The sequence below is a fragment of the Carica papaya genome, chromosome 3 (assembly GCF_054855325.1).
Source record: "Carica papaya isolate Zhongbai chromosome 3, ASM5485532v1, whole genome shotgun sequence".
Lineage (NCBI taxonomy): Eukaryota > Viridiplantae > Streptophyta > Magnoliopsida > Brassicales > Caricaceae > Carica > Carica papaya.
In genome coordinates this window covers 3,697,172-3,840,159 of record NC_142311.1, presented here as the reverse complement: position 1 = coordinate 3,840,159, position 142,988 = coordinate 3,697,172, and the positions used below count along the sequence as shown (strand labels likewise).

At 34.0% G+C, this 142,988-nt stretch overlaps 13 protein-coding genes across 24 annotated transcripts in view; 6 read left to right on the top strand and 7 right to left on the bottom strand.

The window, feature by feature from the left end:
• Positions 1-2,733, bottom strand: part of LOC110814076 (P-loop containing nucleoside triphosphate hydrolases superfamily protein) — a 3,779-nt gene extending 1,046 nt beyond the window's left edge. The window contains exons 1-7 of the mRNA XM_022041408.2: positions 2,506-2,733; positions 2,184-2,372; positions 1,810-2,033; positions 1,666-1,727; positions 615-830; positions 377-506; positions 1-71 (exon numbers count right to left, since the gene is read on the bottom strand). The exon at positions 1-71 is cut by the window's left edge and continues 252 nt beyond it. Of these exons, the coding sequence (XP_021897100.1) occupies positions 1-71; positions 377-506; positions 615-830; positions 1,666-1,727; positions 1,810-2,033; positions 2,184-2,372; positions 2,506-2,515 (902 nt within the window). The 5' untranslated portion in view covers positions 2,516-2,733. The remainder of the gene's footprint in view (positions 72-376; positions 507-614; positions 831-1,665; positions 1,728-1,809; positions 2,034-2,183; positions 2,373-2,505) is intronic.
• Positions 2,734-15,341: 12,608 nt separating this feature from the next.
• Positions 15,342-22,165, bottom strand: TZP (zinc knuckle (CCHC-type) family protein). 2 transcript variants are annotated; one of them, XM_022041352.2, is made up of 7 exons: positions 21,984-22,165; positions 19,971-20,471; positions 19,653-19,823; positions 16,989-19,251; positions 16,464-16,579; positions 16,222-16,334; positions 15,342-15,783 (listed from the first exon to the last, which is right to left on the bottom strand). In XM_022041352.2, exons 2-7 carry the CDS (start codon positions 20,437-20,439, stop codon positions 15,676-15,678), a joined length of 3,240 nt encoding a protein of 1,079 aa, XP_021897044.2. In that variant the 5' UTR covers positions 20,440-20,471; positions 21,984-22,165; the 3' UTR covers positions 15,342-15,675. The 2 variants fall into 2 exon arrangements, with proteins under 2 accessions (XP_021897044.2, XP_088071295.1); XM_088215169.1 differs by lacking the exon at positions 21,984-22,165 and adding an exon at positions 20,582-21,950.
• Positions 22,166-23,942: 1,777 nt separating this feature from the next.
• LOC110814107 (uncharacterized) lies at positions 23,943-29,392 on the bottom strand. Its single transcript, XM_022041459.2, has 6 exons — positions 28,830-29,392; positions 26,824-26,989; positions 25,725-25,901; positions 25,524-25,607; positions 24,696-24,777; positions 23,943-24,587 (listed from the first exon to the last, which is right to left on the bottom strand). The coding sequence occupies exons 1-6, from the start codon at positions 29,186-29,188 to the stop codon at positions 24,154-24,156; spliced, it is 1,302 nt and encodes a 433-aa protein (XP_021897151.1). The 5' UTR covers positions 29,189-29,392; the 3' UTR covers positions 23,943-24,153.
• Positions 29,393-44,543: 15,151 nt separating this feature from the next.
• On the bottom strand, positions 44,544-49,308 carry LOC110814044 (TPX2 (targeting protein for Xklp2) protein family). Of its 4 annotated transcripts, none has more exons than XM_088215165.1 (8): positions 49,201-49,302; positions 48,597-48,693; positions 46,847-47,414; positions 46,012-46,094; positions 45,735-45,831; positions 45,566-45,637; positions 45,312-45,422; positions 44,544-45,064 (listed from the first exon to the last, which is right to left on the bottom strand). In XM_088215165.1, exons 2-8 carry the CDS (start codon positions 48,641-48,643, stop codon positions 44,753-44,755), a joined length of 1,290 nt encoding a protein of 429 aa, XP_088071291.1. In that variant the 5' UTR covers positions 48,644-48,693; positions 49,201-49,302; the 3' UTR covers positions 44,544-44,752. The 4 variants fall into 4 exon arrangements, with proteins under 4 accessions (XP_088071291.1, XP_088071294.1, XP_088071293.1 ...); XM_088215168.1 differs by having other exon boundaries at positions 48,592-48,693; positions 49,201-49,291; XM_088215167.1 differs by lacking the exon at positions 48,597-48,693 and having other exon boundaries at positions 49,201-49,308.
• Positions 49,309-58,160: 8,852 nt separating this feature from the next.
• On the top strand, positions 58,161-60,141 carry LOC110814045 (uncharacterized protein At2g34160-like). The gene is made up of 5 exons (XM_022041362.2): positions 58,161-58,670; positions 59,152-59,200; positions 59,324-59,386; positions 59,466-59,545; positions 59,634-60,141. Exons 1-5 carry the CDS (start codon positions 58,305-58,307, stop codon positions 59,718-59,720), a joined length of 645 nt encoding a protein of 214 aa, XP_021897054.1. The 5' UTR covers positions 58,161-58,304; the 3' UTR covers positions 59,721-60,141.
• A 6-nt stretch (positions 60,142-60,147) lies between these two features.
• UAH (ureidoglycolate amidohydrolase) lies at positions 60,148-66,890 on the bottom strand. Its single transcript, XM_022041347.2, has 12 exons — positions 66,554-66,890; positions 66,347-66,432; positions 65,152-65,226; positions 64,487-64,615; positions 63,693-63,779; positions 63,304-63,506; positions 63,118-63,220; positions 62,225-62,316; positions 62,033-62,095; positions 61,648-61,888; positions 60,777-60,817; positions 60,148-60,417 (listed from the first exon to the last, which is right to left on the bottom strand). The coding sequence occupies exons 1-12, from the start codon at positions 66,761-66,763 to the stop codon at positions 60,320-60,322; spliced, it is 1,428 nt and encodes a 475-aa protein (XP_021897039.1). The 5' UTR covers positions 66,764-66,890; the 3' UTR covers positions 60,148-60,319.
• A 778-nt stretch (positions 66,891-67,668) lies between these two features.
• Positions 67,669-70,907, top strand: LOC110814034 (DNA repair protein XRCC4). Its single transcript, XM_022041348.2, is given in 6 exon segments — positions 67,669-68,216; positions 68,319-68,461; positions 68,631-68,759; positions 69,668-69,790; positions 70,471-70,598; positions 70,600-70,907. Coding segments are annotated over 6 exon segments (720 nt in total). The 5' UTR covers positions 67,669-68,077; the 3' UTR covers positions 70,658-70,907.
• An 8,766-nt stretch (positions 70,908-79,673) lies between these two features.
• On the top strand, positions 79,674-101,838 carry LOC110814121 (CwfJ-like family protein). Of its 2 annotated transcripts, XM_088215164.1 has the most exons (12): positions 79,674-80,410; positions 81,069-81,446; positions 81,553-81,617; positions 81,725-82,142; positions 83,203-83,363; positions 83,787-83,990; positions 84,072-84,239; positions 87,166-87,570; positions 97,709-97,788; positions 98,020-98,380; positions 99,948-100,160; positions 101,155-101,838. In XM_088215164.1, exons 3-12 carry the CDS (start codon positions 81,573-81,575, stop codon positions 101,482-101,484), a joined length of 2,385 nt encoding a protein of 794 aa, XP_088071290.1. In that variant the 5' UTR covers positions 79,674-80,410; positions 81,069-81,446; positions 81,553-81,572; the 3' UTR covers positions 101,485-101,838. The 2 variants fall into 2 exon arrangements, with proteins under 2 accessions (XP_088071290.1, XP_088071289.1); XM_088215163.1 differs by lacking the exon at positions 81,069-81,446 and having other exon boundaries at positions 79,675-80,410.
• A 1,487-nt stretch (positions 101,839-103,325) lies between these two features.
• On the top strand, positions 103,326-117,109 carry LOC110814031 (uncharacterized). 6 transcript variants are annotated; one of them, XM_088215162.1, is made up of 4 exons: positions 103,326-104,032; positions 108,418-108,591; positions 110,886-112,872; positions 113,306-116,672. In XM_088215162.1, the coding sequence occupies exon 3, from the start codon at positions 110,911-110,913 to the stop codon at positions 112,870-112,872; it is 1,962 nt and encodes a 653-aa protein (XP_088071288.1). In that variant the 5' UTR covers positions 103,326-104,032; positions 108,418-108,591; positions 110,886-110,910; the 3' UTR covers positions 113,306-116,672. The 6 variants fall into 6 exon arrangements, with proteins under 6 accessions (XP_088071288.1, XP_021897037.1, XP_021897035.1 ...); XM_022041345.2 differs by lacking the exons at positions 108,418-108,591; positions 113,306-116,672 and adding an exon at positions 116,841-117,109 and having other exon boundaries at positions 103,327-104,032; XM_022041343.2 differs by lacking the exon at positions 108,418-108,591 and having other exon boundaries at positions 103,327-104,032; positions 114,697-116,672.
• Positions 107,346-107,876, bottom strand: LOC148266616 (uncharacterized). The gene has a single exon (XM_088214683.1). The coding sequence runs from the start codon at positions 107,874-107,876 to the stop codon at positions 107,346-107,348; it is 531 nt and encodes a 176-aa protein (XP_088070809.1).
• A 1,872-nt stretch (positions 117,110-118,981) lies between the features above and the next one.
• LOC148266615 (small ribosomal subunit protein eS1) lies at positions 118,982-121,964 on the top strand. The gene is made up of 7 exons (XM_088215161.1): positions 118,982-119,119; positions 119,221-119,268; positions 119,384-119,489; positions 120,566-120,703; positions 120,807-120,992; positions 121,332-121,532; positions 121,690-121,964. Exons 1-7 carry the CDS (start codon positions 119,109-119,111, stop codon positions 121,783-121,785), a joined length of 786 nt encoding a protein of 261 aa, XP_088071287.1. The 5' UTR covers positions 118,982-119,108; the 3' UTR covers positions 121,786-121,964.
• A 5,222-nt stretch (positions 121,965-127,186) lies between these two features.
• LOC110814099 (protein NETWORKED 1A-like) lies at positions 127,187-136,481 on the top strand. 2 transcript variants are annotated; one of them, XM_022041449.2, is made up of 7 exons: positions 127,187-127,382; positions 127,539-127,650; positions 127,728-127,802; positions 128,279-128,383; positions 128,472-128,758; positions 130,008-134,272; positions 135,021-136,481. In XM_022041449.2, the coding sequence occupies exons 5-7, from the start codon at positions 128,656-128,658 to the stop codon at positions 136,218-136,220; spliced, it is 5,568 nt and encodes a 1,855-aa protein (XP_021897141.1). In that variant the 5' UTR covers positions 127,187-127,382; positions 127,539-127,650; positions 127,728-127,802; positions 128,279-128,383; positions 128,472-128,655; the 3' UTR covers positions 136,221-136,481. The 2 variants fall into 2 exon arrangements, with proteins under 2 accessions (XP_021897141.1, XP_021897142.1); XM_022041450.2 differs by having other exon boundaries at positions 127,187-127,650; positions 127,728-127,780.
• A 655-nt stretch (positions 136,482-137,136) lies between these two features.
• Positions 137,137-142,458, bottom strand: TCX2 (TESMIN/TSO1-like CXC 2). Its single transcript, XM_088215160.1, has 10 exons — positions 142,244-142,458; positions 141,368-141,528; positions 140,566-141,268; positions 139,310-139,758; positions 139,143-139,217; positions 138,433-138,613; positions 138,235-138,330; positions 138,090-138,156; positions 137,753-137,912; positions 137,137-137,673 (listed from the first exon to the last, which is right to left on the bottom strand). The coding sequence occupies exons 1-10, from the start codon at positions 142,334-142,336 to the stop codon at positions 137,328-137,330; spliced, it is 2,331 nt and encodes a 776-aa protein (XP_088071286.1). The 5' UTR covers positions 142,337-142,458; the 3' UTR covers positions 137,137-137,327.
• Positions 142,459-142,988: the final 530 nt, after the last annotated feature.

Sequence of the window (142,988 nt, the reverse complement as noted above, 5' to 3'; positions counted from 1 at the left end):
ATAACATCTCGCCCTTCATTCAGCGCGGTCACTAGCAGTGACGATGCTGCATCTGTTGATGACTGGTGCACCTGAGTGAATGAAATTAATTAATTTAAATAGAAAATATTAAATAAATGTTACAATAAAAATTTAACTTTTAATTAAAAAACTACTGATTCACTAATTTATAATTATTAAAATTAAACAATTACTACTTTATAATTAAAACATCACTATTTCAATACGAAAATATTCTTATTCTACGATTAAGATATCATGACTGTTAGATTAAAGTCGTTACGAATGCACAACTAACAACTTTAAATACATAGTAAAATCCTAATATATATACATATCAATTTATATGTATATATAAATGTAAGTAATGAATTACCAGTTCAGCAGTCTGAAGCATGTCATTATGGTGACCGCGAGAGCTAAGAGCTCTGTAGATAACATCAGTTTCTTTGAACGCATCGGCTTCAACAACCACTGCGTTTGCAGCTGCTTCTGACCAGAATGGCCTGCCATGTTTTCCTCCCATTAGAAATTTATTATTTTTGTTAATCAAAAGTACGTATATGTGTGTGTGTATATATATATAGAGAGAGAGAGAGAGAAAGATTTATTACTCATTGAGGATGTCCTTGAGAACAGTGCTCTTGCCAGCGCCCATGCCGCCGCCCATGAGGAGCAAAACGGGACTTCTCTGACTATGAGCCACCGGCATCATGACATCGGTGCAATTTCCTTCGCCGTCGCGACCAATGGCTTTCATCTCCTCCACTAGTGTCGAAAATACCCTTGTAACTTTCAAGTCATTGCTCACCTTCTCGAATCTCTGTTTCCTGTTTTAATTTTACATTCCCGTCCATTACATTTTATGAACTTCAAATATTACAATGTTTTTTTTAAAAAAAAAAAAAACAATTATAAGATTATGTTTAAAGTTAAATTCTGTTTTTATAATTAACAATATCCCTCACACGTGTTGTTTTGAATTTCAAAGTCATTTGCTTGATGTGATTTGAGTTTGAATTCAAATTATCACATCTTGGGTTGAAAAGTTTTATGAATTTTGAACTATATTATTTGATGTTTGAATTGGAAAAATAAATAAATAACAATAATTTGTTATGTATGTATAGAGTGATTAAAAAAATTATAATAAATTATTTGAGTTGATCAAAATTAAATTTAGTTACATAATTCCAGTAAGACAATTTTCCCAAAAAATACACTAACATGGAAGATGGCGACCAAGAGAGCATTTAAAATAATTATTTATGGACAAGTTGATAGTGGAAATATAATAATTAGACATAAATTATAATATTTAATTCATTCCTAATCTTATGGGCTTTTTTTTTTTCTTTAAATAATAAAATTATAAAAGAGGTCTCTTTCCCTCTAAACATGCTACGTGGTAACCTCTAAAAAAAAAAAATCCCCTATTTAATATAATTTTTTATTTATTTTTTCAGAATGTTCTCTTTTACTTTTTCTTTTTCTTTTCTCTTCGTTATTTTATTTCAACATCAATTCGGTAGGACAATAGAACAGGGTAAAGTAAAATTATTTTATTTAGATAAGTAACAAAAATCCACAAATTTATAAATTAAAATTCCAATTTTAAACTAAAATACTTATCCAAAAAAGTCAAAACAAAACACAGTTACTCACCTGGTAGCCGCCATGATCATGTCCTTGAGCTTCTTTTTCTTCTCCGATTCAACACTCAAAACCTGTAAACCAAAGGATAGATCGAATTGGGCGTTATAAAAACTTAAACTGCGTATCTATGTATGTTAACAGAAGCAGAGTAACCTGAGTGATCATATGAGAAGCTTGAGTCCAGTGAAACGCGAAGTAACTCAAGATGCAACTCTCAAATTCTCCCATAAGCTTCACATACAAAGATTCTGCATCTGCTTCCTTTGCCAAATACTCAAATATCATTTCATCATACCCTTCTGATTTCTTCAAGTAATCATAAGCTAATTTGCACAGCTGGGGACATTCATTTGCATCCCCAAACCCCATTTGCCTAGCTGCCATAGATCCACAATAAAATTTTCAGAAAATTGTCAAGAGCAAACTTGTCAGAGAAAGCAGATGAACTCTATATTTGAAAATTTGTCGGAGAACAGTAAAGCTGATAGAGAACCAAAAGCTTGAATTTTATAGTAGATTAGATTTACCAACATAATGGGAAAATTTCTCAAGGTTCCCATCGCGCCCAGATTCCGTCCTGTCAAGCACCGGCATCAGGTTCTTCATCGACATTTTCGAATATTTTCCCCGGCGACAGCGAGATTTCACAGCGGCGGCGGCAACGATTGCCACCAGAGAGCCAACAAGAAGTCTTGTGAAGAAGATGACTCGGCCATCTGATGGATCCATAAATAAAAACGAGCACAAAAAAAAAGACTCGGTCCTTAATATGATTTACTATACATTATTATAGGTATATGTGCACTGAGTCAAAGAGAAAGAAGAAGAAGAGAAATTGGCTTTACTCACCAGTTCGCATCTTGCTGAGAAATGAAGATAGAAACAGGAAAGTCCCTGGAAATTAGATTTTGGTGTTCAAACAAAGCAGCTTTCTTAGCTTTTTAAGATGCCCAGAAATTTTTTTTTTTTTTTTTTTTTTTTATAAAAAAAAGGACAATTGCTTTTTTCAAATGCAATCCTCGGTCATTGCAATTAATTGAATAATTAATTATGATGATAAACAAACAATTTTATAATATGAATGGTATATTAGTTAGTGCATGTCTCTCGTGTATATATATAATAAGACCAGGGAAGGTGTCACTTCTGGATCTCCATGAATTCTCGCATCTGCTGTATCAGTATGAAAATCTGAGCAGGACGAGTAAAATAAAACAATTTGAAAATTAAAAAAATAATAATCTGCAGAATACGGGTAGTCTGTAAATATCACCCGTTTCCCACATGTGAAATTTGTTCGTTCTTAAATAATAATAATCATCACGTGTGGGCATAATTCATTATAAATTACAAAATAAATTTTTAAAATTAGTGGTTCAATTACTTTTTAAGAATTAAATTTTGATAAAATATTTGGATAATTTACTTTTATTAATCAATAAATCAAATTGAACTATGCAATCTATTGTTAAGTTTTACTATTCATGACCGAGTTTAATTCAATATCAGAATCTGAATATGTTTATTTACCAAATCAAATCAAATCAAATTAAATTACACGATTAATTATGTAAAATTATACCATCATTGATTAATATTGTACTGGAATTATTTGAAGCTGAGAGGTGATGGTCAATACGCGGTAGTTTTCCTCCATTAACGCCCATCTAGCTGACCTTCCATTTATTGCCATGTTCCCTTGACTCTCTTCTACATAATACTAAACGATACATTGTTGACTTCTTTCCAACGATATTGTGTTGCAATTTAATATTTGTATAGCTAATCATTATAGTATTCTCAGAAGAATTCATTTTCTTCATTGAAATGGAAGAAACTTATTCCTAAACATGCGAACAAAAATTAGTTCTACTCTGTCAATGAAGATGTGTCTGCCACTTAAGTGGGTGCGACCCACAAATAAATGAGAAGAAAAAAAGAAGGGAAAGGAAGTAAGAGAAGAATAAGAAAGAAAATTGAAAAAGGGAAAGAGAGGGAAAATTGGGGGTTTAAGACCAAAGAAGAAGAAACTTTCTTGCCAATATCAGATGCTGAATATTTGGTATATTTTTTTTGAATGCACATTTGGGAAGATCTTTCCACGTTCTCTTGTGTTTTTGTTGACGATTATTTTTCGGTGAAATTTTTATTTTCTTTTGTGCGAAATATAGAATTCTTGTTTGGTATTTATCTCTAATGATATTAAAGGACACTTTATACACCCTTTAATTTATTGGAAGTTTTGATTTGATTAGATCCTATAATTTTTCTTCTTATTTTAAAGAATTTTTTTCCTAGAAAGTTTTGGTATTTTGTGGATATAATTTTATTTATTTTCTCTCGATTGGTTAACTTATAATTTCTAATTTTATTTTGCACAAGAAGAGAAAAAAAAAAAAAAAAGAGTAATTTGTAGTGCTTGTTGAATTGGGAAATTATCGTATTTGTGTTCTTTTTCTCTTCAATTGGTATAAGCGAAAAGTTTATTGTTTGGATATCTCTCATGCAAAATAATATGGATAATTCTAGTAGTTGTACCGTGTTTAAATTAACTTCATCGAACTATTGCATATGAAAGTCAAGGATGGAAGCTCTTTTGTTTTGTAAAAATCTATATGATCAATTGAGGGTGAATGTGTAAAACCAATAGATAAAACCAACAAAGGAAGAATACAAATAGATGAAAACTATTACTTTAATCTAACAAAAGATAAGTAATAACGTTTATCACCATATAACTTAAGAGAAAACAATCTTTATGTAGTAAATTAGAGAATTTGTATGAGAGAAAAGCTCCACAAATAAAACCTTTCTTGGGAGTTTAAGGATGGAAATAACATGTTAGAGTATGAACCGGAAAAAAAAAATCTGAAAATTGTGTTGTCTAACGAATTGTTTTTGGGTACTTTTCCTATGAATTGGAAAACTTTAGTGGTTGCTTTGAGCAATTCAACTCATGAGGGCAAGTTGTCTAAAAATTTGGTTGCAAAAGTCTGTCAAATGAAGAAACTAGGAGAAAAGGACAAGGAACCTCAACTCAACAGAAGCTCTTTTTTACAGAAATGCAAGGAAAAAGTAAATCTAGTCACTTTCAAAATTTAAGACCCAAGTCGATAAAGGGAATTACTTTTTATCAGTATGGTAAGCCCAAACATGTGTAATGGTTCTGTAGGCAATGGAAAAGGGAACAAACAAAAGAAAAAATGGAATATAAGAAAGAAGAAAGGGCCACTTCAATTGTACTTAATGGTGATGTTTTTGTTTTTTTTAAGGACAACAACGTATACCTTATTAAAGCTCATGAAACAGAAGAATTAACAAGATTCAGAGAAACATGAAGTTGTAGTTCGAGAATGAGAGAACTGATGCTAAAGATATTTGTATAACGAATTTTCTTCTACTTTATTAATTGGGGATCTCGTTATTTATACAGAGAGAAACAAAACTTTTAGTTATTAAAAAATAAGCCCTATAGTTATAGTATTTACAAACTAAACCTAACAAAAAAGATTAATTATAATCCTAACAAAACTTATTAAGTACTCTAATAGCCACCCTCAAGGCGGAGTATACAAGGTTTGTATACCCATCTTGGACATAGCATTTTAAAATGGTGACACAACTAAAACCTTAGTGAAACAGTCTGCCAGCTGGTGGAATGAGGGAACTGAGAGCAGATGAATAACACATTCTGAAAGTTTTCTCCGAACAACATGACAATTGATCTTTATATGCTTGGTTCTTTAATGAAAAATAGGATTTTCAAAAATCTTTATAACTAACAAGTTATCACAATATAAAGTTATTGTATAAAAAGGTAGACGCAGATAACTAAATAAGTACTTCAACCACTACAACTCACATGTGACTGTGGCCAAAGCCTTATACTCTGCATCAGAAGAAGACTTAAAGATAGTATTCTACTTTTTTGTTTTTCAAGAAACAGTTGCCTCTCCAAGAAAAATGCAAAAATCAATGATAGATCGCTGAAAATCAATGCAAGATGCCCAGTCGGAATCATTCAAAGCCTTGAAATGTAAAGAATTCTTGTTGGGTGAAATAGCCCTTGTCCAGGTGTACCTTTGAGATACCTTAAGACCCGGTGAGCGACTTATAGATGCACTTGATTAGGCGCATCTAAAAATTGAGAAAGCTATTACACAACATAATAAATATCATAACGAGTATTTGTAAGATACAACAACTTCCTTATAATTGGCGATATTCAATGACATCAACTGCAGATGACCCATCCTACCAAGAAAGTTTAAGAGATGAAGAAATCAGAGTGGGGCTTAGCTTATAACCAATAAAACCAATGTCTCTCAACATATCTAAAGTGTATTTCCTCTGACATATTAATATATGAATGTGATCTAGCAACCTCCAGGCCCAAGAAAAATCTCAATTCACCAAGATCTTTGATTATAAACTGATCATGCAAATATGTCTTGACTGATTGAATTTGAGAAAAATCATTACTTGTTAAAATCACATCATCTATTTATGTGACCAAAGTAATGAATGAAGAATCATTATATTTAAGAAATAATGATGAGTCCGCATGTAACGACCCCAGAAATTTAAAAAGAAAATGTATATAAAGAATATAAGTGCGGAAGCGAAATAAAAGGTTCTGGTTAATATCCCTTACACAATAACTTAAACGTACTAACAATACCGAAATAAGTCCTCTAAAGGAAAATACTAAAAATGAAAGACTATAAAAGAAACTAATAAACATCTAGGCATCTACTCGCCGTCTTCTTGTAGATCGGACTCGGGAACCAAGTCCTCCTGATCTGAAATGGTTAAGTAAGGAATGAGCTACACTAGCCCAGTAAAGACATCACACTATATCATTGTCACAGAAGTAAAGATTAGTAGAAAACCAAAAATAACCAATGGAGCACAAGTTTTAAGTAAATTTATTTATCAATAATCAAACCATTTACCATCCACTTATCTCAGTGGGATTTATAAAAACAACCTATGTAAACAATAACATCACAGATATCATAAATTCATACATAATCTGCAACATAGTACATGTCATACTATTATATTTTAATCATCAAACAACAGTTGTCCCCTTTTTATCAGCCTACTAGTATCCGTGGGGATCCATAGGGGTCCCCGCTACCTGTGAACCATTCCCTTAACAAATTTAATTTATAGAGCCGTCCTCATACCCCGTTTAGTATAGGTGTCAAATAATAAACTTCAATACCTCGTCCGGTATAAGGGTGAAACGGGCTATCCTCATACCCCATTCAGTATGAGCGCCAAAATATTTAAAGTCTTCATACCCAGTTCGGTATGAGACAACGTTCCCGGTAGGGTTCCCTATGGACCCAGTCCGTCCACTATCTCTCAGGATATTTAGTGAGGTTGTCAACTTATCCATTTATCAATTCAAATATCTTTTCTACTTTTTTCTTAGTTTTCCGTTTCTCACATAAACATGAATACTTAAACAAGTAACGAGCATCCAATAAGGCAAACATATAATCGGATTCACAAAATCAAGTCATAATGAAGTAAACAGTGATTCATGCATTCGAAACTATAGAATAAATAAATCACATATCGTACTGCATTTAGACCGTAAAATAAATCAAACAGGAACTGACAGAGAAATATGTCCAGTTCGGGCTCCATTAGCAACCGTAATAATTATGTATATCTATTTAATTCGTACAAATACAGTTTTATCATTTATTAGACTCTAATCCCGTGATAGGAAATAGGGTGAGGGGTCCTTACCTGATTCGAAGTCGAAAACTGGATTTTCACTGCGCCTACAAGCAGTCCCTAGGTTCCCTGAATTTTTCTCCAAAAACTAAAACGTGCTTACGCTACCTACACATGTCCCAAATAACTCAAAAATCATACCCAAGCCCTATTCGGCCAATTTCAGAATTCCGGCACGGTGGCTTCGCCGTGCTCCGGTGACGGCGCCCCCGCGAGCGGCGGTGATCTGCCTCGGGTTGGCTATTTCTGGCCATTTTTGGCTGAATTCGGCCAAACTTGTATTGGTTCCTCTGAGAAAATACCCCTAGGGCCCTTGGTGGGCCGAAAAAACACCGAAAACTGAAACTTACCGGTGGTGGGGCTCTCCGATGCGGTGGCTCCTCTGGCTCGAGTCGCGATTTGGTATTTTGCTCCGGTCAACCTGTAGAGGAATGAACGATGGTCACAATGGTGTAAAAATTACATCGAAGGGGAATCGGGAAGGGCCTCATCAGAGGCAAAAATTGAGAAAACTCGCGGCGGCGCCACTGGGCTTCGGTGGTATTTTTCGCCTAATTGGCCGGTGTTTTGGCTCCAATTTGGCCACATGTGGGTTTAAAATCAAATTTTGAGCCGAGGGGAGAATTTTTACCTCGTTTGGCAGTCGAAAAGTGCTCCGGTGTGGCGGCTGGTGGCGGCGGTCAACTCCTCGGCGGCTGGGCTGTCTTCTCCGGCGAGGGCTCTGGCGACTAGGGTTAGAGTTTGGGTGTGAATGAGATTATTTATAACCTTCTGCTTTTAATATGAGTCGTCCATCGCGATTTAATCTGGGTCGTTCGATCGCGATTAAAAAAATAATGAACCTGGGCCGTTCATCACAATACAATCTGGGCTGTCCGTGCGCGATTCAATCTAGACCGTCCGTGCAGGTGCAATCTGGGTCGTTCGTGTGCGTTTTTTATCTGGGTCGTCTGTGCGCGCGGGAACGGATCTCAGCTGTTCGATCGCGCGCACGCGGATCGCCCACGTGACTCCCTTCTGCGTGGCCTCCCGCATCAGTGTCTCTGCCACGCGGCGCGTTCTGGTTGGTTGGGGCTGCTAACCGGACAGCTGACGTGGCGCAATTTTTCTAAACTGCATTTTGACCCCCTATTTTCATTTTTTTTTTTCGAAAATACCCCCATAACCCAAATTTTCACCCTTTTTTTCTAAAATTATTTTTAATTAAATCCTTAAGAAATTTTTTTCCCTTTTTATTGTTTTTTTTATTATTATTTCTATTTAAAATAAATTAAAGTAATTTAAAATAAATTAAATTCTATTAATACTTAATTATATTTATTTAGAATTAATTAAAAATAATACAATAAAATAATAATAATAATAATAATAATAAATTCTTGGGTGTTACACCGCATGAACCTGTAAAAAAGCTTAGCTTCTTAATGCATCTATAAGCTTAAAGTGTCATTGTTAGTTGGCTTACTTTAAACCATACAAACTTTTCCTCAGTTTACATACTTGAATTTTATAAGAAACTTGAAAACTAGGTGGAGGAGTCATATACAACTCCTCATGCAGATCACCATGTAAAAAGGCATTATATAAATTCAGCTAGTGCAAAAACCAGCCTTTAGCTACAGCCACTGCTAAACTAATTATGACGGTAGTCAACTTTGCAATATGAGAGAAGGTGTCCAAATAATCGATACCATATTGTGGCGTATATCCTTTAGCACTAATCTGGCTTTCTATCGCTCAATAGACCTATCAATCTTTCTCATTGTTTTGTAAACCCATTTACAACCGATGAGCCTTTTATCAAATGATAGGGTAACCAAGCTTCAAGTTTAGTTCTCTTCAAGTGCTTTCAATTTAGCAAATATTGCCTCTTTCCAATGGAAAAATTGGATTGCTTGATTGTAGGTCTTAGGCTCAATATCTTTAGAGATAGATGAGACAAATGGTTTGTATTTTGAGATAATTTTGTCATATGATAGTACATGGAAAATATAATGTGGTGTTCATGAAATGGAGTTGTCCTGGGGCTTTAAACCATATAGATGGTAATCTTGAAATCGAACTGGTTGTTTTACAGACCTAATAGACTTATTGGTTGGCTGTGGATTTACAGTATCATTATGAATAATAGAATTAGTTTCTGTAGATATTGGTTCAACATTTTGGTTAGCAATAGAATTAGAAATAGGAGAAGGTGAAGGAGGATTACCATAATTAACTGGTGCGCTAGAGGTGGCATGCACTATATCACCCTGCTATCTATAAGACCTAATTAAGTTATTATTAAATTATGTCACAAAATCATCAGTGAAAGGTAGCATAGAACATTCAGTATTTGAAGACATGGATGCATGAGGAAAAACATGCTCAACAAAATTGACATTTCTAAAAATGAAGATTCTTTGAGTTTGAATATCATAAACACAATAATCTTTTATTTCAGATGGATATCCAAGAAATAGACATTTGGATGCACGAGGATCAAATTTAGAACGATGAGGATCAAATATAGAGGTATGGCAAAGACAACCAAAAACTCTAAGATGTTTTAGAGTTGGAGGAGTATCGAACAAAAGTCCAAATGGAGTTTTATTGCTAATGATTGGGGAAGGTATATGGTTGATCAAATACGTGGCATACATGACATAATCAGTCTAAAATTTCATAGGCAAAGCATCTTGAAATCTTAAAACCCTTGCTACATTCATTATATGTTGGTGTTTTCTTTCCACCATACTGTTTTATTGTGGTGTGTATGGACAGAATTTTTGGTGTAAAACACCTTTTTCCATGTAATATTTTCTTGCTCATTATCCATTCGAACCATTTTAATCTTTGCATTGAACTGCTTGTTAACATATGCAAAGAAGTCATGCACTATTTTCCTTATTTTAGATTTTGTTTTCATAGAAAACAACCACGTATACCTACTCCTATCATCAAAATAGCAAAAAAATAGTGGTGAGCATATAAGGAAGGAATTGAGGCTAATCCCCACATATCAATATGAACAAGATCAAAACAGTAAACACTAGTTGATTTATTGATTATAAAAGAAAGTCTCTTTTGTTTAGTAAAGTAACATATGTCACATACAATGTTTGAAGAAGGAAAAACAAAATTTTCAATCTCATAAAATGTCTAAGGTCTTAGCGAAAAAATATGACCAATACGGAAATGCCAAAGATTTTTATTATTGACAAATTAAGAAGACTCTAAAGTATTTGATCTAATAATAAAATTTACAAAACAAAGATCTTTGGTCCTTAGTAGTTTCAGGTGATATAGTCTATGCCTCTCTTTAGTTATACCAATCATCTTTTGGCAACTCATATCCTAAATAGTACAATAACCATTGTTGAATGTTAAACATTATTTAGAGTGTTGTAACAAGTAACTCACTGACATAAGATTAAAAGAGAATTGTGGAGAAAATAATGCATCTTTAAGTACAAGAAAAGGTAAAATAGTACATCACCTATATGAGTGACCTTAGTAGTTTGAGAGTTTGACATTTTTATCTATAAGTTATTTACTGCTCTATATGTGACAAACAATTCCTTATACCTAACTATATAATTAGTTGCCCCATAGTCAATTATTCGCTCATTTGGCTTTATTGGATTGAAAAAGAAAGAATGAATAGTATCTAGTTCATGAATGTGCTAGAAATTGGTATAAACTATATTAATATGAGGAATGGTTTGTGAAAATGTTGATGGCTGAATCAATATCAAGATCTTATTATATTATTCTTTAGTAAAGTAGGAGGCAAAACTTCTGAATTACCACACAAAAAGAATTAAACTTCATTTAAGAGGCGATCACATTCGAACCTATCTCTGCCATTTGAACACTAGCTTAATTAACATTGGATATATTTCTTGGTTTATTCCTATAACTAGATAGATAACCATATTTTTTATAGCATTTATCCACCGTATATCCTAAGAAACCACAGTGTGTACATGTCGGTCCCTTAGAATTGGCTCTATTAGGTGAAACTTTATTTCCTTTCTGTAATTAAATGAGCTTATTTCCATAGAATGCACTCAGTTCAACCTGTTATATAGTAGATCTAGTAGTTAAACTGCTTTCATGTTGTAGAACCAGACTAACCACTTTGGTAAGACTAGGTATTAGCTCCATTAAAAGAACTTGATATTTTACAACACCAAAGGATCATATGCAGGAATCGGTCTATAATGCTCATCCCATAAAATTTTCATTTGAGTAAAATATTCTTGTATAGAACGTGTACTTTGCTTCAATGTATAGAGTTCCTCTTGGAGATTAAAAATTCTTACCATATCTCCTTGAGCGGACTGATCGTGCAGATCCTTTTAAAGGTCCTTCACATTGTCAAATGAAAGCATAGATTGAGCTATAGAAGGTGATAAGGACTTCAAGATCCATATTAGCACAATAGTGTTGTGACACTCCCATACTCCCTAAACTAGATCGTCCTTGCTCGGAATAGGAATTGAACCACTGATGAACTTGAACTTGTTTTTAATGACTAATGTCGTATACATCGATCTTGATCAGGAATAGAAATTATTACTTGTCAAGATCGAAGAAGTAAGCATTAACATTGGACTTTCATTCCGATGGAGGTAAAAAGGATTGGCAAGGATCTCTTCAATCTTCGAATATTCTAAGTTTGTAGCCATTGTTTCTAAGTTCGAATTTTATTTGATAACACTTCAACAAAATTGTTGCTGAAAGTCACGAACTAACAAGACTAGATTCTAAATTAAGGATATAGGGTTTTTTTATAAAAAAAAAAAACTTTTGATGTTGCTTGAATCAACTCTTTATAGCTCTGATACCATGCTAAAACTCATGAAACAGAAGAATTAACAAGATTCAGAGAAACATGAAGTTGTAAGAAATCTGAAAGTGTAGTTCAAGAATGAGAGAGAACCGATGCTAAAGATATTCGCAAAATAAAATTTCTTCTACTTTATTACTTTGGGATCTTGATATTTATATAGAGAGAGAAATAAAACTTTTAATTATTACAAAGTAAACCATATAGTTATAATATTACAAACTAAACCCAATAAAATATATTAATTATAATTCTAACAAAACTTGTTAAGTACTCTAATATAACTTACAACCCATGATTCATCTTGGGTTGTTGATTCTATAACTTTATTTCCTGTCTTTACCCAATGTGATTTTCTTCACATCCTAAACTAGTTGGTGATCTTAATAATGTTATAATGAGAAATGAAACAATAGTTAAGGTAGTCAGCATTGGAAATGTGTGCGTGAAAATTGACATTGTGTACATTGTGGCTTAATAAGGTGAGACTATGTTCCAAAGATGAGCCTGAAGTTAATGGTCATTAACATACTTGATGATGAAGGATGATTGAATTCCTTTATTCATGGTACTTGGAAGTTTGCTAAGGGCAATATTGTGTTGGCAAAAAGGAAGAAGCGTGTCTCTATATTTCTCTCATGATAAGTTATGCAAGGGAGAGGTTATTTGGTTGAAGATTCTTCAACAGAATTATGACATAGAAGATTTGGTCATGTCAGTAAAAAAGGGCTTGGCATTCTCATTATGAAGAAATTCCTACCATTTACAAGTACAAATTTAAAATCTTGAACTCATTGTTTAGTGGGCAAACAACATAAAGTTGCATTCCAAATAACTTTTTCATCTAGAAGATCTAACGTTTTTTATTTAGTCCATATTAATGTTTGTTTTATGAGTCATAAAACATTTAGTGGTGCTTTATACTTTACTAGTTTTGTTGGTAATCGCTCTATAAGAGTATGAGCTTTTGCTTTAAAATCTAAAGATTAGGTGTTGGATGTGTTCAAATTCTTCCATACAAGTGTCAAAAGAGAAAAAGGAAGGAAGTATACGTGTGTTCGTGCAGATAATATTGATGAATAGATGTAGTGTTCTTTAATATTGATGAATAGATGCAAATAATATGGTTGCAGGACATTTTGTTCGTATTCATATTTTTCTTGGTTATAAACATAGAGTATGAATATAGACTACAGGATCATGTTTGAAAGAAGATCATTAGAAACAAAAATGTAGTGTTCTTTAAAGATCGTACCATTGAAGAACTTGAAAAGCCTAAATATATTCAAGAAAAGCTTATAGATATTTCTTTAGAATTTTCCACCTTTGGGCAAAATGATGGAGATGCATAGGAAGTTGATCTTTCTAGAGGCAATGATGATGAGTCCATGCTTGATCATGCAATAGATGTTGTAGCAAATGAGCATGAAGAACAACCCCCTCATGAATCAGAACTTAAAGTTCAATTAAGAAGATTAACAAGAAATAACATGAATAAGATGTTGATAGGACATACGATGTTAGCTTAAGGAAAAGCAGGTGAAAAGTCAATACCCGAAAGTCATTTTGATGGCTTTTCGGTCAAGAGAATAAGAAGAGAAAATTTACACACAAAAAAAAAAAAAAAGGAAAGGCAGAGTTTAGAGACAAAAGGAGAAGAAATTTTCTTGCCAAGATTGGATGTCTCATCTTTCCTTGATTTTGATGAAATTTGAATAAATTGTCTCTCACCTTATGATCTTCAAAGTGAACGGTGTTGATGTGTGTAAGCTTCTTCTTTAGTGGATTTATTTGAACACTTATTTGGTGAGATTTCTCCACTCTCTCTTGCATTTTTCGTTGATTATCATTTTTTGATTAAGATCTTATTTTATTTTATGTGAAAGATAAGAGTTTTTGTTTGGAATTTGCTTTTAATGGTGCTGGAGAAGAACGCTTTCTACACCTACTGGTTTATTAGTGAAAGTTTTGACTAAACTAAGTCCCCTGTTTTTTCTCTTAACATCAAATAACCTTTCGAGTAAAAAGTCTTGGTGGTATAAAAATGTAATTTTATTGGCTAATTTTCTTTTACACAAAAATGGAAAAGAATAACATGTGGTGCTTGGTGAATTGACAAATTGTTGGATTATGCTCTTTTTTCCTACAGTAGACTCATCATATATCACATGTTCACTTTAATTTCTAAATACCAATTTGTTTTTTACAATTTCATGTGTTAATTATATGATTGTTAGGTTTAATCAGATATGCTGTTTAGTAACTTATTTAATAGTTTAATATTTTACTGAAAAAAATTATTGGCTAAAGTCCCAGCCTTCAAAACAGACAAGGGTTGATATGATTTCAGAATATGGAATATTATTAAGTCATATTTCATATTCTCAATCTAAAATAATGTATTGGGATGTCTGTAATGGTGTATAATTTTTAAAAACCTTTTACAGAAGGGGAATGACTTAAAGTCATTATTTAAAGAATTCACATATTGCTTCTAAAAACATGTCACATATTGCTCATGAATTGTATATCATTTCCTATAGAAACCTTTTAAAATATCAGTTCAACAGAACTTTTTTTTAAAAATAAAAATAAAAATAGTAAACTGTATATTAACGAAGTACCAACAAAATAAGAGTAACACCCAAGTACAAAAGATTTGCAATAGAATTAGTGTTTCATCGATATTCCCTAAATTCACATCACTAATAATGTCATGATCTAATAAAATAAACTTAAAATAATAATTCAGTTATCTATTTTTCAGTCTAAAAAAGTTATGATCCTCACAATCAAAAATTATACTATTCCTTTCTTTTCAAATAACTCGGAAAACAGCTAAAGGGATCACGTTAGCTAATTTATTTTTTACATATAATCCATCCCAAGTCCAAATCTCTCCCCTCACCGACCCAGCAATAATCCAATTAATGCCCAAAATACCGGACACAAAAGTTCGCAAACTATATGCAGTAGGACACCATATTCGAAGGTGGTTGCATGTTATCAGTTCAACAGAACTTGAAGAATCCAGATCCTAACTGTCACCTAATCATTATTAATTAGATTTCAGTAATAAAAGGATTTACACCTGACCTGAACTTTCAACCGAACAAATTTATGCTAAGATAACATTTCAATGTATAAATAATACAATTCAGAATTTTTTATCAACATAACAGACGACACCAATATACAGATTGTACTTGTGTCTGTCCTGTTTACAGAGAAATCCAGGCTCATTAACATACACATCTTGATGATATGTTCTCACAAACACACAGTTTAGGCATAAAAATTTTTTGTAATGGACACCTTGACCTCTAAAATTTCTTCCTCACATTCACAAGAGAAGGAAACCAAAATTCTACATACAAAATTCTACAATAGATTAATTCACAGTTGCATCTTTGAAATTTGGGTATACTTACCTAAAAGCCTAATGTTCTCCTCTCCTTTACCTTCAATCTTAACACTTCTTCCATTGGAATCGTGCCCCCATTCTTTTCGATTGTAAACCACCACGCATTCAGCTCATCCTGCAAAAGATGCAAAGCCGGTTTAGCAATAAGCAGAAAATTAGTACTAAACAAGAACGCCCTGACTTTTCTTTCACCCAAATAAGTTCAGGTCCTATAAATTGCTGTTTCTCCAAGAACTTTTTTTTCCTTTTCAATGTAATTTAAGCTTTTGAAGGGGTGACATGAAGCTAATAGTCATTATATTTGTTGCCTTTAAACATGCAGCAAGGATGATTAATATGGCAACAAACAGAAGCTCTGCAATGGTTGCTACTTTTTTTTTCCTTATACTTCCCATGAAGTATTAGTAAGCATTATGGCATTGGCTGCTATTAGCAACTTTCAGATTCGCATAATTGTTAACATCGAGATTCTAAAATCAAGCTGTAGATCAGGATGAAAGTCCAACTCTTTGCAGTTTAATTATTGATGGGATGAAGTTAATTTAGATTTTACCTCCAGGAAATCATGATTGGAGATATACTGACTCTCAACCAAACATCTTATCCCTCTCACTACAACAAAAATAGAGTTTTTGGAGCTCTGGGGTGAACTCTGCCTCTGTGCCTCTGTGCATCCAAGAAAAGAAAAATGAAAATCGGAAAAACAAACCCAAATGAGTCATTACCAATGAACATGGACCTAATACACAATTTCAAATACAAGAAGTAAACATGCGGCGAATGGTGGCATTCTACCAGTTATGCAAGCCACATAGTATCCAGTTCCTCCGAGGCCCTTTTCCCACTTCCCCACCCTCAGGCGCAGGAAACAACCATCAAGATGTGATCCTGCCATTTGTGAATTCATCCACCTGACATAATAAAAACCAACAAAAAGAAAATGAACAATCACAGCAATCGCAGAGAGCCATTTAGAACAAATCTGAGCACTAAAATTTCACGTTTGATTTGAAATTTCTACTTTTTCCAACCAATATCCTCTTTTCACAACAATACAACCAGTGTTGCATTTGTATGTGATCAAGAATCCATCACATTAGTGAAAGAATACATGATTGCACGGCTCACCTCTAAAGAGGGAGTTAGATTCAATGGTAAGCTTGCAAGTCATTGCATACATATCATTATCCAGAATTGGGTTCATTTAGTCTAATCCATTTGTCAGGTAATCAAAGTTCAAGTATACATGAACAAATATACAAAATATCTAAGTAAAGGTTTCTTCAAAGGAACAAATAAAATAAATATTTCTCTACTTACTTGAGGATGTCTGTACGTGACAATCTCAGCATCCTCACTGCATCAAAGATTCCCTTTGGTACATCTGAACTCTCCCTAGTGATGTATTTAGACAGGGGCACGATCTCATTTCCTCTCAATTTGTTTTTCCCAGAGCTGGAAGCTACAAGTTTCTCTGTTGAATTCAGTTTAAGACTGGCTCTTATTCCAGAATCATTCCTATCAAGAAGTGAGTGGACTTCAGCAACCTGAAATTGGCTGTCATTCCCATTCAAAAACTTTGGATTTTCTTCAATTCTTGAATTATGCTTCCCACTGCTTGGACTAAATTCACCCGCCAAAGATGCACCACATTCTCTTTGACGATTTCCTTTTGATGATGCATTTGGGCATGTGACTGCCCAATGATTAAGCCGAAAACATCTGACACAGAAAGAAGAGAATTCTTCAGTGCCATTATATTTATTAACTGTCCGTAAAAGATCTTCAAGATCTTCATCAGTCATCTCTGGACAATCTCGTAAATGGTGACCCTTTCTGCCACAAAAGAAACAGCTGACAGTTGCAGAAGCTGTATTTTCAACTAGATCTGATGGCATGATGTGCCTTAGTGTATCCAGTCTTCTTGCAAATAGAGAAGCCATTGCCTCTGAGTTTTCAATTGGTGAGGACAAGATTGGGTTCATATTGTAAGTCGACTTATGATCATTGTGGTCTTTGGCACTGTTGCAAGTGATTTTACATTCAGTTTCACCAGCACATTTTGGCAAGTCATTACCTATGGCAATCTTTTGGTCGTCAAGAGAATGCTGCCTAGCTTCCACAATTTTTGCCTCACTGGGAGAACTAACATGGTATTGTGGGGAGTGAGGAAGTTTTGCACAATCAGCAGAGTACTCAAGATCTACATCTGTACTTCGGTTCTGCTGATTCAGGTTTAGAGAGAAGCCAGAAGTTTTCGGAGCAAGACGAGCTATCCACAAGCTTCCCAGATGGTCACTTCCGTTGCCAAAGTTTTGACCAGACTCCCCTTCAGAAGGGGGTTCAGAATCAATATTCTCGGCAATATTCAACTTATATTTACCAAGAGAGGAAGAGGAACTGGTTCCCTCTTTCCCCTTACTATTGTGCAAATTGCACAACCATTTGTTCTCTGAAGAGTTGGTATTCTTGTTCTCCTGACTGGCAGCAAAATTTACAGATGAAATCTTAGGCTGAGTTTCCAAAAGTACACCATTTCCAAATGTAGACTCAGTGTTCCTTTCATCTGATATGGTAAACTGTTTGGTAAAGTTCCCATGACAATTTACTGGATTAGGGTTAAATATGTCGTTAGGCAGCTCAACTTCCTTATGACATTTGTCATTTGATGTTGTAACATCTTGAATCCTTCTCTGTGGGCAATATATTGACTGAAAAATAGATTGAAAACCAACAGTTCTGCATCCAGGATTTTTGTTTCTAGTGGTTGCAATAGTATCATGATCAGGACCTCCATTTGTAGGATATGCAAGTGTAAGAGATACTGAAGGTGCCTCATCTTCTTTCAATTTCAAGAAACCCTTCATCATGTTTCCTATCCAGTTGACAAAAGAGCTATCTTGTTTTACAAATGATGTTGATTCAAGAGTTTCCCGGATCTGCATTTTGGCTCTTTTGCTCCCTGCAATCATCTGTTGCTCAAAGTTCCATCTTCTCTTGCCTGTTGAAAATAAACCAGTGCCATTACAGCTTTCAACACTCTCATAGCTATCATCAGCCTCTTTTGACATCATACTCAGGTTTCCATCGGACAAAGCCTTCTCCTTGCCTTTCCTTTCATATTTTTGGATCCCACTATTTTTAGCAGAATATTTACCTGAAGCAAGTTTCTCCCGAAATCTCGCCTTCTCCTGTTGGGAACATCTTTTACCTTCATGAGCAAATTCTGTTGCCACACTCTTACTTGCAGCATCACATCCATTTTCACCAATATGAATTTGTAAATCATTCTCAGCAGTTGACTCCAACTTTTCCATACACCTGATGTTTGATGAATCAGTTGACTTTATCTTCCTGTCATTCTCTCCTTCCGTAAATGAGGCTGGTTCTTCACGTCTTTTGGGTGGCACAGTTTGACTCTTCAAAGCGTCATCACATGCTTCAGTTTTGTTCTTAGCATGGATATCAGACATCAAATTGATTTCAATTTTTGACGTCTGATTCTCACTGTTAGCATCACAATATCCACCAGCTGGATTCTCAAATAAGGGTTCAGTCTGAGCCACGTTAGGTCTTAGAACATCTGCTTTATTTCACGTAAAAAAAAAAAAAATTGTTTATCAACAAGAGTCAAATGCAATCAGGCTACTTTATATGAGTACACACACAAACATATATTAAATTAACCAAAAAAGGAAACTGTTTTACTCATGAACAAACTGTAGAAACTTTACACATCAACCCATGTTTTGAAGCAGGACAAGGGGAGGAAAAGAGGAGTCTTCTGCATGGCTCTAAATTTTGCTCAAGTAATGATAATCTTTACTGCACTCAAGCCATGGGCTCTAGAACCATTCAGAGATGAACTATTTTCTTTAGAAGGAACTAAATCAAAGTAAGGGAGAAAAGATGAAAAAAAGAATGCAGAGATAAACCATTTTCTAGGCTTCCGTTGCTATGGTGTAAAAAATGAGAACTATATACCTAGGAAATTTTTCAAGTTGTCTTCTATCGCCTCAGCTGCTTCATCCGCTTGAATAGTGTTTAGATCACATGTAACCTCCCCTTTAGGTCTTGATAGATCATCATTTTTGTTAGCATGTTGAACAGATAATTGCAAAATAGTGCTTGTCTCCTCCATATGACCACCAGTTCCTGCGAAACCAAAGTTTCACGCTATCAGGAAAACGAGCCTTTTGGAGATGAGTACTAGAACTATGAGGAAAAGAATAGGACCAAAATAAAGAGACTAAAACTTTTTAGAGAACGCATTACATGTAACTGTAAAAGATTTATCCTCACCTGTCTTCTGTTCGGGACTTGGTCCACTAACCGGTTTGATGGCTGCATTATTTGTTGGACACCTAGCCGAAGTATGTCTATCACCAACATCACTTTTCACATAAAATCCCATATGGGATTTAATCATATTATTATTCTCATTCATAAGTTTGTCATTACTACACCTCACAGCTGAAATCATTGGTGGTGCTGATGAAAAAACCACATTGCTTGGCCCCGCATCCCACAAGAGAGAGGATTTTTTATCACTAAAGCTGCAATCGGCACATTTGAGACTTGGGCCTTTTTGTGGTGACCAAACTAGTTCAGATAAGGGATCAGTAGTCACAAATGTCATGCCTCTACTTGAACCTGCATTTGCACCTGCACCTAAATGGTTGTTCAATCTTCTCTGGATGCAGTGATTGGAATAATTGACAGTGAGTCCTAAATCTGTGTGTGGTTCCAGGTTGTCTTTATCCACGTTCATCTTTGGTCAGATGCACCATCTAGCCAGCAACACTGAAATGCCAGTATGAATAGCACTTGCAGTAAGGATCTTTATTGAACCAAACAAGAAAAAAGGTATGACTTAGCATGAATTGCTTCACCAAGTACTTCCTATATCTAACCATGGGGCTTCACTTCACTGATAAGGTTCTGATAACCAACCCACTGAGATGGATGAGGCTTATCTTGCGGCTCCTATCCCCTTTCGACATCTAACAAGAGGGATTACCCTAAAAATTACTTTGTATTTATGGTAAAAAAAACATTGGTGGTGGTACTGATTGATAACAGGACCAATGAACTTCCATCTAACATGGAAACAAACGGATACCTTCATTAAGACTTATCATAATTTGATGAAGAAAATGTCATTGAGTTGGCTTAGTTACAAGGGGAAGTATTCATTTATCTGTTCTGTATCAATCATCTTTCTTAGTGCATAATGTAAATGCTTATTTCTTTCCATGCTATGATGAAAGTACAACACATGACACACACGGCATCAAGCTCCACTGATTTTGCCAATGAGAACAACAAAATCTGCCTAAGAATGGGTTATAGAGATGAGTAAATTTTGTGTACGTAACAATTTTATGTTTAGGGGTCACAAACTCCGCTCATTTATAGCAAGAGAAAAAAAAAATTTGCTTCCCAGGAAAGTACGAAAGGAAAGGATTGCACGATTAGTAGAGTGATTCCCAAAGATAGGAAGTACAAAATTAATTATCTCTGTTATGTGGTGAGAAGAAACTCTAATCACTGAAAAATCAATAATTCTAGAAATTATATATTTTATTAATTAAAAAATATATATACACTAATCATAACACTATAGGAGGCAGGAGAATGCGACAATCCCTGTATCGAAATTTTGGAATTTAGTTCTAATTCTCGCAACCAGTTTTGGAATCTAATTCCTGTATTGAAATGGTACTAGAACTACATACTGGGATAAAGAAAAATAGCTCAAGAATTATACAGGGGATGAATAGAATCTGAATAGCAAACAATTTACCACTGAATCATAAAAAATTAGACTAACCCTATGACCAATAGCCACAACCAAATGCTTTGCAAAAATTCAACAGAATGCTGATGAATTAAAAGAAAGATGATATGGGGTTTTTTCTTTTTCTCAACATGATTTCGTCTCTACTAATGTAGGGTCTACACCCAAGTCTATTTTCTTGTAATATTATCAGCACTCAAGTTTATATTCTTGGAATATGATTTCGAGCATGATAGGCAATCATGATTAACCACTTTTCCAATTACTGGTTAAGGTCTCCTAATAATCAAAACATTCATAAGCAACCCAAAATCCAAAATCAAAACATGCATGGGATCTATATCCATATATATATATGTTAAAGAAAGCAAAGATGAGACCATCTTTGCTTTCTGTTATAATGAAAAGATAAGGGTTTTGTTCCAGAAGAAAAATCAAGTAAGAAAAAGAGAGAAAACAAACAGAAGAAGCAAGTTTTGAACAGTGAAAATTGAGAGTGAAAAATATCCACATACCTTTTGTCTTTTGGATCCTCCACGGAAACTCTTTTGATAGACTAAAAGTACTCGAAAGACTATTATAGCAAGTACAGTAGGAAAACAAGATAACACAGTTGCTGAGAGAGACAAAGAGGTGAGAGGGAGTTAAAGAATGGCAGCCATTGCCATGCGTTTTGTTTGGAAGGAGTACACGGAAGCTGTCTGTGCCTTTCCTAAAGATTCTGGAGATATGAGGTTCAGAGGATGCCACGTGGCACATTAATTGCCATTCTCTGTTTTTATGCCATGCTCTCGTCACTTCTGCCGGCAAAAGCTGGATTTCTGCTCATGTCACCCCGGTTTTCACCTATATATATATATATATACACACACACACACACAAACACACATATAATTCTATTATTTATTTTCCATAAAATTTTCACTGCCTTTTACTTAGGATATTAACATAAATAAATATTTTCTAAAAATAACATATTTATATAATAAAATTAAAAATTATATATAAATAAAGAAAGAGAAATTAAATTGTTGAAATTATTTATACCCTATTTTTATTTTGAATAAATGTTGGTACAAAAGCAAAATTAAAGAACACTCTAGAGCCACCTTTTTACTTTTATATCCATCACTTCTATATATATATTCCGAATATTAGTTTAATTCTGCAATATCCTGTGATAAATAATAATAATAATAAATATTAATTTATTTTATCATTTTAAAGAACTATATTATATAAAATAGTTAAATAAAGATTTCAATTTGACTTCATTTTCAAACTAATACAATTATCTCATAACCTACTTTACAAAACACTTACATAGAAAAAAGATATTATTTTTATTTATTTGAGTAACACAACAAGTAATTTAAAAATATAACAAATATCCAAGTTTAAAATAAATTAATATTCAAAACTGAAAAAAAAAATTTGCTCTTATGTTTTTAACTTTTTTCTTAAATATTATCAATTCAAAGAACATAAAATATGAATAAATAAAAAGAATTTATAATATTTTTTAAAAATTATTTTTTGAGGAAAATTACAGTTTAAAATAATTTGTAAGTTTAAAATTGTAATAAAAATATTTTTGAAACCTAATTATAATGTGATTAAAATAAAATAAAATAAAAACAATGTAAAATTAAAGTTATATATATTTCATAAAAGGAAAATATTTTTACTTTTTATTTTCTAAACTTTATGTGTATCTTATATGTAAATTAGTTTAAAAAAATTAATATTGACCAATAATAGTAAAAATATGGATAATATCTGAAGTACAATATTTTTTTGTCGACCCACGTAATAAAATACTAGATTAAAATTGAGACAAAAATAATAATAATAATATTATATGTATAGAATATGTGTGCGTGCGTGTGTGTGTGTGCGTGTGCGTGTGTGTGTGCCGGTGGTGGTGCTCGAAAATTAAAAGAGAGAGCCAGCTAGTAGATAGCGAAGGGATAAGCAAAAGAGAGGAAGGAGAGAATAAAGAGATAGTGATAAGCAAATTGACAAATTGGATGTTGATGCATGCGTGTATGCATATATAGATGTATATATAGAAATATAGATATAGGTATTAATAGTTGAAAGTGGACCATGGTTATGAAGTAAATCCAAATGCTCATTAATTTTGTGACTAAAGGCATCAACCACCAAGTTTAGGTTACCTCTTCCACCAATCCAAATACATATAATATATATATATATATATATGTTTGTTTCACCCTAATATAAACACAGATCTTATTTCTAGTTTCTATTTTCTTTTTTACCGTTCACTTCGAGAACTATGTTAGCGAAATGCACATGCAATAACTTAATTAAATTACAAAGGAACAAGAAATTTAAGATCAACCATGTGTTGGCGAAATGCATCAGCCCCAATTTCATGTTAAATTCTTCGGGAGTTTACAGGGATACCCAACCAAATCAACACGAACAAGAAAGTAAAAAAATAAAAATAAAAAGAAAAAACCTAAAGTACTGTGATTAACCTTTAGTATTAACAAAGAGTTTCCAAGGATATTCAACTAAAGCAAAAGAAACAAGAAAAAGGAACAAAAATCATTTAAGTATTTTGATTAACCTTACTAACAACAATCGCTGCATCAGTATCCGAATACAATTTTACAAATAGTTGATAAAAATACAAATCTCTCTGCAGGAAAATTCTCATCTTCTGGCAATTCTTTGCCCAGCTCCAACTAACAAAGCTTTTCCAATCGCACCAGAATGAAGTCCGCAAACAAGAGCAACTCCACCTATAACTATCCATTTCCAATCAACGCCGTGATCTTTCTTTCTTTTTCTGTCAAAAATTTGACCTTTTCCTTCTTCTCCATAAATGGGCTCTAATGAATCTGTGTTACCTTCAGAAGAAATTTTTGTGGTGATTCTTGCCATAGCAGCGCTTCTGGACAATGATGATGACTCTGATTTCTTTGCATTCTGGTATGCTCTCAGTCCAGAGTTTAACTTCTTGACAGCTCCCCACATCCCATGCCGTACCCCCAACTTTGCCACATCTTTTGGGATTCCCATGTCTTCATAATGGACAAGAGTAACCTCACAAGCAGATTGTACTCCATCTCCTTTCCGAGACTCAACTGCATTCATTCTTTCAAATTAATAATGGAGATGCACAAGTCAATAGAAGCTAGAGGTTGTCTTTGATATTGTTACAAAAATCAACTCAGCCTGCCCTCAGAACTTACCGGCCTTGATTACCCAACTTGAAAAATAAAGCTCAACGCGCCTTGGCTTGTCACGCTTGGGCAAACCTGTACGGTTGACCACCTATAATGTTGAAACAATTAAATTAATATCCATTCTTATAATCATTTAGACATATTACTGCCTCCCTGGGCCATAATACCATCAAAAAGGAGGAAAAGAGATAAGAAGACTAGCATCAATCAAGACATACAGAAAAGCAAGAACAAAGAGTAAAATCAGATGAGAAATTGCGAGCCCACCACAAGATTACTACTAGATAGAAGATATATAAACTGAAGTAGACAGGAAAATGTTCTTAACCCACCAGGTTCTGCCTCTAAACTCCACAGTGACGTCTAAGGTCCAAAGCAACAACATGGAAAAATTTCAGTGATACTAAGAACCGAGTAATTTGAGATGCAACTTAACACTAAAACAGAACAGGATGTAGTTAGTTACTTGATTATCGAGGCCAGTCAGTAGGGTTAACAAGCACCAATCAGTTTCATGATTTATCTTTTGTTTATTTTGTCATATTATTATCAACACCTCTTCCACTTGGTGAAAAGTTCCTATATGCTAACTGATGGAAGGCTTCGCCATACAATTTTTCCCTCATCGTATAAGAAAACTGCTATAGCTATAGGAATTCCGTCAAACAGTTGAAAGTCCAAAAGAGAAAAACTTCTTTTCATTCTTAAAATATTCAATTTCTCTCTAAATTTGAAGTTAAATTCCATTAAAGACATCTTTGATGTACAATCAATTCAACCACTTATACAGCCTTATTTTGCTTTCTAAGCAGTAAAATGGTATTCAACCAGTACCTTTGTCACACAGTAATATGTCCTTCCCGCCTCCCATATTCTTCTTCCAATTATATATTCCCGATCACTGCAGAAAAAGGGAAACTGCAAATAGAAGAAGTAAATTAAGACATTATTCCATGCCCTTTTCTTTCAACCGAAAGTCTGCGTTACAAATTACGACATCACTGAATAAAATCTGCAAAGTTATGCATTTCAAACCTTTTTTATCCAGTGGACAACCATTGTCCCTGTACTAGGGCATTCCTCCAGAGTTTTGAAGTATGCAAGCATGGGATCCCATTTAGGTCGAAACTCATCATCCCAGAAAAAATCTCTAACCACCTCGGGAGTTGCATCTTCAAAGACAGTTCTGCTGCGATAAACAGCAGGGCCAATCTGATAAAGAAGAAACATCAGTTTCCAGGGTCTAAGAGAAAAAATAGCAAAAATTTCATACATGAAGAGTACAAAAATAATCTATGATTAGGTAGTTAATTGATTAGGTACTTGAAATTAACTACCTGACATGTGACTATCTGACATGTTGCAACAAAAATCAGTACATCCAAAATGGTTACACAGTATTAAAAAAAATCTCAGACCAGTGTAAGCCAGCATAAAGTAGCAATTCCCAATTAATGAGAGCCAGATGAAGTACAATTGAGATGGTAGTTTGCTCATTTGTCTTAGTGATACTAAATTTCAGAAGTTCTCAGTAGCACATCTTTTATAAGGACTAAGGTAAAAGGAAAGACAAGCAATAAATATCGTCTTAGCTATACTAGATTCAGAAAGCAATTCTCTCTCTCTTCTCACATTTCTTATGTTTTTTTTCTTAGCATACTACATTATAAAAACTCACCTCCATACCACATTTCTGACATAAAAAGAAACACATACAAGTCAAAGCCAGAGCCTCTCCCTCACACAAGAAAAGTCAAAGTCAAATTCCAGACTCTCTCTCTCACCCAGGTATTAGTTTGTTTCTTGTCTTACCTATAATATACTGTAAAGGCTCTTCTTAGCCCCACTTTTGTAATGTAAAGTGAAATACTTTGGATAGAAGTCAAAGGTCAAATTACCCTAGCACCTCTCTCTCTCACATATGTTTGCATGTTTATTATTATTGTTGGTTGTCTTGGCTACGCTACACTGTAAAACTTCCAATACAACATAAGTTCTCTCTCATCTGTTTGCAAAAGTAGAAGCATATGAAAAATTAAAACTAGGATTACCTCTGAACCTTTCTCTTTTATCTTTTTGGTTGTTCTGCTGATATGAAAGGAAAGACATGCAACAAAAGACAAATCCAAATTACCTCCGGCTCATGACGCCAAGCTTGGTATGCCATATTCGGGGTAGATCTTTCCATCAAGAATTGCCATTCCATCTCTCCATCTCTTCCATCAAGCAGGTGCAATAGGTGATTTAAATCGTCCTCTGTGACAATATCCTGCTCTGTCGCTGTTGTTTTATTGATAGGGCTGCAGATATGCGGAATTTATCACAAACGTATATAACAATACTAGACACAATTTGTTTGATAGGGCATATCTACATTATTACACAATCAGTAGACACTAACTCAGTTGCTGACCTTCCAAACTACCTAAATTTAATTATCAAGAGGTAATTAAAAGTGATTTCTTTTTCTGCTAGTAAGTGGAGGAAAGAGGATATATCGAATCTATTTAGGATTAACTCCAAATCTCTCCATGGGAAAGCAAGAAGTTAAAATTTTTAACATCAACTACAATTTCTTGCTGATAAATTTGCCATCTTAGGATAGATACTAGATATCCTACCAGTTCAGAATAGTTCTTAAATTTTTCACGTCAGCCCTACTGAAATTGTCTGACTATAGCAACAACAGGTGGTGCTTTGTGATTAATACAAGTTTATACTTTTTCCTACCCTGTCCTCGATATGTTCCAATAAATTTTTAAAATTTATATAACTGCCAATTTTATAAAGGAATTTTTATCATCCATTGTAACTGACTGCATTTCCTAATATCATTCTCAAACTGTAGTTACCTTTTCTGGAAATTAACATGAAGACAAAACAACAAAAAGAGGTGCCTATTACCAGTAGATATATAAATTTAATAGCAATTTGCAACAATGACATATGAAAAAATGACACGTAAATTTTGACGCTTTCGAACAAGTAACATAAGAGAAGGAAGCCTTAGACCGTACAAAACGAGAAGAAGAATAATAGAGATTAAATTAATTCACTTTTTTCAATAACCAATTCAAACCAATGTCGAGAAGAAAGTACACTAATATCAGCAGCAGAGACTCGAAAAATCCCTCCACAAACTTCTAAACAAGTCGGAAAAGAAAACCCCCCGCACAAAATAAATCTCTAATTCTTATCGCCTATTTAAATCCTCAAAAAATTGCTAGAATATCCTAAATGACCAAAAAAAACCCTCAATTGCATAGTTGGTCTTACAATTCCATACAATGCTAGGAACCCCCTATATTAGTTCCCTTGGTTTTTTAATTTCTTCAAAGTTATTTAAAATTAATAAAGAGTTGATTAACACTATAATTAATAAAATAATTCATGCAACTCGGAAAAGTATAGGGAAAAATGAGCTGGTGGCTTCAGAACCTTATGATCACCAGTTAGCTCATTCTAACGTGATTGCATGAACAAATAAGAAATCTCTATGGATGCGATGGTACAAGGAATAGCATACAAACATTAGCAACGTCAACAGTTGGCTTACTAAACTAGAAACACACGCTAAAAGGTTTAACAATCATGGACCCTTGGTACAAATGTTGTACTAAAGCAAGTATCAATTTATATTGGTAGATTTAATAAATGTGACAAAAATTCAGTTTTCTTTCCAGTCTATTGGTACCCGACACAAAGGGAACTCAAATGGAAGGCATCCAGCATTACAAATTCCAAGAAAATCATTCCTTCGACAACATTGCATTATGAAACAAAATTACAATTGTTCTGGATACAGGAGACAGAACTTGATTCTAAAGAATCAGAGAGCTTATCAACAATGAAAGGAAATATCGGTGCATCCGAGTATCAATTTCTCTTAAACTCATGGACGCGTCCAGAATTTAGTTTTCTGGTCAGCACCTAGCCCTAATTTTAGCCATACACCTTTAACAAATTTCACGTCAAAGATCTCCGACGCTAGATATTAACCAGAGTATACGAAGAAACCACATTACCCCCAGTACTGACCAAAAATCTCTGCCATATAGATGAATCATTAACCAGTTTTAATCACAAATGAGGTTACATCCAAACACGTGAACACAAGTAATATAGCAATTAAACACTGACCTGGCCTCAGAAATTGGTCCTTCAGACGGCGTCGATGCGGTAGAGGGAGCAGATTTGGAGGCCTTGCTTCTGAAATTAGACCAAACTGTGCGACAGACGGAAAAGGCCGAGAGAGCAGTGAAGGCGAGCCAGAGGCGTCGGGCGCCAAAGCCGGGGGGCGCAGTCCAGAGGAACCGGAGCTTGCTGCGGAGGCCAAGGAATACTAAGCCAGTCCACCTGGGGCGCCAGGACCAGCCGATCACGAGGCCGATCATGACGGCAAGCCAGATTGGAACCGCGCAGAGAAGAATGTCGACGAATGTCTCGGTTATGGAGGGTTTCTTGAGGAACTCCATGAGATCGAAGAAGGTATCGTCCATGGCGTACCACGGAAATTATAGGGAGAGAAATCAGGAGCGTTCCTTGACAGTTTTCAGGTAGCTGTGAGAGAAAACGGGTTCCGTTTCTTAAAGAAAAGGAACGACATGGATCGAGAATTGATGAAAGAGATCGACGAAGGTAGTCGCTTTCCTTGTACACCAGATGAGAACCTGTAACCTTAAACAACAGGGCAAGGAAGAAAGTTTAATTTTATTTAGTTTATGAATTTTTTTTTTTTTTTTTTTTTTAATGGACAGGGTTTGGCGGGTGATAGGGACAGCAGGGTAACATGACGTGGCAGTATGGTGATCGTAGATGGAGGTTAATCTAAAGATTTGAACGGCGAGTAGTGTTTGGCTAATACAGTGCCTGCACTATTTTTGTTATTTAGATTTACATAAACCATTTCAATTTAGGGATAAAGATGAGGATAATTAAAATTCTCAGTTTTTTTACCTCAACTCATAATTTTTTACCTCACATCCAGTGAATAGGCTAAATAAAGCTTTTTTGTATTTGGTAACCGAATTTTCCGGATTTTTACCCTCGTTAACATTAATTTATTATAACAAAATATCAAACCATCCATAACATATGATTAGAAAGAATTAAATTTGAGGCCAAACTTGTAAAATTATGGCAGTAAATTAAATCTGTACTTATAATGTGGGAGAAGCATGTGAAAGTAGAGGGTGATAAAAATGTGTTTGAATTACGAAATTAATTAATTTTAGAGGACGCCGTCGGGCTGTACGATAGAATTTAATTTTTCAGCCACAATTAAAAACCAACCACGATGGCTAACAGATTGGGCCTTGGGATATTCTGTGCCTGATGTAAATTAGTTACAGCAAGTCTTTAAAATTAATATTCTATTTTGAAATAAATAAAATGCTCTAATTTAAAATAAAAAAAAAAATTGTTCAATTAAATGTTGTTTAAAAATAATTAAATCTCGAACCTTTTTGTTGCGTATTAAATTGGATGTTAACATTTATTATTGTATTTCTCTGAGCTCTTCTTTTAATTAGCAATATTAATTTTATGTCATGCTAAATAATTAGTCATATTCTTATTAACATATAACAAGAAATAATAAATAAATAAATAATACATAGACACGAAAGTTATACAATCAAGTTTCAATCTTTTTTTTTATTCGAAGAAGATTTTCAAACTGATTATAAACATGTCGAAACAAATAGCATACTCAATTCTCAGTAATACATGTAATTAATAACTACAATTAACAGAAAAAATCATATATGAAATATTTAAATTTTACGTACATTGCTCATGCTTCTATTTGAAACGAAACACACACAAAAAAAAAAAAAAAAAAGTATACAATTTTATAAACATTCAATAATCTTTTACTTACTCAGTTTTATTACGTAATACAAAATATAAATGTCACATAATAAGAGTGAAAGACTTTTATTAAAATATCACCTATTCATCTTATCACCCGAAATCTCTAATCTTTATAATTATGGCTTATATGATATAACATTTTTAAATACAAAGTTGGAATATAATCAACTTTTTGGTAGCTGAGAAAGGAAAAGAAAGAGTAAGGTGATGTGAGGAAAATCTGACCTTTTTTTCTAAGATGACTTTCTAATTTTTTTCTTTTCTTTTTTTTTTTTTTTTTTCCTTCTTCTTCTTCTTCTTCTTCTTCTTCTTCTTTTTCAATTTTCTTTTGAATGCTTTTTAGATTTTGTAAATTTTGGTTTCAACCCACAAAAAGTAGATGGCGACCCACATCCATCATCTTCTACGTATTGGAATTGGTTCTCTCCCCTTTGCCCAAAAAAAAAAAAAAAAAAAGAAGATGACGACTAAGTCTATAAACTTTATCGAGCAAAGGAATCACGTTCTTTCAAATACACACTCAAGATGTCTCTTCTCTTTTGACTCCTCTAGGGATGACATACGTTTGATTGAGAGTATGAAATTTTGTAGTTAAAAATCTATAGTTCCATCTTTTTTCCTGAGTATATTATAGCTCCATCATATATATATATATATGTATATATAATCTATATTATATGTGTGTTTATGATTGAGGGTACTGATAAAAATTATGTTATGCAAAAACACATGAAAAGCTAGGAAGCTAGATCTTGTCTTCCTATGCTCAAATCATTTGCATTTCATATTTTGCAACCGGCTCTTATTCTCTATACCCATTCAACAACAACACTACTAATGCATTCATTTTTTTTTTCTTTTTCCTTTTAATTTTGGATATTTTTGATGAAATAATAAATATAAATATATATTTTGTTATATTTTTATTATTTTATTTTGTTAGTTTTCTGACATAATTATGCATGCATTTTTTTTTTCATTTTTTAAAGTATAGAGTTCGTGTAATTATATTAAATATGTTGTTATATTCTATTCTTAAATTTTTGAAATTGATTATATAAAAAAATTACTGTAAAAATCAGTAAACTTATTTTTGTGAATTATATATAAAAAAATATAATACTAAATAATGTTTGAAAGTGTGTAAACAAGTAAATTACTATATGTATGTTTAATATCTATAAATATAACATATACTGTATGTTTATATATGTATGTATATATCTATGCATGATTGATATATATATTATGTATCTTATTATATATACTTATATATATATGTGTGTGTGTGTGTGTGTGTGTATATTTGTATGTATACAAATCTATGATGTATATATGTATTTATGGGATGAAATTTATATATTTATATTTGTGCATGGCCAAATATTAAATTAGTCTTCATATTATTTTAAAATATTTAAATTACTTCATGTACTATTTTTTTTTTTTTTTTGTAAATTTACTCTCTATACTTTTAAAAAAATATCCAATTCAATCACCCGTCATTAATACAAACTAATATTATTAATAAAAATATCATGTTAACCCAGATCGAATACGTATTATATTAAATGATATTAAAATGATATAAATACTTATGAGGAGTTCAATAATTTTTTAAATACTGTATTTCTGATAACACACATCATTTTCGATTGATAATTTAAAATCACATTTTTCTCACATATTTAATATTTAAAAAGATATTTTGTGTTGGATACTGATATTATTCATATTGAAATATAAAACAAATACACGATTAATCACACGTAATGTTAAATTTGTAATTTTTGTATGTTATAAATGATGTTTATTAAATCACTTCTAATATTATATTAGTCGTTTACGATGATATTTTTTGAATAAATAGATGTAATTTTTTAATCATATATATTAACACAGATAAATATTTTTCTAAAATCTTTTACTTTAAAAAAATTTTTAACGTATAAATTTTATTTAAAAAATAACAAAACTAATTTATTTAAAAATAATGAGAAGTTGACTTTAAATGTAACAGAAGATTTTTCCAAACAAAGTCTTGTTGAACCTTTAATTGTGAGTTCTCTAGTCATAGAAAATAAATAAATTTTTAGTCTTCATTTATTTCTATTCTTGTTGATGTTCTTATAGAGTCTCTCGTGGTTTATCCCTTTTTTTTTAAGTTATGTTCTTCGTACTAACTCAAAAACAAAACAAACTTATAACATCATCGTTAGTGTAAAATAAGTTTATGTCATTCATTAAAATCAATAAGTTGTAAGGTGAATAGTGAAAAATATATGATCTGGGCAAATGGTATTTATAGTACACGTGATCTCCCATTTCTCAGAGCTCAATTCTGATAGGTTTGGCTTTGAAAACAAACATGAATATTAAGTCAATGATTCAGAGATATAGGTAGCCCTAGCCCTGGGAGTCAGTGACCCCCCACATGGAGGATGTGACCCACCCGGCATAAAAGGAAAGTAATGGGTTTATACTGAGGGAGCTGGCTATTCTCTTTCTCATAATGACACTCTTAATTGCTCGATTTAATTAACATAATAACAAGGTTTGTCTTATTCATGCAAGCACAAAAGTTAAGGTATAATCTGACCTTTCTTAGTAATATTCTTTGCCACTCTGTACAAGCAAAGCCAAATTCAATCTCATAAAGATTAAAAAGAGAAAAAAAAAAAAATAAAGCAATTTTCTTTTGTGTTAATTTTTCTCTTTGTTTGGATCAGTCATGTTTTCACACTAGCTTTCAAATATTTAACCAATTTGGTTTAAGACAAAGAAAGGGTAGGAAATAAGTTGTTAAATTTGGTAATTCTACACCTTCATCAGAATCAGAAATTCAGCATTAGCAGCTACTATATATATATATACATACATGTTATTCTGGCAACTTGCATGATATTAGTTGAACTCTATTAATACATGTCAACAAGAACATTAATAGTACGCATTGCAATTTCTCCATGATATACATATATATATATATATAAGTATATGGTACTACTTTTATCTTTAAAAAGATAACTAAAAATGAAGACCTTAAAAATCCATTTGTTAGTTGATAGAGGATGAAGAAGCGGATCAAAAAGAAACTTCTAATCACATAGTAAAATTCTGTATCTTTTTTCTCAGAGTAAAGTTGTATTATCTTGACTAAAACATACATATATACGTACATATATGTATACCTGCTTCAATTGTCAAAATTCCTCGACTGACGATGAGAATGTCCATCATCAGATCTTTACGGATGGATGCTTTTCTCTTTCTCTGTAGATACGAATGAACATATATCAATACGTATATATATATATAAACTGGTAAGAGGAAGCAACTAATGAAGTTAATAGAATAATAGTTACTTACAACACTATTATTATAAGAGATATGAAACGGAGAAAATTCATGTGAGATAGATTGTAATATGAATGAAGTTTTTGGCCGAGCTGTGTATATTAATGCATGCGTTGAGGGGAATGAAGCCTGGTCCGAGATCACTAATTAAGAGGAGATGGACAATGAACTCAATCTTCAAATTAAGCTTAGTTTGAATTAATGAATGGTCTCGAACCAGACAGCATTCCCCTCAACTCTTCTTCTTCTTCTTCTTCTTCTTCTTCTTCTTCTTCTTCTTCTTCTTCAAGATAATAAAAGAGAGAGAGAGAGAGAGAGAGAGAGAGAAGAGTGACATGGGGATGCATTTAGCTTTCATGGGCCCTTATATACGTGATGAGGCAGGAGCACGATCATGGGTTTCTTTTTTTGTGGGTCACATGCACATTTATACATATATAAAGATATATATTCCTATTCTTTAATTTTCATTTTTATATAATTTATTTTCAAGTGTAAACTGCTATACCTGTTTTTCTTCACTTCAGCTTTAATTTCTTTTCACTCCCTAATCTTTTTAAAGTGTTAACTGCCAAGGCTGTGTTTGTTAGATTGGCTTTGCCCTACTTGAGCTCACATTTCCCATCCGCAACCTTATATAAAAAATACATTTCCCTAAATATATGTACATGAAGGACCAATCACAAAAAACACCAGACATATACACATATGTAATGAGATTATTATTATTATTATATATACATATACGGATATGGTTGTGTAAACATGTGCAGGTAGATTGCTAGTCAAGAGTAGGAATTGTAGAAATTATATATATATATATATATGGAGAGAAAGAGAGAGAGAAAGAGAGAGAGAGAGAGAGAGAGAGAGAGAGAGAGAGACTTCATAGTTTGAGCGATGGAGGAAATTAATTATAACCCAGACCATTAGTATCCAATTAATGAAATTAAGAACTATATACATATATACATATAAATATATAAGATTGGTAATTATTAGTAATGACACAGACAAAAAAAAAAGGAAAGATATTGGGGAAGTAAATGGTGTGATTCCAAGCTTAAATGGAAAGGAATATGATACAGCTCAACAAAGTTAATTAAAGCCATATCACACCACTGCTAAGGGACAAAGTAATTTTACTAAAATAGGCAAAAGTACAAAAGTTTATTAATCCTTTCCAAAGAAATATTAAGCACTATTTACAGATTAATCACTTCATATACACATATATACACACACACACACACACACACACACATGTATATAGATCAACATCACAGCAAATAAAGATATATAATAGGTGCTACTCCAGTAGTTTATATTGAACAAGTTTCTTTTCGAAGCTCTTCTAAAGACTTGAATTTGTTTTCTCACCTGTAATATTTTATCATTTATTCTTTTTAAAAAAATCAATTTCAAATTTAATCTACTTCTACACACATATTTACACACATATATGTATTCTGTAAGCTCACGTGTTACATGTGCAACTGCTGGTGGAGAGGTATATAATCCCAAACAAGCATCATATTCAATAGTACAAGCATTTGACTACTTTTAAAGATATTATTTGTAGCTAATAGATTTTTGCAAAGTGATTCAAAAGTGAAATACTATCTCGATTTAGTGGACGATTAGGGAGATAAAATTATTTTATTGTATTGTTTAAAATATTTGGATGTACTAAAAACTTGAACAATTTGATATATTGATTCGAATGTTTTATTGTTGTAATATTCTTGCTTTGAGTAATTTAGATAATTGCATGAAATAATTTGAATATCTAATTATTTTTTATTCCTTTATGATTCTTTTTTATCTTTTGAAATAATTTTGTTGTGTTTTTATTTTAAAATTAGATTTAACGTTAAATTAAATTTGACTTGTATTATAAAATAGAAAAATAAAGACTTGTACAGGAAGACGAAGAACCCATGTTTCCCTGTAGAGGTGAAGATGAGAAACAAGTCTCCATTAGAGATTGAGAATGAGGAATGAGAGACTAGCATCTCGAATCTACTTCATTTGCATTCTTAGTTGTGACACTCTTACGAGTTATATTTAGAAGTGTTCATTATTTAGCTTGGATGGAAAGACCAAATTGAAACAATGAATTCGGTCTGAACTATTGAGCTAGTTCAGACTCAACCGAAAGGGATAACAAACTATGCGACCATTATTCTAGTAAGTGAATGGTGCAAAGGAAAAAGTGGAAGACGAAAGAGAATTTCAATGTTGTATAGAATCTCAATGGTGTCTCAATTTCTTACAAAGAGAATCTACCAAGAGGTATGGCTAATTAGAAGTCTCCCATAAGTAAATGGCATAAATTTAATATTGATGTTGCAATAAAAAGAAATCTAAGCTATGCAAGAATATGAGGCACTTTTGCGTTATCAAAATAGAACATTAAAGTTCTCTTTTTCAAAATATCGAATGGATGGAGATTAATGGTGGTGAACTCTTAACTATTTATGAAGCCTTAATCTTACCAATTCCAATGCGCCTTGAAGGGTTAATCATAAAAAATGACTTTGTTATATGGGCAACTAGCTCTTAATACAAGGTTTTATTCCTACTTCTAAAAATTCAATCTATCCTACACTAAAAACTAAACATTGAAATTGTAAATATTCCAAGCGAATTTATTAACAAATCAATTAGTAAAATTATAATAAGAAGTATCAATCACTAGACTTATGTAGATAAAAAAAATTATTGTGCAGATTTTTGATAATGGAGGAAGTAGAGCTTCAATCTCTCTAACCTATTTTTAATTTTTATACAAGTTAATGTCACAAAATATGGTGCATTCTTATGATGAACTTGTGAGTTAACTTTTTATGGATGGACTATGATATTGTTACTCAATTATTTCTATATATTCCTAAATAGTAAACTTGTAGTATATATTGATAAAGATGAAGTTTTTTATTGCACTATAGAGCTATTATTTTATGTTTGTTATTGTTCTGCTTTTTGTTCTAATGCAGTTGATTCTTTCTACGACAAATTAATACCAATTAAATTAGATTATTTATCAGTTGTTTGGGAGGTAGACTATAGTATTGTTACTGGTCTTTGTTAGATGGACTATAATTCTATTAACGATGAAGATGAAGTTATTGATCATGTTAAAGAAGAAGTCTTATTATGGTAGCAAAGAAAGCAGAATATGGAGAAAGGTTGGTAAACATAAATTATTCTTGGGGATCATTTTGGCACTTAATTAGTAAACATTTAGAGAATTTAAAAGAGACAAAAAAAAAAAATTGATGGTAGAGAATGACTTATCTTGAGCTCCTAGAATATCACATATTTATGGAGATGGTTAGTAATGTATAGTCAACATGTATTTATTAGAGGAATTAATTAATTGTGTATTTTCGTAATTGTTATAAATAATTTGATTGACAACAAATCTCACAAATTAAGTTATTGACAGTAAATCTTATAGATTTAGTAATTAGCTAGAATTAGAATATTTGATTAACTGTTAATCTCATTTTGTACGTGGATATATACCTTACCTTTATGTAATAGAAATCAAGTCATTATCTTTCATTTTATATGGTATCAAAGTCATCATGTTTTTGACATGTTTCTTCCATTTTCTTTTTTTCTTTCACAATTCTCTACATTCTTTTTCAACCATAATGCTTTCTGAAGACATCTTTGTATCTTCCACTGTTCATACCGTCATTCAAACTACTCAAGACCCAAATAATTCTTTAATTACCATCAACACTGCAAACATCACAAAATTGACCACCACCAATATCATCACCTAGAGCCTCCAAATCTAAAGTTTATTGAAAAGATATGATCTTTATGGCTTTCTTAATGGTACTCATCCCAGTCCCACACTAAACGTCATTGTTGCTTATTAGACCCTCCAAATTCGACTTACATAACATGGAAGCACCAATATCATTTCTCTTCAGTGTACCCCTTGGTGTAGTCTCTCTATTGATCTGATCTCTTCTTAACCGCAATACCATCTCTCAATAGGCATGGGCCACCTTAGTTGATACCTATGCCAAGCCATCATGTGATCACATCAAACAAATTAAAGACCAATTAAATAATTGTGTCAAGGGTTCAAAGACAATCTTACAGTATATGTAATTTATCAAGAATCGTGTTAATGAACTTGTTCTTGCAAAATTCGTTGATGAAGAAGATCTCATTGATAAGATTCTTAATAGCCTTAGCGAGAAGTACAAAGAAATTATCGACGTGGTTAATTCTTATGAAATATATATCTCCTTTTATGAAATTCATAAAAGACTCATTAACAATGAGGCGTCTCCCCGAAAATCACACACTCCACCATCATTTTTTCTGGCCATCACTAATCTTATCAATCGACACAGTAATCAATCTTAGTGAACACCTTCGCTTTGACACCTTTCTGCAATTATCTTTCACAATCATGAACAACAATCTAATGCTCTTCAATTGTCCTCCACCACATCCATATCTTGGGTATTGCTAAAGATGTGGTACTCAAGGAGACGTTAGGTGCTCTATTTATCGACTTGTCAATGCCAAACAATCATCAGCTCCATTGATAACATGTCCACAAGCTCCACGTTCTGCTTCTCCATGGCAAATACATGCTCACCTTTCATTTTTTAAGACTACTGACCCCTTCCTTCCCACATGGCTACTTGATTATAGGGTGCCGCTCCATGTCATTATATACTTGAATAATCTTTCACTTTACACTCCTTATGTAGGATCTGATGATGTTATGATTGATAATATCTCGGATCTTCACGTTACCCATATCGATCCCACCACTTTTCCTACCCCTATTTGGACCTTTAATTTTCATAATATATTTTGCGTGTCTAACATTAAAAATAACATTATTTCTATATATCAATTTTATAACATTAATGATCTTTCTCTAGAATTCTTACCCATTGCCTTTCATGTGAAGGACTTGAGCATGGAAAAATCCTTTTGACAAGAAACACTAAAGATGGATCTATAGTCGCCAACCTCCTCTCCAAAATTGTCTTCTCTACTTGTTGTTCTTTTTAATATTAAAACAATTTTCTCCAAATGGCACTCTAGATTCTTCCCCCCTTACTCTTTAATATATTATGACAACATTATTTTTACCTTATTCTATGTCATAAAACACTCATTATAATACGTGTTAGGCAATAAAAGTAAAAAACTTCATTTTTTTTACATTTATAATTATTTCATCTCACTCCTTACAAATCATATTTTAGATGTTTAAACCTCTACTTTTTTATGGTTTCATGTATTATATTATTTTCATTGATCACTTTATACGTTATGTGTGGTATTACCCGTTAAAGAAGAAATCTCATGCTTATGATGTCTTTTAGCTTCAAAGTACGAGAAAAAAAATCACTTTAAACACTCTATTGTCAATCTTTCCTCTAATAATAGTAGAGAATATCAAGGAATAGATCAATTTCTATCTCTTCATAGAATTTCATCTCACCTCTCCCTCACATATACATGAACACAATGATCTCTACAAATATCGACATCGATATATTGTTGAAACAAGTCTGTCTCTACTCACTCACATCTTACTTTTACTCATATATTGGAATTATATATTTGTAATCACTATGTATCGCATTGATTACATGCTCACACCCACGTTTTCCCTTTGTTCTCCTTATGAATCCCTTTTTCACTCTCCACCAAGTTACACAAACCTCCATATCTTGGTTGTTTATGTTATCCATGACTTTGTCGCTATTTTACTCACATACCTGAGTCTTGATCTCTCCCTTATGTGTTTATTGGGTACTCCCTCACCCAAAGTGCCTATCTCCATCCTAATATACACATCCTGTCATGTTAACTTTATGGAAGTCTTTTTATTCAAATCCATTCGAAGTTATCTTAGTCGTCTAAGTCTAGAAACACTCCCAATTTCCATCAATTTCATTTCTTCTTACTAAGGTTGCCCCACTCAACACGACCTCGACAGACTCACCTCAGGCTTCAATCCATCTCATATCTAATCTCTGATTAAGCATTCTATATCCACCATCCATAACACACCCTCTGAAACTCATCATCTCATACTTAAACCCCCACTTCCTCTTAGCCAAACTTTAATATATCAAGAGCCACCATTAAATCAACCATAACATTCCATCAAGAGTAAAACAACTCACACAATCCACCCTATAATTCTTTACCTCTCTCTCCATACCCCTCTCCTATAAAATCACCCATCAACACCCACACCATTTTAACTTGTGCTAAAAATAAAATTCATAAATCCATTTAAAAACTTAATCTTACTACTATCATCAACTTAAATCATCAATTTGAACTGCATATGTTAACCCAAGCCCTCAAAAATTCTAAATAGCGTCAAGCTATATCTGAAGAGTATTTTGTTCTTATACATAATGGAATATGAGAACTTATCCCATCTAATTCAACGTAAAATCTTACCTGCTTCAAATGGATTTTTAGAGTTAAACATATACTTGATGGCTCGATCGACATATACAAAAATCAACTAGTTGATAAAGGGTTCCATTAGAGTCTAGGTGTTGATTATCATGACATATTCAATCTGGTTATCAAATCTACCACAATTTGTTTGGTACTCAGTTTTATTGTTAGTCGTGGATGGTCTTTTTGTCAACTTGATGTGAATAATGTCTTTCTACAATGTCATTTCTCTGAAAATATTTTCACGGCACAACCACCCAGTGTTTTTATCTTAATAATCCTACACATGTCTGCAAGTTATGCAGTGTTATATATGGTCTTAAACAAACATCACAAGCCTAGTACCATGAGCTAAGATAATTTTTTATACCCTCTAAGTTTACAAACTCTCATGTAGACACATATTCTTTATTTTTAACACCAGCAATAATCTATTATATCTTCTTATATATGTTGATGACATAATTATTACTAAAATAATACCATTGTAGTTCAATAATTTATTGATATTCTTAACAAAAGATTTTCCATCAAAGATCTTGGTGATTTGACCCACTTTCTTGGTGTTGAGCTGCCACTATTTCCACAGGTTTACTTCTCCCTCGACAAAAGTATATCACAGATCTTCTCACTCGCATAAATATGATATAGGCTAAATATATCATCATTCCACTTGCTACCAAGCCAACACTTATAATACTTTCACATATCCTTCTGAATACAAACAATTGTTAACAGTGTGTCTCACTCACTTTGATATTACATATGTTGTTAATAAGTTGTCTTAATTTATATATCAACCTACTCCTGATAATTATAATATTGTCAAACGCTTGTTCTACTATCTTTCTAATACAAATGGTCATTATCTTGCATTATACCATCACACACCTCTATCTCTTCATGCCTTCTAAGATGTTGACTGGGTTGGTAATAAGGACAACTATACCTCCACCCGTGCTTATATTATTTAACTCAGTCATAATTCCATAACCTAGTCCTCTAAGAAATAATGAATGGTTGCATGATCCTTCACTAAAGCTGAATATCGTTGTGCTGCTGCTACATCTGCTGAATTATATTAGATTTGTTATCTTCTAAATGAGTCCCATAACCTAGTCATCTAAGAAATAATGAACGATTACATGATCGTTCACTAAAGCTGAATATCATTATGATGTTGCTATAACTGCTAAATTACATTGGATTTGTTCTCTTTTAATTGAGTTTGACATTTGTATTCTTACTATTCTAGTTATCTATTATGAAAATGTTGGTGTAACTCATCTATCTACCAATCTTGTCTTCCATTCACGAATGATGTATGTTGTGATTGATTATTATTTTCTTTGCGATCAAGTCCAAAATGGAGCTTTACGTGTTACCTATGTATTATCAGAAGATCAATTAGCAGATGTTTTGACCAAGCGTCTTCTACGTATTCACTTTCAACTTTTAAAGACCAAGATTGGACTATCCACATGAGCTCTTTCTTGAGGGGGCAACAAATCTCATAACCTAAATGATTGACAGCAAATCTCACAAATAGATGATTGATAATAAATATCATAAATTAGGTAATTAGTTAGTATTAAAATATTTTATTGACAATTAATCTCATCTTGTACGTGTATATATATACCTTACCAATTGAAATCAAGCTATTAGTTTCAATTCCATAGTAATTATGTAAACTTAAATGCTCAAAGTGATTTTTGCAATAGTTATCTCATTAAGACATGATGTTAACTTTTCGGGATTAGTTTGATACTTACATATTATTCTTTATTACTATTTTTTTTTAAGTTTGTGACCAAAATTTCTAGTGCTAAGATGCAGTGTAAATAATAAATTTGATTATTTCTTATTAGTTTAACCTTTCACATATTATTTATTTATTTTTAATTTATCATGAGATTCGTTAGAGTCCAAGTCTCACTCTCACTCTATATATGTATTCTTTATTACAATTTCCAATAGTTATCTCACTCATGCTTGTACTGTGAATATGGGAAAGTGCTTTGAAATGATTTTTAGTAAAAATAGCTTTAAGAGAAAAAAAAATACTATACTATATTTGATAAAAGATATTTTCAATATAAAATATGGAGTTATAGTTATTAATTAGGTTATAAAATTAAAATTGAATATTAAAATAATAATAACTTAATTTAGTTATTTAAATTAAAATTTTTAACGATATTTTTTCTAAAAGTTATTCTAATAATTTAAATTATTTTAAAATGTTTATTTCAGTTTAATTATTTTATTTATTGTATTCAATATTTAAATTATTATTTAATTTAAGACAAAAAACATTATGTACATCATGCATCACAAGTCGTTCTTCAAGAGTATTATATTTTATCTTTATTAAAAGTAAAAGACAACTTCCATTTCTATCTAAAAATATATTTAATTTTTAACAATTTTTTTACCATAAAAATAAAAATAAAAGCGGGACCAACAAAAAAAAATTATGAAAATTTATGAAAGTAACAGGCTACCCATGAATGCATTTTATGAATAATTCTGTAACAAGTATAAAATTCATATAATGTAAAATGTAAATAATTTAATAATTAATAAGACGTATTAAAAACATTATATTTAATAAAATGAACGGTGACTATGATTTAATATAATAAAATATTACATTGTACACTTTTATTACCATATTAACTTTAATAACAACAACATAAAATATAAATCACGATTAGCGTCCGTTAATTATACTCTCTGCTTAAATTGTATTTATGATAATATATTTTCACCTCAATAAATAAAGTTATCACCCCAAAACACCGATTAGAACATATATTCCTTCTTCACTTTTCACGTCTTTTGCTTTCTTCTGTCTTCTCTATAAAATAAATTACCAAATATGAAATGAATTCAGCCTCTTTTTTTTTAATCGAAAAATATTTATTAATTTTTATTTAATATTAAAAACTTTGATTATTAGTAAATATATAACTTTTTTTTTAAAAATGTAATATGAACACCTATGTCACGGATGGATGGCGGATGTAAAAGTATATTGTATCTTAATTTTTTTTATGAAAGATTCACAAAATAAATGATTTGGGAAGAGAAAATTATTAAAAATATATTAATGCATCCATAATTTCAGAATTTGTAATTAATTAAAAATTAATCGCATAATACTACTATCACCCTCATATTTAATTTTATATTTAAAATATGTAAAGAATTAGTTACTATATATTATCATATTACAAGTAGATACTAGTATATGTTCTCACGTTAAATGTATAGATAATTATTATACGTTATTCTATTTATTTTATTTTAATATATTTATTTTAAAATTATTTTTTATATTTAATAAATTTAAATAAATAATAAGTTATATATTATCAAATTAAATATAAAATATATTTTGAAAAAAAAAATAAAGAATTCACATGTAAATATTTACTTAAATATATTTATATATATATATATAGATGTCTATTAAATTATAATGTCATTTCAACTTACCAACCAAACACAATACACAACCGCTTACATATCAGTGTAAACGCGCAAGGAAGAAAAGGTCAGGTAGGGGACAGGAGCTTATCTGAAAGTCAGAGTCCTTTTTGACTACCAACTTCGGTTTCAATAAATGGAAAGCGTCTTTTGCTCTTTTAACCACTTCAACACTAACTGCTTTACGCTCCATTACATCTTTTTTTACTTTTAAGAGCTTTTTTTTACTGACCATAGTTACATCCAAACCCAATCCAAAGGGCCCCAATATGTGCAGGAGCTCTTTTATACACTTCTCCAGTTAATGAATGACTCAGGCTGACACCACTTTTTTGCATTCTCTACTAATACTTTACTATTAAAGTATCCTCCCAGCAGTTCATTAAGATGATGGTTAAGTTCATTTTCTCTAATCTCATACCAGATAAGTACTGGTGTGTGTGTGTATATATATATATATATATATAGAGAGAGAGAGAGAAGGCGAGAGAAAGAGAGACGGAAACATTACAGAATAGGACAAAAGACTACATGAGAATTGTGATAAATGTATGAACTCAGAAATGTAGACAGGATAATGAAGTCTGGACTATTGAAAGAAATAGGAAATGCAAGAAGAGTTTTCCTCTCCATAAGTACAAGGGAGGTACACGCTTAACGGTAAAATGAGGATCTTCATATACATAAGCTGAATATAACTTACAGAATTTACACTTCATACATTACACGATTTGCAGCAAGTCCTTGCAACTTAAAGGGAATAAAATGCATACTCTCCTGAGCAACCACAAGAAAACAACAGAGCAGAGATCTTTCCCTTATAAATAGAGTTAAAAAAAAAAAAAAAAAACTCACCAGGAAACTCATGACCGAACTCCAATCTCTATGTTACTATGTGCGGTTACTTTTTGCAGACTCAATTCGCTTTTCTCTTCAATACCTCTGGCTGGCTCATCCTTGAATTTGCAAATGGTCAAGTCATTCTGGACACTGCTCTGATCCTTCACATCAGCTGAAATGGTGCTTGTGTTGTCTTCTTTGGAGATACCCAGACTAGAAGGGCGATTTCCTTGACGATAAGCTCCTCTTACTTTGTCTCTTTCAGTTGAACTGACTGCATCACCAGAGCTCTTCCTGCGGCCCAGCTTTGGTGACTTTGCACGAGTTGGTGGAAGCTGGCACCAGATATAAACATCTAACTAAGGCTTAATGACAAAATTACAACATTCAGCTAACCTTACAAACCAAATTTTTTGTGAAGATGAATCATATGTACATCTCTAACTCCATCTAAGCCATTTCTTGTCATGCTCCAGTCTTCAAGCATCACAATTTGAATAGTATCATAATATCTACCAGTTCTATATGACACCTTTTTTTTTGACAGAAATGTAACACCAAAAAATTAAGTACGTGCTGTACCTTTTTAAGTTCCACCTTAGGGGGAGGACCTTCATGGTAAAAGCTTGGCATTGGGTTTGCCTTGAACATCAAACTCCTCCTCAGTTGCTTGATAGCTGCCTCTTTTTCCTCCTTATTTTGAAAATTTTATGAGGACCAAGACAGGTGAATGTGTCAAAACAATACGCCTCTTGGAAGCCAAAAACAAAAGCAGGAACGTTAATCTAAATGCAAGAATGAGATTTCTAACAGTTGTCAAGAAAAATGTAATAAACCTTGGTCCTTGCTTCACTTTGTGTTTTCTCAGCCTCCAGGGCTTGATGTTTCTCCTCCAGCTTTGAATAAAACTAGAAGATAGTAATGAACGTTGTAAGAGCACTTATCAATCCCATGCATCACTTAGTGAAAATAGATACAATAGTAAAAGGTCAATAAAAACAGAACCTCTCTTCTTTTCTCTGCACGTAAAGTGCTTCTAAATATGGGAGCTGATGCAACAGTGGTCCTTGACTTAACAGTCTGGATGCTGGCTGCTCCAGTTCTATGCAGAGTCAAGTTGTAACAACCCAATAATTGATATATGCAGCGCATACAACATGCCCAGGCAGCATATACATGCAGCATGAACACACAAAGATATCAGATAAACAAACAGGTAGAGAAAGAAGAGAGAGGTAGTAGTATAAGGAACAAATCAATAGTTTCTTTATCAAGGGGATACGAGGATGTGACAGAACAAGAATCCTCCTCATCAGGATGCTTCTTGTTAGTAGGTTGCAGTGGCTTCCTTGGTACCGAAGATAGCTGCAGATACCCATACGAAAGTTCCTTAGAGCTCTAAGCAAATGATAGAATTAAGATATGTCCACATTTTAATCTTATGACCAAACTATAGAATTGATCTCCAATCATATTATGTTGCAATAGCAAAAGAGATTAAAAGCTGTTGATACTGCCAAAGTAAAGTTCCTTTGTCTTTAAAATTTTTTGATGGTTCTATCCAAGAAAAAATAGTTGGACTATCATAATATATGTCTGTGGAATAAGCTTGTAGTAAAAAAGTGCAAAGATATGTTTATCAGATGCAGGTTTCACAATTCTGACATTACAATATCTGCAATATGTGAGAAAATGTAACAGCTTCGCAAAAAATAACATAACATGGACCGATCCCTCTGATCTAGATCAACAGGAAAATCAGAAACCTAATATATCTCCCAACTCCTCTCTCATTTACCTACAGTTTCTACATAAAAGTATTCCAATCCTTAGGCCAAAAACATCAAGTCTCTATCATTTGAATTCTATTTAGAGAGAACCTCTAGCATGTTCAGCAATAAATAGCTAACCTCCAGAAATTAGAAATCCTAAAGAAAATAAGAATTTGACACTGATTCTAGTGGAAAGTTAAACAAGAACCTATTTACCAGCCTTGTACAAATGAAGTTAATAGAGAAGAGAAGTCATATAAGTAAGTCGTGGAAATATAAAATGTGTGAAACAAGATCCAAGGGGTCAAATTAATATGTATTAAAAATTTGTAATAAGCTCCTTACTTGATTGAGTTTTTTAGTAGTTGGATGATGAAGACCATTTACATTATGTGATTTACTTGCACCTATTGCAGCATCAGGTTCAGGAACAGCAGGACGATACCCGGATGAAGCTCGCTTTTCAGTTGCTAGCACAAATGGCTGTGGAACAGTGTGCTTTGTTCGGACATTTCCAGAAATGAATTTTGATGCAGGCTTTGCATATGAATGTAACTTGGAATGACCCTCTGGTTTACCATTTTCTGGCATGACCTTCTCTCTAGGTAGTTCAGCCTCAGACTTTGCTGCGCTTGCATTAGTCTGCTCCTCCTTGCTTTTTTCAATGTGATTGAGTTCAGATATCTCAACTGAGTTTTCGGTAGTACATTCCTTCACTTCATATTCTTTTCCTTCCATGTTCTCTCCCATGACTTGGAGAACAGATTCCTCATGGACATGCTCATATGACTCGGGGTCACTATGATTGGGAAATGATTCATGATCTGAATCATGAGAAGCACCATTTGAATAAAGTACAACAAGATCTGGCTCTTTGTCCATACAGATATCTGTCACTTCTATCCCCATTGACCTGCAAAAAGAGAACAGGTATCAGAAAACCTCATCCTTTTAAGAACATTTTTTGAATGCCACGAACACCCTCTCAGCAATAAACACCTGGAGCACAATTGCAAATTGCATTTTGTATTTTCCTTTTTTCCATGTAAGCATTTCTAAACTTCTAACATTGAGAAAATTTTCTTTGTAACAAACTACTTCAAATGGAAACAAAAAATTTGAACTTGTATCACTTGCTCCCAGATCGTATTACGAAGACAGATTTCCAAAAGAAAGCAATGAGTGACAATTATAAATCATTAGCATTTCATTAAGGAATCAACAGCTCGAATCACCTACTATTATTATCAGAAAAAAACAAGTTGATTTTGGAGAACAATGATTACAAGGACTAAGGCACGCACTCTTTATGTGATTAGTTAATTGAAGTGAATAATGCAATCAACCCAAGATACCAAATGCCAATACAGTGCACGGTGGGGTAGAAATTAGATACAGAAGGAGGAAAAAGGGCATGTTTGCCCCTTCATAAGCATTTGATCATATTCATGGGTGGCCACCCAATTATAAAGAATTAACAAGTACACTGGATGTGCAGCCATTTACCAGGCAAACGGTAGCTTAATAACCTGTTTGTTAAGCAAAAGCAAACAGCATATATTCATATACACATAGATAAAAGATAGTTGTGCCTGACGGGAAGGATTTAAAATTTGGAAGGATATAATATTCTTTTAAAACCAATCCAACACCAGTCAGCAGGCGAAAGTTTGCTACAGAACAATTGAAGATGATAGGAAAATGAGCATGCTTAATCTAGTAACAATGACAAGAATCCAACAAAATAATTAAATAATAATTTTAACAAAGCACCAGTTCAAGCAACGGGGAACCATACAAGGAGTACATAAACCAAGACAAATTTACCTTCAGAGAACTTTAATAGTTTATACATTGCAAAAGAAAATTAAAGTTTCTTATCAAAAAATTGAGAAAGAAAAACAAGACAAAACCTGAAATTCACTAATTCTACAGTTTATTCACGGACTAGACATTATGATTTCTAATTTTTTTTTTTTTGGAATTTTGTATTAAAGAAAAATCTTACTCGTTATATTATATTATAATCTAGAAGATAATACACATGAACGTAATTTCTATTTGCATATTTGGAGCTTGAAAGAACTCACTGAACTTTACTTGACTCCAAGAAAATGAACGGACAGTCAACAAAAGGCTCATAATGCAAGAGATACTGAGTCAGTTGCCACTTCGTTCGATTTCCAAGGAAACTAGGGGCAAAAAAATAAAATCTGTACATTAGTCGACATCTAATTTTCTTCAAAAAAGAAAAAAAAAAAAGTAGAACAACTACCTTACAAGCGAACAGGTACAGTTTTGAAACTAAAAAATATTTGATGCCTTTACTTTTTTTTATCTTTTCACATTTAAAACAAATAAAAAATTAATCAGAAAATACACCACAGCTTCGATGAATTGATCCAGGTTTTAATTCATCATCCATCCTGCAGTTTCTCGGAGCCCAAACAGGGCCATTTTTCCTGTACTCTCTCGGCAACCAAAGAAAAGTAAATTATTGAAGAGAAACGACTAAAATAATAATGGACCTAACAAGGCAAATAGACAGATCAAACAGAATCGACATCTTATGCGTCCATTACCGAAACGAGAGAAGATTTTGAAGCTACATTACATGCATAGAAGATGATGAGTAGGTAGATCGACGAAGAGAGAAGAATAAGAAGGGAGGAAAGTGGCAACTGTGGTGAATTACTCACAGGTTTAGTCCGATCTATGAAAATTTTGAAGCTCTCCCACTGTGAATGCGTTTGGCACTCGGTCGATTTATCGAGCTGTGAGTCTATGCGCTTCTGTGTTTGTACGTGCTTCTGTTACTTGTTTTTATACATCCCGCTAACCTCGTCGGTGTTAACGGCGTTACGTGACGGCGTCGTTTAAATTTTTTAAATAAAAATACGATAAATATCCCCGTGGCTTCCCTCGTCAATCTGGTCAAAATATTGAACGTCTTTTCCTTTTTATTTCTTTTATTTTCTTTTTCTTTTTATCTCTTTCTATTAACAATATTTTCTCTTGGAATTTTTTTCCTACTCATTTCCAAAGATCACCAAATAAATCCAACATATTCTACTAATAAAATGAATTAATTTGACTTGACATACAATAAATTTAATTAAATTTGTTAATTTCTATTATTAATAAAATCTTATCAATTTAAATTGATAACAATATCTAACACAACTTGTTAAATTTCTTTCAAAGCAAATATTTTTTTTAATTCATATATTAAATATAGATGTTTTCTACCTCATACACTAATATATTATTCCTTAGTATTAAAATAAAAAAACGAGATAATTAATAAAATTTATAGATAAATTCATTATTATATTACTCCTAGCATAAAAAAATTGGTTAATTTTTAAAAGTGTTATCTTATCTTAGATATAATAATAAAAACATGTTTCTATTTTATTTTATTACGAAAACAACTTTGACGTTACTTATCTCTACATAAAGAGATGAAAAAGTTTATCTTGTTTTTTCGTGAATTTTTTAAAAAAATAAAAATAAAAATACATCCATCAATAACATATCATAAACTATGATAATATATAAGTCAAACAATTAAAAATAACTTGTGATATAAATATTGGATCTAGTCACTTAAGTGTTTTTTTTAGATAAAATAATGAATTATAAGATTATAGAGAAGTTATTGAATTATTCCTGTTTAATAGGTTAATTAATCATCATTAAACTATAGAAAGTCTAGATACAATTAGAGTGAAGATATTAAGTTCTTGTCCAAGAATTGCAAATATATATATATATATATATATATATTAGAGTAAACTAAAGCTAAAGACTAAACAAATGTGTTAAAATATGGATTTTTAAACACTTAGCTTAATCTAAACTAATTTTGGAAATTTTGATCTTGTCATGTTCACAATATGCTATACAAATATTAAGTACAATAATTTATCTTGTACTAGGTTAATAATAACCAAATAATACAATAATTAACTTAACATATATGGTGAGCACAATATATGTAATATGACTGGTAGAGTCAAAATATTTGTGTGGTGTAAAAGATTTTATTCAAATACATTATGGAGCACAATAAATGACTAGAAAACATATAAAATATAATAAATATCTACCGTAGGTATTTATATATTTCAATGGATGAGGTTGAATAAGAATCTATATAATATAAGGATATCAAGTACGTGATCTTCTAGGTAAAGGAGTAAAATATTTTTTTAAATAATTTTACAGATGTCATTGATAAAAAATTAATATACTCGTAGAAAATATAGATTAAGATCTAGCTTTTAAGAAAGTATCATCAAGAGAAAAAAGAATAGGTAAAGAGTTCCAACTAAGAAGGATTTTGAATAATTTCTCAAACTATCTCATTCTTTATTTAGTTTTTCATTTTCAAGTCCATCTTCATTCTCTTGTTACATAATTTTTCATATACAATTTTCAAAATAGCTTATATGTTTTAAATTTTCATTTTTAAAATCCTACTTACTATAATCCAATTTAGGTTAAAAATAACAAGTGTACATTTTCATTCTCATGATTAATGGGTAAAAAGAAATAATTTGATGGCTTAAAATTTTTTTGTTTTCTTATTGCAATAAATCCAAATGGTTTATCCTAAATAATTTGTTCTATCATTGTTTTTTGGACACACCAAGAATTTGAGAATCTTATCCTTTTTTTTTTTTAGTTGTTGCAAAGTACATACAAATGAGTATGACTTATTTATGAACATACACTACCACCACTTTTTCTTGGAACCATTCATATTATATTTATTTTATATTATAATTTAGGTAAATTTATTGAAGTGGGCATTATAATGATTGTCCCAACTATTAATAAAAAATTATATATTATTATAGAATTTGGTATACTTGTCACTAATTAATTAACATTTCAATTTAATATGTAGGTAGAGAAAGAGTTAATTACATTAAAAAAATTACTTAGGAGGTTTTACAAAGCTTAATTAAATTATTAAGTGTGATTTTCTTTATTGAGATAATAAACCAAAACAAATTTAAATATATATATTTATATATATATATAACTTTGATTCAAGTAAACATGATAATATTATTTTATTTGTATTGAGTGGCAAGACAAATTAGGTATTGTAATATTGTAAGGGATTAAGACAAAAGATATTAAAGAGAAGACATTTCATCCAAATGATTATTCCCGCTTAACCCTTTTGATAAAGCTCTAATACCCTCTAATATTATAATTGTAAGCAACTTATTTAGGACTTTCGAGGCTTTTCTTACTTTAAAGAATGTGTGTGTGTGTGTCTCTCTCTCTCTCTCTATATATATATATATATATATATACATACACACACACAGAGAGACATATATATATATATGTTCATCTTCATGTAAAATCTGTTTCCTACTAAAGATAAATTTATACATATGCGGACATAAACACATTGGTTGGATTGCCAACTTAAGCTGATTTCTAAATTGGGTTGTCAAGAAATATATATGTCGCCATGCTCCCACCCCAATACATCCATATAATATATATATATATATATATATATATTATATATTATATGGATGTATATACAAATGCAAACCTTTGAATCTGATTCCACATAATCGAATGCATGCACGAGAGATGACAAGTTTATGATCAATACCAACCTAATTTTTCTTTTATTTTATTAGTCAATATTCTCACATGAATTTTCATATATTAATTATTAAAAGTAAATTCTTCTCCATTTAATGAAAAGATAACTTGAGGTTTAAAAAATTTATAATAAAAAAAAAAGAATCATCGTTACATAACTTAAAAAAATATATTGAATTGTGATTCACAAGTTAATATTTTTTAAATAAAGTGAAGAATATGACTCGAATTTAAATTATTAATTCTATAATTAAAATATTATGTATTAAATATTTTTTACTAAATCAATGTTTTACTTGTTGGGTTTTATTAATATATTAATGTAGATATAGTTAATTAATATACATATATATATATGAATTTTATATATTTCGAATTATGAGGTGGTTCTCCTAGAGAAAGAATTAATTATTTTTGAATGGGTTGTCAAAGTTTGTACTTAGTGGACCTTTAAGGAGAGAGAGAGAGAGAGAGAGAGAGATATATATATATATATATATATATATATATGGGAGTAGAGTGTAAGGAATTGTTGTGGGTCCATTAGGCTTTTGAACCTTGTGTTTGAAGTGAAGTGAATGGATGATGATGATCATGGGGGTCCCACGTAGCACACAGATAGTACCTGCCAACGGCTCTGATTCATGACAACCGTCTTGTCTTCATCATCTCTTCTTGTAATAAGCAAAGTGTTTCTATCAATGAAATCCTAAAATCTTTCCTCGTTTGGTGAGAGAAGAATTTAAGTGTTAAAATAATTTATAGAAGAATATTTGGGCCTATATATTAATTTGTTAATAAAACATTGATTGATTATAGTGGGTGAGTTATTATATATATATATATATATATTTAAAAAAAAAAAAAAAATTTTGTCGGTAAGGCTACATGGTTGTTCAAAATTATTGTTTAAATTTTAATTTATATTATTTAAATAAATAAAATATAAAATAATTCAGTCGTATGATTAATTTATTTATTTTTTATGAAAAGTTATAAATTTAGTTAAGACTGTACTTTTTTGTGTATAAAATTGAGTTAAAAATAAGGTTTTTTTTTTAATGTATTTTTATTATATTATGATTGATATATATATATATATATAGATTTAAAATGTGTGCATCATCCTATCATATTTTGTTAAAGGATTGATGATTAAGATCAAGTTCCATCACTCTTGCATCAATGATAACTCTTTAAGTTGCACTCTCTAAATACATCACATAGTGTATTCACAAACAACCTTCTGCCTTCCTCTACTTCATTACTTCCAAATTTATTCTACTTGGGAGAAATTTCGTAGCATAACATAATAAGTTGTCGTAACATCAATAAGCTTGCATAACATTGTTGTTGATAACAATTCCATGTACAAAAGACAAGATAAAAGATAGAATTAACAAATCTCCAACATAATCCCTATAAAGTAGCATAGCATGCATCCATCTCAATAATTTTGAAATACATATATTGTAATACTTAGGTCCAAAAATTTGGACCGGAATAATTTTTTTGAATTAATAAAAAATATATGTATAAATAATTATATCTTATTTTATTTTAATTTTTTTAAAATTTTTGAGAAAAATAGAATCAATAGTGAAATTAAAAATAATTCTGAGAAAAATGGGTGAAATTGTGAATAAGGAGGTGTTTTTGAAAAGAAATTTGAAAACAAAGGATAAAATCGTAAAAAATAAAAGTATAGCCACGTGGGACAGTTCTGTTAGCAACCAAAACGAGTCAGAACGCGCCGCGTGGCGGAGAGATTGACATCGGCTCCATACGGGAGGCCGCACGGGCAATCCGATGGCCCAGATGGTGTCTCACGCTCACGAACGACCCAGATGCAGTTTCTATCCCTATGCAATTGGACGGATGAGATTAATCGCAATGGACGATCTACATTCCCCATGCAATCGACCTAAACAGGCAATGATTGGATGACTCTCCTGGCTCCACGTTGATGCAGATGAACAGCCAAGATCAGAGAGAAAATAGATATTTAAACCTCTCTTCAATCGGCTCCAAAAACTCTAGCCGACAACCCTGATCGGGGAATAAGAAGAAGGGCGACCAAAGGGAAGACCAGCAACCGGAGGGATGCTATCACTGTCGCACTGAAGCCACCGTCGACGCTGAAGGAGGTAAAATTTTTAATTTTTCACTTGAAATTGAATTATGAGCCTCCCCACACCCATATTGAAGCAAAAAGGGCGGCGAATAAACTGAAAAATACGAACAAAACTATGTAAAGTCGTCGCGACCGCAACCCAAAAATTACTCTGATAACCTCTTTCCCATTTTCTGTCTCTCTTAGTTTTCTGACTATCGGGTTTCCCGTTCTTTTCTAATGCAGGTTAGCTGAAGGAGAACCCTAGCTATGAAGGAGGAACGGTGAAGCCACAGCACCCAGAGACCTTATGCTGGTAGAATTTTGGTTTTTTGCATTTTTCGACAAACTGATGCCTCATAACTTGTTTTTTTTACAAGTGTACGTGCAAAATCGGCCAAATCTGGCCTAAATCGGCCAAAAATGACCAGACCGAAGAGAACTGCCATCGTGAACTGCGGAGTTGGTGTCGGAGCACGACGGCGCTGTTGTGCCGAAACCCTAAAATTGGACGAAAAAGATTTAAAATGCCTATTTTGGCCTTTAGGGGTATTTTGGATATGTGATGAGTATTTTTAATTTTCGCATGAAAAATTCAAGAAACTTGGGGATCGCTAGGAGTGTAGTGAAAAGTACGGTATTTCGGACACCGATCTGGAGTAAGAATTTCTTATCTTTTTTTTTATTATGGTAAATTAAAGCTTAATAATCAATAACATTGTATTTTGTAAAAATTAAAAAAATCTAAAAATTAATTATAGGTTATTAGTAGAGTCGGAACCGATCAATGTATATTTGCCCTAATTTACTGTTTATTTTCTCATATACTGCCTAAAATATTTATTATTTTATTGTTTGCTTTAAATTACTAATTTTAATTACTTTTTCGGTTATTTAGTTACCTAACTACGTAGCCCTCATATGTTGGTTTGTATTACAATAAATATCTCAATCATCTTTTCTTGATTTACATATCGTCTTTTTACATGACTGATTGTTGAGTTGTAAAGATGGGATATCAGTATGTAATTGGTAATTGATTGATGATGTGAATCTATATATGAAAAACTTACTAGGTACCTTGGGAAAGGTTATATGGAGTTGATACATAGGGAAAAAGCCTACCGTGGACATTATCTCAATCGGATGAACTTGATAAGTCACATACTACAAGGATTAAGAAAATATAGTTCACTCTCATACCGGACGAGATATCAAGACAATAGTATGTTTGGCGCCTATTATTGAACGGGGTATGGAGACGGTCGATTAATTGACAAATTTGGATATTGGGTTCACGTGTAGAGGAACATTCCTATGCACCCCCAGAAGTACCGGTAAGCAGGTAAAAAATATAAATTGTTATTCTTGCTCACTTGGATATGAAATCACAATGTTATTTGAGTTATTGTCTTCATAAGTCGATTTTGAGAATTCATAACGGTAAGTATGGAATAAATGGTTTTATGTTTAAATGAATTTATCTAAATTAATGGTTATATTATTTGTTTTATAATTTTTACTAACCTTCAATTTTTCGTATCAGTGATTAATGTAATATTCTTACTGGGTTAGTATAGCTCATCCTCCTATTTAATCATTTCAAATCAAGAAAATCAAGATCCAAATATTGAACAACAAGAGGCTTACAAGTAAAGGTTACCTCCTGGACCCCATCAAAGTTGTCAGTGGAGGTTAACTCCATAGGATTTTAGTTTCACTTTTGTTTCTATTATTTTAATTTCTTTAAAATGGACATTCCTGGAACCCTATAAGCATCGGGATCTACTGTGTAAGAAATATAAACTCTAAATCATTAATTGCTTCTGCCATTATAATGTATATTCTTTTTTTTTTTAAAGTTTCGGGCCTTTAAATATATATTTGAAAGTGGTTAGGTAAAAGAACAAGTGTGAGGAGTTTAGATTGTGATTATAAAATTTTTTGAGTTGTTTGGAACGTGAGTTAATGAAGAGAAACATGACATTGGTGTTAGATGAAGCCACAACAACAATGGATAATCAAATAAACTTCATTCTACAAATACATATATGACTAGAATTTACAGAGAGTGATCATGGTGGATGCTAAAAAGTCCCTTTGAGCCATATATATAGATTTTCAAACCGATATCACTTTAAAACCTTCAATATTTTAAAGCTACTTCAAACTTTCATAGAACAATTTATAATTTTAAAAGATTAGGTAAATCAAGAAGTAAAGTTCTCCAATTTTGCTTTCGTCGAAATATTACTTTATGTAATGGTTGGTTTGAACGTTGGCTTGTGGCAGTATTATGAGATTGTTGAGTCATTTGCCCACCACTATGTCCCTCAATATATTAAAAATAAATAAAAAACAAAGAAGACCATTCCTTGTGATCATTCACCCTCTTTTTTGCTTTGTAACATTAAAACTATAAAGTCTCAACATCGTAATTCTAATTTAATATCTCCTTCATCAAGTGGTAGATCATCTTTAGATCCAACCTCAAGTTAAGCCTTAGGACTTTCACAACCAAAAAATTTTCATGTTCTCATTTTTTTCCTTGTGTAAGTATAAATATTGTAAAGTTCTTTACCATAAAGGTATTACCATCTGCCAAATGAGAAGCATATATCTCCCACGAGCATTGATCCCTTTTCGTTGAAAACTTATTTCTTGAAGTTGAAGCCTCCTTGAATCCATAATTAACAAATGCATTTTTGAAATTTAGAAAGGAAAAATAAGAAAGCACATAGTGGGATCTATACAAGATATAAATATAACCAACAATGAATAATGCAAAAATTTATTTTATGTGATAGTTAAGGCAATATGCTACATTGATGCAATTCATACCGAGCATTGATCCACCAAGTTTTATTGCATGCATGCATAACTATATTAGACTCAAAGCACCTATGTGAATCTTAAGTATGTGGATCTTCTTTAATGCTTTATACCCAATTACCACTAATATAATAATTTTTTGAACCCAAACTTTTAATTTTTAAAATCTCAAACTCAAATTATTAGTAACATGGAACTTAAGTTTTTATATGAAATTCAATAATTATATTTTTTTTAAATGTGAGATTGAAATATAATAATTTTTATTACTCAAATCCTTAATTTTCTCAAATTTATATATCATATAATTATAAATCACAATCTAAGTAATTACGAGATCCAAGATCAACCAACTGAAGTAACCAAATTGGCACGTACTTTAATATTATTTGAAATGATTAAGATTTAAGCACTATTAGTTTAATAATTTTTAAACCCAAACCACGTACCCTAAAAAATATAAACATAATTTATTAACGTTGTGTAACTTTAATCCTTATATGCAGTTTAATAATTACGTATATTTCTTACACGGAATTGGATATCACATCTTCACATCTTATTACTATAAATCTAAAGAAAAGGGAAAAAAATTCTAAAATGAAATCCACAAAACTTAACAAAATGAAAATTAACATAATCCTTAAGGAAATCCCAGAAACTTAATAAAACGAAGGCAGAACACACCAGAAATTCAAAGCTTACAAGAACATTACATTTACAATGAACATTATCAAGAACCTACACCACTAACAAAATCCATGGCACATTCACAAGAACCCAAACATAAAATCTGATTTTGAAAAATAAATTTTTTTGAAAAAAACAAAAAATAGAGGCAAATATTATTTCCTAAAATTTTAAAGTATATCTGTAATTTATATTTTACTTAAACTGAGTATAATTGTTTAAAGAAAAATCAGTCGGGAAACAGTCCGCAGTCCTAAACTCAAAGAGACCGGAATCGAAATTTCAACAGGGGTAAATTTGTAATTACAAGAAGTCTACAGGGGCAAATCCGTTATTTTGGGGAAACTAATTTAACTGCCTTCCAACTTCCTGAACCGTTTTGTATTGCCGCCAAAAATCGAAAGAAGCAAAACTCTCATCCAATAAACTAGAAACATAAAAGCACTTGCAATCGCATTCCACTAAACACCGTCTCATTCCCAATTCTGTAAAATTTTCCCGCCCTTTTAACACAAACTAGATTCGAGAATGGAGGCTGTTGCAGTGGCGATGATGGAGGCTGCTCCTGAAATGAACAAAGATAACAGCTGGGAAATCAACGCTGAAAATCCAGTTGTTGCAGTGGCGATGATGGAGGTTGCTCCTGAAATGAACAAAGATAACAGCTGGGAAATCAACGCTGAAAATCCAGTTGTTGCAGTGGCGATGATGGAAGCTGCTCCTGAAATGAACAAAGATAACAGCTGGGAAATCAACGCTGAAAATCCAGTTGTTGCAGTGGCGATGACGGAGGCTGCTCCTGAAATGACATTGACCAAGAAGAAGAAAAAGAACAACAGGATCCAAGTTTCCAACAGCAAGAAACCCTTCGTCTTCTATCTCAATCTTGCCAAGGTATGTCAATCTCTTTTTCTTCTTCTTCTTCTTCTTCTTTTCTTTTCTTTTTCAACTACGACGAATTTGTTTTTCCTGAGAAAATTGCAGGGAAAGACATATGGGTTTTAGTTGCCTTTTTCCCCAGCAAAGTGGTTTTCCTTGGTGTTGAATTAGGATATTTTCTTTATCTTTTCAGTCTCTCTTTTGGCTTCTGGGTTTTGGAAAGGAAACGGATATTCAAGATTTTGTGAAAACTAAAATATTCAATAGGGACTTGATCTACATTTGGGGATTCTTTGTTCGCTTCCGTTTATGATTGTGTTGATTTATAAACATTACATCAGAATAGGATATGAATTTAATCCACTACCCGAATTCTATTAGCATTATTCTACATATTGTCTGGGCATTTTTCTTTCCTGCATCAGGCTAACTTTCAGTTTGATTTGGTTTTCTATTCAAAATTCTGTTTATAAATGTAATGTTCTGTTTGTTGCAGAAGTACATCAAGCAGTACAATAATGTTGAGCTCTCTGCACTTGGCATGGGTAATCCTTCCTTGTTTTTTCCCTCTGTTTCTTTCATCTTCTTGTTCAGGTCTCTAGTAATGATAGAAGGGTTTTAGTTCTCATGCATTGTTGTCTTCTGACATCTCAAGTTACATACTCCAGCTATTCCAACTGTTGTTACAATTTCCGAGATTCTGAAAAGAGATGGACTCGCCATAGAGACAAGTAAGAGCCATATCTACTTTAGTTAGTTGCTTGAAATAGAACGATGAATTGTCTGATTAAATATTTGTCAATGCAACAGAAATTATGACATCTACGATCCTGACACCAATGGAGAAATCAAAGAACGAAGAAAATGGGCGCGTCATTGAGAAAGCAAAGGTAATTTTATTTACAATTCATGCTGGTTTCACTTTATTAGCAAGTAGTGGTAATGTTTGCTGACGTCTCCTCATCTTTTTGTGAGTAGATTGAGATTTTTCTGGTGAAGAGTGAGAAAGTTGGCAATGGTATTGTTGCTGCTGCATTCAAGAACGTAGACACTGACAATGAATGATCTGTTACCAAGCAATGACAGAAATTTCCTTTTCTGCAAGTATGAGCAAAGATGAAAATTTTGTAAACCACTTTTAATGCAACCAGATAGAATCTTGGCAACTGGGACTATTTTCGATCTAGTATCCTTTGGTCACACTTTTTTGCTGCTTTCCCTTCAGAATTCATTGTTGTTGGTATAGAAAATGAATGCATCATTCCTTCTCTATTATTGTCATGCCTGTTGCTTGCGCTGTAACTTGATGAAGTAGAAGATTTATGCTTACTTCCACTGTAAATTGAGAATCTTTGTTTCACAATTCCGAGTTCCTCAAAAAAGAATGTTTCCTGAAAGGCAGGAATCACCCTGCTGCGCTTTCGATGAATTTAGCTCAGCTGGGGTTCTGATGGTTCATTTTTGGCCTTTCTGATGTTCTTTGGGGCTAAAATGAAGAAAAAATAATATAAGAATTCTAATTGAAAAGAGTGGCCATTAGCTTCTCTTCTGCTCTTCAGCGTCATTTCTGGCCAAAAGTTATGAAGAAGTTGGAAATTTCCAAATAAGAGTTAGGAAGAAATGGAGTTTTCCATGTTCATTATTTGAAAACATCATACAACAAATTACAGACTAGCCAGCTTGGCAAGTGTTAGTGCTAACACTTTGACACCGTTTGCCATGTCCTGAGGGGAAGCATATTCTTCAGGTTTATGGCTGTATCCTGCAAAAACAAGACCAAAGTCAACATTGCTTGAGGTTGCTTCAATTTCCTGATTCATCATGAATTTGCTACCCAAAAGAACACCTTTCAGCATTCTTGGACACAATAGAAAGCTAACACCAACTCCAGAGCTACTGGTCTAGCAGAAATTGATGGTTCTTTGTTATGAACTTTAAAATATTTACCATAACAATAACTGGTATTCTCAATGACTCATATTTCCAGTTTCTACTTCAGATTGAAAGAAATATTGGTCGACTAAAAGAGAAAAAACTGCTTCATGGTTCTACATCTTCAGATTGAAGTACATTAGCTGAATGATATTCTTTTCTTTTTTAGAAGTAGAAAAGTATTGATACCTTTATAACACGGAATAAATATCATACCCATTGGACATATCCTGCAAGGAAGTTTAAACAGCACCATTAGCATCTAGTTACGGAGAATGAAACAGATATAACCAATACAAATATTTTTGCTATACTACAGTTAGTAATGTAAATTATGTAACCAGTTTAGGATTCAAAGCAAATGGCGTCCTAAGTAGGCCCCTGGTTGACGGGCACAATCAATGAATGTATCAGCAGGGAGGATATATGGTGTACGTATCAGCAGAAGTACTTGAAAGTAGATGTATGGTATATGTAGGGCCCTGGAGCTGGACAGAATCGAATTTGAGCGATGTTGGGAATCATGAGTCTGGCTTCCAGTAGCATTGGAATTCAATACATCCTCTGAAGCATATCCACTTATTGGTGACATAACCTCATAAAATATAATTCTGAAATTCCATCCTGAAACATTTCTTTGTCATTTGATTCAGTTCAATACTTATTCTTTTACCATTTAATTACTAGTTCAGATATAGATTTTTATGCATGATGTAATATGAATGTATGATTTTTAGTTGAAAGGTAAAGAAATGCAATTGAACTGAATCAAATGGGGTCCAATTGGTTGAAATGCAAAAATGAAAATTTAATCAAGAATATTTTAAATATTAAGAAAAAGAATATGATACCAATCGAATGGGAATTAAACCACACGGACTGTTAGTTCCAATATTTCCACTCTCCATCCACTTCTTCCAAGGGATAACTGACATATGGACATATGAACATATGATACTTCAAATAACCAGTCAGCTGCCCCCAACCTCTCCAGATATTCCCTACCTTCTCTCCCCTCATACCTTTTCTCTAAACCATATATGTAACCAGAAGCAAGTACCTGGCCATAAACAGTGAATCATGATAAGCTCTGCTTATCATTAACTTATGTGTAAGGTTTAGCTCCCGCGATGCTGCTACCATTGTTTCGATTACTAATTTCCCAGAAAGGGCGGGTGGATCTTGATTGACGATTTTGAATTCTGATAGCTTGACTTGACGGTGTTTGGCAATTGTAACAGCAGATTTATGAATTTTTTCAATTACAAGGTTCCTTCGCTCTTCATCAATGTCTCGAGTATCTGTTAAAAGATAAAATAGTTTAAAGAAATTAATAGATAAATAACAAAGAAAAATTTACTTAGATAAATCCAGTAACAGGTACAGAATTAAGATAGAGTGCTTATGACAAAAAAGGATGGCACAGAAACTTATAAGAAGCATACCAATTTCTAGGTGTGATTTGCTCGGAATACTGTTGATTGCTCCAGGATGCAGCTCCAGAATACCTTAGGAAGACAAAAGTTTGTAACGATATATTCTAGAGATCTATGAAATACAGAAGTAGGTAACTTAATGTTAACCTTTTCAAAATAAAATATTGCAACCCAACACTATGTATAAAGGAAAACAAGTACCTACAGTCCCAACAGTATCCACTGATCCAGATTCTAATACATGTTTCTCAACAGCAAGAGCTAACTCTGCAGCTGCCAGCCCTGCATCATTTCTGATCCAAAAAGTACATGCAAAAGTTACTTAGCTTAGAGCTTTCCAGGAAGGGGATAGAAATAATTCGACAATACAAATATTGCTTGTCATGTTATAGCTTCATTAACATACCTAATTTGATAAGAACTTCAAAAAGCTACTACAAAATTGTAAATTAGAAATCAGAATCAGATTCGATTGACCAAAAAGTGTTATAATTTAACAGGGACGATGAACAGAAAAAGGACATACAACATCTTTATTCAGTCAATTACAATAGGTCAACACTATCATACTGATAATGTATATATATTTATGTGGAAGTTAGAAACTATACAACCAGTGTCCAGTTGGGGCTGCAGACCCACATGCCCACACACAGCCACATGTCCTAATCTAATTATTGGACCAGTGGCTGCACAACCAGTGGAGGCGAGCAACCCAACCTTCATTTTTATTAGAACTTAAAAGTTATTTTTAATTCTAAATTAGTATATTATATGGTATCCTATAAATTATGATTTTTAAAATAATATGTATGTTTTTACGTTTTACTTAAAAATATGTTTTTGTATTTTGATAATATATAATATATTTATCATGCTACAGAAAAAATTATTAAATTTATCTGTAAGCAGTATGGAAATTCAACCAGAACAAATGATACCATGGTGAATTCATTCTCCATAGAGATAGTCATTATATACTATTAAATCCACTATTTTTGTTATTTTTGCTTCGTGATTTTGTGATTAATTTCCTAGCACTTTGTTGTTATCTGATATTAGATTTTAAAAAACTGGATGTAGTTAGTTCTTACCTGTTTGGCATCAAGACTGCACCTGCGTGGCCTCCATTCCCTTCAAAATCTACCTTTATACTTGCAGGGGCAGCAATGGCAGTCACAACACCAATTGATACACCTGGATTAAAGCATATTGAGAATAAATGGAAACTGATAGAAGTTTCTATACAAGGAAAACATTACTGATGAAAAGTAGCCAACCTTCCTCCTCAAGAATGGGCCCTTGCTCAATATGCAACTCTAAAAAGGCAAAGTAATCTCCTTTCTTCATAAACACACTGGATAACTCATCTTTGTCTTTTGCATAACCAGCAGCTCTTGCAGCATCAAGAAAGGATATATTTTGGCCATCAACTGTAGTTTTCAAACCTTCTGCAAGTGCCTCACTCCCTGCCAATAAGCGGCTGCAAGTAAAGTGAATATATGAGGAACTTCAAATGAAAGTTTGAATGTTCAGATCAATGCATCATCTCAGTTACAGGGTATCCGGAATTAGAAATAAAATGTTAGGGTTGCAAAGATTAGGTGCAAAAAAAATCAAGCCATAAATGACAAATGAGCACATGCATTTACCATTTGAAGGGCCATACCTGCCCAAACAGCTGATTCCAAATCGTGTAGGCTCCTCTGAGGTGAAAAAGATGATCTCCAGAGACCTTTTAGGCTTGAACCCAGATCTGTGAAGTTTCCAGTTAGTGTAACACTAAAGTTGTGTTATAAACATTAGTTTTCAGAAACTGCAGGTATTATGAATTAGCATTTAAATTTCTTAGGATCAGGACATTTTGGTAAATAAAAACAGAAAAGAGACATGACAACATTCAAAACTTCAGCTTGAGATCATCTCGAGCACAAGCATCCTTTCTTTTGTAGTTCAAAATGGCGAGGTGACAAACAAAAATAAGACATCATGATATCTGAATTACCACTACCCAACTCGTGGGAGGACCATCATATATCTTTCACTGCAGGAAAGTGAAGATGCTCACATGTCAGATGTCCCACCAGGGATTACAGAATCATGGTACTTGTCATCACTAACACACCTAGGGCCCAACTTGCTTCAATCTGGGTCACTAGAAGGACGTCCCAGGATGGTCCAGCTCAATTTTGTAACTGGGTACAGTACTGAAAATTGATGGAAGATATATTTGGTATCTTCATACTCGATGTATTTATGTGGATTACTTACATATATGGTTATTGCATTTTGCAAAGATGAAACAAAAAATTTTATCATGTATACTTCAACCATTATCCTAAGCAGCATCATATCTCTCTCTCAAAAAAAAAAAGAAGAAAAAAGAGCAGAATCAGTATGGTGATCGTTACTCCATACATCTGTGACTTCATTTCAAACATAAAATGGATGGGAACTGCAAACCTTTTTAGTACATTGATAGCTTCTATTGCACCTAAAACACCAACAACCCCATCGTACTTCCCAGAATATGGAATAGCATCAGTATGAGAACCAGTGGCTACTGCAGCAAGCTCAGGTTTATAGCCATCCCTGCAAAATGAATGCATGACATATACCATTTTGAAAGCTTTCTGGAAAATACAAAGAAAATAATGAAACTCGACTCCAAATGGCAAAAAGAAGAATGAAAATAGCTCAAAGGAAAAAGAAGCAAATATAGAGCCTTGTAAGATGTTAAATTAAACCTAATATTAGAAAAATAGAAAAGGAAGCAAACATCAGAATATAGCTTTTGGTAGAGTGGCAGATGCAAAAAATCATATATGACCTAGAAGCTTACTTGATATGCTGCCAAAATCCCAAGAATATTCTTTAATAAATTTATCACTGAGAAGCAGTGATTTTCCTAGTTTTTAATGCTGATGCATGATCTACTAACATGTATCAAGCTTAGATAAAAGGAAAAGAGCCAATCATTTGTCTAGCTATTACCTAGTCTGTCTATGTGTTCTTTTTTTTTTTTCTAAGTTGCTTGAGGTTACAGGAAGAACCTTACATTAGATTTCAAATTAAGAATTAAAAACGAGTGCGATGACCAAATATAAAAAACAATGACATTAACCCACCATCGGCCAAATATGTTACCAACAGCATCCTCTCTAACAGAGAGACCAGCAAGTCTCATCAAGTTTTTGACGTATCTGCAGGTAAAGAGAACAATTAGATTATACACACAAGTTCCTGTAAAAAGGGATAAATATAACTATGTATAAGTCCAACTCATCTAATATCTGTAATCATACGATGCTTTTATGAGGAAATGATCAAGCAATCTCGGACATGAATTTAAACACTTTTAACCATGCAAGAGGAATCTTCTCCATACAAGGGCCAACTCAGAGCCAGATATTCAAAATATTCACAAGGCATCATGCAGCCACATTAGGTTATGAAAAGCAGAGCACTTCAGTCATTGAACTTCAAACCAACAGCTCTAGAAAGTAGAGATGTTAAACAAATATAAATAAAACAAGGCTGCGCATACAGACAGTTAGCATTTCACTAGACTAAAACTACTATAGGTCTGCAGGAAAAGAATCAGATGACCAACCAACCTATCAAAGTTATGGCATTTTTGCATCTTTTTCTCATAACAACAGAGAGACAATTAAGAGGGTATAAGTTTTAGGTATGATTATAAATCAAGTCATGGATTTCTAAAAAATTCTGATTTGGTGCATCAGCTCATACATGATTATTAAAGTAACTAAACTACCTAAACCACATCTGTCAATCAAAATAAAAAGTTAATGGAAGAATATAATAAAAATATGAAATTGAAAAGCTAATGGAGACATCATTCTTGAAGAGAATATATAACTATTTGCTCCAGGTAATTTTGAACTACTTTTGAACTTTAGCTTCAATAGTTTTAAGTTTAAGGAAAATCAAAAACAAAACAAAAATGATTGTTTTATACCTGAAAATTATATAACTTAAGGATCATTAGCATGTGCAATTGAATTTACACATAGGCTCCTCTGTTAGCAAGAAAAATATTTTGAAGTATATTACATTCATTTGAAAATATCATACAATTTTTTATTCGTAACTATAAGCATATATGAATTAGGAAGTGATAACTATAAGCATATACGAATTCAGAAAATGAGAAGAAGAAAACGTTTTCATTAAAAATAAAAAGGCACATTTTTTTAAGTTAAACGCAGTATCAATTTTAGACATCTAATTTCCCCTAATTATAAATACATTGTCAGCAACAGCAGCACTACTACAGAATACTATTATGTCACCGATTACCTGCGCGCCAAAACATCCTTCTCTGAGTAGAGAATCCTGGTAACCGAAGGGGCAGTAGAATCGGAGAAAGTAGAGAGCTCGTCAATCTAACATGAAAAATTTCACAACATCAACATAAGAGATTAACGAGTAAATACAACTAGAGTGTGAAATATTGAGTTCCGATGACAGACTACATATGAGATATTCCCTGATATGTAAAACTACCTGCTCTTGTAGGGCTTGAGCATCAAGTGATAAGGAAGAAGCGAGGTGTAAGGTAGGTGATTCATTTGGTTCATGAAGTGGGTAACCGGAGAAGGCCTCCATTGTTGTAATAGTTGGGTCTTCATTTTGTTGAGCTGAGGAAGAAAGAAGGCCGATGAAGAAGACAGTTGGAAGAATTATGGAGCGAAAATGAGAGGATCTGAGGGACATGATGGCGTGATACGAGCGATTTGAGTTTGGAGAGAGTGATAGACGCCAATTAGCACTACTGTGGATTACCTTTATCAGTAGCCAATTCCCAGCAAGCTCTTCGTTTCCACCACGTAGTAAAGATTACCCACAGTAATAAACCTATAAAAAAAATATATATATATTTATAAATCTTCAATTAATTTAATTGAAAACAACAGAGTCTTTCTAAAATAATAAATTTTTATATATAACATTTTTAATTAAAATTATGTTTTGAATTGCAAATTTCTTGTTTGATTGATTTTTAATTCAAATTTCAAATTTATAAAGTAAAAATGAAAATACAATTTAAATAACATACAAATTTGAATGAAATTAATATTCTAATTTCAAATTTTAAGTATTATACTTTCTTCTTGCCCAATTTCCTCTACTTTATATTTTGAAAATTATAATATTTACCACGTGTAACCAAAATTGGCAAATTTGGAGTTGCTTGAATAATTTCTGCAAATCATTCGGTTTCTTTCTTGAATTTGGTAGCTTGTTTGGGTGTATACTGCTAAAAAATTGAATAAAAAATCAGAAGGAGGTGGACCTCTTCAGAACCCAAAAATTTCAAGAAAATACTAACAAAAATCTCTCTCTAATATTAAATATATTAATACCATAAAATTTTTTGAACTAATTTCGTTTTGACTTTGAATAAATTTAGATTAAGTTATTATAATTTAGTATTATTCTTGCTGTTATTATTAATATAATTATAATAATTAGTTTTCGTACTATCAAAAAAAGATTTCAAAAAAAAATCATTCCTGTCTACTAATCTAAATCCCATTTTGACCCCCACAAAACCCTTTTCGGCCCATATAAAAGCCCACCCCAGCATTTATCTCCTCCGGTCAAACGACGCCCTTTGGGCTCTCATGAAGGTTTCTTTCTGGCGGTTGACTAAACACGTCTTCAGAAGGTCACAAGTGTGAGAGCGGAAGAGTAGGGCAGAGAGAACTTTTAAAGAAAAAGAGGCGCTTAGGAGTATGGTCTGAGCAGAAAGTCGGGAGAGAAGAGGAAGGAGATCATAAAAGCAGAAAGGAAGAAAGGGAAAAAAAAGGGAGTGATTAGAGTAGAAAAAAGAGAAAGGGGCGGCAAGCAAGTAGAGAAGCAATATTGAAAAGTCGCCTTGAACGGTATCATTCGGTTCTGCTTATAATAGAACCAGTGAAGATTCCCTAATTTCGATTTATTTTTCACATTTTCTCTGTACCACCTGGTTGTGAAAACACCTTTTAGCACTAGCAACTTCTCTTGGAAGAAACTTACACTCAAGTAATGGACGTAGAAGCAACGAGACATACATGCCTTAAGCTAGAAATCCCCGATAACGACCCCATCTTCGTCAAAGGCACGTGGCTCGCCTCTAGCTTCCACCTCTCCATCACTGACGGCCGTCATGCTTGGCTATGTGACGGTGCCTGAACCTCCGAACTCATCATTCGTATTTTTTTATATCAAAATTGTTGAAGTTTTAAATTCTTCGCGGAATCATTCTTATTTTACTTCTCGATCGCAGCGAGTGAAGAGGAGGTGAGAGAACGAGCCTTGCAGTGGGACCAACCAGTGGCTGAATATATAGAATTGGCGGAGCGGTACTTAGGATTTCAACAGCCTGGTTCGGTTTACAGATTTTCTGATGCTGGTGATGGCAATAAAAGAGTTAATACTTTTTGTTTTTCTCTTTTGGTTTTGAAATGTTATTGTTTGCTAATCTAGAGTAGGACAACAATAGAGTTGGATAAGAAACCTAATCTTTTAGAAAATTGAATTAAGAAGTAAAAACTGGGGAGCAGAATTCATGCCGTCATCTGCTATTATGTTTTTGCAGCTCTCGTGGACTTTTGAGAAGGAAGGGACCAAACTTGAATGGCGATGGAAATGTAAGCCATCACCTGATAGCAGGAAGATAACATCAGAGATTTTGGATTTTCTTATGGATGCAAACATGAGACTGAGTGTAAGATTCTATGTCATCTTGCTTCTATGGGAAATGCCTGTCAAGCTTACCCGCATGACATTTACTTGTCACTTAATGTTTTTATTTGATTTTGAAGTTTCTCACTTTATCAATCACTTATTATTTATGTGACTCTTGTATAAACTTTATGCAATTTCTTCAAGTGAATTACCTGCGCTGCAACTATTCTTAGAAATGCTGCAACATATTAGAATCGCGTCTTCCATGAATCAAGTAACTTGTAGGATCTACGAAATTAGTTACTGAGCATTCAACTCATGATTTTCAACCACCAGTCTAGTCAAATTTAACTTTAATATTCTGCTGGAGGGATCTTCTAATATAATATCTATGAAAGTGATCCAAGCTTCAGATCCTAGTGCTTCTAGGAAGTGGAGTTCTGATCAGCCAAAATACACAGTAGTGCACATTGCTTGGCTATTAATTAGGTATGATTAGCAAATATGCTATGTGTTACCTAAGTATGGTTAACGTTACTACTGAGCATTTTATGGTCAAACACTTGGGAATTTAATATAATCCATTCTTTTCTTTTTAATCTGAGCGGTATTGTTATTAATATCTCTGAGAAGCTTAAGTGGTTAAATTATCAGATATATCCCTCTCAAGAAAAGCTGGATCTTATTTTATTTTGATAGAAGACAATAAATATGATTTCCCTCTTCTTTCAAGAATTGTTTAAAAGTATTTGTTTCATATCTTCCTCTGGTTTGACGAGTTTTCTTTTTTCCTTTTTTTTTATTTTTTTTGGACATATATCATCTGCTCTTCACTTAGTCTCTATTACTGACACATCCTCGCAATCGTATCACTCACAAATCTCATGCTTATAATTAATAGTCTATTTCTATACTTGTATTCGACAATATTTTCCCTTGTCTGCATAGGAAGAAGTTGTTAGAAAGATTCAATCAAATGAGAGATTAAAAGTGGAAGCTGAGAAATGCTTAGCACAGAGTGAAAAGTTCAGCAATGAGAAATCAGAATTTGAGTCTGCAATTTATGCAAAGGTATATTATTTTCTTTCATATTTGTTATTGCTGATTTACATATGATTGCAACATTTGTAATCCTCAACACATTTTTTGAAATATGTGAATAGAAATAGGCAGCAATTCACACCGCCTAACCAATGCACTATTTTAGACATTCCTATCCTTCTTTTTTTGGGGAATATTGTAGACATTCCTATCCTAAACCTAATAGAACATCACAACAAGACTTTTCTTTATTCTCGTAGAATTTGGTTATCCGAAAATTTGAACATTTTTCCTTCATAGCATTTTATCTCCATGGTATCAGAGAAACAGTTTTTTTAAAAAAAATTAATTATTATTTCATTTTTAAGCATTCTGAGTTTCTGGTTCACTTAATATAAAGTTGGAGGATTATGGAGGCACCATGCCTCAGAGGCAAGGTTGCAGTTCCTTCCTTCCAAAGCTCCTATATTCATTTCATTTTCCCGCAGATTTTACTTATATTTATCTGAACTTAGTGTTAATCAATCCTATGGTCTTGCTATAATGGAAAAGGTTTTGTGGCAGTTTTATTCGGGCAATATCGCTCATTTTTTTGTGCTACACTTGCATCATTTTGGTGTTTAGATCGTTGTAAGATATAGGCTGCTCAGTTGGAGAGAGACTTATCTTCACCTCCAATGATAACTTTATTGTCTTTTTTCTGCCCCTAGTTTCTCCATGTTTTGAACTCGAAGAAAGCAAAACTCAGAGAGCTACGAGATCAGCTTTCTAAACAGGATACTACCAGGAAATTGCCTCTGGAAGAGGAGGACACAGACGAAACAGAGAGTTATGACAGTGAAAAACAATGACAGGAAAAGGAATGAAGAAGCTGCAAGGAATCTAACGTCCATTTGAGAAACTATTTCAAGGAGCATGGCTCGTGGTTAAAAGAGAATCATACACAAGTGGCATCACCCTCATCGGCTACAAGTTGTTAGGGTTCTAATGTGCATATTTTTGTCGCCTGTGTTCTATTTCAACTTAACTGGCATAATAAATTGTTCTTGAGATTGGAATTTCTATTTACTCTCTGTTTGGATGGTATTATTTCGTTGTTAATTAATGTAAAGTATAGTGTTGGGATAGTAAAATTTTGTTTGTTTTATGATAGTATAGTTATTTGAGGGTGTTTCATGGTATCCAAAAGACAAATTTTGGGCGAATTTTTAAAACCACCAAATCGGTAGTTTTTTATATGCTCATATTTTTGTTCTGATTATATCTTCATTAAATTTTATTAATTCTCGTTTTAACCTTAAAAAACTATCATTTCTTTCCAAATTTTCCTTCCTTCACGCAGTAACTTGACCTGTTTCTTTTCTTCACAATCTATTTTTCTTCTTCTCGTCTCCATCTGAAATCGTTTTCCCTTCTCTTCTTTAAAGCAATTTCTCCTTCTGAAATCATCATCTTCCCTTCATAATTTGCTTCTCTTCCGCTTCCGGAAAATCACACATATCAATCGATCGTCTCCATTTGAAATCATCTTCCCATAGCAAAAAAAGTGAGCAAAAAAAATCCAGTCTTTCAAATTTCTCTCTCTCACTCAATCAAACAATTGGGGATAGTGGAATCTGAAATCTGATTCTAGCTCCCATGTGGCCTCTATGTATGTGTAATTTTGCCATAAGACCTTAACGAATGGAATTTTCTGATTGCGGAGTACTCAACTCTTTCGCTTCACAATACCCACCAGTACCTTCTCGTAGGACAGATCCTCTTAAAATGAAAGGGGCTCATGTACCAAGACGCGAGAGGAGTCCGGGTTGTACTTGCATAGCATGGACACATAAAACACGTTATGGATCCTGAATAGTTTTGGAGGTAGTGCCAGTTTGTGAGCGGCGGTATTAATTCTATTTAATATTTCAAATTGCCTAATAAACTGGGGATTTAATTTTTTCCTCTTGCCAAACTTACTGATTCTCTTAAAATGAGTGACCTTAAGAAACACCCAATCACATTTCTCAAATTTCAAATCCTTCATTCTGGTATCCACATAACTCTTCTATTTGCTATGAGCCGTCTGGATATTTTTCCTGATATTAATTATTTTGGTTGTAGTCTTCTTTACAAGATCTGGACTGAACAATTTTTTATCACCCACTTCTTCCCAACAGATCGGTGATCTGCATGGGCGGCTATATAACGTCTCGTACAGAACCATGCCGATACTTGCTTTGTAGCTATTATTGTAGGCGAACTCTATTAGAGGTAAATGATCATCCCAATGGCCCCCGAAAGTCAAAAACATAAGATCGGAGCATATCCTCCAGTGTGCGAATTGTTCTTTCTGATTGTCAATCAGTCTGAGAGTGGAATGCGGTACTAAGGGATAGTTTCGTTCTCATAACTTGCTGAAAACTATACTAGAACCGAGAAATGAACCTAGGGTCCCTATCAGACACTACTGTCACTAGCACCCTATGTAACCTGACTATCTCTCGGATATACATTCTTGTTATCTTGTATAAAGGGTCGGTTATCTTGATGGTTAAGAAGTGGGAAGACTTGGTGAGTCGGTCAACAATTACCCAAATGGCATCATGTCCTGAGCGTGCCATGGGAAATCTTGTCACGAAATCCATTGTAATATTTTTCCATTTCTACTCCGAAATTGGTAATGCCTGAAGTAACCCGCTTGAGCGTTGATGTTCTCTCTTAACTTGCTGACATACCAAACACTTGGAAATAAAGTCGGTTACATCTTTTTTTATCCCGTTCTACCAAAATCGGGCTTGCATACTTTGATACATCTTAATGCTTCCGGGATGTATGACAAACTTTGAGCTATGGATCTCAGTAATGATGTTCTTTTTCAGCTCACTATCACATGGAATACACACCCTATCTTGAAATCTAAGCAACCCGTCGGTAGAGACTCGAAATTTTGAATTTACTCCACGTTTTACATCTTTCTTGAGGGCTGATAGGGTGAAATCGACGGATTGAGCTTCATTTATTCTTTAGATCAATTCAAGCTGAACAATCAAGTGGGCCAAGTATATAACCCTCTTTAGGTCCTGAAGTTGTACCTTTTGTGCGACCCCTATTGCCCTGCATTCTGAAATCATTAGGTGAGCTAATATACCTGCGATTTTTCTGCTGAGTGCGTCGGCTACCACGTAGCCCTCATTCGGGTGATACAAAATGTTGTAATCGTAGTCCTTGAGCAGTTTCATCCATTTTCTATAATGCATGTTGAGATCTTTTTGAGTGAATATGTGTTTCAAGCTCTTATGGTCGGTATAAATTTAAAAGGTCTCCCCATACAAGTAACGATGCCAAGTCTTCAAGGCGTGGATAATCGCAACAAGTTTTAAGTCATGGGTGGAGTAGTTTTTCTCATGACTCTTCAACTGTTTGGACCCATAGGCTATGATTTTTTCATACTGCATCAGAACCCAACCCAACCCTAAGTAGGAGGCATCACTATAAACTATATATCCACCTGTCTCACTCAGCAAGGCCAAAACAGGTGCAGTAGTCAACCGCTTCTTTAGTTTTGAAAAACTGCTTTCACAGTCTCGTTCTACTCAAACTTGACGTTATTCTTTTTGAGCCGAGTCAAAGGAGCAACTATATTATAAAATCCTTCTACAAATATGTGGTAATAACCTGTCATCCCCAAAAAGATATGAATCTTCTTGACCGAGGTTAATTTTTTTCAGTCAAGCACTGTCTCAATTTTTTCGGAGTTCACTGATACTTTATCCCTTGATATGATGTGTCAAAGGAAGGTAATCTGCTCGAGTCATAACTCACATTTACTCAGCTTTGCATACAATTTCTTTTCTCTGAGAACCTGTAAAACGTGAGTCAGATGGTAAACATGTTCCTCTCTATTTTTTGAATAAACCACAATGACGAATTGATACAGGAATATTCTGAAAACCCTGTTCATCAAATCCATGAAGATGATTGGTGCGTTGGTTAGTCCAAATGGCATGATCAGGAACTCATAGTATTTGTACCTGGTTCGAAAAGCTGTTTTAGGAATGTCTTCTGTCTTGATCTTTACCTGATGGTAACCTGAATGCAAGTATATTTTGGAGAAGACTTGAGCACCCTGCAACTGATCAAAAAGGTCATCGATTCTGGGAGGGGGTACTTGTTCTTGATCGTGACCTTATCCAGTCCTCTGTAATCAATGCATAACCTTAATGTCTCATCCCCCTTCCTTGTAAATGTACTTCGGTACCACAAGGGGACACACTATGTCGGATGAGTCCATTATCCTGCAATTCATTGATCTGTTTCATCGACTCTTCCATCTCAACATGACTCATGTGGTAAGGGACAACCGAAATAAGCTGGGTGCTTGGCTTAAGATCTATGGTAAATTCAACTTCTCTGTCTACTAACAGTCGGGGTAGTTCGTCCGAGAACACATCTGGAAAGTCTCGGACTACCAAAATCTCTTGAATACAAATTTCTTTCTTAAGTTTGCTTAGTTAGAGAAAATAGTCAAGTTAAAGCACTTAATGATATGAAAAATTGCCATGAGGGAATAATATTTAAAGAATTTTATTAATTTGTAAATAACTCTTCATTAGGAGGGTTGAATACAAGTTTTTTATGAAAACAATCTAGGGTAGCGTGATACGCCACTAGCCAGTTCATTCCTAGAATTACATTAAATTCTCCCGTGTCAATCTCTATTAGATTCACACTCAATTTCCTATATGAGATATCTATGACATAGGTTTTGTATATAACCTCCCTCAGTAGTGCCATATACCTAGGAGTAGACACAAATAACACAGATTCAAGTCTTTCCAGTAATACATTCAAGTTTGTTGTAAAAGCATGTGAAACAAATGAATGTGAGGCACCAATATCAATCAAAACATGTGTAAGATGATTATAAATAGTGTACATACCCTATATCACGTCTAGGTTGGCTTCTGCATCTTGCTGAGTAAGGTTATAAGTCTTGCCCTAGATAAGAGGTTTGACTTAGTTTTGATTTCTTGGGCACTCTCTCGCATAATATTGGGTACTCTCACATATACGACAAGTATTGTTGAGGCGATAGTAGGGTCAGTCTTCATGATCATTACTACAGTGCTACAATATTGGTAAGTCCTACCGCGTCCTGTTGTTGGAATTTGAGGAGGACCTGAGTCATTCGCCTAGATCTTTCGTTCTTTTGAACATGTACAGTAGGTGCTGGTATGCGGTGTGAAACCGAGGGCCTGAGATCCTTCACTGCTGGAGGAAAAATGTGAAGGTTCCTTTCTATTAGCTGTGTTTTGGCTAGAACGGCCGGGTAAGTACTGAGTTCGAATACATACAACTGCTGTATAATATCAGGACAGAAACCCCAATCGAACTTTTTTGCCTTTTTGCCTTCATCCATCATTCTTTTAGGGGAATACCGACCCAACTTTAGGAACTTTCGGGCATATTCTGATACAGTCACGTCACCTTGGACCAGGTGTGCAAACTTCATTTTCTTCATATGTCGGAGATGCACTGGGAGGTATTCAACGTTGAAGGCCATCAAGAATTATTCTCAAATAACTGGAATGGGCAGGGTGGCCTGCTTGAGTTGCCACCAGCAGTCTGCCTCTCCCACCAGTATGTTAGTGGCAAGTATGACTCTCTGTTAGGAAATTACCTCAAGAGTCGTGAAAGTCTTTTCTGTCTCAGCTAACTAGTACTCGGTCTCTTCAAAGGAGGAACTTTCTATAAAAGTAGATAGTTTTAGTTTTTTATACCTCTCAATGTAGCGTGAGTCCATCATGGGAGGAATTGGGTCCTATGGAAGAGGGACTGATTGTGCTAGAGATGGACCAGATGGCTCTGTGGTGGTGCTGGATGATACGATGGAGGCAACGGATTGCACTATAGTGGTGCCGGGTAATGCGGTTGGGGCACCAAGCTATACTGTGGTGGTGCCGGGTGATGCAGTTGGGGCTCCGGGTCATACTGTGATGGTGTTGGATCGTACAATGGAGGAGTAGAGTCGTACTGGGGTGGCTCAAGATCCTCTCGTTGTAGGGGTGGTGGCTCAACTTGTGGTAGTGAGGGAGGGTCAGGTAGCTCCCTCCTTTCTTCCTGAGCCTGCTGGGCAGCGATGAGCCTCTCCAGCATTTTAAATAATTAGTCAACATCCTCTCGAAGCGAATCCTCCCGGGCTACTCGGTTTAGTGGGGGTCTTCCTCTGCTCATCTATTTGTACTTGCATATCACAAGGAATGGTAGAGTGATAATTCATTTTTTGGTGTTTCCTAAAATTTTTATGTAAAGAATGGTTACAAGGAACGCGGCTTTGATACCAATTATAACGACCCGTAACTTAAAAGAAAATAGAATCATAAATTGAATGCGGAAACGAAATAATAAAGTTATGGTTTATATTCCTTATACAATAATTTAGAATACTCAATAGGGATATGAGAATGACTCTTCTAAAAGAACAACAAAAAATCAAAGAAATAAATGGAAAGTAAATAACTGGACATCCTATTCGCAACCCTCTTATGGATCAGGATCTAGATCTTGGTTCTCTTGATCTAAAATGGTTAATGAAAGAATGAATTATACTAACCAAGTAAGAACGTCACACTATTCACTGATACAGAAATGAATGTTAGTAAAAATTATGAAAATAACTAATGGAGATCTTAATTTAAATAAATTCGTTTATCATACATAAAATCATTTATTGCATATTTACCGTAGCGAGATTTTCAAAATCGATCTATAGAGGTAATAACACAAACAATATTATAATCTCATATTCAATTAACCAGAATAACAATTTTTTTTTTTTTTTTTTATCTGACTACTGGTATCCATAAGGGTTCATAGGGATATTCCCACTACGCATGAACTCTTATTCAACATTGTCAACTAACGGGCTGTCCTCATACTCCGTCCGGTATAAGCACCAAAAATATTATCTCTCAATACCTCATCCGGTATGAGTGTCAAAATACCAATCCTTGATACCCCGTCCGGTATGATACAACGTTTACGGTAGGATCTTTATGTACCCGGTCCGTCTACTATCTCCCATAATATCCAGTAAAACTACCATTCATTTATTTACTTAATCAAGTAATTCTCTGTTTATATTTAATTTTTAGTTTCACAATTTAACTGTAAATCATGCAAAACAAGCAATACATGCATCAAGAAAACACAGCTGAGTTATCTTACCAATTCCAGTATATTATCATGCATTTAAAACTATAAAATCAAACAAACAGTTAAAATAGGACAAATAGTAATAAATAACCGATTCTGCCTCTATTAGTAACTTGTAATTAATTATCAAAAAATTTTAAATTACGCAAAATATCGTATTATTTATAATTAAACTTCAATTCTATAAAAAGAAATAAAGTGAGAGATTATTACCCAAATCGATGTTCGAAACACTAAACTTTTAACTGCACCTACTGGTGATCTCCGGGTTCCTTGAATTTTTTTTTTTGAAGATTAAAACACGTTTCAAGTATCTAAAAATACTACAAAAAGCTCAAAATTGGTGTTAAAAATCTTTTCTAGTCAATTTTAAAATTCTGATATAGCGGCACCGCCGTGTTCCGGCGACATCGGTTTGCCTCGTACTGGCCGATTTCGGTTTGTTTTATATTCATCCCTGCAAGAAAATATGTTAAGGAGTCTCGGTTGGGAACTGTTCTTTGGTCAACATGCGGGAAACAGAATGGTGAATACAATGGTAGAAAAATGGCATGAAATGGAAATCGGGAAGGGCCTCATCAGATGTGGTTTTTGGTTTTTTTTGCAGTGATGCCGTTGAGTTTTACCCGTGGTTTCCGGCTCATCCACTGGTCTTTTTGCTTCGATTTTGTTATGGGGGTGTTCAAAATTAAATTTCAAGTAAATGCGAACTTTTTACCTTTTTTGGCGGTCGGAGGTGGCTTCAGCGCGACGACGGGCGGCGGTAAGCTCCTTTCTCCAGTGACTGGTTCTTCTTCTCCGGTGGGAGGCTGGTGTGAAGTGAGATATTTATACATGTCTCCCTTTAATTTGAGTCGTACATCGCGTTTGATCTCGACCGTCCGATCGCGTTTAAAGAAGAAATGAATATGGACCATTCATCGCGATTTGATTTGGACTATACGATTGTGTTTAAAGAGGTAACGAATATGGATCGTTCATCGCGTTTAATCGTGACCGTCCGATCGTGCATGAGGAGGGGACGGATCCAGACCGTCCACGCGTGCAGGAACAAATCTGGATCGTCTGATCGCGGGTATGTGGATTGCCAGCGTGGCCTTCCGCGTGGCACCAAACTAGAGTGTTTTGCCACGCGACACGCTCCGGTTCGTCGAGATTGCTGACTGAACGGTCCTACGTAGCATATTTTTTTTAAATTGTGTTTTAACCCCTAGTTTTTGATTTTTCTTTCAAAAACACCACCAAACTCAAATTTTTATTAATTTTTCTCAAAATTATTTTCAATTTCATTATCCACCTATTTTTTCTTAATTTTATATTAACTAAAATTTTATAAATTTAAAATTAATATTTTAAAATTAATTCAAGACCAAATTTTTCAAGTCTGAATATTACAATTTATATGATAATATTGTAACAAATATTTGATAATTTTAAAGTCCGGTCATGGTAGCTGGAGCTATAAATGGGCGACCTTAGATTGGTTGAGCAAAATATACCCAGTTGGCAACAACTTCAGCCTAGCCAAATTATCACAACATGCAGGTCTAGGCTGGACCCAAATTTAATTAACAGTGTGTTGTCTTAAGGCCATTTTTTAAATAAGATTTAATAAAATGAAGTGTAAATAATTATTTTCTTCCATTTGATGATAACCCTTGCAGACGTCATTCCTCATGACATCAAAGAATTTTCTTTGACTGAGATTTTAAAAATATACTTTACACATATTTAGTTAGAACTCATCTTTCAAACTTCTACTATTATAAGGTACAAGTTTAAACAAATAAGAAATATTTTTAACTCTTTAGTTTTTAATAAAGATTTAAAACAAAATAAAAACATATTTTATATTTTATAAACTAATAAGTAAAATATTTTTAAAATAAAAATATAATACTAATTCATTGTCAATTATTTTATATATTACAAACTATTAAAATAATATTTATTTATAATTACATAATAGTAATTTTGAATTAATATTTCCGAATAGAATAAATAAATATATTTTAAAAAAATGAGTTAGTTGTCATGTTTTAATTTTGGCTTAAAAAAAATTTCAAATTAAAACACATGATAAGATCGATAACCAAAAATATATTTAATTAATAAAATATATTTGATCTAACTAATTTAGATTATTGATTATTCATCGAGTTGTAAGCTCACTCTATTTTTTTTTTTTATAGGTTTGAAAAAATAATATGCACATGAGAAGCTTTAATATAAAATTTCAATTTGAAAAATATGCTAATTACTAATTTTAATTGGGACATAAATTTTTAAAGTGTATATTTATTTAAAATTTAATATTTATGTGGTCACAAAATTTTATATAAATTGTTAGTGATAAAACTTTATTAAAAAAATTCTGAGTACATGTTTTATTTGCGGACAAAAAATAGAATATGTGCTTATTATCTATTTCAACAAAATTTTTGAACAGTATGAAAACTTCTGAATTATATATCCATATATAATAATGACTTCCTACTACTATTATATTTAAAATTCATTTCCCCCCAATTCAACAAACCTGTCTACCATTCTCTCCAAAATATTCCAATAGGCACTAAGTATGCTCATACTCAATTCAAAACCCAAAGCAAAACATGACCTATTATTGGCCCAAATAAAACCTAATCCACTCGGCCCATTTTGTCAGCCCATCAACCCGAACCGGTGCCGTTTTAGGTTCATTTTCTCTGGTTTGGCTAGAGGGAGAAGGGGAGAAAAACCCATCTAATGGAAGGAACAGAAGAGGGAGATACTGCAGCACAAGCAAGGGAGAGGAGAGGACAGACACTGAGCGCGCGATCGCAGAGCACAGAGACCAGGGAGGCAGAGGCGTATTGAGAGAGAAATTGAGTGAGGACTGAGACGAATCTGGCACGAGGAGAAGGCAGAGAAACAACATCGCATTGAGGCCGTTGGTGGAAGAAGACAGAGATTCGGTGGTGGTCACCCGCAAAGAGGAAGAAGCCGCGGCTATAAAGAAGAGGGAGGATATTCGGGGGCGGGGAGAGGAAGAGGAGTTGAGAAGAAGATTGGGTTGAGGCTTTTGACGATTTGTAAGGGAGGACCTGATTTTCTCTCATCTTTTCTGATTTTCGGAGGAGAGGAGCGTGAGAGAGGAACTAAGAGACAACGGAATTGACAGTAGAGAAACAGAGGGAGAGGAATTGGGAGAAATTTTGGTGCTTTAGGGTTTGAAAAGAGGGTAAGATTTCGAGTTGTATGGGATTGAGGCTGAGGGACCGAGAGGTGAGGCATATTCAGTGAAGAAAAACTGAAGAAATTGGAGGAGAAGCAGTGTGACCGAGAACGGAAGAAACAGGGGAAGAAAAGAGGAAGAGATTCTGCGATTTCAGGAGGCCGAGAATGACGGAGGGGACTTGGTGATTGGAAAGCTGACTCTTGTTTTAGTTGAGACTCGTTGATAAAGAGGTAAAATTAGTTCCTTTTTCTTCCCTCTTTTATCTTCGTCTCAAATTCGTATTCGTATTGTTCAGAGGAAGTAAGTAATTTATTTATGAGCCTAATGGTCAGGAGTAATGGGTAATGCATATCGGTTCTATCCCAAACATGATCTTAGAATGCATGGAACTGTTTGATAAAATGATCCAATGATAAATCCTTTCTCCAATAGAATAGCTGTTAATTTGTGGAAATGGAACTGCAACTTGCACTCAACTGGGTGCTATTTTGTGTTGCTGGTGTTTTCCCTTGTTGCCATACAGGCCCTTCATATTCTTCTTTTAATATTTTAGGGAGTGAATAATAGAATAAGATTGATAGGTTATTTATAGGAAATCCTTCTTACACTTACCGTCTAGTTGAAAGGCTTTGCAGTGTTCAAATTTCATGTGTTCAATATTTTTGACTCACTGGAAAAATAGACCAAGTCTAAAATCATAGAAATTTAAATGCAGACTCCGTGCTTTGTTTAAATGCAGCTGGTGAACTTATAATTCCTATCTCATGTGAGATTCGTTGTCAAGTGATGAAGTTAATAAATCTAATTTTTATTTTACTTTTATATTGGGGTATTTTTAGTCGTTATGCATTATATTCACATGTGCGAAATATGTGAGCTTATTTTCAGGTGGCTGTCATAATGGTCACTTGGAAGGTTTTGGATTGAGATGCTATAAAAACTTGGAGAGTGATTGAGGCAAAGTTTGGGACCGTGGGTAGAGGGTGGTATACCAAATTATTGGCGAGAACTCATGGGAAGGGGATGTGGACAAAATATGCATGAGCATGAACAAATTTCAGGATTGAATCAGCTGGAGGTTTGGCACTGGAGACATGATTAGTTTCTAGCTTGATGCCTGGTTAAGAGCGGGGTCACTCAGAGAACAGTTCTCCCAGATTTATGCTATTGTTTGGCATAAGCAAACTTGGAATTTGCCCGAACAAAACTTGGAAGTTTGAAATAAATATAATAAGAAGTAACTCTTACGTTTAGACACTGCACAAAGTACAATTTTGCGTAATTTGCCCTTTTTTCTGCTTGATACTTTGTGTTTTTTTAATTGTGCAAAACGAATGTTTAATTTTACAAATTATTTTGTTATTTTTGTTAGGATTTGATAAAAGAGGAACAATGCTAGCTGGAGTAAAGATCATATCTCGTGATCAGATTGATGAGGTGAATTTGCTTTATTGTTTTTCATATTAGCTGTATTTCTTTTTTTGTAAAATTATTGTATGCTTATTCAAGAATCTAATTTTCTTCGTTTGGATAATGAGCATTAGGTGGAAGATGATAACTTGGCTAAAAATAAAAAGAAGTTAAGTTGTGAAAAAGAAAGGCGTAAGAAGAAAAGGAAGAATCTTGATTATGGTAGTTCGGATGATGATCTTGAAATGCTCAAAAAAGGTTCTCAGAAAAAGAAATGGTACTCATCAGATGAGAGCTCACCATCAAATTCAAGTGAAAGTGAGAGTGAGGATAGTTTTGATGATGATGGAAGGAAACATCGTGGTAAGAAATTGGGTAAGAAAAAGAAGAATGCCAATTCTAGATCAAAGAAGAACTCTAAAAGACATTACCCAATTGAAGAATTTTCTTCATCTAGTTCTGAAGCTCAGCATCATAAAAGGTCTTGGAAAGACAGGAGAAAAAGTGATGGAGAAAGACGTGGTGAAAATGATGTTGCCAAAAACTTGTCTGGTATGTGTCATATCCCACTTTTGTTAGTATTTGTTTTCTTCTTCAGATTTCAATGTACTAATGATTGACTGCTTCTCATTTCTTGATGCATCTTTTGGATATAATAGAATGACCTAAATAGTGAGCATACATCCATGCTGAATATGGAAGTAATTTTGTTTGTTTAACTAATGGGATCTTTACTTTGATCTTCCAGTTTGTCTCTCTCCTTTGATAAATTATAGCTTGACAATGTCGAATGGATTTGTTTGCATATGAATTCTGTTTCATTTTTCTTGAACAGTAAGCTTGTCTTGCTGGTTTAACGGCTTTGCAAAAGGATGAATTAATTGTATGTTAAAGAATTGAGCCTATGCAGTTTTTTTTAATTACTTTGTCGTTGTTGTTTTTTATTTTACAAATCGTTATTATTATTAGTTATTAGTTTTTTAATCATTTGGTCTTTGCTTCTTTTGGCTTGTAATTAAATTTGCTATTTGATGGATAATGATGTGGGTAGATTCTTCATCTTTAAGGGCTGTGTGGAAAAGGATGGAAGATGAAGCAAAGAACAAGAATTTTTTTATTATATTCTTTTATCTTATTGATGTATTTGATTTTTCCTTCCCTTTTCTATTTGTTGATGTAATTTAATTAAGGCATGAGTTTATTTGGATCTTGGATTGCTAGTCACACTAACACAAGGCAGCTTAGCTAGGACACAGACATTTGCATGCAGAGTAGGGTTGAAATTATTTGTGCACACCACTGGAAGTGCAATGGATGGCGACACATTCTTGTTTTAGTTCATTCACGGACTTAGAATCTTCATAGAGAACACGTGCTTGTTGTGCGTGATCGCAAGAATCTTCATGGAGAACGCATGCTTGTCGTGCGTGATCGCACCTTTACTAGGATTAGTGGCTACTTCAGTTACTTATGGTATTTTATGTTATTTTTGGAGCGCCTTGAGTTGTGCCGGTTGCTACTATATGTATCCTTGTGATTCTGTATTTAAATGTTTGACTTGTTATCTAATTATTTTATTGATTATTGATATATATTTATTTTTGCTTCTTAGATGATGGTAGAGAATCTCCAGCCCTAAATATGGAGATTGTGAGGAAAGAAATAGGATTGGAATGGATGCTTAGACCTGCTGATAGGACTGACAAAGGGCCCACGATAACTGCTGGTATGAAGTCTGAGGACATGATGCTAGAGGAGCCTTCAACTGAGGAGGTCTGCTCTTTTTCTGAAAAGCTAGAATAATTCTTTTGCTTTTTTTTTTTTGAAGTATATCGTGAAGTTCTTGCCGGATAAGAATAATTTTCCTAAATAAAACCTATGATAATTTTTTCTTATTGTGATATATTTCTTTCAATAGTAGTTGAGACACTCTGATTTTTCCTAAGTGTTCTCATTTTTAGTGTATTTTTATGGAGTGTTCCTTTTCCGTTTCTTGTATGTTTTTTGTTCATAGTGCAGTATTTAGGGTACATAGCCTGGGCTGACTTTGAAGCCCCAACCTTCAAGACATGGGGATGGGGACATAACAAGGAACCCAAGGCTGTCTGTTTTTTTGTTGATGCTCCTGATGGAGGTATGTCGGCAATACAGGGTGCATAATTCTAAGTTTTGATCTGTATCTTCTTTGTCTGCCAGATAAAGAAGGTGAATCCAAAAGAGTTGAATCCATACTTAAAGGAGAATGGAACAGGTTATCCAGAGGAAGAAGATGAAAGAAAAGGTGGTGGAGACCAATTTCTGTCTTCTTCACTTGTTGGGGATGGAGGTGCAAGTTGGAGAATGAAATCCTTGAAGCGAGCCAAAGAGCAGGCAGATCGAGAAGGACGGAGGCTTGAGGAGGTATTTTGCTTTACCTCCTGAACCTTATCATGCAGGATTCCATTGCATTAAAATTATTTCACTCTGTTTTAAACCATGCAGGTTGTAGAAGAGAGGTGGGGATCTCTTGGTCAGTTGGCTGCCTCTGCAGCATCTCATGTAGCAGCCCCATCTCGTGCTCATCTGCATGCTATAAAAAATAGAAAGAAAGGGCGAACAGAAGAGCATGGAAGAGTTCAGGACAAGGGAAGTGAACAACATACAGAAAAGGTATCTAGACGATGTTCATAGGTTTATGCGCATTTGCTTCATGAAAATGTTCCTTCTTGTTCTTAATAATAAAAAATAGACTATTTTCTATATTTTAGAAAGCCTATTTGGTGGTGAGTTAAGAGTACTACTACTCTAAAAAAATGGATGCTTTTCTTTTTCATCTCTTCCTTAATTAATTTTCTTCTTTTATTAAAAAAATGAATCATTTTTCTGACATCATTTTCATGTAGATTTCTCTTACTTTTTCCTATTATAAGCTTCAAGATTCTATGATAGTCAAAATCATACAAATGCGCATCTGGATCTAGGTTTTAGGATGTTCTTTAGGAAACCATTGGTAGTAGCAGTAGTCTTTAGGAAACATTAACAGATTTTGAGCATGTTTGGTTCAGGAAAGCGTTGCTAGTTTTTACTTAATAATTTTAAATTGATTTTTTAAAAATAAAAATACTGTGGTAAGATTTATTCATAAGCACCAAGGGGTTGCAAACCATAAACAAAAGTATTTACATATCGATCAATATGTCAATAAGGTCCCCAAAATTCTCCTGTGAATACAGAGGACGACCCATAAAAAAAAAAATCAGGGTCTAGAATGATCTATCTTCAACCCTATCAAAGACATCTTCCACCCTCTCAAATGCTCTCTTGTTTCTCTCTTTGTACATTGCCCAAAAAGTAGTAAGGGAAATGAGGCTAAAATGTTTTTTCACTCTGCTAATACCCTTCCATGACAAAATTTCTTCTCACCCCGATTTGTATACAAACGGACACTATAGAATGATGTGATTATATGACGCTGCCTCCTTTTTGCATAAAAAACACCAATTCACCAGATGAGCCTCCTATGCCAAAAAAAAAAAAAACTCTATGTGGAGCATTAACCTTCCATATTTGCCACCAGAGAAGACTGGTATTTGTGTCATCACTTTTAACTAAATGTTTGTAGAAATACCTGACCGAAAAGGACCCTCTAGCATTGGATCTCCACATTCGTTGATCATTATTCTCATTGACTATAGTTGTAGTAAGGGTGTGGAGGAGAGTTTCATAATCTTTAACTTCCCAGTGATTGGGGATTTTTTATAACTTCCAAATTCCACTCCCCTTTCCCCAAATGCCACTATAAGACTCATAAATCAAAATATTATTGTATCGTGCAATAGCATAGATCTAGGGGCACTGTTCTCTGACTGGTCCCCACTTTAACCAAGGATCATGCCAGAAGCTAATCTTGTACTCACTGCCAACCCTTCAACTGATACAATCCTAGAATTTATTCCTTTACATGCATATTTGTTTTTCGCATTCCCTCCCCGTAGGTTCTTGACGAGATCCTGGCATACCATCCTTTGTCCATGATTCCAAATTTCACCTCTATGACCCTCCACCAGAGCCTATCATTTTCATTTATGAATCTCTGAAGTCATTTCTCCTATAAAGCCATAATTGAAAATGGAAATTATTTTGACAATCTATTTTTTCTGTTATAGAAAGCTTATTTGGTTATGAATTAAAATATTATTCTCTAAAAATAAATGATTTTCCTGACAGTGTTCTCATGTATACTTTTGTTAACTTTTTCCTATTATAAACTTCCATATTTTATGTGAATGATAGCACTAGATTTCCTGCATAATAGAAAATTATTATATTGTTAAGAGTCGATTATTGTATTATTTAGAAGTATTATTATAATTTTAGTGACTTAGGATTTTTATTCTTCTTAGTATTTTTCTCTATTTGTTTTAATATTTTCTGTTTTATTAGGATTGATATTCTTAATATTATTTTATTAGTTTCTTATTCTCATTAGGATAACATTCCTAATTCTATTAGTTTATTATTTTTTAGTTTAATTCTATTTAGGAAAAGTTATTCAGAGATCATTATAAATAGTTCTGTAATTTCACTTATTGGACATTCAAGTATTCAATAAAATTTTTTTATAGTTTCTCAATTCTTTAGTTATGTAATACAATCAACGTCTTGAATGTGATGCTTGAAATTTTTTAGAAGTGTTGTCTAAGCAACCGTAGGAATGACATCTAGGTTTTTATCCCCAAATCCTTAATTAGACGAATCAATCCTATTTTTCCTACATTACTATGATTGTCAAAATCATACAAATGCAGTTCTTGTTCTAGGTTTTGAATGTTCTTCCGGAAGCCTCTAGTAGTACTGCGAACAGATCTGCTTTAAAATGCTAATTAGGATCCTTTTGTTTGTAAGTTCTTCCTTGATTCTAGGTTTTGAATGTTCTTTTGGAAGCCTCTAGTAATACTGTGAACAGATACGCTTTAAAATGCAAATTAGGATCCTGTTGTTTGTAAGTTCTTCCTTAATTGTTGTGGATGTGAATTGCTTCTTGTCACACTTCAACAGAAAGTTTTCTAATTAAAGAAAGCTAATTATATTATCGGATAGTTGTTAGTAGGATGACTAGTTTTTTAAACCTTACTAGGAATCAAGGCGCCCAATTTTTTTGGGTTCTAGAGACATGAAAGAGAAGGTAACTTTGAAGATAATGGTGTCTTTGGGCTAAAGAAGAGAATTGAAAGACAGTTTTTGTAAATGCAAATTTAGGATGACTTAATTCAATTGCAAAATTGAGCAGTGCTTGATTGATAAACAATGATAAGTAAAACAGTTTAGGTGTTTTCTTAAAATCACTAAAAGTGGCTTCTTATTGTTTTAAAATAAAGCTTCATTTTTTATTTTCATTTCCAAAATATTATTTTCCATTTCAACTACCAAACATGTTTCCTCCACCATTTTCTATTTTCTAGAACTAGGCAGGCTTGTGTTTCTTGCGTATTTATTTTTTCAGTTAATTTTACAATTTGTCTAAAATTATTGTCATTTTTTCTACCAAAAAAATGCAAGATATTCTTTACTTATTGCCACATAATTTTTATCTCAGGATAGTGGTCGAGATTACTTGAGGGACGTTACTCTCCGTCCTCCTGAAATGAGGGCTCCAAAAGTTGGTGACTCTTTATCTTGGGGGAAGCGAAGAAGTCCCAGTATGTCTACTAAGGATGCTGGCTTGTTATCAACTGCAGCAGCTAGGTTAAATAAATTTTTCAATGATGGGAGCTTCATGCATGAAATGCTTCACAAGCAGAGTAATGAACATGGAAGCTTTATCCATGCACAAAAGAATATTGAGGGTAACACAGAACATGAAACCACATCATTGGAGACAAATAAGCCTGATGAAGTCACCCCAGTTGCCAAGGAGGAGGGTTTGACTACAAACCAATTGGCAGCTAAGGCTCTACAACTACGTATGAAAGGGAAGCATGAAGAAGCTCAGAAACTTTTGGTGAGAAAATTTTCATTCTTTATCATTTTTCTTCCCAGTTGCATCCGATCGTGAAACAGGCATTAAGTTTCTCCAAGAATTTCTCTTATCTAGACTGTTCTATTGAAATCTAGGTATGGATTTACTTTTGTCTTGTTTGGAGCCTTTAGCTAGTATGTCAATATTCTCAACGCAGTTCATAGGTAATTATGGTGAGGCCATCCAATCTAGTATTTCCCCCCCTTTTAAGAGGGCTTTCATTCTAGCGTTTGGCATAAGCAGCAGGTTTAACATAGAGTATCAGGATCCGAGAACATGGTTCGGATCTAAGATGCAAGTGATTTGGGTTTTGGAGGAAGAGAGGGAAAAGAGAGAGACAAACAGAGGGGTTTGAGAGAGAGAAATAGACTGACGAGAGGAAGAGGAAGAGGAAGAATCCAAGAGAGAAAAGGAGATTTCCAAGAGGAAGAGGAAGAAATCAGAGAGAGTTTACATCAAAACAATTGAGGGAGATGATGGAAATATACTCAAATTAGTTCATTCCATGCTTACATCTATAAAAATAGGTGATTGTATAGAAGAAAGATGCATGAACAAGTTCATGGAAGCCAAAGAGTTGTAGAAGAAATTCCTAGATTCATCGAATGAAGATGGAAGAGGAGGCGGCCAGTTAACCAAGGGTTTGAGAGGATTAAGTATCCCTCCTGCAATCAGACAAGTGTCCTCCCCATGATTCCCCAGATGCATGCCCTGTGGTCCTATTTTTTAAACAGTAAACTCTTAAGGGTTTGGATTCCCCGTGAATGTTTCCATTTTTCTTTCTGTTCCTCCACTGTTCCAGTGTTATCCTGCTCATGGTTGCACCTTGATCCTGACATAGAGCTGTCATAGTGCTCTATTTTTCTTAGTTGTTTAGCTTGAGTTTTGCCATGTTTTACCAACCACTTGATTATGCTTTGTTTGGTCGAGTCACTCTCATCTTATTTTCTTAGATCTGGGATTGCAATACAGCAAGGATGGCATGTGACAATGTTGTTTTCTTTCTTTGGCAAAGAGATCATCTTTTGGAACCACACTTTTATTGGCCAGTATGGACTGTATGGACTGGATGAAAGCTGCTATTGTTTCCTTTTTAAGGAAAGCCTATCTTAATGGGAAAAATCTTTTTATCTCATAGAGCATGAGTGTGGTCTCATGCATGGGTTATAAGTTGCATATTGTTGACAGAAAATAAGCAAAAAAATTGGCTTCTATAGATAGAATACTCCACTTTGTAAAATAAAAAGAGGAAGAATTTTATTGCTAGGTAATGGGCAGAACTGTTTTTTAGTGAAATTAAGGTGCAAAAAAAGAAGAGATTCTGGAGGGAAAAAGAACTTATTTAAAGGTACGATGGGGATGGGGAAAAGGGGAGAAAGGACAAAAATAGAAAGGAGTTGAAATCAGAAATTTAAGGAATGTTTCATTTTCTGTTCTGAGCATAGTTATCTCCCCTTTTGCATTATGACATTAAGCGTCTTTTGTAACCAACAAGTGGGAAAAAGCACCAATAGCAACTTGCCGATGTGCTTTTGATTATAGAAAAAAAACAAAATCATCAGCAATTTTTTTTTGAGATAAAAGAGAGAAATGCTATTAAAATGGACGCCAAGGGGGTGTAACCCATATACAAGAAAAAGGATTTACAGCTCAGTGAGAATATCTACAATCGAACCTAAATCCTCAAAAGAGTCAAGGTTGTGGCCAAATACAATAGTACTAAAAAAATGCAGCCACCTATCTTTGATAAAGGCAAAATTTGTGTTTTTACCTTAAAAAATCCTACAATTTCTTTCTTTCCATATAATCCACAAAATAGTTAACGGGTAGTGCCCCCTTGGCACCGTTACCTCAATACAACTTCATATTTTTATTTCAGAAAAAAAAAAAAGTTAATGGGATTACTCTATGCTATCTATTACTCGTTTTAAGACCTTCTCAAGCCAGCAATTCATCCTTAACAATCTGGAAATAACCCAGGAGATGCCAAGTAGCTTGTAGATAATAGACTATAACTCATAGGCAACCGAACACCATAAGAGAAGATGGTTGCAAGACTCAAAGTTTCTCCTGCACATAGTACACCAGTTGACCAAGGCATATCCTCTTTTCATGAGGTTATCTAAAGTAAGAACACATCCCAAAGAAGCTTCCCAAGCAAAGACACAAATTTTGGGAGGAACATTCGAATTCCAGATAATCTTGTGTGAGAAAACAGTAGCAGATTCAGCTCTATCATTCAGATATCTATAGAGGGATTTAACTGTAAAGGAGCCTTTTTTGCACAATTTCCAGTTTAATCTATCAGGTTCAGTGCCCACTTTCACATTAACCAACAACCGGAGCAGATTTTCATATTCCATCACCTCCCAATCTTGCAAATTTCTTGTGATAGATACATCCCAAACCAGTGGGTTGCTGACCCTGTAAGCATTTTCCAGAAGCATATTTTTGTCTTTGGCAATAGCATAAATGTGAGAAAACTGATTCTGCAGACTCATCTGATCACACCACATATCCTGCTAGAACTGAATCTTGTCACCTTTCCCAACCACCCAATTAGAGTTGTTCCATAGAAGATCTTTGGAATTCAGAATACTCTTCCAAAGGCTGAAACCAAAAGGGTTCCTGTTTATCTGATTAAAATCAGTAATATCATTACCAAACCATTTACATACGATAACTTTCTTTCACAAGCTGTTATTTTCATTCCAGAACCTCCAAATCCACTTGCCATGCAAAGCTTTGTTGAGACTCAAAATTGATCTTATGCCTAAACCGCTGTCTTTGGTCTGTTTTTGGATCTGCTCCCATTTTACCAAGTGAAACTTCCTGCTCGTGGTATCGTCCCCCCAAAAAAATCAGCATCGAATAGCTTCAAGCTTTTTGACAACTTTTTTGGGAATAGTGAACACTGATAGGTAATAGATTGTGATAGGTTGGACAGGGTGCTTTTGATTAGAGTTAAACACCCTCCCTTAGTTAGAAATTTGCTTTTTCAATATGCCAGTCTGCTTTGGAACATATCAATAACTATCTCCCAACTGGTATTGTCTTTATGTTTAGCACCAAGAGGAGCACCCAAATATTTTAATAGAAGTTGGCCATATTTCCAGCCGAGAGCATTAGCAGGAGAACCAACAAAATTATCCCCCAGGTTAATCAATTCAGATTTTTCCATATTAATATTCAGTCCTGAGATAGTTTGAAAGCACAAAAGAACGCAATTAAGGTGCAAGACATTACTAACGTTATCTTGAGAAAATAAAAGTGTGTCATTCACGAAGAATAAGTGAGAAAATTCCAGTTGATAATCATTTTTCCCCACCAGAAGGCCCCGAAACATCCCAACAGACCAAGCTTGCATTACTAGTTTGTTAAGTGTTTCCATGACAATAATAAATAAAAGTGGGGAGAGGGGGTCACCTTGCCTTAAACCCCTAGAAGCATTAAAAAAATTTGACGGGCTGCCATTAATCATCACAGCAAAACAAGTGGTAGTAATACATTTCTAATCTAGGTTCGCCATTTGATTCCAAATCCAAAAAATACATCTTCGAAAAATCATCAGCAACTTGCCGATCTGTTAGTCCAATAAAGACTCTTGGATCAATTAGAAACGAGGCTTGTGGCTAAAATTGGGATTCACAAAGTTTGGACCAAGTAGCAGTGGTAGAAGTTGGTCATTTCTGGTTGCCACTACCCCTGGAACCAATGTGAAATAAAGACTCTTGGATCAATTAGAAATGAGGCTTGTGGCTAAATTGGGATTCACAAAGTTTGGACCAAGTAGCAGTGGTAGAAGTTGGTCATTTCTGGTTGCCACTACCCCTGGAACCAATGTGAAATAAAGACTCTTGGATCAATTAGAAATGAGGCTTGTGGCTAAATTGGGATTCACAAAGTTTGGACCAAGTGGCAGTGGTAGAAGTTGGTCATTTCTGGTTGCCACTACCCTTGGAACCAATGTGAAATAAGTTGCCACACTAAACCTAATCCTAAAAAAGAAAATAAACAAAGTGTACAATTAAAATAACATCTAAACCTAGCTAATGATTTGCTGAATAACTTATATACCATAAAAGCATATGGAAGTACTAAAATTACAAAAATATTGTAAAAATATGTTCTACTGATAAAAACATTCTATTTTAGCTTGTCTTTCTTCTGCATAATTCTCTCCACTTGGTAAAAATTCAACCTTGAATTTTGATGTAACAAAGCATAAAAAATTATTGACTTGAGGTCTTCAAAAATTTTGATCTGTGTGGGAGCCCAAAAGATAGATTAACCATAGAATCCACCGGAGCACAAAAGCTAGTAGGTGATCTGAAATCAACCACCTGAAAAATTTGCCATAGTGTTCGTCTATAGATTTTTTTAAAGGATCTTTAAGATCTTCTTTCTCACAAGTTTGAAGAAGATTGTTGAAAGAGTAGAACTAAGAGTTTTAATCTCTTCAACTTGTTATTCTTGTTGTGAATCACCTAAAAGAAACTTGAAATCTTGGCTATTGACAGAATAGAAGCCTCTGTGAATGAAAGCTTTTTTTTTTTTAAGATAAAAATTATAGTATCATAAACATAAATACCAAAGGAGTACCACCTATGTACATAAAGCTTTACAAGTCAGTTATAGATCAATGACATTCCCAAAATCTTCCATCCTACAAATGTCATGACCCAGGATTAAAGAACCAAAAGTATTTAACCACCTATCTCTAATATTTACACTCCTCCTCTACCGCATCAAAAGGTCTAGCATTCCTCTCTTTTCATATGACCCATAAATTAGATAAAAGGATAACCTTAGATAAGGGTTTTTTTACAAATATCCGCCAATGCCCACAGCTCATCCCTCATAGAAGCCGCGGTAACCCAATTAATTCCAATAAGACCATACACCACATACCATAATTTGTACACAAAAGGACACCAAAGAAGAATGTGACTATCGGATTCCGCATTCATCCTAAACAAATAATAGCAGTTCACCAAGATTTTTCCCCTTCTCCTCAGCTTATCGATGGTGAAGATACACTCACTAGTTGCTTCCACCAAGCAAAGAAGACAATTCTTGGTGGGCCCTAGTCTTCCAAATCTGAGTAACCGAAAAATGAGTTATTCCGATACCACCTCCGCTGGATAGGTATCTGTAGAATGGCTTTACGGTCAACTCCCCATCTTTCCTCAATTTCCAAAACCAATCACTATTACCATTTAACTAAAATTGGGACAACAAAAGGAGTAGAGATTCATATTCTTCTATTTCCCAATCATTAGGATTCCTTGTAACATTTACGAACCAACCCCTGCTCCCATTCCACTCATTGCAAGCGTTCGCAACTTTCATGTTTTTCAAATTAGCAATGGCAAAGATTCTCGGAAATTGATCTTCAAGTTTACCTTTTCTAGTCTATTCGTCCTTCCAAGACTTTATTTTATCACTCTTCCCTAGATTCCACTTAATGCAGTCATTGAAATTATGTTTCCTCATATTGATCTTTTTCTACAACCCCGAACCATGGGGCCTAGGCACACACCTAGGATCTTCAGCCAAGACATCCATACCCCACCGAGCAGCCACAATGCTCTTCCACAGTCCCCGGTCCTTCCTCATAAACCTTCGAAGCCATTTCCCATGAAGTGTCGTGTTCATCTCAACAATAGATCTCGGCCCAAACCACTCTCTAGCATAGACATCTTCACATCCTCTCACTTCACAAGATTTTTTTTTAAATGAAAAGGTATAAAAATATAATTCATAGGTGCCATAGGGGGCACTGCTCGTATACAAAACATTTACAATTGTGTTAAGGTGTCAATGATATGTCTAAAATCTTTTATCCTAACAATGTCATGTCCTAATAAGATAGACCCAAAATAATGCAACCATCTATTTTTAAGTTTACTATTCTCTATCTCTTTACTATCAAAGGCTCTACTATTTCTTTCCTTCCATAAAATCCAAAAAACAGTCAAATGAATAATTTTTACAAAATCCCTTTTTTTTACACAAACCATTCCAAGCCCAAACCTCTTCCTGACCGAACCAGCCATGATCCAATTCATGCCCAATAATCTGTAAGTCATACAACAAAGGTTATGAGAATTAGGACACCAAAGCAAAATGTGATTGCATGATTCTGCATCACCCATACATAAGTAGCACCTGTTAACCATGATCAGTCCCTTTTTCATCAAATTGTCAATAGTTAAGATGCTTTCTCTGCAAGCTTCCCACGAAAGCAAGCCATTCTAAGGGGAGCTTTATTTTTTTAGATTTGGGAAGTTGGGAAGAAATCATTCCCGCACTGATCGGACCCCAGAATATGAAAATAATATGTCTTGACAGAAAACTCTTGACTCTTGTCAAGTTTCCACACAATCCTGTCACTACATGTGTTGATCTACTGTGACTCATAAGGTTTTCAATGAAGATTTATATTCATTCACTTCCTAATCATTTAAATTTCTGCTAACATTGACCATCCAAATCACCTTCCCATTAATTGTCTTGTAGGCCTCTTCAATTTTACTTGTTTTTGATCGAGCAATCAGATAAATGCTTGGAAAAGTGCTCATGAGACTGGTATTCTTCATCCACATATCGTCCCAAAATTTAGTATGGTCACCTTTGCCAACGCGCCACTGGATACAATTTTTGAATCTTGCCCAACCCATCATAATTTTTCTCCATAAACTATATCCATGCGGTCAAATTTGTTTTACCAAAAATGAGCTCACCATTTGCATCCCCCCACATCTTCCTCCAAAGCCCATCATCTTCTATAAAGTATCACCACGACAATTTTCCTTGAAGAGTCACATTCATCTTAACAAGAGACTTAATACCAGCCTTCTTTTATATATCGGTTTCTTCACTTCTTCTCAATTGACTAGGTGAAATCTCCTTTTGTCATTGTCATCCGCCGATTGAATGAATTCTATCTCTTTGCTACCTTCACTGGCATGGTAAGAGTGGATAGATAATAAATGGGTAGGTTGGTGAGTGTGCTCTTAATAAGAGCGAGCCTACCCCTTTTCAATAGAAATTTTATTTTCCATCCAACAAGTCGGTTCTCAATGGAATCAATAACCAGTTCCCACGTACAAGAATATTTGTATTTGGAGCCCAAGGGGATGCCCAAATAAATGATAGGTAACTTGGCTGCTTTGCATCCCATAATGCCATCAAGGTGGTTCTCATCACTTGTGTTGCTGAACCTTATCAATTATGTCTTCCCTAAGTTAGGCCAGAAACCAGTTGAAAACACATCTAAGTGCAAGAGATTTCTAACCTTTGGCTGACAAAAAATCAAGGTATCATTGACAAAGAAGAAATGTGACACCTGAACAGCTCTAGAACCCTTCCCAATAGTTATACCTTTCAGCAAGTTCAGATCAATAGCCCTGCTAATCAAAGCATTTAGCACCTCCATTACAATTAAAAACTATAATGAAGAAAGGGGGTCATCCTAGTGCGGCCTTCGTGAAGCAGAAAAGAAATTGGATGGTCTGCCATTAACTAATACCACAAAAGAGGTGGTAGTGATACAACTGTTCATCCAATTAATCCATTTTTTGTACAAAATCCATTCTTCTCATCATGTATGCAAGCAAGTCCCAGCTAAGGTGATAATAAGCCTTCTCCATGACTAACTTACATAGGACCCCTCCTTTTTTGTCTGATATTAATTCATCTATCCCTTTGTTTTCGGCCATAACTGTGTCCAAAATCTATCTTCCACCCACAAATGCATGTTGACGTTCCTCAATAATTTCTCCTAAAACCTTAGACCCAACTTCACTGGATGATATCATCTACTACCCACTTCATCCTCCCAAAGAAATCTACATTGAATATTTCAAGTTCTTTAGTAATCTTTACAGGCACTCAGTGCTGACATGTAGTAGATAAGAAGATTAGTCAATGTACTTTTAGCGTCAATCGACCACCATTCGTTAAAAAACTTCTCTTCTATCCTGCAAGCCTTCTCTCCAATAAGTCAACCACAAGTTCCCAAGTCGATAAATCCTTATACTTAGATCCCAAAGGAATGCTAAGATATCTGATAGGTAGTTTGACAGCCTTGCACCTAACACCCTAGCCAGTCTTTCACCCTCCCAACACCCTAGCCACTCTGTGGATGTAAGGTTATTTTAATACCTTTGTAATTCTTCAACTGTAACTTCAAGCATTTAGTATAAATATGGATAATACTCAATTTTTAGCTGACAGCATTTATTTTGAAGGAAAAAGTATAGTATTAATATACACCAACTACAAAAACTTTACAAATATGTCAAAGTATCAATCAGATCTCCTAAGTCCTCACAAGGGTGGAAGGATGACCCAAAATATAAAACCTAGCGTCTGGAACCAAATATCCTTAATTCTATCAAAAGAAAATTTTGATAATAGACTCATAAATAGTACAATGGTCTTATATTTAACATATTTGTGGTTTGCAATCTATTTGGGCAATATAGAGCTAATTAATTCTGCATCAAGTGGATGTTGGCTTTTCTAGTTGCACCTAGTGCATGGAAGAAATTGTTCAAATAGGAGATTGCACTTGTGTTCTGTACGACACATTATTTTTTTCATCAATTTACTTTTGCTCCTCTGATTCTTAAAGCGTAACTAAATGCTTCCTTTAAATTAAATCTTCTGTGTTGAAGCATTGTGATATCATGAAAGTGGGATAATGTAAAAATGGTAGTGTGACTGTGACCTGTAAATTGGAGTTGGTACATTAACCTAATTGCTAAAAATATACCTGAAGTGTTTAAAGTTACCCTTATGGGAAGCAGGTGCGGAGGCATTCATTTAGTGAAGTCGGAGGAGGTGAAGAGACCTACTTACAGTGGAGGGCTTGGGTTAAGATCCATTATGGAGTTGAATTCTGCATTACATGGTAAATGGCTATGGAGGTTTGTGAATGAGGAAAGGAAATTGTGGAGGAAAGTGGTGGAGACTAGATGGGCTGATTGGGAGAGGGATGGGGGGAGAAGAGGGAAGTATAGGCGTCACGGGGTGAGCATGTGAAAGAAAATCTATGTGACAGCAGCAGAATTTTGAATTGCATCAGATGGCAGTTGGGTAATTGCGGTGGCATTAGTTCTGGAACGATGTGTGGGTTGGAGATTTCAAGCTAAAAGATAAATTCCCTAATATTTTTTAAATTGCTTGTGAGAGGAATATTTTTGTGGAGAAGGCATATGAGAAGGGAGATGGTGCAACTGGGTGGTGTATTCAAGTCAGAAGAAATTTGAAGGAGGGGGAAGTGGCTGAATATTGTAATCTGCTTCTCTACCTAGTTGATATTAAGGTGGGGAATCAGAGGGATAGGAGGATTTGGAAACCAGATAAGAATAGGTTTTGCTGTGATATCTTTCAACAATTACATAGTTAAGAAAGATGCAGAAAATGGTATGGCAGCACCCTTCAAGCAAATCTGGTGGTCCAAAGCTCCCCCTAGAATGGTTTTCTTTACTTGGGAAGCTGCTAGAGAAAGTATTTTGACCATTGATATGCTGAGGAGAAGAGGCAATATTCTTGTTAACAGATGTTACATGTGCAAAGTTGATGAAGAATCGTGCAACCATCTGTTACTTTGGTGTCCAGCTATGCACAACATTTGGGTGTATGTGTTTGGGATTATGGGGTTGAGTTGGGTTATGGCGGGTAATGTAAGTAAAGAGTTTTGGGCGTGGGTTGGTTTATGTAAAAAGAAAAAGCAATAGCTTTTAGTTCCACTTACCATTTTTTGGGATGTGTGGAAGGAGAAAAATGTAAAAGTTTTTGAGGGAATTGAAACTGACATTATAAACATTAGGGATAAATAGATTCACACTTTTGATTTTATTTTATTGGGTCATGACATGTTAGATTGAAAAAATATTGTGTTAGTCGTTGATCACTTGATTGACATAATTAGTTTATGTACGAGCAGTACTCCCTTGGTATCTTTATTCATTATAACACTTTTCTCTTTTATTTCAAAAAAAAAAAAGTGCGGAGACATCCATAATATGGACATCTACGTTTTGTACATCACCATTTTGGGCATAAGCTTGTACTTCAGAGGTTAATTATTCTGCTTTATTTTTTCCAGCAAGAGGTTGAAGTTATGAAAGTAAAGCAGGGAGTTGGAAAAAATTCAATTGGGCTGCAAAGTGTCAAAAGCACAAGCAGGTATGTGCCATCTTCATGTTCATTCCTTACCCAAATGTAATCTTCTTATGAGCGTAGATATGTGGATATAACATCCAGAAAATGCAGTATATAGTATTTGGATTAAGCTTGTCTTTAAGTATTTATGTTGGCATACCCTTTGCAAATTTATAACCAGCTTATGCATTTGGCATTAATAGTTGGAGGGATTGCAGTTAACAAGATAAATATATTTTCTTTTCCTTTATGCAGGTATGTTATCCAGGATAAATCTGTCAGAAAAAGGGATGATGATGATGCTGATAAGAATTTAGCCCGCAAGATAATGCAGAACAAACAATATAGTGTGTCTGGTCAGGCAGATGATGAATATGATTATGAAGATGGTCCAAGTAGAATGTCTAGGAAGAAGGGTGGAGGTCAGGGCCACCGTGATGCTGAAAAAGATATTCGTCCAAAGCGTATTTTGACTCAGCAGGAGCGCTGTCAATTTTGTTTTGAGAATCCAAACAGGCCTAAACATCTTGTTGTGTCAATTGCAAATTTCACGTACTTGATGCTGCCACAATGGGAGCCTGTTGTGGCAGGTCATTGTTGCATCTTACCAATGCAGGTAATCTTAATCTCATTAATTTCCATCAGATGTTATATTTTTTCCCTTTTTTTTAAAGACAAGGTGGGGGATGATGCTCAAATCATCAAATTCACAATGAGTGTTATAGCCTGTAAGTTGGGTACTTTTGGTATTTCTATTCTTTTGTGTTTATTTTCTTTTTAGTGCCTTAGTTCATGCTAGATTAAGTTTGTTCGTATTGTAGTATTAGTATCCATAGTTGCTTGGGAAAGATTGCTGGATTTAGCTCCTCTCATCTGTGTGGGAGGATGGGTGTGGGTGTATTTTGACTATCGACAAATTGGTGAGGAGGGAAAAAATTATGGTGAACGGCTGCTTTCTCTGCAAAAAGAAGGCAGAGTCTTGTAATCATATTCTGTTTGGTGCTCTTTCACGTACAAGTTATGGATTATGGTTTATGGGTTATTGAAGATTAGCTGGGTTAATACCTGACTCGGTAAGCAATGAGATCTGGGCCTGGAATGGCATTAGTTGTGGGAAGAAACATGTGGGTCTCGTTCCTCTTACTATCTTATGGGTGGCATGGAAAGAGAGAAACAAGAGAGTTTTTGAGGGATGGAAGAAGATTTTGTTAGTGCTAGAGACAGATGGCTCCTAATTCTAGGTTTTTTGGTTTTGGGGTGCCCTATTTATTTTATATAGGTTTTTGGGGATTTTATTGACATACTGACTTGTAAATAATTTAATTTTTGTACATGAGTGGCACCCCCTTGGTGCTTGTGAATCAATGAATTATATTATACTTTTTATTTAAAAAGAAAGTATTAATATTCCAGAAATCATGGTTTGAAGGAAGTTTGGACACTGTAGTGAAAGTGTTAAGAGCCTCAGACATATAGTCTGATTTAGCAAGAAATTAGGTTAGGGTTTAGGATGAAGGACGGAGTGAGAGTGAAGGACTGAGAGAGAACAAAGAAACAGGAGCAAGATTGAGAGAAGAATCAAGAAAATTCCTATATTGACTGCTGATTTGATTATACTTCCTTGGGGATTTTTCCATAATGTCCTTTCTTCCTTACAATTCGACCGTCATTTCTGGGATTCCATATCCCAAACAGAAAAAATACAAAACAAAAATTCGGTGCGAAACAGAAAAATACAGCTGTGAATTAGTTAGTTAACTAATCCCAAAAGGCTGTAACTAACCGAAGATTTAGTGAATTTTTTTAGGCTAGATACTACTAACCTGGGTCCAGCTTGCCAGGTTACCTGTTTGGGATGAGGATGCCTCTGGTAAACCTTCATTGGCTTTGCAGGTGGTGTTGTGGTTGTTTCTGATAGGTGTTTGACGAGGGAATTTCTGGTCCTTAGATGAGCTGTTAGGGGTTCATCATTGTTTTTAGTAAAACAATCTTATCTCAGGGATTTGTGTGAAAAATGTGAAAGTAGTTTCACTCTGGTAATAAAAACACTGTTTTGTTGAAATCTGAACTTATTTAATTTCTTAGAAGAGGAAAAAAAAAATCTTTTTTTAAGAGAATTTGAAGTATTTCATTTTGTTATATGTTTTCTCATTGTGGGTTCTTTCCTACATTTGGTATTACAGCATGAGGCAGCCACCAGAACTATTGATGATAACATTTGGGATGAAATCCGAAATTTCAAGAAATGCCTTATTATGATGTTTGCTAAACAAGAGAAGGAGGTGGTCTTTCTAGAAACAGTGATGGGATTGGCACAGCAACGTCGTCATTGCTTAATTGAATGTATTCCTTTGCCCCAGGAAATTGCAAAGGAGGCACCTCTATATTTTAAAAAGGTCAGGGTTTTTCAACTTATTCTTTTTAGTTTCTTCATACGGCCATGGCTATCTGTCCTTAAGGTATCTTTTATACAGAAAGTATGTTTTGCATGTAACATACATACACATTGACACACTTAACGAGCTCCTCAAAATCAGAAATAGGGTTGCTAGCAAAATATTATATGAGACTTTGACTTGTGAGGAATGTGCATAATGCAGATCAAATAATTCTGAATCAGTTGATAATAACTTAAAGTTTACTGGTATGGGTACATAGGAAAGAAGAGGTAAGTTATTTAAAATTGGCACTGAATATGACAAGTTGACAAGTCAGAAAGTTGGTATGAGAAGAGTTTCTTTGAAATCCTAACTGTAATGTTCTTAAAGAGTTTGTTTGAATAATTTTGGATCAACAGTTTGATAAATGTGAATTTAAGGCTCATCTTTTTAATTGTATATAATCATTTTTTGACCTGCATGGAGAAACATCAACATTGATTATTAGATTTGAGGTATTTCAGCAGTGAGTAGGCTCTATTATCTTATAAATGCCTCCAATCTCATGATGAATGTTGATGTTTCTCCATTGTCAGTAGGCCCTATTAACCGCGCATAGTCAGGCGGTATTTTAGAATAGTCAATAGGCTCTATTATCGTATAATATTCAAGCATTATCCATGCACATGCCGAGATGGAAGATGCTAATTGTTAAGTTCTTTCTTGCTTTTTTCTCTGGTTCTTCTGGTTGTCACTTTTATATTCTGCATTGCCTTTAATATCTTTTGCAACAAATAAAGTATTTTAATGGTTTTTCTCTGTTAAATACTGGTTTTAACATATAATCCTTTACAGCAGTTGGCACATACTTTAGGAATAGTACTAAAATCCATTATAGACGAAATAGAGTTGTGATTTTAGACTGCATTGAAAGAAATGGAAAAGAATTGCTGGAGTTTACTCTTATTGTAGGTTTTGATTTTGAAGTTTCTGAAAAAGAGGTTTGTTTTAGGCAATTGATGAAGCTGAAGATGAGTGGAGCCAGCATAATGCAAAGAAGCTTATTGATACAAGTCAAAGGGGTTTGCGGCGTTCAATTCCCAAAGATTTTCCATATTTCCATGTTGAGTTTGGTCTAAACAGGGGATTTGTTCATGTAATTGATGACGAGAAGCAGTTCAAAAGCAGCTTTGGTCTCAATGTTATTAGAGGCATGCTAGGCATACGAGAGGAGGACATGTACCGACGTCGGAGGTATGAATCTATGGAGTTACAGAAACAAGCAGTTTCCACTTTTGCTCGTGACTGGGAAGCCTTTGATTGGACAAAGCAACTCGACTAAGGATTCGTTCTCATTATGCACTGTCATCATACTGAAACAGACTTATCTTTTCTGATTTCATCTTTTTTTTTTTCTATTTTTTTTCCTCCTTGAATTCTGGAAGTTCTTTGTATCAAAATACAAAGTGTCAATGGGTAAGTTAGCTGTTGATTAGGTAACTTCTTTTTATGTGTGCTAGTCCCTTCACCCAGGGCTAACATGAGGTTGCCTTTGGTTGAGAATGTAATAATTCCTTCCCATGCTGGTTATTCAAGAGCTTCAAGAATCTTGACTAGTAGCGATTTTGAATTGTAAATATCATGAGATTATAGTTGTGTTATTCCCCTATTTAAATTGAGTTCTAACTTTGTTGTTTTTGCATCTTTTGATAATGTAATTGTTTGTCTTGAGATGGTCTTCTATGTAGTTGACAAGAATGTATAATAGAAAAAAAGAAATTGATAAAATATATGTTTATCATTTTTTATATATGTTTATCAAATATTTATTTTTCATCTTAATTATTTTCAGACTTTATTACTTGTTTTAAAATAATTGCCTTGATTAAAATAATAATGTTCATATTAAGGTAAATAGTTCCTCTTTTCATGGTTGAATCCTGTTCGACTCTGGTGTCTATGTTTGAGAAGTTTTGTTATGTAGGAATTAAGCTCGACCCCTACATGTTAGACATTTTGATGGAATATTTTTGCCAAGATTGTAAATAAAGTATTCCTTGAAGTCCACTCTTATTAAAGACTTGAAGAGCATCAATGCAAAGGTTATGCCTGTGGAGGATGAATTTTTGATTCTCTTCAAAGTCTTTAATAAGAGTAGATCTCAAGGAATACAATTTTATAGGAGAGTTTGTAAGACTCAAGAGACATATTTTACCATGCCATTGGTTGTGAAGATGCCCATTGTGAGACAAATGTTATTCATGTATACTTGAATCATTCGTTCGCTTGCTAGGGTAGATCGGTTAATGGAGGTATGAGTATTTTCTTGAAAAATGATGAGTAAGATTATATGTCTTAATATCGTTTATAATTCTTTAATTAATAGATTTCACCAAGTTAACCAGTTGAAGAAAGTCATAAAACTTTTTAAATAGATAATAATTAAGAATTTTCACAAATAATGTTATTATCAATTTTATAATATATATTTTTTATAAAATAGTAAAAAAATGTTATACATAACACTTCAAATAAATAATAGAAGAAGAAATTTTACTAACACTAATGATATTCACAATTTAATAAATCTATACTGACTCAATTACTATGAACTCATCCATTTGCGGTTCTAATTCAACCGGAGCCATTGGTGTTTGTTATCTTTATATTAATCAATTAAAAGAAAGCATCAATTCATTCATTAAATATCAATGTTACAAACAATTTTATTTAGGATGTTGAGGTCTTAGGAGAAATTCCCATAAGCTTCACATGATTTTATTTCCGTACCTTTTTAGCCAAACTATAATAGTTGCATGTCCCAAAAGAAACAAATTTTAAAAGAAAATCAAGACTGAGTTTGAAATTTAAGAATAAAATTTTGAAGCATAAGGAAGAAGCACAAAACAAAGATTTGTCAGAAGCTAGTATAATACTCTTAGTTTTATTCGGATAATATATATATATTTTTTTCAAAACTTTGAAAATTTTAAATTAAAAATTCAGTAAAATGATAATATTGTTATAATCATCAAACCCTTTTTGTTAACTCTAAATCCAAAGTGACCTAAAGTAGAAACATAATCCTTATTTGGCCCAAATGTAAGCCAATCTACTAGGCCCATTCGAGCCTTCAGCCATCTAATCATCCATTCAGTATAAAACGGCGTCGTTTCAAGTTCCTCCTTTTCATCTAATCGAAGGGAGAGAAAACAAGAAAAGAAGTCGGAGATACTGCAGCAAAAGCAACATAGAGGAAAGAACGGACGCCGAACAGATCAATAGAGCGCAGTAGAAAACCAGGGAAGCAGAGACGCGTCTAGAGAGAAATCAACAGCGGACTGAGATGCGTCTGGTACGAGGAGACGTCACAGAGACGGAGGAAGAAGACAGAGACTCGGGGGTGGTCTCGTGCAAAGAGGAAGAAGCCCTGCCAATAAGAGGAGACATAAGGAAGAGGAGTTGAGAAGAGATGGTTTCGGGAAGAAGATTGGGCTGAGGCTTTTGGCGGTTTGCAAGAAGAGGACCTGATTTTCTCTCTTCTGTTCTGATTGCCGGGAGGAGAGGAGCGCGAGACAGGGACTAAGCGAGAGCAGATATGACACTAGAGAAACCGAGGCAGAGTAATTAGGAAAATTTTGTCACTTTAAGGTACAAAAAAGGGAATATTTCAAGTCTTATGGGATTGAGGCTGAGGAACCGAGAGGTGAGGCCTATTCGATGAAGAAAAGCTGAAGAAATTGGAGGAGAATTAGAGAGACTGAGAACAGAAGAAACAGGGGAAGAGAAGAGGAAGATATTCTGTGGTTTCTGGGAAGAGAGGCCAATGGAGGGGATTTGGTGATTGGAAAAGCTGACTCTTGTTTTTGTTGACACTCATCGATACAAGGGTAAAATTCATTCCTTTCTCTCCCTCTACTATCCTCGTTTCTATTCGTATTGTTCAGGGAAGTAATTGATTTCTGTGACTAAAGGGCGGGAATGTTTTGAATGTTTAAATGCATGTAATTTTGTGTGATAGAAATGGAAGAATGGTTCGGTTGATATGATTTTCTTCATTCCAAACAGGGTCATGGGTATTACCTGTTTGATAAAATGATCCAACGAAAAATCCTTGCTCCAATTCAATAGCTGTTAATTTATGGAAATTGAACTGCGACTTGCATTCAATTGGATGCCGTTCTGTGTTGCCTGTTTTTCCTTATCACCATACAGGTCGCTCATATTCTTCTTTTAAGATTTTAGGGAGTCAATAATAGAATAAAGTTGTTAGGGTATTCATGAGAAATCTTCTTAAACTTACTTCCTAGTTGAAAGCTGTTGCAGTTGTTTAAAATTACATGTTGAAAGCTGTTGCAGTGTAGAATCATTCTAGGACTGGCTTGGGAGTGTTTATTTGGGAAGGTATTTCCTAAGTGTTGAGTTCGACAAATATTTGATGCATTCATGATAATTAAATTGTTCTTAGTCAAATACTGGGAAAGAAGGATCAATTGACTCGTAAAGTTGAATGGACAACTCAAACCGTCACTTTACCTATATCCTTTTGGTTTAACTTAATTCTTGTAATAGTTTAATTTAATTTGGACAATGAGGTTGCTTTATGTATTTTTCCCTTGGAATCTTCTAGACAAATGGAGTCAGGATCACTCACTTAGTACACAGGCTTTTTTTTTCCCTCTCCATCACTACCTACCCAATATAGAACTTTTTAGATGATATAGAAAAGGTTTGTATGTTTAGGGGCGTAAGTTGAATATCACTAGACCCAACTATCGGTTTAGTTTCTTTCTTGAATTGAATTTCCATAGAAGTCTCCTTAGGTAGTGGAAGATCTTGAATAACTTGAATATCTTTATTCTTAGGAAGAGGCACGACAGAGAGACTTGCACTTGCAAGTGGCACATTCTGCGGTGGAGTTCTGTGGCAGGGCCTCTAGGCTTGCTGATCGGTGCCCTTTGAGAATGATGGTGTCAGCTTTGTTGATCATTTCCCACTAGTGACCGTGATCTAGGGTGGTAACAATATACTGGGTTAGGGTTCTTTTTCTTTCTCTGATGGGTTTGGACCTGTTTGGGCTTAGGGTTTTAAGAATTTGGATATAAGATTTTTTGGACTCAGGAGATGTAGGACAAATAGGGATTTGGGGATAAAAACCTAGATTTCACACCCAAGGCAACAAGATATCATATGTAAGAAGTCTTAGGCATCACGTTTGAGGGTTTTATTATATCACACAACCATAAAATTGAAAAATTCTCAGTTACTTTATTCAATAACTGAATTCTCTCTTAAGAAATGAAACTGCATAGACATTTATAATGCTCCTTAAGTAATCTTTACTAAATAGAATTAAATTAAGAAATACGAGATTTAAAAAGATTGGAAATATTTCTCATAATAAGATAGGAAACTAATACCAACATTCTTAATACAAATTAGAAATATTAAAACAAATAGGAAAACTAAATAATATCAATTAGACCTTGAAGTTACTAAAACTATTTTTTTTTTTGAAATAAACTACTAAAACTATTGAAGTTACTAAAACTATAATAATAGACTACTAAATAATATAGTAGTTTTACATTTACCATAATTCTAATTCTAATCTATTCAAGAATTCTAAAGCTAGCTTATTCTATATCATTAGATCTTATCAGGATTTTTAACATTGCTTGAAGTAAATTTTCATTCCATTCTGTGGTTTGATGTTTATTTCCAGTTGATTGTGCTTTACTTGATGAGTATTTAGCATGAAAATTGTTGCTTCAATGCTTGACTTCATATCTAGCTTGATATAAAGGAAAAGTTAGAAAGGCAAAGTAGAATGTGATTAAACACGCTTGATCACATCACACACACACACACCATGCCTCGTAAAGACTTAAATTGTTGAGTTTGGAATTTAAATTTGTTGAGTCACTTCGATGTCCTTTTTTTCCTTTTGGTAATGCTTAATTTCATTAACAAAAGATTTCTAGACTAAAAACTAATGAGTGTATGCCACTAGGTGGGTGCCTAACACATTTTGACACAGGATTCTTTTTCAAACCCATTTCTCTAAGTTGACCAGTGCATCTTGTAGTGTCTAATCTCATCCTAAATGAATTAGTAGCGACTCCTTCAATTTTTAATATCTTTTCTGCGGTGTCCCTGCCACTGTGTAAGCCCCATTTTGACAGCTGGCATCCCATGCTCTTGACACTTTTCTCAACCCATACCATATCACATTAACCATTGCCTTATCCCTTCGACAAGCAGCTCTGTACTGTAATATGCAATAATTTTTCAATTGCCAAAAGATTGTAATAGGGTTATGCTGGAAGGAACCTGTAATAAGTTGCTCTGCCTACGTCATTGGTCTTAACAAGGACCTCTGGTGGAGCCTCCAGAAGTGAAAAAAAAAATGCACATCCAAAGTGTTGACTCAGAAATGAAAAAATAATCTTTTACTTTCCTTCACACTGGCCTTAGGCGCTCCTAAATTGTTTCTGTTCAAGAAATCTTAATGAGTGAGAATGTGACAAGAAATCTTACTGACTGGGAGGTCAGTGAATACGAGGAACTCCTAAATTTACATTCACTAGTCAACCTTAACAGATACAATGATTGACCTTTATGGAGACTTAAGGAGAGAGGAGACTTCACAGTGAAATCCTACTACAATCACTTGGTAAGAAATGTTGCTCCAGAATAATTGTTTCCATTCAAGCAGATGTGGAAGACGAATGCCCCTCCAAGAATAGTGTTTTTTGTATGGGAGGCAGGAAAAAAGTGCATTTTGACCATAGACAAACTGATGAGAAGAGGAAGACTATTAGTGAATGGTTGCTATCTATGTAAAAGAGAAGCGAAATCCTGTAACCATATTCTATTGTAGTGTCCAGCTGTGTATAAATTATGGAATATGATCTATGGGTTACTGGGAGTTAGCTGTGTCATTGCAAGTTTGGTTAGAGATGAGATTTGGGCTTGGGAAGGTATTAGCAAGGGGAGGAAAATGTGGGTCTTATTCTCCTTACTATTTTTTGGGTGGTGTGGAAAGAGAGGAACAATGGAGCTTTCGAGGGGTTGGAAGAGGAGTTTGGTAAAATTAGGGACAGATGGCTTAAATATTTGGGATCATTGGTTTTCGTACACCTTTTTTTTATAAGAAAGTGTAGATGTACATTAATTAGGCACCACTCGAGTACAAAGAATTTACAACTCGGTAAGGGTATCTACAATAAGTCCAAAATCATTTAAACTATCAAGATTGTGTCCTAACATAATAGAACCAAAAAGGTGTAACCATTTGTCCTTAATATTAATAAAATTCCTTTCAATATCCTCAAAAATTCTATTGTTTCTTTCTTTCCAAACAATCCAGAATATAGTAAGTAGAATTAGTCGGAAGCACTTGTTCTTGAAAGTGAGATCCTCCCATGCGAGAAGTTCAGCCTTGATGGAGCCAGTTATAACCCAGTGAATACCCATTAGACTGTAGAGATCAATCCACAGACTGTAAGCGGTTGGGCACCATAATTGAAGGTGCCTACAGCTTTCCAAGTTGGATTTCCATAAGGAGCATCTGTTAACCAATTGGAAATCTCTCTTCATGAGACTGTCATAGGTCAAGATGCGTTCTTTTGCAGCCTCCCAAGTGAAGAAGAAGATTCTAGGTAGAGCTTGCAACTTCCATATGATTTTACTAGGAAAAACATACTCATTTCCATTTGAGTTTGTCGTCATTGAGATTCCACCGTATATTAGCAGTAATTTCATATAATTCCATGTATTCCTCAATTTCCCAATCCTGGAGACTATGATTGACAACCACAGCACCCGGAAAAGGAGTGTTCCCCTGAAATAATTCTTCAACTAGGATATCCTTGTTGTGGTCGATAGCAAATATGTGGGGGAAACGGGATTGGAGATTGTTGTTTCCCAGCCACACATCCTGCCAAAAATGATTTTTGTTGCCTTTACCAATGACCCAAATGGAGCAGTTCTGAATAATGTGATTATGTTGCATGAAACTCTTCCATAGGCTTCTTCCATGGTTGTTCCAGTTTAATATGGTCATGTTATACAGACCCTTACTGAACCATTTGTATTCAGTGATATTTTTCCAAAGGCAATTCGTGCTGTTCCAGATTTTGGGAAAATAATTGGATGGGCGACTGCAAATTAAAGGATTGTTTTCCTTCTATTTTTGCAGTCGCTATGAATAAGAAGGCCTATGTGAATGAAATGTATCTGACTTCTGGTATGGATGGGGATTGGTGTGCAGGTGGGAAGAAATCTTGAGGACAGGGAGGTGGAAGAGTATTGCAATTTGCTTAAATCACTGCCTGGTCTCAGCTTGGGGAATGGGAAGGATGAAAGAATATGGAAACTGAGCAAAGATGGGATTTTTTCTGTGTCCTCTTACTACAAGCATTTAACTGGTCGAGGGACTGGGGAGGTTGGCTGTTTTCTGCATTAACAAATCTGGAAATTGAATGCTCCACCTAGAGTGACTTTTTTTGCATGGGAGGCTGTCAGGGAGTGTATTTTAACTGTTGATATGCTTAGAAAGAGGGAGAATATTCTGATTAATAGATGCTTCTTGTGCAAAAAAGAGGAGACTTGTAATCATATATTGTTGTGGTGTCCTGCTGCCTATGACATTTGGTGTATGGTTTACAAATTATTGGGTCTAAACTGGGTTGTGGCTGCGAGTGTGAGGGAGGAGTTGTGGGCTTGGGATGGGGTGTGTAAAAAGAACAAATTTTTACGGTTAATTGTACTTTTTATTTTTTGGGTGGTTTGGAAGAAAAGAAACTTTAAAGCTTTTGAGGGTATTGAGAAAGATTTTACTGCTATTAGAGATACTTGGAACCACTCTTTTAGTTCTATGTTTTTGGGTCATGATATTAGAGAGCTCGAGGATTTTAGAGCTGTCTTTGATCTTTGAATTGACTTGTAATTACTTGTATATGGGTGTACCCACTTGGTACTTTGTTAATATATGGCCCTTGGGTTGGTTACTAATTAAGGAACCTACTGTGTGTATAATTAATCCCAAACAGACATATATACCTATTATGCAAAAATACATCCAGTGCAGCTTATTTATCAAACACAAGCATTTGACAGATTACGAGTCCAATAAAAAGACAGGTTTTGTTGAATTGCTGTTCAACAAAAAACATAACCTTCAGCAGTCCACTGTTCATCAATCTTTGACTCATTATATGATGTTCGCATATCCGGTGAGTCTACATCATCCGTCACATGTACATTAAACATAAATAGAAGATACTTTGAAAGCTTAACATGTCACTTTCATGACAGCTTCATTTTACAGAAAAATGGACAATTGTATTGGTAGAAATAGGAACTTAAGAGTTTGTAAATTTACCCGAGGAAACAAGATTTGAATCCCTAAATGACTCTCATAGGATTTTTGTATTTCCACCTCTGGGCTTCCTTGTTCTTTGTTGAAGTTTCTCCTTCTTTGCCTGTCTCTGTTGCTATTCCTCAGTCTCCACTACTCAGCTGGATGCTATCACAGAAAGCTTGTATACAAAACAAAGCAAATGTTTCAAGAACTATCCTCTCATCAACGGCCTCAACAGTGAATTATTGTAGCATGCGAATATGTATCATTTCTTTTGTCAATTTCTCCAACTGATTGCCCCTTGAACCATTCTATCTCCCCTACTTACACATTGTCGCAACAATTTGATGACTCTAGGCGTGACATGGTTTGCAATCAATTGGGGGCATTGTCAACTAATCATTACCATCACTTGATTATTAAACAGCTTTGAGGATGCTGGCACACTCTCTCCCTTCTCTGTGTTCTTTTTCAAAATGAAACCCCGACAAAAGCTCTATTTCTTGATAACAGGAGCTGGAAGAGAACCAAAGTATGGCCCCCAAAACGGTGCCATTTTGGTGTTCGAATAATTGTGCTGCTTCTTTAGGTCTGATCTGAGCAGCCTGCTGGGCTGCTTCTTTAAGTGATCTGAGTCGACTGCTGGGCTCTTGAGGTCAAAGGGCTGAGTCTGCATTCTCATATTTACCAATTTTCCTTTTCCATGACTTGTATTCTAATCCAGAAAAAATGGATAAAAGCAATACATGATTAGAGTGCTCCATAATCATGCAAAAAAATTGAACAGAAAATTTAATGGTAGTTAATGCCAAAAAGATAAAAGAGGAAAACATACTAATATAAAGAGTGCATAAACCAAAATCTTACTTTAGAACTTGACCAACCTATAATCAAAAGGAAACTCTGCACACTGAAAAATGGAAATTAAGAAGTCAAGTAACTTCACATGTCAATAATCAGATTTAAGATTTCTTATAAGGAAAATAAAACCTAACTAAGATATCATGTTTGGGTACAGTCTTAATAAGTACAGGATTTGTGACATGTTAAGCATGATAGTACTGGCGATATGATATGAATGTAATAGTGACCTAATTTAATGAGTATAATTCATACTAAAAAGGGAGTTAATTTTTGTCTACTCAACTAATAGGAGGTTTACTTTGATCTTCTATTTTATCTTTCTTGTTCAATAAAATGTAGCTTGACAATGTCAATTGGCTTTGTTTACATATAAATTCTAATTCATTTTTCTTGAATGCTAACCTTGTTTTGCGGATTTAATGGGTTAGCAAAAGAATGAGACTAATAGTATGTTGGTGAATTGTGCTTATATAGTTTGCTAACTTGGGTATCTATATCTTAATCCTCTGCAGATTTGTCAAATTTAAAGGGACCTCTATGAATGCCTCGCATTCATTGATGTTGTTGAAGAACGCAACATCTATCTCAAAAGATGCGGCTGAAAACAGTAAAGCCCTGCGCCTTCTCTCTTCTTTGTTCTCGCATTGCCAACAAAATCCTTCAGCAGAACAAAAACCAGACACCATGGCTGAAAAACAAAGAAGCTGTCATTTGGGTCCTAATGAATTCGAATTCCATGTCAAGCGCTTGTGTAGATCAGGTAGGCTCAGCCTTAATACTGGGCAATCTTATTTTGATAAATTGGTCCAAACAAAACCCGTGCCTTTGATTAGCACATTTAATCTGCTACTCAGTTCAGTTTCCAAGCTTAAAGCTTATTCAATTGTGTTATTGATGTATGAGAAGTTGAGTTATGAAGGAATTAAGCCTGATCTCTACACGTTAAACATTTTGCTGGAATGTTCTTGTCATTTGAAGCAAATAAATTATGGGTTTGGCATTTTTGCTGAGATTATGAAAAGGGGTTTTGAGCCAGATATAATTGCAGTTACTACTTTGTTGAAGGCCATGTGTGTGGAGGGTAGGGTTTTTGATGCAGTTCAAATATTTGATAAGATGAGTGAGAATGGGTTTCAAGGGGATGCAGTTTTATATGGGATTCTGATGGGTGGTCTTTGTAAAATTCGAGAGACCCATTTTGCTATGGAGTTGCATAGGAAGATGATGCACAAGGGTTGTGAGGCAAATGTTCTCACGTATAGTATGCTTATTGATTCACTTTGCAAGGATGAGTTGATTGATGAAGCCATGGATATGTTCTTGGAAATGACAAGTAGAGGCATATATCCTGATGTTGTTGTCTATAGTTCATTGATTAATGGACTGCACCGACTGGGTCGGTTGAAGGAAGCTGTTGAACTTTTCAATGAAATGGTTGGAGGAGGGATTTTGCCAGATAAAGTTACATACAATTCTATGATTCATGGATTTTGCCAAGCAGGGATGTGGAAGGAGGTTACAAGGCTGTTCAAGAAAATGATGGGAGAAGGAATTTCCCCTGATGTAGTGACATTCACAATTTTGATAGACGGCCTTTGCAAAGAGGGAAAGATAGCAGAAGCTCGTGAGATGTTTGGGGTGATGGTTCAGCATGGTAAGAAACCTCAACTTTATACATATAATTCGTTTCTGAATGGGTTATGTCAGGCAGGTCTGCTTGATGATGCAACAAAATTTTTTAAATGGATGGGGGATATACATCTTGAGCTAGACGTGGTTAGCTATAACATAATGATTAATGGCTATTGCAAGAGATGGAAGATTGATGATGCTATGCAGGTTTTTCGAGAAATGGCCTGCAAGGGATTGAAGCCCAATATTTTGACTTACAATAGGCTTATAGGTGCCCTTTGCCGGGCTCGGAGAGTGAAAATTGCACAAAAAATGTTTAGTGAAATGTATAGCCATGGTATATCTCCGGAATTGTCTACATATACAATCCTTTTGGATGGACTTTGCAAGAATGGCCAGATTAATGAGGCAATGGATCTGTTTCAAACCCTTGAAAATGCCAATTTCAGTCCAAGTATTGAGGTTTTTAGCATACTTATTGATGGATTGTTTAGAATAGGTAGATTAAAAGAAGCAAGGGAGAAGTTCCATGAAATCTCAATCAAAGGATTGGCCCCTGATGTTGTAACCTATAACATAATGATCAATGGCCTCTGCAAGGAAGGGTTATCATTAGAGGCTGTAGAGATGCTAGATGAAATGGAAGAAAAGGGTTGCTTACCCGACTCTGTTTCATTTAATATAATTATTCAAAGTTTCCTTCAAGCAAATAAGGTCCATGAGGCAACACAGCTTCTGGAGAAAATGCGCAAGAGGAATTTGATACCCAATGAAGCTGTCACTGCCTTGTTATTAGACCTGGTCTTGGTGGATGACAAGTGCCGTGAAGCCATCCAATCACTTCCAAATGTTGTTCAAAAGTGTTAGGTACTTATCTTCATCTATAACATTTCTAGTTCAATTTGTTTTTTCCTTTGTTCTTAGGTTGATTTTTTTCTCTCTATATGCAAATACGAAAGAAGCAATGCTTTACCCCATTTCTAAAACTCTACATTCTTATTTGGGATTGTTTGTCCTCACACTACTTTTTACCTGCCTTGAGGTGGAAGGATAAGACAAAATTCCTGTTTGTCACCCTCATCCTTCCATAGTATGGATTTATCGTGCTAATTATCTGTCATCAAATAAAAACTAAAATGTTTTACAGTCTACTTTATGACATATGAATACGAAAGACTTTAATTATCGTTTTCATTTCCTTTAGGCCTGTGTCCAAATTCTTCTGTACAAATTTCGATCTTTTTTCTTTTGTTATTAGAATAAATTCTTCTATGCATGAGGTTTCTTTCTCAAAAAGCAGGTCCAATTGTGAAGTGGTTTTCCTGTCAGTCTCTATTCTCAAAAGAATCTTCCAAGAGTCACTAAGGCTCTTCATACTCATGAGGTTGACCTCAAAAGTGTCAAAGCAACAACTTTTTCGGCTTATTGGAAGAAATGCGTTGTTGAGCTCCAACCATGGTAATTTGTGAGAATTGATAATGATAAAGAGACAGATGATGTGTTTATTTCAAAAAAAAAAAAGATAAAGAGATAAACGATGTGCAATTTTGGTTATTTTTGGGTTGGATTAGGATTTCAAAGTCAGTGGCTCTGATACCGTGGCTTTGATTAGAGAAAAGAAAGAAGTGATATTGAGGTTGCATGCCAAGATCAATGGCTCTGATACCATTGATATTGTGAAAAAGAAAATAGAGAGATAGAGATGCAGATTGAAGAAACAGATAGAGAAGGTCATTCAACTAACCAATGGTAACAGAGATTCAGATAGAAGAAAAAGGGAGAGAAGTCATTCAAGTAATAAATGGTAACATTTGGTAATAAGAAAGTAATAGAATTGGATGCATAATAAAATTTACTCCTTTACTTGGTGACAAAAAACAGGAACTGAATAGTACAGAAACCCATGAAAAGTTGGAAGAATTTTTCACTGCAAAATAGTGAAACCAAGTTGTTTTTACAAAAAAAAAAAAAGGTCTATATTTTTTTGAAATATTTCTCCCTCTCTATTTCTATCTTTCTCTTCAACCTTCTTATTTGACATCAAATTATGATTGTTTTCTTAATTTATATTTAGTATTTATAACAGTTGAAGTTTATCCTCTCTCTCCTCTCCTGTTTATCATTGTCATGGAAGTTTTGAACAGGCTACTAGAACAAGGAACTGACTAGTACAGAAACCCATGAAAAGTTAGAAGAATTTTTCACTGCAAAATAGTGAAACCAAGTTGTTTTTACAAAAAAAAAGAAAGGACTATATTTTTTTGAAATATTTCTCCCTCTCTATTACCATCTTTCTCTTCAACCTTCTTATTTGACATCAAATTATGATTGTTTTCTTAATTTATATTCAGTATTTATAACAGTTGAAGTTTATCCTCTCTCTCCTCTCCTGTTTATCATTGTCATGGAAGTTTTGAACAGGCTCCTAGAACAAGGAGCTGAATAGTACAGAAACCATGAAGAGTTAGAAGAATTTTTCACTGCAAAATAGTGAAACCAAGTTGTTTTTACAAAAAAAAAAAACTATATTTTCTTGAAATATTTCTCCCTCTCTATTGCAATCTTTCTCTTCAACCTTCTTATTTGACATCAAATTATGATTTTTTTTTCTTAATTTATATTTAATATTTATAACAGTTGAAGTTTATCCTCTCTCTCCTCTCCTGTTTATCATTGTCATGTGGCTACTAGAACAAGGCAGGGAGAAGAATCTGTTAAGAGGCATTATTACTGGCAACAACAGAAAACAACTTGAAATCTCTCATTTGTTCTTCGCTGATGACATACAGATCTTTTGTCAGCCTGAAATCCCTATGTTGATCTGAGGTGTATTTTATTATGCTTTCAAACAATTTCAGAATTAAAAATAAATATGTATAAATTTGAATTAGTGAGAATTGGCAAGGCCGGTGTTGGGAGTTCTCTTGCTCGGGTTATGAGGTGTAAATCTGCTCAATTACCTATTAAATATCTTGGTCTTCCACTAGGCGCTAAGTACAAGGATGGGAGAAGCTGAGAACCTGCGATTGAGTTGTTTGAGAAAAGATTTGCTGGTTGGAAAAGAAGATTTTTTTTAAAGGAGGTAGATTGACATTGATTAAAAACACTCTTTCTGACCTTCCTGTCTACCATTTGTTGGTGCTTACAATTCCTACCAAAGTGGCTAAGAAACTGGAAGCCATTCAATACAGGTTTCTTTGGGGCGAGAATAAGGATAAGAGGAGATATCATTTGGTTAAATGGGAGGAGGTGAAGTGTCCTATAGAGCTTGGGGACCTTGGTTTGGGATCATTGCTTGATTTGAACAGAACTTTACTAGGCAAATGGATCTGGAGATATTGGGTTAGGAAAGACAGTCTATGGAAAAAGATCATTAAGGTCAAATGGGGTGGGGGAAGCGGAGTCGATATTTCTGGCAAGACTTTGGAGAATAGGAATCATGGAATGGGTTTTTGGAAGAGCATTATGCAGCAACAGAACAGTGCTCTCGATTTTACAAAGTGGGAGATTGGCAAGGGCAACAAGATCCGTTTCTGGCAAGACAAATTGTGTGGAAATGAAAGTTTAATGTCCAGGTTTCCCCTGATCTTTGTTATTGCACAAAAAAAAGAATATGTTTGTAAACGAGGCATGTGGGGGAGATAATAACAGGGAATGGCTGTTTATGTGTTCAGAAACCTACAGGATTGGCAAGTAAATGAATATGAAGATCTCCTAGAGCTTCTAGCCAATGCCTGCCTCAATAATAATTCAGACAAGCTCATCTGGGACCTAAAGAAAAATGGAAAATTCTCTGTTAGTTCTTTCTATAAGCATTTGGCTGGCTGTAGAGAAAATGGAGCAGTCATTTTTTCAACTAAAATGCTTTAGTCTAAAGCACCACCTCATATTTCTTTTTTTGCATGGGAAGCAGTAAAGGAGCATATTCTGATTATAGACAATTTAATGAAAAGGGGGAAGACTATGGTCAACAGATGCTTCTTGTGTAAAAACGACGCCGAGACCAGCAATCACATGCTGCTTTGGTGTCTGTTTGCTTACAGCCTTTTGAGCTTATTTTATGACCTTATGGGTATCATTTAATCTAATGTTGGTCTGATATGCTCTTTATTGATATGACACTCTTTAATCTGATGTTGAGTATTACCACATCTGAAGCATCCATTTGTCAACTTATAGTAGGGTCTACTACCACAGTTCTTTCTACAATGGGGACATATCTGTTCTGGCCCTTGTGCTGGGACTAATAGATCCATTTTCTGCCTTTTATCAGGTTTTTGTGGCTCGTAAACCTTCTTATTGTTTGGTATGAATAGTCAAACTTGCTGGATCTGTTGTGGGACTGGGCTTGTAGTCACTTCTGTAATCTGAGCTCGTTCCAATGCTTCTTGATAGTTATTAATTTTTAGAATGGAGATTGCTGAAGTGATAAATGTGTACCCATACATAATCGTTCCATGTTTTGGTGTATGAGAAAACAGTCTTATCTACGTACCCTAACCATTCCGTGTTTAGGGGTAGCAATATTTTAAGATATTCATGTATATCATTCCGTGTTCTGATACATAAGAAACTAGTGATAAGTATTTGTGCATACACATAATGTATGGTAAATGATTGATTATCCATAATAATAACGAAGTATACAGCATGTATCTATTTTCTAATTTGTGTTTTTATCTTCTTATTCGTATTTGTTTTGGAAATACTATATGATATAGATTTTGTTATATGTAAAGAAATTATATATTACATAGATTATACTGTGATTTCATAATATCACTTATTAAAATATTTCATCTCACTCCTTCCCCTCCCCCCAAATCACCTTATAGATATTGAAGATATTGCTGTAGAGCCAGTGATACGGAAAAAGCTTCTGAAACTAAATTTTGATATTAAGGTTACTGTTTTGTACTTTTATTGAGTAATGTAAGTAAAGAAATTTACACATTGTTTTGATAAATTTTAGTAATAGTTAATTAATGTATGAGAATGACAGTGATTAGATGGTAATGACACAGGATGAGAATGATAAAAAAATTTATATTTAGATGATTGTATATTAATGTATGTTAATGACATATTTTTATTTGGATGATAAGATGGTGTGGTTGTATTTTCAGTCAAATTACTAACTTTTCCCTACATATTATATGTAATAATATATGGTATATAAGAAGTATGTAATTAAAATAAATAAATTATTTACCAATATAATTATATTTGTATTTAAATAAATAATTATTACACATAATCAAATTAAATTTTTATATTTAATAAAATAAATAATAATGTGTAAGAATAAAAATAGAATTGGGGAATAAAGAAAAAAAAGTAATATGCCGATCACATACCACCGATTCGTTGGTTTTAAAATCAATCACAAATCTGTCTGTCATATACCGTTTACTACAATTAGAAGTTGAAATAAATATAATTTTCTTATACCTGTAGAGTATCATACTTTAAAATTATATCATTTATCACGATCAAAACAAGGTGTTAGAGTCTTATAAATATGTTTATGTTTTATATTCAAGGGATGTAACGCTTCTGTAAATCTTTTATTATTAATAAAATTAAGTTATTTTACTTAACTTGAGTTTATATGATTTAAGTAAGTAAACAAACTCTGGTCATTACCTTATAAGACGAGATGTGGTCCGTGATAACTAATCTGCACTCAGAGGTGTGAATTGATGTGAGCTTCACAGATTCAGTAAGAATAAAGTACTATTCAAAACATAAATATACAAATACACATTCATACAAGTTTAATAAGAAAAAAGTATGCACGATGGGGGACTATGTAGTAAAACATTAAAATTGAGAATATCTATGCTTATAAAACTTAATAATCAATGTTAAATTAGAGTAAGGTAGTAAGTATAAAAGAAGAATATACTAGTTATAAGTAACTAAATATTATATTTATGTAAAGAAAATGAAAAAATTTACCAATTTTATTGTAGTTGTATTGTTAGTATTTCTATCCATCTTTACTCAAATGTAGAGTCGAATCATATATCGTGCATGCTCTATATGACTACTATATTATCTCTATTATGTTATGGTTGGTTTACAAACACTGCATAATTAGTAAAATTTATGATTTTTTGCTCAAAAAGTTTGTTGTCTCCAAAAATAAAATGGAAGTCTAAAATAAAACAAGTTCTAACTCTTTATAAAGTATTAAAAAGGTCAATTATTGTTAAATTTTATTCGTTATTAAGAAATTAACTAAGTTAGAATTATTAAATTTTAAGTATGATTATATAATTAACTTTAGAAGTTCTTAACGTTATAAATTAAAAGTTTTGCACTTCCTACGATTTGGTCTCTAATGTTTTATATTTATTTTATATACTAAGTTTCCTCTTATTTTTTAATAAAAAAATTAAAATAATTAAATTATATTTTGATACTTTTAAAAAATAATTCAAAAATTACTTAATTAATTTAATAATATCATTAGATATATATTTTTTATTATTAATTAATGTAATTAATTAGTAAAAATTATTTTTAAGTTATTTTTAAAAATATTTAAATATAATCTAATTCTTTTAGGGTTTTTTTATTAAAAACTTAAAAAAAATTGAGTGTTTGGAACAAATGAATATAATCAATAAATAAAATTATAAAAAATATTAAAAATTAAATTATAATAAATGTCAAAATTTAGTAAATAATTTAATACTTTTTAACTTAAAATATCAGATTTATTGAATTATTGAATTTTTTGTTATATATTTTAAACTAAACATAGTAATAAAATTATAATACCTTATTTATAATTAGAAACTAAACCCTATAAATTTTGATTCTATTATAAATTTATTTTATTTTTAGTGAATAATTATTGTATTTTACTTGTTTTTCAGTGGGTTAAAATAATTTTCAGAGTCTTTTTAAAAATCCAACGGGCCTTTGGTCCATGAGGTTTAATCCAAGGAAGCACGTAGAGGTACAATCCAGGGAAGCGCTTAACAGAGATATATAAGCGTACACCTTAGGGTTTTGAGACAGGTTTGCTTCCACAGCCGTCCGCACCCTGCCGTAACTGTCTCCGGCTCTTTGCTGCAGCTTCAACAACAACAATGGCTGTCGGGTATTAACTACCGCTATCTTCTCTCTCTGTCTTGCTTATATGGATGCATATGCCTGCTATATCTATCTTAATCTGATTTTTTCTTATCGGGGGTTTAACAGAAAGAACAAGAGGATTTCGAAGGGAAAGAAGGGAGGCAAGAAGAAGGCGTGAGTATCCGTATCCATAGTCACAGCTCGCTCCTTATGTCTTTAAATAAATGTCCTGACTGCATTCTGTGGGCATAGAGTATAGATCTGATTATTTGATTTTGTTATTGTCCAGAGCTGACCCTTTTGCCAAGAAGGATTGGTACGATATCAAGGCCCCATCTGTTTTCAGTACCAGGAATGTGGGCAAGACTCTTGTTACTCGTACCCAGGGCACAAAGGTATTATATGCATGTATTTTTGTACGCTATGTTCTTTTTTGGTTTCTTATCTTCGTTTGTTGCTTCCAGATATGATTTAGTTGATGTATGTTTAGATTTTTGATGGTCTAGCACTTACTAAGACTGCTTTTATTTATATTCTAATATAATGTGCGTCAAGTAAGATTGCCATTCGTTCAGTTGAATTTTCAACTGTCAGGTGGATTATTACTATCTTACTTCTGCCTTGAAAGACTGTTTTTTAAGCCAAGGGCTGTTTTGCTTTACTCTGTGTTTTTTCCCCTATTATATTGTAGACAACCTGCTTAAATATACAAGTTTCTATTAGTTAAATCAGGTTCCTTTACTTCATATATTATCCAATATGTTCAATTACTGCTGAGGGAAAATTAAGAATTTTATTTTAAAGCACTGTTTCATGTTTAGGGGAATGAAAAATGTACTTCAACTTCCTTTTGTGTCTCAATTGTTAAATGCTTGTATTTACTTACTACCGCCTTCTTTCCTTGTATCTAAAGCTACTTGAACAACCAGATGCATTCAGTAAATTTTAATTTATTGGTTTTTACATAAGTCTTTCATCTTTCTATTGAAAACGATGAAGGCAAAATTGTTTCCCAGATTCTCCAATTCCTCCAATTTACTAGAAAAGACTAAATTTATTGGAATGGCCTATCCATTTATATTGGTTCCGAATCTGGATCATATTTTGATTTTTTTGTGCAAGGGAGTAATGTTTCTTTCCTTAATCTTAAAATATATTACGATTAGATTTCTCTATTATTTTTTCTTTTCGTTATATGAGTTTGGTTCTGGCTCTTGTTAGTTATTTCTTTTGTATGGCTTGGAGAATATTTAGTGAGTTTTGACAATTTGTTTCATTGGGTTCGCCATGCAAAAGCACTTTTTCTATGCCCCCACTGTTCTCTTTTTTTGACCATTTGAGAAGGATTCTTGTTGGTACCTTCTTTTGTCTTTCATGCAATTACATATCAGTTTATAAAAAGTTTTAAGTCTGCATGAGATGCATATAGGATATTTTGATGCCTTAAATCTTCTTTCATGGTTTTTAACAGATTGCTTCTGAAGGTCTCAAACATAGAGTGTTTGAGATTTCACTGGCAGACCTCCAAGGGGATGAGGACCATGCTTACAGGAAGATCAGATTGAGAGCTGAAGATGTTCAAGGGAGAAATGTCTTGACAAATTTCTGGGTATGATAGATGAACGGATTTTGGTTTTATTTTCACAATTGCTCATTAATTAAAGTGTCAAATGATAATTGAACAACTCTGATCCTTTCTTATGAACATATAGGGAATGGATTTTACTACTGATAAGTTGAGGTCCTTGGTTCGAAAATGGCAAACACTGATTGAAGCACATGTGGATGTGAAAACAACTGACAACTACACCTTGAGGATGTTCTGCATTGGTTTCACTAAGAGACGCCCAAACCAGGTTAAGAGGACCTGCTACGCGCAGTCCAGCCAGATAAGACAGGTGAATAGTTGTTGCTAGTTTCCACCCCCCTCCCCAAAGGTTGTAGTAATATGTGTAGGAGTTCAAAAACAGTTGAGTTTTTGCTCTTAAAAATTTAAATTTAGATCTGTGGCCTTTTTAATTTTTTTTCTTGGCAGAATGTCTGAATTATCTCCTGTTTGTTTCTGGTGCGTGGGGAAGTTTCTTTAATCTTTTTTTTCTTTGAGATTTTAAATGTAAGAAATGTTTCTAGGATCATTTGCGTGTGATTTTCTGATAGTAGATTATATTTTGTAGCGTTAGGTTAAAGTATATTGAACAAGTTAGCATGTATCACAAGAGTTGCTTTTCTTTTATCAGATTCGTCGGAAAATGAGGGATATCATGGTTGCCCAGGCAACTTCTTGTGATCTGAAAGATTTAGTTCAGAAGTTCATCCCTGAGGCCATTGGTAAAGAGATTGAGAAGGCAACCTCAGGCATTTATCCTTTGCAAAATGTTTTTATCCGGAAAGTCAAGATCTTGAAGGCCCCAAAGTTTGATCTTGGAAAGCTCATGGAGGCAAGTCTACTATAGCCCCTTTATCTGCCTTTGTGGCTTTCTCACATTTAAACTGAAATGCTAGGATATTTCTGTATCAATGCCTATTACATATGGGTTTCAGGCCTTGTATTGACTTGTTCCTGGATCTAAGTCTTTACACTGGTATTGTTTGTAGGTTCATGGGGATTATTCAGAAGATGTTGGTGTGAAATTGGATAGGCCAGCAGAGGAGACAATGGCCGAGGCACCTGCAGAAGTGATTGGTGCTTGAGTGAAGGGTCCTGAACTTTTGTTTTGGTTCTGGTATTTAAGAGTTCTGTTGATTGATTTTGTCTTACTTCGAACTAGTACAGCATGCTCTCCATATTTTAGTCTGGCTGAGATTTTGACAATGATATTCAAGTTGGATATGATTATATGGATGTCTAAGTAGAGGATTTTGTTACGCTATTTTCATTTTCAATATCCCCAAGCAAGCTTTTGAGGGCTTAGTTGTCCCAGAAATAAGGCTGATCCATGTGGTATAAGTCATTTGATAACAGGTTCCTTTTGTTAGGCTCTGGGTTTCTAGTGCTAACAGGGTTTTATCTTTTTTTATGTTTGGTTAACTCTAACAGGGTTCTTTTTTATTATTAATTAAAGGATTTGGGGAATACTGTGTTGGGATTCAATGGTTTGTCTTGCTTGACTTCAGTTTTTTCTCTATTGGCCCCAAATGGGGACTATAGGCATTGGACCCTCACCACTCTTTGAACGAGGGGAGGATCTAGCTTGGCTGAGTCGAGTTATGCTGCTCCGAGTAGTGTAGAATTCAGTTAGCAAATTGTGATTGATTGAGTAAAGGGAATAGTCAAATTAAATGAATTCTCTAGAGATGGAATGAAATGCGCAGGAATTCTTTAATAATAAAATAAATAGAAATCACCCAAATTGTGAATAGCAGACAAAGTCAATTGCAGTTTTACGTAAATTTTGAATAATAAATGACGTTAAATCTACCATTTAGTTATCTTAAAACGTCTAGCCTCTTTCTTCTAACTTCAATGAAAGTCAGTTTTAAGAAAAATTAGCATAGGGAATAAGGTTTGACGGGAACACAGATTCAAACATGAGATTTGTTATAGTCATTTGGTTTTTTATGCCAAACCTCATTCGCGGACGCGGGCTGACAATTTCTTTTGCAAAAGAAAGTTCTTTCCCTCCGAAGGCAATTAAGAAAACTCGGGAGTTAATTCTTTTGACAAGGAGAGAAAATGAGACATTGTTCTTTTAAGTTCTCTTGTAAGGTTAAGAAGAAATCAGGAGCTTTTGGGGGGAGTGCTTTTGAAATACCTACATGGAAGGAAAATTTTATAGTTGTAAATCTTTTTTTGGAGAATAACCAAATTAATAGCTTTTATTGGAGGACAGAAAGTTGCTTTCAAGGGGTGGGATGATTTGATTTAAGCGGCAGATTTATCATTTCAGCTGTCTCTGGTTATCACAAACTCTTTATATAAAGAGTGAGGTGAGGTAGGAGGGATTGTATTAAATGTCAGAAAAAATTACTAACATAATAAGTATAGGTTTGGAATTTAGTGAAAATGTAATGTATTAGTTTTATATAAACGCATTCATGTTCTTTTGAAATTTATTTAGAGAGCCAACGGCCATGTTAATTGTTATTTTTTAGATTAAATTTATTTGTGTGTACATGAGAACATGTGTAGTTGTTGTGAAGTTGGAAAAATGATGATGGCTCAAGTTTTTTTTTGAAAACCCAGGATTCAGTCTATATGGATTTTGAGTCCCAATTGAGGAAAAGTATATATAAAGAAACAGACTTGGGAAATTCAACACTCTCTTATCTTTCTTTTTCCAAGTATCAACTTTCAACAACACTTTGGGCCTTTTGGGTTGAAATATAAAGTAGTAGTACTCATCATGTCTTCATTCTTTTCACTGTAATTTAGAGACGTTACTTTTCAATCCAATACTCAATTTGAATTCCGTTTTCTATTTATTTAATCTTCAACTGGGTCTGATTTAATTCTGGACAGATAAAATATTCAAATCTCAAAAAGCCTAAAGAAATTGAAAGTATGAATCAGTGGTAGGGACAAAAATTTGATGATGAAAAACTTATGAGTCAGTCGTACCTGAGCAACATACATAAATAATCCACAAGTTCCTCTCCTCCACCATTTTTAGATTATATTATTTTCCCTTCAATTTTGATTTTTTGTTTTCCCCACTAGCTACCATCCATTGACATATTGGTTTCCCATCTACTTTTTCCACCCTAATAATTCTAGAGAGAGGGTCGTGTGTAAAATTGTCGGTGTGTTTTTAAGGGGAAATGGCAGCTTTTTTTTTTGGGGTACAAAGTTGGCATCAAAACGCACCGCTTTCACACAAAAACCGACTATTAATTATTCAGTGGTATTGTAATTTTATACCAGAGGAATCTCCCCCCGAGGGTTGATCCAATCATATCTTCCCCACGTGATTGGAAAGTCAAAAGTCTCCACGTGCTTCATCATTTATTTAACGGTCATGATCGCTCGCTTTGAATCCCATCCCATACTCTCGGTGATTGCTGTTTTTTTTTTTTTTTAATCTATTAAAAAATAAACACATGCTCTTATAATAGCTATTGGAGCAATGTAATTTACTCCTCCATGTTTGTTAATATGGTGGGATTGTTTATAATGATTTTTTGTTTCTTAATCTGTAATTCGAATCGCTTAATGTATACGATTATATTAATTTACATTTTAATGAAAGTTTGGCCTCCGTATATAGTGTAGGGTGGTGACTAAGCAATATGTAACTATTAATATTTTTAAAAAATTCAAATCTCAGCATTTGAATTATTATCATCGAATGAATGAGATTTTATTATAAATTTTTAATTAAATTAAATAGAAATGTAATTTCGATACAAAAATACTAACCCAATAATAATACCCATTTCATTTTTTTTTTCTTTCTTAAACCATATTTTTTATTACACAACAGATGTCATATTATGAAGACTTGAATGGAGAATGGAGAATGCAATATATCACAGAAACACATGATGTTTGCACATAACAGAAATAAATATGTATATTCCTCTTCTTTTCTTTTTTTTTTTTTTTTTTTTTTTGGGTAACATTTGAAATTGTTGTGAGTTGAATATTCAAATGGGATATGGGTTTAGAGAGAGATATAATTATATCGATAGCTAAGTTTTGTAGCGGCCGGCCATGGATGTAAAAAGCTTTGTTATTTTTATAGATGTATGTAGGTAACACACTTCGAGAAGACATAATTATATGCAATTCCCTTTCCATTTTTCATGGTGATCAATTTTTTTCAGGAGACATTACCACACTACCTTCCCCTTTTCAGATGCATGTTTGTAAGTGGGTCCAATTTCTTTTTTTTTTTTTTTTTTTTTAAAAAAAAACATAATAGTAAAAGCCTCTCACCTTTCAAAAATACCAAAAACAATACAAACTAAGACTAAGACTAGTAATAATAATAATAATTACTAATATTATAAAATTAATTAAAACCCATGTAAAAATATGTTTATACATATATATATATATATATATATATTCTCCCTCTCATGGTAAAATATTTAGACAAACCATAAAAAAAACACACACAACCCACAAATCTCCTCCTCTTCCCTCCCTCACCTGTATCTATCTGTCTATATATCTCTCTTTTTAAATTTGTGATCAAATTCACTTCTTTTCGTTTACTAATTTAAAAAATTATTTATTATGTAATTATTGTGAATGATATATGAATAAAATAAAATTTTCAAATACTATTTTTAACAATATTACAGTGAGTGGAGTATTCTAATTGAAAAATACATACAGTTGAAATTTTACTTAATTGTAAAAGATTATCAAATTAACTATAGAAAATCAACTTAGAAAATTAAAAGAGAGGTAATTTTTATAAGGTTTAAATTGATAAAAAAAAATATCTTATTAAATAAAAGTCACAATCTATTATCGAATAATAAACGTACACTATGAATCTATATAAAAATATAAACTTTAACATTCAATTGTATCCAAATCCAATTTACACCAAGCTTTAGCTAGAGGTTTTTGTGCATTTGGATAAATCTCGGTGATCGATTCCATCAAATGTTAACAAATAACACGTATTCAATTCATCATAATCCGAGACAAAATTAAAAAAAATAAAATCATAAAATTTTGTTTCACAATATATAATACCTAAAATATAATTAAAATAATATTTATTTAACACTAAGATACTTAAATAGTATCAAACTTCCACTAATCACAGTTATATATTATATTATTTTTTATTTAATTAAACCATAATAATAACTACTTTAGTATATAAATATAATAATTAGTATTTAATAACCAAAAGTTTTTGGCTCAAACTGTCACTCATATTTTTAATGAGATTTAAGATTTCACTTTTGATTTTTATCTAACGCAAAAATAATAATAATAATAATTAAAGAAATATATATATTTTTTTTCTTCTAATAGAATTAGATTTATTGGTGAGGTATATATATGTAAAGACAAAATGGTAGAGAAGGGACAACACCACTCACCCCACCCATAGCTTGTCAACAAGTTTGATATAATCCAAAATCTTAATCCCACTTACCTGTCTACTTTAGAAAATAAATTAATATAAAGAAAAAAAAAAATACCACCTTTCCATTTTGGACCGACCTTCTTCATCACTTCCTTTTTGTGCCAAATTATTGTGTAACCAATACATATACACACACACACACACATATATATATATATGCTTCTCTTACCTAATCATTTTAGTAAATTCAAGGAAAATAATTTTATCTGCTGCATTTAAATAAAAGCCTAATTTTTTTTTTAATTATATATAAAATATGAACGTCACATGGTACGTACGTATAGATATATATATATATATAGTGTGTGTGTGTGTGTACATGTATATAGTGTTTCAAGCCTATAAAATAAAATAAAATTAAAAAATAAGGCATGGGTAGATACGTACATAAATAAATTCGACCTACCAGTTCTATAAAATTTAAAGGCTGCTGAGTTGTATCTACTCAACTAGTAGTAGGAGTAGTAGTTCACGGTTGAATATATAAATATCATCATGCCTCTACTCCTCAATTTTCAAAGGATGAGATTTTCAAAACAAATATCAATTGTTTATAAATTATAACCATACAATTATTGTAATTAAAATTTAATATTTTATTAATTTGTCAAAGAAAAAAATTAGAATTTTTTATTTGTTTTTAAAATTAAAAAATCAAATCGTATATTAATTTATTGTAATTATTTAAATAATATAATATTAATAAAATAAATATTTAATCTAGTAAATTAAATATTACTAGTTGATAATTATAATTAATAATAAATTTATTACAGGTTCACGAGCCAAGTGAAAAAATGTAAATGTTTAATTATTAATTTACTAATCAAAAAAATTAATTTAATTTACCAAATTTGCTGCATAGTTTAGGTGGGCAGTCAAAATCGGAAACCAAAAAACAAAGCTGAAAAAGTAATCAGGTTTTAAAAATAGGAAACCAAAAAATATAAAAAGAAACATTTTTGAGATGCTAAGTAAGGGCAGATTAGTAATTTTTGGTTTCTGGTAAAATAGGCTCATAACAATACCATACGAAACACTCACATCGGGAGCAGAGCGAAAGTCACGACAAACGACAGCAAAAAGATTAGATCAGAAGATGACTATCCTCTTTTCTTCCATTTACAACTTAAGAAACATATCATTTATTTGTTTGGATTCATCAAATCCTCTCAGCTCTAAGTTGAAACTATACTGTGGGTTATGAAATCCGTTTTTTTTATTCTGTATTAATGGGTAAAATCCTGTATTCTATTATGCTATAGATACTCTTGCCGTATTTAACTCTTCATACTTATCTTCCTCATTCTACATTTTTCTCTCCATCTCTCTTTCTCTCAACCGAATCTAATGCCAACAACAAGAACCCATTACACTTTGTTTGTCAAGCAGGAAATGGGGTGACAAGATGGTGTGCGGCTGGAGGTTTAGACTGATCAACAGCTGCTGATCAGTCTTCTGTCACAGCTTTCTGATTCTTTTGGCACGTTCTTGATCCAAATTGGTAATAAAAATCATGTCTTTGCCGTTTTCCCTCGTACCCATTTCTTTAAAATTCATTTCTTTGTTCCTTTGTTTCAGTTGCAGTGTTTCGTTGCTGATTTGGAAACGATCACCAGATTTGATCTTGTTAGGTGACTGTTAATCCCACTGCTTGTAAGAAATATTTTTTTTTTGGCTGTTTTCTGGATGCCCATTCGCCTATAATGCATACTTTTTGTGTTTAATCGTTCATTCCTCCGTCTGTTTGGGTTTATCACCAGTTTCTTGTCTGATAAGTTCTGTTTGTTTAGAATTATTTGTTTCTTTTTTAAAAGTTCAAGCTTTTCTGCTCTTTTTTGTTTAATTTGTTTTGATCCACTTTTCCCTGTAATTTTATCACTGGGTCCATGTCAATTATTTTCCCACTCCACTTTTGAGTGAACTATTTACATCTTTCAGGAGATGCCTTATTGATGAACTGTTTCATTTTTGTATATTTTATGCTTAGATCACGGGGTTGTTTGGGAATATCAAGCTGTGAATACTGTGGTTTTTTTTTTTTCTTCGTCGAGAATATTGTCGGCATTGGTTACCTGATGTCTGCAAATTTAAAGATCGAATTTCATTTTGTTTTTCCTTTCCTGGAGCAGTTTTTCTCTGATTTCTACTTGCAAAGCCATTCAAGTGAAGGGCAGCATTTGTTACAGAGTGATAGAATGGTCTTCCATTGAAGATGTACTTCACATTAAGCTGCGGTTAGTCACCTATACTTACAGCCAACAAAAGCTGACGTGAAACTGGACGTCTGATGTTTATATTTACTTCGTCATATTGGTTTTGTAGGTGAAACGACTGAGATACACAGATAGATATAATGAAGGCTCTCGTTTAGACTATTAGCCGGGTGTTTGGAATCTATCAACTTCTTATTCTGGCCTGGATCCATTACCTGGATTTTTATTACTGGTATAAGGACCAGGCATTTGCAAAGTCCAAACCAGTTTTCTTCTTATTCCTTGCCGGAGTCATGGCAACCCTGTTGCATTCTGACTCTAGGCGCTTATATTCTTGGTGGTGGGACAGTCACATTAGTCCAAAGAATTCAAAATGGCTTCAAGAAAATCTTACAGGTGATAGTTTCTTTCCGAACTACTATCTTGTTTATGTTTCTTTTTCGGGGTTTAAGAAATATTATCTTTTGTGCTTTTTCCTATGCTTTCAACCAGTGTTTGTTAAGGTAATAAGTTTAGTACTTTGTCATTAGGTTTGGTAGTAAAGTACGTGGTAAAATCTCATAAAACTGCTGAAGGAATTTCAAATGGAATTACATCTATGGTTGCTTTACTTCAATGGAAAATTGGAGAGTATCTAGTTGAAATTCTGGGCCTGCCTGGTTATCTTTGAGAGGCCAGTAGCTTTAAATATGAATGATCCCTACATTCTGATTCACCACCTTTAACAAATATGTTCAGGCAACTCCTGTGTTTTATCTATTAAAGGTTGTATTTAGGCTGAAACTGGGGAATAATTCTCTGTGAAAGGGCGGGCATAGATATCAACTCAGAAGGTTTTCATGACCTCAAAGTGGTAGTCTGGGGCACAGAATGAAATGACAAATTTCATAGCAGATAACATTTCGAGGCTGCAATATGAGCTGCATGAATAATAGATTGAATCCATGCATATAATTGGCACAGTTAATTATTTCACTCGGTATTAAAACTAAAAGTCTTGAATTAGATAATTGGCTGCAGCCATTTAAGTTTGATGAACATTTTCACCCTAGCATGTTCGCGCATAAGGTGTGTATCAATATATAAACAGCAGATTGGCCATTTTCTTATGCAAATTAATGTGACAATCAAAAGACTAAATAGAGTTCTCAACACAGACTCATCTAAGAATAGAGCTTGACACCACAAAAGAAGTTACTCACTACTGAATACTAATTGAAATGAGATAAATTAAGTAAATCTCCTCTAGAGATAAAGCATAAAATTTTTGTTTACCGTTGCTCTTATGCTGGTTACTCAGGGACAGTAAAGTAATAACCAGAGTATTTTCATACTTAGATCAGACATTTCATGCTTGTGAACGATATAAAAATTTGATTTCTCTTTGTTGTAAGGGATGTTCTTCACAAAAATTTCAATGAAAAGTAATATTGTATTGTGTGCATGGTAAAATCTTTTGGCTCTTTGCTCTAAATCTGTATGATACATCAAGGGTGGAAGAATCGTGGTAATTGTAATCTAGGGGCTCCACTTTTCAGTTTTTTCCTTCTCATAAGAAACTATTGGCAGACCATTTTGTCAATGCTTAATACATGTATATTTCTTTGCATTTTTTGGCCATTAACTGACAGTCTCTTCTTAACAGACATGGACACTAAAGTGAAATCAATGATCAAGCTCATTGAAGAAGATGCAGATTCATTTGCAAGGAGGGCAGAAATGTACTATAAGAAACGTCCAGAGCTCATGAAACTTGTTGAGGAGTTCTATCGAGCATACCGTGCATTAGCAGAGAGGTATGATCATGCAACTGTAGAGCTCCGCCATGCCCATCGAACAATGGTAGAAGCTTTTCCGAACCAAGTTCCTTATCTAGCTGATGATTCATCATCAGTTTCATCAGGCCCTGATGTTGAGCCTCAGACACCAGAAATGCCACATCCAATTCGTGCATTATTTGACCCAGAAGACTTACAAAAGGATTCCCTGGGCCTCTCTTCAACCTGCTCAAATTCTTCTCGGAGGCATGGGGGGTATTCAGACGAATCAGACTACAGAACAAAAACAAGGGGTTTAAAACAGCTGAATGACATGTTTGGGTCAGGTGTAGTCGAACAAAAGGTCACAGAAGGAAGGATGGAGAAACAAGAGGCAGAGATTGATAAGAGTCTACGGAATGGGTTCTCACAATTATCAACAGAGTATAAGAATCTCAAGACTCAAGTTCTTTCTGAATCAAAGCGTGCTTGTAAAGCAGAAGGAGAAATTCAAGCCTTGAGAAAAACACTTGCTGATCTTCAAGCTGAAAAGGAAGCTGTCCATCTTCAGTACCAGCAGAGTCTACAGAAGTTATCCAGCCTGGAAAGCGAACTTAATCATGCACAAATAGATGCTGGAGGGCTTAGCGAGCGAGCTATTAAAGCGGAACTTGAAATTGAAATACTAAAAGAAGCCCTCATCAAATTAGAAGCTGAGCGAGATGCTGTGCTTCTTCAGTGCAATCAGTGTTTGGCTAAAATGTCTACTCTGGAGATTACAATTTCTAAAATGCAAGAGGAGGCAAAAGGACTCGATGAACGTGCATTTAAAGCAGAAATAGAAGCTCAAAATCTGAATCAAGAGCTTTCGAGGTTACAGGATGAGAAGGAGGCTGGGCTGCTTCAGTACAAGCAGTGCCTGGATATGATTTCTGCTTTGAAGAATGAAATTGCCCTTGCTGAGGAAAATGCACAAATGCTTAATGAACAAACTGAAAGAGCAGAAACTGAAATTGAAGCACTGAAGCGAGAACTTTATAAACTGAAAGAAGAGAAAGAAGATGCAATTCTCCAGTATGAGAAATGCTTGGCTGTAATTCGCAAGCTCGAAAGTGAAATTGCTCGCGCACAAGGCGATACAGAAAGATTAAACAGAAAACTTATGGTAGGGGAAGAAAAATTAAAAAATGTGGAAGAACAGCGTGCTCAGCTGGAGAAGTCAAATCAATCTTTACTGTTAGAAGCAGACAACCTGGCACAAAAAATTGCAGTTAAAGATCAAGAACTTTTTGAGAAACAAAGTGACCTGGAGAAGCTTCAGAGTCTATTGCAAGATGAGCAATCTCGGTTTTCAAAAATTGAAGCTACTTTAAAAAATTTGCAGCATTTGCATTCTCAGTCTCAGGAAGAACAGAGATCTTTGACACTTGAGCTACAAAATAGGCTTCAAATGTTGATGGACTTGGAGATATCGAACCGCAATTTGGAAGATGACATCCAGCAGGTTAAGGAAGAAAATCAAACCCTGAATGAACAGAACAAGTCTTCCACCATTTCATTAAAGATTTTACAAAATGATATATCCAGTTTAAAGGAGATAAAAGACAAACTTGAACAAGAGGTTGTATTACAAGTGGACAAAAGTACTGCCCTCCAAGAGGAGGTTTGCAGTTTGCAGGAGGAAATCAAAGACTTAAACAGGAGATACCAGGCTCTAATGGAGCAAGTGCAGTCAGTTGGTCTGAATCCTGAATTCATTGAGCCCTCTGTTAAGAAGTTACAACAGGAGAACTCAAAGCTGATAGAAGTCTGCAATAAGCACAGAGATGAGAAAGATGCTTTATATGAGAAGTTGAGGGAAATGGATTACCTTTTGCAAAAGAAAAGCGTTTTGGAGAGTTCTCTTTCAGAATCAAATGCTAAGCTAGAAGGATCAAGAGAGAAGGTTGAGGAATTACAGGAATCTTGCCAGCTTTTACGGGATGACAAATCTACTCTTATTGCTGAGAAAGCCACCCTGCTCTCTCAGTTGCAAATTATGACTGAGAATATGCAGAAGCTCTTAGAGAGAAATATCTTACTAGAGACTTCCCTTTCTGGTGCAAATGTTGAGCTTGAAGGTTTAAGGGTAAAGTCAAAGAATTTTGAAGAATTCTGTCAGTTGCTCAAAGATGAAAAATCTGACCTTCTAAATGAAAGAGGCACCCTGGTCTCTGAACTCAAAAATGTTGAAGAAAGGCTGGGAAATCTGGAAAAGAGGTTTATGAGGTTGGAAGAGAAGTGTGCTGATCTGGAGAAGGAGAAAGAATCTAGAAATTTTCAAGTAGAAGAACTAAGGAGTTTTCTCTGCCAAGAGAAGCAAGAGCGGGCATCGTATGTTCAGTCAAGTGAGTCCCGATTGGCAAATCTGGAAAACCATGTTCACCTGTTGCAAGAAGAATGTAGATCCGGGAAGAGGGAATTTGAGGAAGAACTGGACAAAGCAGTAAAAGCGCAGGTTGAGATATTCATCTTGCAGAAGTTTATAGAAGATTTAGAAAAGAAGAACTTATCTTTGTTGGTTGATTGTCAGAAACATATTGAGGCGTCCAAATTGTCAGATAAACTGATATCAGAGCTGGAGAGTGAGAATCTAGAACAGCAGGTGGAAGCTGAATTTTTGTTAGATGAAATTGAAAATCTGAGGGCAGGAATTTATAAAGTATTCAGAGCTCTTCAATTTGATGCAGATTGCAAGCACGAAGATATGATTCAACAAGAGGAAAGTCGCATTCCACATATTTTGGAGGACATTGGAGAATTAAAATGTTCACTCTCCAGAAACGAGGATGATACGCATCAGCTGCTAGTTGGGAACTCGGTGCTTCTATGTTTGCTTCAACAGCTGAAATTGGAAGCTGCTGAACTTGAATCAGAGAAAAAAATTATTGAGAATGACTTCGAAATCATTTCAGAGCATCAAGCAATGCTACAAAACGATAACCATGAGCTCCTGGACATGAATAGGCAGTTGAAATTAGAAGTGAGAGAAGGGCATCAACAAGAGAGAAAGTTGAAAGGTGAATTGGAAGCTCAGGATGCAAAACTGGGAAGTTTGCAGGAGGCTTACCTGGTGTTGCAAGAAGAAAATTCCAAAGTACTCGAAGAAAATATGCTTCTGGTAAAAAAATTTTCAGAGCTGAGAAAAGAAATGTGTATTCTTGAAGAGGAAAATTGTGCTATTTTTCAGGAAGTGATTGCTCTCAGTAACATATCTTTGGTTTTCCAGAGCTTTGGGACTGAAAAAGAAAAGGAACTTAAGGCATTTGCTAAAGATCTTAACAGGCTCCAGGTAGTTAATAGTGAACTCAAGCAGAAGTTTGAAACCCTGGGAGAGAAGTTAGACATGAAAGATGCTGAAAATCACGATCTTAGTGAAACAGTTGAGAAGTTGCACAAGGATCTGGATCAAGCTAATCATGTAAATGATCAATTAAACTATCAAATTTTGCTTGGACAGGATTTTCTGAGACAGAAGGCAATAGAACTTTTAGAAGCACAGCAAAAGCTTAAGGCTGCTCAAGACCTGAATGCAGAATTGTGTAGAATGATTGAGGAACTTAAGAGAGAGTGTGAACAATCAAAACTTGATAGAGGAAACATAGAGAAGCAGGTTCGTGAACTAGCTGAATTTAGCAGGAATCAGAAGGAGGAAATTGAACAACTTCATGAAGCAAATAAAAATTTAAAGTCTGAAGTGTGCATATTACACAAGGAAGTTGAGGAACAAAGGCTTAAGGAAGAATGCTTGAGTTCAGAGCTGCAAGAAAAAAGTAACGAGTTTGAACTCTGGGAGTCTGAGGCTGCATCATTCTATTTTGATTTCCAAATCTCTTCTATCCATGAAGTTCTGCTTGAAAATAAGGTTCTTGAGCTCACTGGACTTTGTCAGAGTCTTGAAAATGTAAGTGCTGCGAAGAGTGTGGAGATAGAACAGATGAAAGAAAAGGTTGGATCCATGGAAAGCGAAATTGGGGGATTGAAGGCCCAATTATCTGCATATGTTCCTATCATAGATTCCCTAAGAGTCACTGTAGAATCTCTTGAGCACAACGTACTTCGAACAAAGATTTCTGTGGCAGCCAATGAAGAACAAAAACAATTCTTTTCTCTGGTAATAAATTTAAGCAATTCTATTTTTTCAGTCCAGACTAGTAGAGTTCTGTTTTTCCCCACTTTTTTTGTTGTTTCTAAAAGTAAGGAACTAAATTTCTTGCTAAGTTTCTGTTGATGTGTGCTCTGAGGCCTAAGAAATACAACTATTCTAGAATTTTGACATGTCAATGGACTTGCCTTTCTTGCTTGAATCAACTTCCTAAACCTCTTCCTTCAATCTGGCAATTGTTCTAGTCATCTTATTCATCTCCATACAATTTCCAAATGCCTGATTAGCATTATATTGGGAGTTTTACGTGATGTTTTGTTTATTCTGAGATGGGAAAAACATTAAGGCTCTTTTTGGCATATAAAAACTTTTAATTTTTATTTTTTATATTCATTCATGCCTATAAACAAAGAATGAATTAGTGGGTTTTTTTTTTTTTTTTTGAAAAAAAGGGAATTATTAAAAGAAGTTAGTATCTTCTAGAAAACTGTTCTTTTAATTTGCTTTTTACGTAGTTACACAGATGTTGCTAATATACATTTTCTGAATGTAAACATATCTTGATTAAGAAATGTAATCTAGAAACTATTTTTATGTACTAAACTGTGTTTATTTTTTGGAATTCAATTTCTGACTTAGTCTGCACACATGGTTCCCAGAAATTTCACAGTTCAATTATCTATCAATATTGTGAATAAAACTTTTTGTTTGGTGAACAACAAACTAACAAAATTAACTGATGCTAATTTGACACCAGGATCCACGGGTAGATTATCAACGTCACAAAATAGGCTGTCAAGAAGTTGTAAAGGATAAAATCACTTCCACAGCAGCAGGACTTTCATCTTTGCAGAAAATGGAGACTAGAATCAGAGCCATTGAAACAGCAATGATGGAAGAAAGGCACAGGCTTGCGGTTCAAAGTATAAGCATCAGTATTGAAGAAGATGGTCTGGTGAAGGAGCCTGATAAACTGAAATTAAGGAACACCTCAGAACAAGAAAATGACATCCAGAAGGAAGAAAGGGAGCTTGAACATGAACTCATTGATAAACTAAGGCAGCAGAGGCCTAAACCTGAAATATCTGAAATGAGAAACGGATTACTGATGAAAGATATTCAACTTGATCATGTTTCCAACTCATCATCCTACGGAAGAAGCAGGAAAGAGAATGGTGTACCTGATGATCAAATGCTTGAGCTGTGGGAGTCTGCTGAACAAGGCTATACAATTGATTGTATTGTCAGTGACACAGAAGAACAGGAAAATCCACCAGTGGAGAGTGGGGTTACTATTCATCAGCTCAAAGATGCAGGACATAAGAGTCGAGACCCCTGTTCAGAATTGCAGGTTGAGAAGGAGTTGGGTGTTGACAAGCTTGAGATATCTGCAAGCATTAGAGGTAAAAATCGAGGGGGCAAAGGGGAAAAGATCTTAGAGCGACTTGCTTCTGATGCTGAGAAACTTGTGGGTCTTCAGAGAGCTGTTCAAGGTCTTAAGAAGGAAGTAGAGATGAAGAAGAGGCGCAAAAAGGCCAATGGCATTGAGTACGATCGAATTAAAGGACAACTACAAGAGGCAGAAGAGGCTATTGTCCAGCTGGCTGATGTGAACGATCAATTAGCAAAGGATATTGCAGAGAGTATTTCCTTTGTGAGTGGGAATAATTTTGCAGAAGAAAGAAATGCCAGAGATACATGCAGAAAGATAGCAATGGAACAGGCACGCAAAGGGTCTGAAAAGATTGGAAGGTTGCAATTTGAAGTGCAGAGCATCCAGTATCTTCTGCTGAAACTAGAAGATGAAAAGAAACACAGAGGAAAGAACAAATTTTCAGATAGCAAAACAGGCATCCTCTTGAGAGACTTCATTTACAAAGGCAACGCACATAATAGTGCAAAGCGGAACAAAGCTTGTTTTTGTGGGTGCATGAGAGCTTCAACTAATGAAGAGTAATGTTAACAAGTTAGAGAAGAACTTCTAGTCTATTATTTATAAATTTTCCTTCGACATGTCTCAACTGCTACAATTAGAGTATCATATCCTGGCTAGTTAAGACAAACTAGTACTCTTTAGTTTGTAGAGAACTGGATGAATTAGGCTTTGCTCTTATTATAATAAGCTGCCGTAACTTGCATGGAACCCGTTGTCAGGCTTCATATATATATATGTATATATGTTTTCCATATGCAAATGGATCATGATTCTTAATGTTTATCTTAATGCTACAACCTATGTGGTCTATGAAAAGGAAGATTATGGTAGCTATGGACCATCTTTTTTGTAAAGATGTTGACAGTTGAAGCATAAGAGGAGGAGAGCATATTGTTTCAAAAGAAAAGTGAGACAGAGAGAGAGAGAGCATAGAAGTCTTTTTTTATTTTTTTTCGAGATCAGAATGTAGCGTTCATAATTAGGCAACAATTGTATCATGTAAGCCCTTCTCCCTTCCTTCACTCTTCCTTGTGACTGTTGCTTTGTGATCTCTTGTTGTGAGATGAAGAGTTTTTTTATTATCATTATTGATATTATTATTATTAAGGAAGTTGATTGATTTTTAAGTGAACATCTTTGCCCAGGACTAGGAATAGCAAATGTATCACCAGTACTCCCTGCTTTTCTAGTTCTCTTGCAAATATAGCCCCAGAGGAGATCAACCCTTCCTGACACTATAATCGGTAAACAAAATGATCATCACTCATGTAAACATCATCGGAGAAAATGAAAAAACTTGATTGGTGAGTTCAACAGACCATGATTCCTAGTCAAACTACATCAACCCAATGCAAATTGTATGTTTGTTAACCAAAACATTCTACTGCAATGCTCGTTTTACTGGAAAGAGCTTGCGAAGCCCTGAAAATGTACAGGATTGAGTCTGGAAGCATAAATATATACAAGAAAATCTTTCACATAATACAAGATTAGTTCGATATCATGAGATGGGATATCATCTTATTCTACAAGCAAAGACAAATGAAAATGACATACCGCCAAATGTCATATACCTCCCGACACAACAAATATAAAGAATTGAATCCTAACCTTACAGGAAGTTTACATTTAATGTTGAGGAGTGAGCGAAGGAAACGAAGGTATAGATTGCAATATCAGCTTTCTGCTACTCCTTAGAACAGGGGTTGATCCTAAATCACAGAGGGGAGGAGAGATCCTCTTACTGTTGGGAGAGGCTGCTTTGATGCTGTTGCTGGGAGAACCACTTCTTCGTAAAATTTCAGGCATTTCATCCTCGGGAACAGGCTGGAAGTTTTTCTCAAACTTGGATTGAGGCCGGATAATACTTGGTTTTCCATATATTTTATCATGGTAAAATCCAGAAGAGAACCCAGCAGAAAGAAGTGATCGTGGCAACTTGCTCTTTGATGATAATGGTAGCTCAACCAGGGGTCTGCATAGAGAATGGTGTGAGAAATAGTCTAGTTACATGATATAATCTTTTGCAACCGAAAGAAAAGTCTAAGACTAACCTGTAAAGTGACATTGGTGTTGCAGCAATAGAAGAACTTGAGTTCTGCTCTTCATTTTTCAAGATTTCAGACTTCTGTAAAGCCTTGTCCATCCCACTCTTTTCACATGCTTCCGTTTCATCGTCTTCTGCTTCTGCTTCTGTTCCTGTTAGAGCAGATCCTGAAATCTCAGGTAAGTTGGAGTATGTCAGAAATATCTGAGCTGAAAAGCAGCTCAAGGCTCTAGCACGCAAATCAAATTACTTTAGCCAGAAATGTTGATAGAAAAATTAAAAGTAAGGCAAAGCTAGCCACTAGTTTCAACTAGCCATGCATTTAAGTTGAAGGGCTCACTCACCATCCTTTCTGCCAAAAGCATTCTTACACCCTTCACACCTACAGTTTATGGAACATCCAACTCCACCCTTTAAGGAAAAAAAGAATTTTTTTAATCAGATTATATGTGCATAAGCAAAATACAACGAAGTGGGAAGGAGAAAAACCTGGTAGCATTCACAGTATTTCTTTAGGCAACTTGACTTCTTGCAGTTGCAGCCTCTTTTATGCCGTGCTGAAGCTGGTGTTTTACTGGAGTCATCCTACAAAAGAAAGAAATAGGCTGGTTAGCAGTTAGTCAAGTTATGATCAGTTTTTGTCAGAATATTGGTCAAAGTGAAAAGAGTATAGAAAATATTCCTGACCCCAGTTTCAGGTAGAGAATCAGAGCTCCTAATCACTTTGGGAGCAAATGCAAGTGGGTTCCGAGACTCAATCTGTTTGCGAGTTGCCAGAACAGTATCTTCATGAATGGGCTTGTTAAAGCAATCGAGACATGAACAAGGCTCTATGCAATAGACTCCAGCAGCAAAGCATTCACAATAGCTGCAAGGAATTGAATCATAAGCATTTCCTCAAGATATATAATCCTCCAATCTTTTGTCCTTAAATCATATGCTAGAATTCACGAGTCTAAATAAAAGTACAAGAAATAAAAAGGATGGAAAGAGAGACTTGGGCTTTAGATATTCTGCAAGGTATTACAAAAATAATTCACATTCAAGTCAAAATAACAAAACTGATGGATATTCTTCACAGGAGGATATCTTGACAAACTAAGGGTAATGGTTCATGGGCAAGGAGAGATCTTAACCTACTAGCTGAAGGAAACTGTATTTAGCTCTCCAGAATTACATCAGAATTCCACAACATAGCAGAAGTAAAAACACAAAATCCAACTTAATAGTACATATAAAGGAGTAGTTTTAGAAGGCTATAGGCTGATAACCTATTTATCAAATCAAGCCTAATTTCCTAATCAAATTTGAATTCACAGTGGGGTAATAAGAGGCTAAAAAAATTCTTCTTTATTGAAAAAAAGGAACAAAAAAAAAAATAAGGCTAGAAAACTTACAGTTTCAAACACTTTGATTTCTTGCAGTTGCAACGCTTACATGCCTCAGTCTCTCCAGCAGGTTCCAACCTACGCCTGAAAATCAGATTCAAAATTTAGCAAGCCGAAAAAAATATAGAAACAGAAGGACAACAGAGAGTGAAACATATATCATAAAGGCCACATGCCTTTTCCTTCTGGGACTACTCTGATTGAACTCTTCATTAGCTAATGCTAACGCCTGAGAAGTGTCTTCCGCATGTTGAGACTCATCTTCAGGAGTCTCTGTTTCACCTGTATTTGGTTCTGAAGTCATAGATTCGTGTAGAGGTTCCTGGCTAGTTAGAGATTGAACTGAGGCAGCAGAGATGGGAATGGTTGATTCTTCTCTTCCAGAAGGGAGAGTTTCAGTCTTGGCATTTGTGTCATCCTTTAAATTAATTGCAATAGCATTTAAGTGCAAACCAATTCCAGGTAATATACACCTTGAAGAATCAACACTAGACTTAACAAGCATTGGTTGTTTCTCAATAGAAGAACTGGACCTTGATCCATCACCAAAGTTCTTCCTCCGAGCTGCCAGCATCTCAAAGTCTAAACAGCGCCTTCGCATACCTCGATGCAGATTAGAAACAGTCTATTAAGAAAAACAAAAAAGCACTTTTTAGTGTTATTATAAAATATATCTTTCAAAACATTAATAGTCAGGAGAAAACATGAGCATAACAATTTTGCGATTAATCTGAAACCATTTGCACTATGGTTGATCAATCAGTTGGCACAGACAAACTGTATGCTACCTTGAGTGACAGGTAAAACATATTAATGTCAACTAATAGAATAACTAATCTTCATGTGCCATGATGTTTGGAAAAAAAAAACGAATGATTTTCCCCATAATACCATGAGCATTTAGACATTTAATTTAAATTACACGTCACAAAGATTGGAAGCCCATTTGGCTAAGTTGTGGGCTAAATTATTTAGATGTCTGGGTGCCCAGAATATATTACATGCTTCAAGCAATTCCATCTAAGCCGTAGACTCTGAGAATATCTTTTCACTATTCTGTTCTGATTTAGTGATGATTTACATATTTGATACATAATTGAACCAAATCTACTTGTGTTTTCAATTCAAGAAGGATTAATTTGTATCTTCACTTATCAAGTAAGGAATCATAGAAATACCTAACTTAAGCTAAAAATGGAATTGATTTAAAATTAAATTGTATTTTCCTTCAATATTTGTGCAAGTATTTTCATTCTCATTCAATAAAATTAACATTTAAACCGAACTTAACAATACTGTAATTGTTGATAACCTAAGCCATGTTTTGTCCAAAGCAGAAGCAAAAGCATCACATTATGAATTTGAAACTTCCCTGTTAAAAAATTCAGCAACTGAAGAAAGATATATTCCAAAATGAGTCGCAGGTTTTTACCTCGCAAGGAAATGGAATGCTTGTTGTCAACTCATTATTCACCTGACCAGTGAGATTGCTATGCAGACACTTATTCATACAAGTATTGCCTATATTCTCTAGCACCTTGTCCCCAAGTTTGCTCGCTTCTGCAGTTCGGGAGGGCTCATTTTGTGGCTCACTGGAACTGGAAACAACTACACTTGTAAGCATCGTTTGGGGAACCTGGGACCTAAGAGATGAAAATTTTACATCAGGATCCAGTGGTTTTTGAATTAGGCCCTTAAAAGCTTCAGAATCATTCGGAGAACTGAAAATCAGTAGGTCGGCAGCATCAGAAATCAAACTCTCCCAATCACATCCCGTAGCTTCATTTGTAGCCTCTACCTTTTCAGAATCCAGTCGAACAAAAGGAACAAGCGATACTGATGCTCCATTAGAATGGGGCTTACCATTATTTGTCTCTAGGACACAAGGAATTGTATCACAATCTGGGCTACCACAATCATATTTTAACGTTCGTGGTAGCTCAATAGCAAACTTTGATTGCTCGTTTGGCGCCTCAGTAGAAGCTTCTCCAATGGAAACCCCCGGATCAAAATTTTTGGGTAGGTCGGCTGAATTATCATACAGCTGGCCTGCATCCTCAACAGCCTCATTTTTGCCAAGTTTAGTGTGATGTTGAGATGAAAATTCAGGTTTTGGTGGATCTGAAGAGATATGCCTGCAAAGAAAATTTGTTGACACAAGGAAGAGGCAGAAAAGCAGAGAGTGGAACAAGAGACAAAACTTAGCAGAATGAGGAAGGAGGTTAATTTATTACCTTGTAAAGAATCGAGATTCCTTGTGAGAGATGACATGCGGAGAAGTGAAAACAGATGGAAGAGATGCAAATGTGAGGGAATTGAATGTTTGAGTAATGTGTACCGATTTCACTGGTTTGATAGGCGACAGATTATTGATGTAGTTAAAAACAGGGGAATCCTGCAGGGAAATCTCCTTATCAACAAATCATGCATGAACATAATTTTCCTTTCTAATTAATACCTTTAGATCTAAACTGTAACAACATCTACTCATACGCACTTAGTGATGGTTAGAATACACACTACAGACAATTAGTTAATCAATGGGAAAATCTGGCACCAATAAAAATCTAAAAAAGAAACCAGCACAAGCAAAATCAATATGAATTTTGAGTTAAAAAAGAAAAAAAAAAGAAATGCTGAAATGCAGAAAAAACTGATTAAAAGAGAAGAATTTGAAATCAGGGAGAGAACTCTGCTTTCTGTATTAACTCAAATTTATAATAATTTTACGAAAGTTTTCGAGGGGAAGGTGGGACATATCTTAATTGTCTTTGATAATTGGAAACGAAGGTATGTCCCCCAGTAAATAAGAAAATTCTCCGGTAACTAAGTAGAAGACGATGAATTTCAAAAACTAGAAAAGCACGAGAAGGAAAAAACCATAAAGCACAGAAAGAAAAACCATTATATTGCTCAAGGTCGAAGATCCAATTACCTGCAAGCACACACTGGAGAAAAATCAAAAGTCTCAAGACACAAACAATTACCAGAAAACTTGCAAAATTGAAGAAACAAACGCAGAAGAAGCCACTAAAACCAACAAAGGCAAGAAATTGAGGGCAGTTTTTGTGAGAATTGAGCATGGAGACGAGAAATGGAAGAAAGGTTACCTCGAATTTAGAGAGAGGGTTAGCGATCTGGATCTTCTCCGGCGTGTCCATTTGCAGAGAAGAAGAAGAAGAAGAATCTGGTCTCGCTCTCATTCTGGAAGTAGCATTGATTTTTGTGAGGGAGTGGAGATGAGATGAGATGAGATTGAAGACGACGGAAGGCGGGAAGAGGATTTTCTCGTGAGGATAAATAAGCCTCTACGTGTTATTATATGCCTAAAAAATATTTCACGTATCCTCTCACTTTTAATAAAGTAACGTACAGTGGATGCTTCAGGATTTTCTTTTTTTTTTTTTAATTACTTTTTTTCACTTTTCTTTTTTTTTTTTTTAAAAAAAAAAAAACAAAGAAGAAAAAGAAACAGTGTTTCTATTTTGTTTTTATCCAGAATTTTATATTATTTATATATGCAAAAGATTTTCTTAACTTTTTTTTTTTTTTTACTATTTTTTACTTTGGTAAATGGTGACCAAAGTTACTTTCCTGGTCAAGTTAATCCTTTTCCTTTTACGGTGAATTGGATATAATTTCACCAGTGGAGGTTCAATCAATCTGCCACTTATAGAAAGGGATTTACTCTCTACCCCAAAAAAAAAAAATGAAAAATGAAATTTTCATTTTTATTAAATACAGAAATATGATTAATTGAACCTTGAAAATAGAAAATTAAATTATTAAAATTAAAATAGTCGTCATAATTAATTTCGTTAAAAATAAATATATATTAATTGTTTGGAGGCTATA

Excerpts from the sequence above, each read along its gene's own strand:
- UAH (XM_022041347.2), bottom strand. The coding sequence starts at position 66,763 with ATGTCCCTCAGATCCTCTCATTTTCGCTCCATAATTCTTCCAACTGTC. Across the intron at positions 66,433-66,553 it reads CTCAAGCCCTACAAGAGCAG|ATTGACGAGCTCTCTACTTT; the intron begins GTAGTTTTACAT and ends TTTTCATGTTAG. Across the intron at positions 60,418-60,776 it reads ATTTATTCCGTGTTATAAAG|GATACAGCCATAAACCTGAA; the intron begins GTATCAATACTT and ends TTGTTTTTGCAG.
- LOC148266615 (XM_088215161.1), top strand. Across the intron at positions 119,490-120,565 it reads CTCGTACCCAGGGCACAAAG|ATTGCTTCTGAAGGTCTCAA; the intron begins GTATTATATGCA and ends GGTTTTTAACAG. Across the intron at positions 120,993-121,331 it reads AGTCCAGCCAGATAAGACAG|ATTCGTCGGAAAATGAGGGA; the intron begins GTGAATAGTTGT and ends TTCTTTTATCAG.
- LOC110814044 (XM_088215165.1), bottom strand. The coding sequence starts at position 48,643 with ATGAGCCTTTTGTTGACTGTCCGTTCATTTTCTTGGAGTCAAGTAAA. Across the intron at positions 45,638-45,734 it reads GTGCAGAGAAAAGAAGAGAG|TTTTATTCAAAGCTGGAGGA; the intron begins GTTCTGTTTTTA and ends ACTATCTTCTAG. Across the intron at positions 45,423-45,565 it reads AAAGTGAAGCAAGGACCAAG|GAGGAAAAAGAGGCAGCTAT; the intron begins GTTTATTACATT and ends TTTCAAAATAAG.
- LOC110814107 (XM_022041459.2), bottom strand. The coding sequence starts at position 29,188 with ATGGACGATACCTTCTTCGATCTCATGGAGTTCCTCAAGAAACCCTCC. Across the intron at positions 26,990-28,829 it reads GGACCAATTTCTGAGGCCAG|CCCTATCAATAAAACAACAG; the intron begins GTCAGTGTTTAA and ends GCATATCTGCAG. Across the intron at positions 25,902-26,823 it reads CTTGGCGTCATGAGCCGGAG|ATTGGCCCTGCTGTTTATCG; the intron begins GTAATTTGGATT and ends CTTCTTTATCAG.
- LOC110814031 (XM_022041345.2), top strand. The coding sequence starts at position 110,911 with ATGAATGCCTCGCATTCATTGATGTTGTTGAAGAACGCAACATCTATC.
- LOC110814121 (XM_088215164.1), top strand. The coding sequence starts at position 81,573 with ATGCTAGCTGGAGTAAAGATCATATCTCGTGATCAGATTGATGAG. Across the intron at positions 81,618-81,724 it reads CTCGTGATCAGATTGATGAG|GTGGAAGATGATAACTTGGC; the intron begins GTGAATTTGCTT and ends AATGAGCATTAG. Across the intron at positions 82,143-83,202 it reads TGTTGCCAAAAACTTGTCTG|ATGATGGTAGAGAATCTCCA; the intron begins GTATGTGTCATA and ends TTTGCTTCTTAG.
- LOC110814099 (XM_022041449.2), top strand. The coding sequence starts at position 128,656 with ATGGCAACCCTGTTGCATTCTGACTCTAGGCGCTTATATTCTTGGTGG. Across the intron at positions 128,759-130,007 it reads GCTTCAAGAAAATCTTACAG|ACATGGACACTAAAGTGAAA; the intron begins GTGATAGTTTCT and ends TCTTCTTAACAG. Across the intron at positions 134,273-135,020 it reads AAAAACAATTCTTTTCTCTG|GATCCACGGGTAGATTATCA; the intron begins GTAATAAATTTA and ends ATTTGACACCAG.
- TZP (XM_022041352.2), bottom strand. The coding sequence starts at position 20,439 with ATGAACGTGGATAAAGACAACCTGGAACCACACACAGATTTAGGACTC. Across the intron at positions 19,252-19,652 it reads CAACTTGAAAAATTTCCTAG|ATGTTCTAAGACCTAACGTG; the intron begins GTATATAGTTCT and ends GAAATAAAGCAG. Across the intron at positions 16,580-16,988 it reads TCACGTACAGACATCCTCAA|GTGGATGAATTCACAAATGG; the intron begins GTAAGTAGAGAA and ends TTATTATGTCAG.
- LOC148266616 (XM_088214683.1), bottom strand. The coding sequence starts at position 107,876 with ATGACGACAAACTCAAATGGAAATGAGTATGTTTTTCCTAGTAAAATC.
- LOC110814045 (XM_022041362.2), top strand. The coding sequence starts at position 58,305 with ATGGAGGCTGTTGCAGTGGCGATGATGGAGGCTGCTCCTGAAATGAAC. Across the intron at positions 58,671-59,151 it reads TCTATCTCAATCTTGCCAAG|AAGTACATCAAGCAGTACAA; the intron begins GTATGTCAATCT and ends TGTTTGTTGCAG. Across the intron at positions 59,387-59,465 it reads TGGACTCGCCATAGAGACAA|AAATTATGACATCTACGATC; the intron begins GTAAGAGCCATA and ends TCAATGCAACAG.
- TCX2 (XM_088215160.1), bottom strand. The coding sequence starts at position 142,336 with ATGAGAGCGAGACCAGATTCTTCTTCTTCTTCTTCTCTGCAAATGGAC. Across the intron at positions 138,157-138,234 it reads AATACTGTGAATGCTACCAG|GGTGGAGTTGGATGTTCCAT; the intron begins GTTTTTCTCCTT and ends TTTTCCTTAAAG. Across the intron at positions 137,674-137,752 it reads ACACCAATGTCACTTTACAG|ACCCCTGGTTGAGCTACCAT; the intron begins GTTAGTCTTAGA and ends TTCTCTATGCAG.